This window comes from Lepidochelys olivacea, assembly GCF_965140295.1.
Source record: "Lepidochelys olivacea isolate rLepOli2 genome assembly, chromosome: 18".
NCBI classification, from domain to species: domain Eukaryota; kingdom Metazoa; phylum Chordata; order Testudines; family Cheloniidae; genus Lepidochelys; species Lepidochelys olivacea.
The window spans coordinates 8,653,704-8,796,065 of NC_140428.1; the positions used below are offsets into that span (position 1 = coordinate 8,653,704).

General features: G+C 50.0%; 2 protein-coding genes and 1 long non-coding RNA gene across 8 annotated transcripts; 2 read left to right on the plus strand and 1 right to left on the minus strand.

Moving 5' to 3' along the window:
- Positions 1-26,778: 26,778 nt before the first annotated feature.
- LOC311532933 lies at positions 26,779-61,219 on the plus strand. Its single transcript, XR_014714475.1, has 3 exons — positions 26,779-26,907; positions 35,286-35,431; positions 61,024-61,219. It is a non-coding gene; the product is annotated as an uncharacterized lncRNA (long non-coding RNA).
- A 7,252-nt stretch (positions 61,220-68,471) lies between these two features.
- TMEM269 (transmembrane protein 269) lies at positions 68,472-113,987 on the plus strand. Of its 6 annotated transcripts, none has more exons than XM_084651753.1 (8): positions 68,484-68,566; positions 69,537-69,930; positions 78,716-78,786; positions 92,801-92,948; positions 97,993-98,090; positions 105,667-105,810; positions 107,568-107,768; positions 109,871-113,987. In XM_084651753.1, exons 3-8 carry the CDS (start codon positions 78,762-78,764, stop codon positions 109,978-109,980), a joined length of 726 nt encoding a protein of 241 aa, XP_084507879.1. In that variant the 5' UTR covers positions 68,484-68,566; positions 69,537-69,930; positions 78,716-78,761; the 3' UTR covers positions 109,981-113,987. The 6 variants fall into 6 exon arrangements, with proteins under 6 accessions (XP_084507880.1, XP_084507879.1, XP_084507881.1 ...); XM_084651755.1 differs by lacking the exon at positions 109,871-113,987 and adding an exon at positions 109,186-109,863 and having other exon boundaries at positions 68,500-68,566; positions 69,492-69,930; XM_084651752.1 differs by having other exon boundaries at positions 68,503-68,566; positions 69,492-69,930.
- An 11,507-nt stretch (positions 113,988-125,494) lies between these two features.
- On the minus strand, positions 125,495-133,621 carry SVBP (small vasohibin binding protein). Its single transcript, XM_084651890.1, has 2 exons — positions 133,212-133,621; positions 125,495-125,958 (listed from the first exon to the last, which is right to left on the minus strand). Exons 1-2 carry the CDS (start codon positions 133,326-133,328, stop codon positions 125,872-125,874), a joined length of 204 nt encoding a protein of 67 aa, XP_084508016.1. The 5' UTR covers positions 133,329-133,621; the 3' UTR covers positions 125,495-125,871.
- Positions 133,622-142,362: the final 8,741 nt, after the last annotated feature.

A 142,362-nucleotide genomic window follows, 5' to 3' on the forward strand; every position in this document is an offset into this window, starting at 1 on the left:
GCCCCCGGGGTGGCAGGAGTTGGCCTCTCCTCCGTGTATGCGGAGATTGAGGCCCTAGATTTGACCCCGGTCACCCAGGGAGGGGATGATTTGCTGCCGGCTGGCCTCGAGCTGGGCAGCCTTACCCCAGCCTCCCTTTCCCCATGCTCCCTCCCCCTTTTTGCCTTCCCGGGTGAGCACCCTGCAGAAGGCGGTCCACCACCTGATGCCGTGACCGCTAAAACCACCATGGAGCCAGCACCTAGCATTATTGGGAGCCCCTCCCCTTCCCCCTTAACCCTTGACTCTGCTCAGGAGGCACTTTCCTTTAGCTGCTCGCCTCCTGCACCCCAGAGCCTTACCCCTGCCCCTGCCCCCACCCCTGCCCCTGCCCAAGGTCCCTCCTCCTGCAATGTTAATGCCGCCCCTGGGGTTATTTCCTTTCCGCCTTTTGCAGACTCCCCCCAGGGAGCAGTCTTTGCACTTTCTAGTCGCGACCCGTTAGGAGTGGCAATTTTTCCCCTGCCATCCCCCTCCACCCCAAGGCGTGAAATGAATTTAATAACCCCAGCCTGTCAGACGCCCCGTCGGTGGTCCGCACCCTGTCTACCTGCCTTAGCGGACCACGAGGCTGTATTAAGAGTCCCATCAGGGAACACCTCGGGAATTGTAACCCCACCCCCCCATGAGCTGCGGCATGCGCTACGGAAGTTCCTAGAGCACTCCCGTGGCGCCCGCAATAGGGCACAGCTGGCTCTTCGGCTATGGGGGGACTTTGATCAACTCCTCCAGGCCACAAAGGCCCTTATAAAGGAGGGCAGGGGGCAAGGAAAGCGCGGTGCTGCGGCCTACGAGCGAGCCCGCAGCTTCCGAAGCGATCTACTCACCCACGGGATGGGTCATGGGTTGCTGCGCAACCCGCCGGGGGCCCTGAACCCCCCCGCCAATACGAGACCCCCACCCCCCCAGCCCTCCGTATGATGCCTTTTATTATTGCGACCCTGAATACCAGGGGCTGTAGGATGGCTCTCCGCAGGTCCCAGGTGCTCTCTTACCTTCGGGAAGGGGGGTACTCTGTAGTTTTCCTGCAGGAGACCCATACAGACCCGGCCGCCGAGGACAGGTGGCGGCTGGAGTGGGGGGACGGGGTATATTTTAGCCACTTTGCGACCTGGCAGGCTGGAGTGGCAACCCTATTCTCCCCCAACCTACGGCCTGAGGTGCTAGGGGTCAATGAGGCCGTGCCGGGCTACGTGCTGCACCTTCGAGTCCGTATGGAGGGGCTCGTGGTTAATTTTGTTAACATCTATGCCCCGCAAATGAGCTCCAGGCGGCCACAATTTTATCAGCAGGTGTCCGACTTTCTCGGCACCCTGGATTCGCATGAGTGCCTGGTCCTGGGAGGGGACTTTAACACCACCCTCGAGGAACGGGACCGCTCAGGGGCCGAACCGAGTCCGGCCGCCGCGAATATTCTCCAAGGGATAGTTGACCATCATTCCCTAGTGGACGTCTGGCGTGACCATCACCCAGATGACACCTCCACGTTTACCTTTGTCCGGGTGGAGGCCCATCGGTCACACCACTCTCGGTTGGACCGTATTTATTTATCCCGTTTCCATTTTTCACAGGCCCACTCCTCCGCCATTCGGCCGGCCCCATTCTCCGATCATCATTTAGTCGCTGTAACGGTTTCCCTCCGTGCAGAGAGACCGGGGCCGGCCTATTGGCACTTTAATAACAGCCTGTTGGAGGACGAGAGCTTTGTGATGTCCTTCCGGGAGTTTTGGTTGGCCTGGCGAGAGCAGTGGCGTGCCTTTCCCTCGGTGCGGCGATGGTGGGATCTCGGGAAGGTGCGCGCCAAGCTCTTCTGCCGTGACTACACTCGGGGCACCAGCCGACGGCGAAATGCGGCGATAGAGCAGCTGGAACGGGAGGTCTTAGAGATGGAGAGGCGCCTGGCCGCCGATCCCGAGGACCCGTCCCTCTGCGGAGCGTGCCGGGAGAAGCGGGAGGAGCTCCGGGCCCTTGAGGACCACCGGGCCCGAGGTGCCTTCGTTCGATCCCGCATCCGCCTCCTTCGGGAGATGGACCGCGGCTCCCGCTTCTTCTATGCCCTGGAGAAAACGAGGGGGGCCAAGAAACACGTCACCTGCCTTCTTGCGGAAGACGGCACCCCCCTCACGGGTCCGGAGGAGATGTGTGGGAGGGCCCGTGACTTCTACACAAGCCTTTTCTCCCCGGACCCGACCGATCCTGACGCTTGCGAGGTGCTCTGGGAGGAACTCCCCACGGTCAGCGTGGGCGACCGAGACCGACTAGAGCTGCCTTTCACCCTGGCCGAGTTCTCGGAAGCCCTCCGTCGCATGCCCACCAATAAATCTCCGGGCATGGACGGGCTGACCGTGGAGTTTTACCGCGCGTTCTGGGACATTCTCGGCCCAGACCTAGTCACTGTCTGGGCTGAGTCCTTGCAGAGCGGGGTCCTCCCTCTGTCATGCAGGCGAGCGGTGCTCGCTTTGCTGCCGAAGAAGGGGGACCTCCGCGATTTACGAAACTGGCGTCCCGTCTCACTCCTTAGCACGGATTACAAAATCGTAGCGAAAGCAATCTCGCTGCGGCTAGGGTCCGTGATGGCGGACGTGGTCCACCCAGACCAGACCTATACTGTCCCGGGTCGCAGCATTTTCGACAACCTCTTTCTCGTCCGAGACCTTTTGGAACTCGGGCGGAGAGATGGTCTATCGTTCGCCCTCCTGTCTCTTGATCAGGAGAAGGCGTTCGATAGAGTAGACCATGGGTACCTCCTGAGCACTCTGCAGGCGTTTGGATTTGGACCTCAGTTTGTGAGTTTTCTCCGGGTGCTGTATGCCTCCGCGGAGTGTTTGGTTAGGCTCAACTGGACCCTGACTGAACCGGTCAGCTTCGGGCGAGGAGTGCGGCAGGGGTGCCCCCTCTCGGGCCAGTTGTATGCTCTGGCGATCGAGCCTTTCCTCTGTCTCCTCCGCAGGAGGATGACAGGGTTGGTGCTGCGGGAGCCGGAGCTGCGGCTGGTCCTGTCGGCGTACGCCGATGACGTACTCCTCGTGGTCCAGGACCCGGGCGACTTGGCGCGAGTGGAGGCATGCCAAGCCATCTATTCGGCATCCTCCTCCGCCCGAGTCAACTGGGTCAAGAGCTCTGGCTTGGCGGTGGGGGACTGGCGGCAGGTAAGCTCCCTCCCACCCGCGCTTCAGACCATCCGGTGGAGTGCGGGTCCACTGCTCTATCTCGGCGTTTACCTTTCCGTCACGCACCCTTCCCCGCCGGAGAACTGGCAAAATTTAGAGGGCGGGGTGATGGAGCGGATCCGGAGATGGACGAGGCTTCTCCGATGTCTCTCCCTCCGAGGGAGAGCACTGGTGCTTAACCAACTAGTCCTGTCCACGCTCTGGTACCGGCTCAACACCCTGGCCCCGGCCCCGGGTTTCCTGACCCATCTCCGGAGATTGATTCTAGAGTTCTTTTGGTCAGGAATGCACTGGGCCCCTGTTGGAGTTCTTCATCTACCCCTGAAGGAAGGAGGGCAGGGCCTGAAGTGTCTGTACACTCAGGTCCGCGTCTTCCGCCTCCAGGCCCTGCAGAGGCTCTTTTATAGTGCAAGTAGTTCGGCGTGGAGCATACTGGCGCACGCCTTCCTGCGCCGTTTCCAAGGGTTTCGATATGACCGGCAGCTCTTTTATCTTTCTCCGAGGGGTTTTCCGCGAGACCTCTCCGGGCTGCCGGTTTTCTACCAGGACCTCCTCCGGACCTGGAAATTGTTTCTAACAACCAGGTCCGTGGCGGCCAACGTGGGGGCAGATCTCCTCACGGAGCCCCTGCTACACAACCCCCAGCTCCGTGTGCAGGTGGCGGAGTCCCGCTCGGTGCGCCAGAGGTTGGTCCTGGCGGAAGTCACGAGGGTCGGAGACCTCCTGGACTACGACCGGAGAGACTGGCTGGATCCCCTGATGCTCGCTCGGCGCATGGGGCTCTCCAGCCTCCGTACCCCCCGGCGCGTACTTCAGGAGGTGAAGGCCGCCTTGACCCCCGCTGCTCGGGCTTATGTTAGCCGAGCCTTGTGCGAGGGCGCACCCCGCCCATCCCTTACCTCAGGCCCGCCGGACCTTTCCATCGGGCCCCCACCTTGTAGATCCCAACACACCCCTCACCCTTTCACTGCAAGCCGGCTGCACGAATTGCAGCCGGTTAGCTTTCAAATTGCTTCACGGAAATACTTATATACACTTACGCTTCACACCCTTCACGCTCACACCCTGGTGTCCCGCCCCGATACAAAGTGGCGGGATCTCCTACCACCTTTGGAGGGTGAGCAACCTCGGTGGGCCAGCCTGTATTCCACCCTGGTCCCAAGGCCCGTCGGGGACATCAGTTGGCGGCTCCTTCACGGAGCTGTGAGCACGGGCGTCTTTTTGACACGGTTTACCCCCATTCCGGACACTTGTCCTTTTTGTAATGTGAGGGAAACCCTGGCGCACGTGTATTTAGAGTGTGCCAGATTGCAGCCCCTTTTCCGGCTCCTCACAAATATTTTATTACGCTTCTGGCTTCATTTTTCCCCCCACCTCTTTATCTACACACTTCCCATCCACGGCCCCACAAAGTCGCGGGATCTTCTGGTCAACCTCCTCCTAGCTTTGGCTAAAACAGCCATTTATAAAACCAGAGAGAGGAGGTTGGCCCATGAAACGTCCTGCGATTGTGGGGCCGTTTTCCGATCCTCAGTACACTCACGTATCCGAGCGGAGTTCCTCTGGGCGGCGTCCACCGACTCCCTTGAAGCCTTCGAGGAGCGGTGGGCGCTGTCTGGGGTTCTCTGCTCGGTGACCCCGTCCGGTTCCCTCCGTCTGACCCTTTGATTGAGGGGAAGAGCGAGAGACGCCAGCCCCAGCCATTGCCGCTGTGGATACCATCATTCCTGTCATCTAGGAGGGGTCCTATAATACATGGGTGTCTACCCCCCCTCCCTAAACCGCCCACCCCGCAGCCGTGCCCATCTTACCGGGCACTCTCAGGAGAGGGAGGATCGGTGACACTGGGCACGGCACTGGGTAACTCGAGGGGGTGGAAGACCACAAGTGTCGAGGAAGCCCCCCCGCTCTAGGCCACCAGGTAACTCAGGAGGGTGGAAGACCACGAGTGTCGAGGAAGCCCCCCCGCTCTGGGCCCAGGCTAGCCTGAACACTTCTCCCTCCTGAAAGCTGCTGTGTTATACCTTCTGATTGCGTTGTTTTGTTGCATAGTTGTTTTGTTTCCTTTGGTAATTTTGTAAGCGTTACCAATAAACTTTCTTTCTGTTTCAAAAAAAAAACAAAAAACCGTCCCTGTTGGGAAACGGGACTTCCCTCGCTTGCTCCTCAGCTATCTGCTTTCTATTCTTTCCTAAAGCCCCCTGGCCTGGATTTTTCTTACTTTTTGAACCTGCTTTAGTCCCCCCCCGACCGGGCCAGACGCTTTTTTTGCTTTGTTTTGATTTTTTGTTTTTTTTCCCCCATCTACGTGCTGGTTGGCCTCAGCTTGCCACCAGCACTCGCCCCCCCCCCACGCTTGCTTTCAGGCGCAGCTATTTGCCTCAGCTGAGCCCCCGGAGGAGGGGGGGGGAAGATTGCCGATTTTGCTGTCCAGAGGGGGGAGTGGAAACCCCCAGACCCAGCCGTTCTGCTAGCAGCTCGGACTTTACAACATTCTCAGCATGCCGGAAGCCTTGGAACACAGCCAGCACAGCTGGAGAAGAAGATTTCAGAAGACAGGAGAAATAATCCAGCAGAGCTATAAATCAACGTGAAGGGGGCCATAAGACTGAGTAATTTTCTGAATTATACTCTCGTGGGGGGGAGTTTGACTGTGGTTACTTGCGTTTGTGGCGGCACAGGGGGTGTGGCGTGGAGACCCCCACCCCCGATCCATCGGTGCCCCTATCTCCCCATTGTTACTACAACTGTCACGGCCCCCCCGCCATCTGTCCCTGCTGGCAACCTGCCATCTCCCTTTGGATCCAGCTGTTCGCTTTGAACTTTGCCTTTCGGACCGGACATAAAGCTGACCAACCGAGACTCTTTGGACAAACGTGTGTGGGTCTGCACCCCCCCCCCCGGATTGCTTATCCCACAGCTTGCCCCTATTACTGGACCCCGATTTTGTTTCCCCCCCAGTCCAACCCCCTCGGCATTCCCCCCCCACCTGCAGTCTAGCGGGGAGGAGTGGTTACTTTCCTTTCCCCCTCCCCCATTCTCCTTCCGGTGTCTCCCTGTCTCTCCCTGCTCACAATGACGGGGAATGAGAGGGGCGAGGCCCCTTTAACAAAATCAGTTGTCCCTCCCCCACCACCACCCCTGCCCGACCCCCACGGTCCCCCCACCACCACTATTGTTAAGATACTTGCCACCCCCCCGCTGGGGCACTGGCAGCAGGAGGCACAGGGGTGATCGCTGCTGCTGCTGCGCCCACCCCACCCCCCCAGATTCTAGGAAACCCCCCCAGCTGGTCGAAAGGGCCAGGGCGGGATGAAAGGAAAGGGCCCCACTAAAACCACTAAGCCCTCCATGGCAGGGGCTGCCCCCACCGCTGTGGCCTCGTCATCAACCGTGGCGCCCCTCCCTGCGTTTCCCTCCACCAGCTCTGCGATTGTCCCTCCCCCGGCCCCCAGGACGTATGCCTGGGCGGTGACGGGCTCCCCCCTGCCTGCCGCCTCGTCATCTCGCCCCCCCCTGCCTCCGCCACCATCACCAGCGGCCGGGGCCCTTTCCCCGCCTTGACCAGGAGGCACGGCGTCCGTTGCCTCCTGGTGCCCGCCTCGCCCCACGTGGAGACATACGTGCAGACGTTGGCGAAGGTGGTAGGACCCACGGCTATTGTGGCGGCCTCCAAGATGTATGGGAAGGTAGTTTTTTTCTTAGCTTCGGAGGCTGCCGCCCAGGACGTGGTGGAGAGGGGCCTGACGGTGCGGGGGGGTGTTTGTCCCCCTAGAATCGTTGGAAGACCTGGACGTTTGCCTTGTCCTCACCTCCGTTCCTCCCTTCTTACCCAATGCTGTCCTGTTACCTGCTCTCTCCACTCTGGGGAAACTTGTCTCTGTCATCAGCCCTCTCCCATTGGGCTGCAAGGACCCCCACCCTCCGTCACGTTTTTTCATTCTGCCGGCAAGTGCAGCTTCTCCCGCCGGCAGGGGCGCGTGACGAAGAGGCGCTCGAGGGGTCCTTTCTAGTCCCCTACCAGGGAGCCCACTATCGGGTCTTTTACTCCACCAGAGAGGTCCGGTGCTACCTCTGCCGTTCAGCGGGGCATGTCCGCAGAGACTGCCCTTTGGCCCGGGGGGGAGGGGCACCCGAAACCCCCGAGACCCGGCAGGACATCGGCCCCGTCGCTGCCGACGCCCCTGGCTGCCCGGCACCTGAAACCAACCCTCCTCCTACTCGACCCATCGCTGGTCCCATCCGGGCCCAAGAGATACCTTCCCTACAACGCCCGGGCGTTCCACCCTTGCTAGTACCAATCCAACAGAGCCCATGGAGGAGGGTGTGGCAAGGATATTACCAGGTATAGGAGAGGGCCCACCCCAAGGAGAAACCCCTGCCCCTCATGCTGCCTCACCGCTACCCCCCCGAACCCCTGAACCATCGCCTCCGCCCCCCGACACGACCCCTGCTAACCAACCCCCAGATGACACTATGGAGGGCTGGACCCTAGTCCAGGGGAAGCGAGGCAAGCGGAAGTCTCGAGCTCCGCTGTATCCATCTGACGCGGAAGCCCCCCGGAAGACCAGGAAAGGAGGCACTGCTATCGAGCCTCCCGCCACGGCCACGAGCGAGATCCATCCGCTGGTGTCAGGAGGGGAAGACGGACTGGCATTGGAGGGCAGAATCCCCCCTCCAGGGGAGACCCTCCCCTCCGAGACTTCTGAGGACGCCCCTTCTGCCTGGATACCACCCGAACCCCCCGCGGCCCCCGAGGCGACCGTTGAGGCGGGCCCTAGAGGAGAGGCCCCCGGGGTGGCAGGGGCTGGCCTCTCCCCCATGTATGCGGAGATTGAGGCCCTAGATTTGACCCCGGTCACCCAGGGAGGGGATGATCTGCTGCCGGCTGGCCTCGAGCTGGGCAACCTTACCCCAGCCTCCCTTTCCCCATGCTCCCTCCCCCTAATTGCCTTCCCGGGTGAGCACCCTGCAGAAGGTGGTCCACCACGTCCACCACCTGATGCCATGGCCGCTAAGACCACCATGGAGCCAGTGCCTAGCATTATTGGGAGCCCCCTCCCTTACCCCTTAACCCTTGACTCTGCTCAGGAGGCACTTTCCTTTAGCTGCTTGCCTCCTGAACCCCAGAGCCTTACCCCTGCCCCTGCCCCCACCCCTGCCCCTGCCCAAGTCCCCTCCTCCTGCAATGCTAATGCCGCCCCTGGGGTTATTTCCTTTCCGCCTTTTGCAGATTCCCCCCGGGGAGCAGTCTTTGCACTTTCTAGCCGCGACCCATTAGAAGTGGCAATTTTTTCCCTGCCATCCCCCTCCACCCCAAGGCATGAAATGAATTTAATAACCCCAGCCTGTCAGACGCCCCGTCGGTGGTCCGCACCCTGTCTACCCGCCTTAGCGGACCACGAGGCTGTATTAAGAGTCCCATCAGGGAACACCTCGGGAATTGTAACCCCACCCCCCCATGAGCTGCGGCATGCGCTACGGAAGTTCCTAGAGCACACCCGTGGCGCCCGCGATAGGGCACAGCTGGCTCTTCAGCTATGGGGGGACTTTGATCAAATCCTCCAGGCCACAAGGGCCGTTATAAAGGAGGGCAGGGGGCAAGGAGGGTGTGGTGCTGTGGCCTACGAGCGAGCCTGCAGCTTCCGACGCGATCTACTCACCCACGGGATGGGTCACGGGTTGCTGCGCAACCCGCCAGGGGCCCTGAATACCCCCGCCAACACGAAGCCCCCACCCCCCCAGCCCTCCGCATGACACCTCTTATTATTGCGACCCTGAATACCAGGGGCTGTAGGATGGCTCTCCGCAGGTCCCAGGTGCTCTCTTACCTTCGGGAAGGGAGGTACTCTGTAGTTTTCCTGCAGGAGACCCATACTGACCCGGCTGCGAGGACAGGTGGCGGCTGGAGTGGGGGGACGGGGTATACTTTAGCCACTTCGCGACCTGGCAAGCTGGAGTGGTGACCCTGTTCTCCCCCACCCTACGGCCCGAGGTGCTAGGGGTCAATGAGGCCGTGCCGGGCCACCTGCTGCACCTTCGAGTCTGTATGGAGGGGCTCGTGGTTAATCTTGTTAACATCTATGCCCCGCAAATGAGCTCCAGGCAGCCACAATTTTATCAGCGGGTGTCCGACTTTCTCGGCACCCTGGATTCGCACGAGTGCCTGGTCCTGGGAGGGGACTTTAACACCACTTTCGAGGAACGGGACTGCTCAGGGGCCGAAACGAGCCCGGCCGTCGCGAATATTCTCCAAGGGATAGTTGACCATCACTCCCTAGTGGACGTCTGGCGTGACCATCACCCAGATGACACCTCCACGTTCACCTTTGTCCGGGTGGAGGCCCATCAGTCACACCACTCTCGGTTGGACCATATTTACTTATCCCGTTTCCATCTTTCACAGGCCCACTCCTCCGCCATTCGGCCGGCCCCATTCTCCGATCATCATTTAGTCACCATAACGGTCTTCCTCCGTGCAGAGACCGGGGCCGGCCTATTGGCACTTTAATAACAGCCTGTTGGAGGACGAGAGCTTCGTGACGTCCTTCCGGGAGTTTTGGCTGGCCTGGCGAGAGCAGCAGCATGCCTTTCCCTCGGCGCGGCGATGGTGGGATCTAGGGAAGGTGCGCGCCAAGCTCTTCTGCCGTGACTACACCCGGGGCACCAGCCGACGGAGAAATGCGGCGATAGACCAGTTGGAACGGGAGGTCTTGGAGATGGAGAGGCATCTGGCCGCCAGCCCCAAGGACCCGTCCCTCTGCGGAGCACGCCGGGAGAAGCGGGAGGAGCTCCGGGCCCTCGAGGACCATCGCGCCCAAGGTGCCTTTGTTCGATCCTGCATCTGCCTCCTTCGGGAGATGGACCACGGCTCCTGCTTCTTCTATGCCCTGGAGAAAACGAGGGGGGCCAAGAAACACGTCACCTGCCTTCTTGTGGAAGACGGCACCCCCCTCACGGATCCGAAGGAAAGGTGTGGGAGGGCCCGTGACTTCTACACAAGCCTTTTCTACCCGGATCCAACCGATCCTGGCGCTTGCAGGGTGCTCTGGGAGGAACTCCCCACGGTCAGCGTGGGCGACCGAGACCGGCTAGAGCTGCCTCTTACCCTGGCCGAGTTCTCGGAAGCCCTCCGTCTCGTGCCCACCAATAAATCTCCGGGCATGGACGGGCTGACCGTGGAGTTTTACCACGCGTTCTGGGACATTCTCGGCCCAGACCTAGTCACCGTCTGGGCTGAGTCCTTGCAGAGTGGGGTCCTCTCTCTGTCGTGCAGGCGAGCGGTGCTCGCTTTGCTGCCAAAGAAGGGGGACCTCCGCGATCTACGAAACTGGCGTCCCGTCTCACTCCTTAGCACAGTTTACAAAATCGTAGCGAAAGCAATCTCGCTGCGGCTAGGGTCCGTGATGGCGGACGTGATCCACCCAGACCAGACCTATACTGTCCCGGGTCGCAGCATTTTTGACAACCTCTTTCTAGTCTGAGACCTTTTGGAACTCGGGCGGAGAGATGGTCTGTCGTTCGCCCTCCTGTCTCTTGATCAGGTGAAGGCGTTCGATAGAGTGGACCATGGGTACCTCCTGAGCACTCTGCAGGCGTTTGGATTCAGACCTCAGTTTGTGAGTTTTCTCCGGGTGCTGTATGCCTCCGCGGAGTGTCTGGTTAGGCTCAACTGGACCCTGACTGAACCGGTCAGCTTCGGGCGAGGAGTGCGGCAGGGGTGCCCCCTCTCGGGCCAGTTGTACACTCTGGCGATCGAGCCTTTCCTCTGTCTCCTCTGCAGGAGGATGACAGGGTTGGTGCTGCGGGAGCCGGAGCTGCGGCTGGTCCTGTTGGCGTACGCCGATGACGTACTCCTCGTGGTCCAGGACCAGGACGACTTGGCGCCAGTGGAGGCATGCCAGGCCATCTATTCGGCAGCCTCCTCCGCCCGAGTCAACTGGGTCAAGAGCTCTGGCGTGGCAGTGGGGGACTGGCGGCAGGTAAGCTCCCTCCCACCCGCGCTTCAGACCATCCGGTGGAGTGCGGGTCCACTGCTCTATCTCGGCGTTTACCTTTCCGTCACGCACCCTTCCCCGCCGGAGAACTGGCAAAATTTAGAGGGCGGGGTGATAGAGCGGATCCGGAAATGGACGGGGCTACTCCGATATCTCTCCCTCCGAGGGAGAGCACTGGTGCTTTACCAACTAGTCCTGTCCACGCTCTGGTACCGGCTCAACACCCTGGCCCTGGCCCCGGGTTTCCTGACCCATCTCCGGAGATTGATTCTAGAGTTCTTTTGGTCAGGAATGCACTGGGCCCCTGTTGGGGTTCTTCATTTACCCCTGAAGGAAGGAGGGCAGGGCCTGAAATGTCTGTACACTCAGGTCCGCGGTTTCCACCTCCAGGCCCTGCAGAGGCTCCTTTATAGTGCAGGTAGTCCGGCGTGGAGCATACTGGCGCATGCCTTCCTGCGCCACTTCCAAGGGCTTCGATACGACCGGCAGCTCTTTTATCTTTCTCCGAGGGGTTCCAACCTCTCCGGGCTGCCGGTCTTCTATCAGGACCTCCTCCGGACCTGGAAACTGTTTCTAACTACCAGGTCCGTGGTGGCCACCGTGGGAGCAGATCTCCTCACGGAGCCCCTGCTACACAATCCCCAACTCCCGTGTGCAGGTGGCAGAGTCCCACTCGGTGCACCAGAGGTTGGTCCTGGTGGAAGTCACGAGAGTTGGAGACCTCCTGGACTACAACCGGAGAGACTGGCTGGATCCCCTGACGCTCGCTCGGTGCATGGGGCTCTCCAGCCTCCGTACCCCCCGGCGCGTACTTCAGGAGGTGAAGGCCGCCTTGACCCCCGCTGCTCGGGCTTATGTCAACCGAGCCTTGCGCAAGGGCGCACCCCGCCCATCCTCTACCCCAGGCCCGCTGGACCTTTCCATTGGGCCCCTACCCTGCCGATCCCAACAAACCCCTCTCCCTTTCACTGCAAGCCGGCTGCATGAACTGCAGCCGGTCAGTTTTCAAATTGCACCATGGAATTATTTATACACACTCATGCTTCACACCCTTCACGCCCACACTCTGGTGTCCCGCCCCGATACAAAGTGGCGGGACCTCCTGCCACCCTTGGAGGGTGAGCAACCTCGGTGGGCCAGCCTGTATTCCACCTTGGTCCCGAGGCCTGTCGGGGACATCAGTTGGCGACTCCTTCACGGAGCTGTGAGCACAGGCGTGTTTTTGACACGGTTTACCCCCATCCTGGATACTTGCCCTTTTTGCAATGTGAGGGAAACCCTGGCGCACGTATATCTAGAGTGTGCCAGATTGCAGCCCCTTTTCCGGCTCCTCACAAATATTCTATTGCGCTTTTGGCTTCATTTCTCCCCTCACCTTTTTATCTACACACTTCCCATCTGTGGCCCCACAAAATCGCGAGGCCTCCTGGTTAACCTCCTCCTAGCCTTGGCTAAAACAGCCATTTATAAAACCAGAGAGAGGAGGTTGGCCCATGAAGCGTCCTGTGATTGTAGGGCTTTTTTCCAATCCTCAGTACATTCACGTATCCGGGCGGAGTTCCTCTGGGCGGCATCCACCGACTCCCTTGACACCTTCGAGGAGTGGTGGGTGCTGTCCGAGGTTCTCTGCTCGGTGACCCCGTCCGGTTCCCTCCGTCTGACCCTTTGATTGAGGGGAAGAGCGAGAGGCCCCAGCCGTTGCCGCTGTGGATACCATCATTACTGTCACCTAGGAGGGGTCCTATAATACATAGGTGTCTACCCCCCCACCCCTAAACCGCCCACCCCACAGCCGTGCCCATCTTGCCAGGCACTCTCAGGAGAGGGAGGATCGGTGACACTGGGCACGGCACTGGGTAACTCGAGGGGGTGGAAGACCACAAGTGTCGAGGAAGCCCCCCCGCTCTAGGCCACCAGGTAACTCAGGAGGGTGGAAGACCACGAGTGTCGAGGAAGCCCCCCCGCTCTGGGCCCAGGCTAGCCTGAACACTTCTCCCTCCTGAAAGCTGCTGTGTTGTACCTTCTGTTTGCGTTGTTTTGTTGCATAGTTTATTTTGTTTCCTTTGGTAATTCTTCGTAAGTGTTACAAATAAAATTCTTTTCTGTTTCAAAAAAAAAAAAAACCCTTCCCTGTTCCCTTACCCAGGGGAAAAGGACCTACTTAGCCTGCTCTCCTGCTGCTACCCTCTGGCCTGGGCTTTCCTTGCTTTTTGCCCCTGCTTTCAGCTTCCCCCCAACCGGGCCAGATGCTCTCCCCCCTTTCTTTTCTTTTTGTTGTTTTTTTTTCTTTCTTTGCTGTTGCTAGAGCGCTGACCAGCTGCCAGCTGGCTGTTAGCCCCCCCCACCCGCCCTCAGACGCTGCTGCCGCTCCAGCTGAACCTCCCCCCCCAGAGAGGGGGGCCTGCTGACCCACTCCCCAGAGGGGGAGAGTGGAGGGACCCAGCCCCCAGACGCAGCTGCTTGCAGTTTGTTTGTGGACCCGTATTCGGCTGAGAGGAACTTTTATCATCTGCTCCGGCATCCCTGGAATGTTGCAGTTGCAGAGAAAGCCCAGAACAGAGAGAAAGAGAAACAGACATCTACCGGAGGAACACCGCCCGGGGAATTTACAAATCGCCATGGAGGGGGCCCAAGACTGAGTAACTTTCGAACTGTGCTCTTGTGTGGGGGGAGGCCTTGACTGTGTTTGTAGGGACACAGTGGGTGTGGCACGGAGCTGCCCCCCGATCCATCTGTGTCCTCCCAACCCCCACATTACGATCTTCCTCACTGCCCCCTCCATCATCATTGCTGGCTGTTTAACATCTGCCTCTGGACTTAGCTGCTCACCCCGATTCCACTGTGTGGGCCAGAAGCACCAGCCAACCAAACAGGACTCTCTGGATAAGCGTACGGTGGTTCATGTGCCCCCCCTCCGAACTGCCCATCCCACAGCCTGTCCCTTTTTACCTGACCCCAACTGGGATCCCTGAGACCCGGCAGGACATCAACCCCGTCATTGCCAACACCCCTGGCTGCCCGATACCTGAACCCGCCCCCCTCTCCTCTTCGGACCACCACTTCTCCCGCTCAGGCCCAAGGGGCACCTCCCCTACAATGCCCAGACGAGCGGGAGAGCCCCGCCCTTGCTGCTGACTATCTGGCGGGGCCTATGGAGGATGGTGTGGCAGAGATACCACCAGGCATGGGAGAGAGCCTGCCCCAGGGAGAATCCTCCCTCCCTTATGCCGCCCCACCGTCCCTGCCCAAGTCCCTGAGCCATCACTTTTATCCCCTGATACGACCCCTGCTAACCAGCCCCCAGATGATGCCATGGAGGGCTGGGCCCTAGTCCAGGGGAAGCAAGGCAAGCGGAAGGCTCGAGCTCTGCCTCATCTACCCGAGGCGGAGGCCCCCCGGAAGACCAGGAAGGGGGGCACCGATGCCGAACCTTCCGCTTTGTCCACGAGTGCATCCCATCCACTGATGTCAGCTGGGAAAGAAGTGGTAGCACTGGAGGGTAGTGTCTCCCCTCCACGGGAGACCCTCCCCTCCGAGACCCTCGAGGAAGCCCCTTCTGTCCTGACACTACCCGAAGCCCCCGTGAACCCCGAGGCAACCGTCATGGCGGGTGCCAGTGCGGAGAACCCCGGAGCGACGGAAAGTGTCCTCTGCTCCATGTTCGAGGAGATCGAGGCCCCAGATCTGACCCCGGTTGCCCAGGGGGAGGATGACCTTTTGCCGGCAAACCTTGATTTGGGCGACCTCACGCCACCCCTCTTTTCCCCATGCTCCCTCCCCCTAACTGCTGCTTCTGCTCCCACCTCCGAAGAGCCCCTGGACTCCTCCATCAACCCGGCCGCTGATGGCACCCTGCTGACGACCACCGAGCCTGCTCAGGTGACAGCCGGCGCCACGTGGCCGGGACACGAGCTGCCAGGGGCACCCCCTGTTGGTGCGGAGCAATCGACTTCCTTCCTGTGCGGCAGCCCAACAGAAGATAATCCACCTCCTGATGCTGTGGCCACTAAATCCACCATAGAGCCCGCGCCCGGTATCACTGAGAGCTCCCTCCCCACCCCCTTTACCCTCGAGCCTAATCGGGAGGCGCCAACATCCAGCTGCTTACCTCCCGAAACCCAGAACCTCACCTCTGCCCCTGCCCCTACCCCTATCCAGTCTACCTCCTGCGATGTTATTGCCGCCCCCAGGGCTGTCTCCTTCCCTTTTCCAACTGATGACCCCCAGGGAGTGGCCTTTGCGTTCTCCTGCCCCGACCCATTGGGGCAGCTATTTTCCCTCCACTGCCCCCTATCGCCCCAGGGCTTGAGGTGGGCCTAGAAGCTCCAGCTCATCAGGCGCCCCATCAGGGGTCCGCACCCTGCTTGCCCATTTTAGTGGGCCACGGGGCTGCACCAAGGGTCCCGCCGGGGAACAACTGGGAAACCGTAAACCCCGCCCCCCCCCCATGAGCTGCAAGGAGAGCTGCGGAAGTTTTTAGAGGATGTCCATGGCTCCCGCAACAAGGTACAGCTTGCTCTCCAGCAATGGGGGGACTTTTTTCAAATCCTCCGGGCCACAAGGGCCCTCATGGGGGAAGGTAAAGGGACAGAGAAGCAGGATGCCGCGGCCTACTGGTGCGTCCACGTCTTCCGTGACCAATTACTCAGCTACGGGATGGGTCAGGGACTGTTGCGTGGCCTGCTGGGGGATGCGAGCTTCCCTACCAGTGAGGATCCCCCCCGGCCCTCCCCATGACACCTCTCACCATTGCAACATTGAACTCCCGGGGCTGTAGGATGTGTCTCCGCAGGTCCCAGGTGCTCTCCTTCCTTCGGGGGGGGGGGTACTCTGTGGTTTTCCTGCACAGATCCGACCACCGAAGACAGCTTGTGGCTGGATTGGGGGGACAGGGTCTACTTTAGCCATCTCACAGCTCATACGGCTGGAGTGGCGACCCTGTTCTCCCCTGACCTATGGCCCGAGATGCTGGGGGTCGCCGAGGCCATGCTGGGCCGCCTGCTGCACCTCCAGGTCCGTATGGAGGGGCTCGTGGTCAACCTCGTTAACATCTGTGCCCCGACATCGGGCCCGGAGCGGCTGCAATTCTATCAGCAGGCGTCCGCCTTCCTCAGCACCTTGGATCCTTATGAGTGCCTGGTCCTGGGTGGGGCCTTCAGTGACACCCTTGAAGAGTGGGACCGCTCGGGGACCAAGCAGTGCCTGGCCGCAGCGGACGTCCTCCGGGAGATAGTTGAACATCATTCCCTAGTGGACATCTGGCGTGACCACCACCCGGATGACATTTCCATGTTCACCTTTGTCCAGGTGGAAGCCCATCGGTCAAGCCACTCCTGGTTGGACCGCATTTATTTATCACGCTTCCATCTCTCACGAGCCCACTCCTCCAGCATTCGGCTGGCCCCATTTTCTGACCATCACCTAGCCACCGTGACAGCCTCCCTCTGCGCGGAGAGGCCGGGGCCGGCCTATTGGCATTTTAACAACAGCCTGTTGGAGGATGAGGGCTTCGTGACGTCCGTCCAGGAATTCTGGCTGGCCTGACGAGGGCAGCAGCATGCCTTTCCCTCAGCGCGGCGATGGTGGGACCTGGGGAAAGTGCGCACCAGGCTTTTCTGCCGCAACTACACCCGGGGCACCAGCCGATGGAGAAATGCGGCGATAGAGCAGCTGGAATGGGAGGTCTTAGAGATGGAGAGGCGTCTGGCCGCCAGCCCCAAGGACCCGCTCCTCTGCGGAGTGTACCGGGAGAAGCAGGAGGAGCTCCAGGCTCTCGAGGACCATCAGGCCCGGGGTGCCTTTGTTCGATCCCACATCCGCCTCCTTCGGGAGATGGATCGCGGCTCCTGCTTCTTCTATGCCCTGGAGAAAACGAGGGGGGCCAAGAAACATGTCACCTGCCTCCTGGCAGAAGATGGCACCCCCCTCACAGAACCAGTGGAGATGTGCGGGAGGGCCCGAGCCTTCTACGCAAGCCTTTTCTCCCCGGATCCGACCGACCCTAGCGCTTGTAGAGTGCTCTGGGAGGAGCTCGCTATGGTCAGTGCGAGCGACTGAGACCAGCTAGAGCTGCCTTTCACTTGGGCCGAGTTCTCGGAAGCCCTCCGTCGCATGCCCACCAATAAATCTTCGAGCATGGACGGGCTGACCATGGAGTTCTACCATGTGTTCTGAGACATCCTCGGCCCAGACCTAGTCACTGTCTGGGCCAAGTCTTTGCAGAGCGAGGTCCTCCCTCTTTCGTGCAGGTGAGCCATGCTCGCCTTATTGCCGAAGAAGGGGGACCTCTGCGATTTACGAAATTGGCATCCCGTCTCGCTCCTCAGCACGGACTACAAAGTCGTGGCAAAAGCAATCTCGCTGTGGCTAAGGTCCATGTTGGTGGACATGGTCCACCTAGACCAGACCTACACCTTCCCGGGCCACAGCATCTTTGACAACCTATATCTGGTTCAGGACCTTTTGGAACTTGGGTGTAGGGACGGTCTGTCTTTCGCCTCCTGTCTTTGGATCAGGAGAAGGCGTTCAACAGGATGGATCACGGGTATCTCCTGAACACTCTGCGATCGTTTGGCTTTGGACCCCAGTTTGTGGGTTTTCTCCAGGTGCTGTACGCCTCCACAGAGTGTCTGGTTAGGCTCAACTGGACCCTGACCGAACCGGTCAGCTTCGGGCGAGGAATACGGCAGGGGTGCCCCCTCTCGGGCCAGCTGTATGCTCTGGCGATTGAGCCCTTCCTCTGTCTCCTCTGCAGGAGGTTGATGGGGTTGGTGCTGCAGGAGCTGGAGCTGCGGCTGGTCCTGTCGGCGTACGCCGATGATGTGCTCCTTGTGGTCCAGGACCTGGGCAACTTGGCGCGGGTGGAGGCTTGCCAGGCCATCTATTCGGCAGCCTCCTCCGCCTGGGTCAACTGGGTCAAGAGCTCTGGCTTGGCAGTAGGAGACTGGTGGCAGGCGAGCTCCCTCCCACCCGCGCTTCAGGCCATCCGGTGGAGAGCGGGTCCACTGCTCTATCTCGGCGTTTACCTTTCTGCCACGCATCCCTCTCTGCCAGAGAACTGGCACGATTTAGACGGCGGGGTGATAGAGCGGCTCCGGAAATGGACAGCGCTACTCTGGTGCCTCTCCCTTCGAGGGAGAGCGCTGGTGCTTAATCAACTAGTCCTGTCCATACTCTGGTACTGGCTCAACACCCTGGTCCCGGCCCCGGGTTTTCTGGCCATCCTCCGGACATCGATTCTGGAGTTCTTTTCGTCAGGACTGCACTGGGTCCCTGCAGGGGCTCTCCATCTACCCCTGGAGGAGGGAGGGCAGGGCCTGAAGTGTCTGCACACTCAGGTCCATGTCTTCCGCCTCCAGGCCCTGCAGAGGCTCCTTTACAGTTCAGGTAGTCCGGCATGGAGCATACTGGCGCACACCGTCCTGCGCTGTTTCTGAGGGCTCCTATATGACCGGCAGCTCTTTTATCTTTGTCCGAGAGGTCTTCCGCGAGACCTCTCGGGGCTGCTGGTCTTCAACCAGGACCTTCTCCAGACCTGGAAACTGCTTTCAAGGACCAGGTCTGTGGCGGCCACCGAGGGGGCAGATCTCCTCGCAGAACCCCTGCTACACAACCCCCAGCTCCGCGTGCAGGTGGCGGAGTCCCCCTCTGTGTGCCAGAGGCTGGTCCTGGCAGAAATCACAAGAGTCGGAGACCTCCTGGACTATGACCGGGGAGACTGGCTGGATCCCCTGACGCTCGCTCAGTCATGGGACTCTCCAGACCTCATACTCCCCAGTGCGTACTTCAGGAGGTGAAAGCTGCTTTTCCGCCTGCTGCTCGGGTTTACCTCGACCGGGTCCTGCATGAGGGCGCGCCCCGCCCACCCCCTACCCCAGGCCTGCCAGACCTCTATCCCAGACACCTGCCCCTTTTGCGGCGTGTGGGAAATCCTGGCACACATATATCTGGAGTGTACCAGGCTGCAGCCCCTATTCCGGCTCCTCACCAATATTTTATTATGTTTTTGGTTGCACTTTTCCCCTCACCTTCTTATTTATGCACTCCCTATCCGTGGCCCCACAAAGTCATGGGATCTCCTGGTCAACCTCCTCCTGGCCCTAACTCAAATGGCCATTTATAAAACTAGAGTGAGGAGGTTGGCCGATGGAGTCTCCTGTGACTGTGGGGCCTATTTCCGATCCTCCGTCCCTTCACATATCTTGGCAGAGTTCCTCTGGGCGGCGTCTACTGACTCCCTTGACGCCTTTGAAGAGCAGTGGGCGCTCTCCGGGGGGTCTCTGCTCGGTGTCCCCATCTGGTTCCTTTCATTTGACCCTTTGACCACATTCCTGTCCCTGTTATTTCATTAGTTGTCCCCCGGATTTATTTGGTGTCCAGGTCCTGTTGATCCCCCTCTCAGGCTGAGGGGAGGGGGGGATCCTTTAGCTGTGGACGGGCTTCACCCGCCCACTTCCCAGATCCCAATAGGATTACTCTCCTGCAGCCATCTGGCCCGACCCCGTCACAATAGGTATTAGATATTAGTTATTGGTCATAAATCAAATTGTGTTATAATAAACGTGACATCTTGTCTTTTCCCCTGAAACGATCCTGTGCAGTTTTGTCTATATAACGTTAATGGTGGAGAATTCAGTGTGGGGAGCAAGCACAGAATTCACGATTATTATAAATACTGGTGTGCGCATCGCCAGCTTTAATAAGCCTGGCACTATAGGAAAAAGATTGGAAACTTTCAGTTAATTAACCAGAAACTCTGAAGGAAATAGGAGTTTTGGTTTGAATCTTAGTTGAATAGTAAAATTGCTATGCATTGAGAATTGCTATGATTAAAAGGTATACACACCCTCGGTCGTAGCAGGGCTGAGAAAAAGGGGAGACGTTTAGCATCCTTCTCTCCACCCCGGACTGCTGGGGGGAAATAATTGGAGGTGAATATACCCCCAGTCGTAGTATGGTCGGGCAATAGGAGGAGGACTTAGAGATCCTCGCTCCAAACCGAAAAATCCTAGGTACATACACTCTCAGCTGTAGCAAGACTGAGCTTAAGAGGAGAACTTAGTGTTTCTCTCTCTGATCCTGGGAAGGATTTTTATATTTAGTGTATGAACCCTCAGTGGTAGCAGGCCGAGTGATATAGAGGGGGGCTTAGCGTCTCTCCCTCTGGCCCAGAGAAGGTTAAGTTGTAAGTTGTTCTTTCAGGAATTGTAAGTTGCTCTTTCAGGAGCGAGGAGGTTATAGTGTATCAATTTGGTGAGCAACAACAAACCACAATGCAAAACAATTGTTGGGGAAAATGTTTAAGAAAACACAATCTAAAGATACCCTTAAAGAAAAACAGGAAACATTGACTTTTGTACAAGGACCCACACCTTCTGAACTAATCTTGCAAAAATTTGGACACAGTCCTTGGTCTGATCAAGTGTTAGCTGATATCCATACAATTTCAGACCTAGAAGACAAATTGGCTAGGTACTTATTGATATGTAAACCCTCAACTCCAAGGAAAAAGGAAGCAGCCGCCGTTTGGCTTCTACGGAAAACCTGTAATGAGGTATTCCTTCAATTGGCTGACTGTAAAAATGAAAACAAGAAACTGCACCAAGATTTACAAGCCTCTGCTCCAGAAGCAGAGAAATGGAAATGTATGTCCATTAGTTCCCAAACCCAGTTAGATGTCCTTAAAGATGGGTACAGAGAGTTAAAACAGCACTCTCAAATCTTACAGGAGCATACAAAAGAAAAGGAGAAAAGAAAAAGAAAAAGAAAATCAGGAATCACAGGGAATGGTCAAAAAGTTACCTTTAGAACAGGGGAGAGCCCCCGCTGACCATAACCACTGTAAATCACTCATTAAACAAGTGGAACAAAAGTTGGGATTTGCAAATAGACAAATGGCAGCAGTAACTTCAGGAGAAGGGACATTCGAGACCCCAGAAGACGCAGACTTTTGGGACCCCTCTGGAGATTGGGAAGGGGATATTTGGGTAGATTCCTCCTCCCAGGGCCAAAATGCCATTGCAACAGTAACAAAGAAAACCACAACAACCATGAGAGAGGGTGGTGAAAGTGAAAACAGTAACAACAGTGCCTGTTTCTGCCTCAGATCTCCAGGCCATGGCAAAGCGGCTGGGGATTTTAAAACAGGAAAATTTTTCTAGATGGAGTGTTAATGCCCTTTTACTGGGAGAAAGGGATGATTTAAACTCACAAGAAATGCACCGCTTGATGAGCATTTGTGCAGCCCCAAGTACAGGACACACTGTGGCAGAGACCAAGCAGGGTCTGCCATGGTGGGAGCACTGTGCTAATTTGTTTCTAAGCTTCTATCTTTGAGCCTCTGAACCAGAACATCACTGGTACCAGCTGAAGAGTTATAAAACACCATGGTTATAGTGTCATGTCAAAGTCTGTGTTCAGTGTTCTGTGTTGCATGTTCTGTGTCTGTCTTTGGTGGGTGTCCTGTGCTAGCATTGAGTCCAGAGAGAGAGAGAGGAGATACTATACTAGGTAAAGGGTAAATGCCTTTTCCTCTCTCTACTTCCCCCATCTCCAACCAAATTATCAATCACTTACACCTCTGTCCAAAAGACTTTGATCCCCAATGCATCAGGTTTATTTTTTGTTAGGTTCTCGAATAATCATTTTGTTGTTGATACATTTGTATTGTTAGTTACATTTGCTTGTATTGTTAATTCCCCATTTCCTCTATGCACCCTGGTTCTACTTCCCCAAGCCCTGAAGGGTAGTTCATGGGCCCCCATAACCTGTAAGACCTTGGCCTGTGATTGTAGGGCCCCATCTTTCAGGTCCCCAGAGACCTCTTGAGAACAACTGTTAGGAATAGGAGATTCTGCAACATTTTAGCAACTTAATGTTAGTTTAAGTCCAAATCAGCTTAACCTTGTATGACAACTGGTACTCGTACAAAGTCTTCTTCGTTGTGTGTGCTTAAGGAGGTCCTTACCTCAGTGACTTTTATTGTTTGATGGCTATTGCAGCATCAGACTTGAGCCTCATTTTGTTTGTCAATGTACACAATTATTTTGTAATGGTGATGGTTTTATTATATTCCCAATTATGATTATGATTGTTTGCATCTGTGTTTATGTTATATCTGGTGTTTAGTCAATTGTAATAGTTTTAGTAATATTTACCTGGTTATGATTGTTTGGTTTGTTTGCAACAGATCACCTGTGCCCTACAACGACAACAACTACTGCAATGATCCTAGATCAAGGGGCAGAGTGTTGTAGGAGCAGCCCACCTGGTCAGCAGTTCTAGATAGAATTTTTCATCCCATCGTTGTTCTCTTAGTAATCCTGACTGTTCTGTTGGTTCTAATGCTCTGCATGTGCTGCTGGATAAAACTGACATATTTTAAGCTGAAACCCCAGGCCCACATTTATAGCCTTCAAACCATTTCATAAAGTGTGACCCATTCAATACAACTCCATTTTAACTTGTCCCAAACTCCATTTTTAAATGCTCACTCCATTTTGTAAAAGCTTGCTGCAACCTTCATTTTTGCAAAACCCTGCTGTAATCTGATTTGTGTAGGTTCGATGTGGGAATGAGGGATGGATGGATGATGGAATCAACCTCCAGCCCCAGCCTGTCCTGATGAAATAAAGTGTAAACACCAACGGCTGAAAATGCAGACAACAGCCCTGACAAAGCAAGAAGAGTCCACCCTAAAAAGAAAAGAACAAAAGTACAATTGAAGAAACATCAAAGCCAGGTCCCAGGCTGAAAGTCATGTCTGCGATTGACGGGTGATCAATCACACTGAACCCAGAGGCAGCCTGACACAGCAAGAACTATAGACTCTGGATTCAAACTAAAGCCTACAAAAACGATGGGTGAGATGGAAGACTTTGGAGGGACACATTCTGCTGCCAACATGGAAGGGCATCGGTGCATGCCCAACAGAGACCCAGCCCTTCCTTGAGCCCGGCTTTCCTGGCCAGTGAGCCACCACAAGCTACGAACCCAAGCCATGAACTCAAGCTACATTCAGGACTGGTAACTATCTAGCAGTTGCAGAACATTTGGTATGTGTGTGTGTGTGTGTGTGTGTGTGTGTGTGTATACATAGGTATTAGATATTAGTTATTGGTCGTAAATCAAATTGTGTTATAATAAACATGACATCTTGTCTTGTCTCCTGAAACGATCCTGTGTAGTTTTGTCTGCATAACACATCTCCACCCCCAAGAGATGCCTTAAAGAAACTGGAACAAAGGACAGTAACTATGGGGGTGTGACTGATTGCTGGACCCAGACTAGGAAGGAGTCCAGTCTGTGAAAGAAGCTTATTGAAACATCTCTAAGGGTGAGTTGTTGTAGTTTCTTAATGTATTAGGCTTAGACTTGCGTGTTTTGTTTCATTTTGCTTGGTAACTTACTTTGTTCTGTCTGTTATTACTTGGAACCAATTAAATCCTACTTTTTATACTTAATAAAATCACTTTTGTTTATTAATTAACCCACAGTAAGTGATTAATACCTGGGGGACCAAACAGCTGTGCCTATCTCTCTATCAGTGTTATAGAGGGTGGACAATTTATGAGTTTAGCCAGTATAAGCTTTATACAGAGTAAAATGGATTTATTTGGGGTTTGAACCCCATTGGGAACTGGGTGCTGGAGACAGGAGTACTTCTTAAGCCATTTTCAGTTTTGTCTGCAGCTTGGGGGATGTGGTTCAGACCTGGGTCTGTGTTTGCAGCATGTCTGGCTCAACAAGACAGAGTGTTGGAGTCCCAAACTGGCAGGGAAAATGGGCTCAGAAGTAGTCTCAGCACATCAGGTGGCAGTCCCCAGGGGGTTTCTGTGACCCAACCAATCACAAAGTCCTCCACTTAGCAAGGAACAATCAATTGCACAAATACAAAATGGGCAATGACTGCTTAGGAAGGAGCACTGCAGAAAAGGATTTGGGGGTTATAGTGGATCACAAACTAAATATGAATCAACAAAGTAATGCTATTGCAAAAAAAATCTTTCTGGGCTGTGCTAGCAAGAGTGTTGTAAGCAAGACACAAGAAGTAATTTTTCTGCTCTACTCAGCACTGATAAGGACTCAGCTGGAGTACTGGGTCCAGTTCTGGGCACCACATTTCAGAAAAGATGTGGACAAACTGAAGAAAGTCCAGAGAAGAGCAACAAAAATCATTAACGTTCTAGCAAACATGACCTATAAGGGAAGATTGAAAAAACAGGGTTTGTTTAGTCTGGATTAGAGTAAAAGGGGAACATACCAGTCTTTAAGTATGTAAAAGGTTGTTATAAAGAGGAGGGTAATAAATTGTTCTCCTTATCTATTGAGGGCAGGACAAGATGTAATGAGCTTGAACTGCAGCAAAGGAGATTTAGGTTGGACATTAGGAAAAACTTCCTAACTGTTAGGGTAGTTAAGCACTGGAACAAAATTAACTAAGGAGGTTGTGGAATCTCTCTGTCATTGGAGGTGTTGGGATCCTCATGAGGGCAGTCAGGACCAAGGGTCAGATCAGGGTCAAACCTGGGGCTGAGAGTAGCTCATAGTCCTGTTCCAGACTGGGGTCGATACCGAGTTAGGTTTCAGGGTCCGGAGGCGAGGTCTGAATCCCAGCAAGGTTGAAGTCAGGAGTTTGAGGGCAGGAATGGTCATGGCAACTACAGGAGAGGCATGCTGTTGCCTGGACACTACCTGGAATGTCCACCGGGGTTTATATAGGGTGGGGAGCCAGTCAGGAGCCTTGCTGCCAGAGGCGGCAGGTTTGGATAATTTTTGGTGGTGCCCAGAATGGGTCCAAGTCCAGTCCCTCCCCACCCACCTAAGACTATGGGAGGGAGTTTGGGTGCGGGAGGAGGTTCTGGCTCTGGGAGGGAGTTTGGGTGCTGGGTGTGGACTCTGGGTTGGGGCTGAGGGTTGCGGTGCAAGAGGGGTTCGGGCTCTGGGAGGGAGTTTGGGTGCAGGAGGGGTGTGGGGTGCAGGCTCTGGGATGGGGCAGGAGGTTGGGGTGCAGGAGGGGGTCGGGGGGTCGGCGCTTACCTCGGGCAGCGCCCGCTCCTGAAAGTGACCACACCCCCTCTGGCAGCGGCTTGGCGCTTGGGGTGTGGGCAGCACTTGGAGACGCACGCCCACACCCCCGGGGCCACAGGGATGCGCTGTCCGGCGCCCGGCCCTGTGTCTACGCTGCCACTTTCAGCGCTAAAACGTTAGTTGTTCAGGGGTGTGAAAAAACACCCCCGAGTGACAAAAGTTTTAGCGCTGAAAAGCATCACCGTAGACAGCGCTTTATTGCCGGGAGCCTGGCTCCTGGCGATCAAACTACTGCCCTCGTTCGGGGCCGTTATTTTTATCGCCGGGAGAGCTCTCCCCTGGCGATAAAACGACTACACGGCCCCCGTCACAGCGCTCCCGCGGCCGCACTGTAATGTGGGCAGTCCCACTGCACTGCTGGGGGGGTGGCTGGCCCCCCCGGGCCCTTTTAAATCACCCGGGGACAGCAGGAGGGGCTGGGAGGTGTGTGGGGGCAGCAAATGGGGATGGAGGAGAGACCTGGCCCCGAACATTGGTGGAGCCAGGCCCCCAGACCCTGAATATTCATGGGCCCTGGGCACCACGGGCCCATACAGCTCGCCGCCCCTGCATGCGGCTGCTGATTGTCAGACCCCTGGAGGCAGGACTTCCTGTGGTCTGCGTCCACAGTGGGTAGTGGGAGCGCAAGCTGGTTACAGCTGCTGCTTGGGTTTGAGCCCTGCTGGGCCTCATGGGAGATTTTTAAGAGAGAGCATGTTGGACAAACCCTATCTGGTATGGTCTAGATAATAATTAGTCCTGTCTCAGTGCTAGGGACTGCACTAGGTGTCCTCCCAAGGTCCCTAAAGTCTTATGATTGCAGGGGCAATTCCTGGGTGTGATCAGGGTATCAGTGGTGAGTGATAGATAGCTGCTGCCACCCAATAACTGTTTACTGTCAAGACCTGTGCTTAGTTATACCAATAGCAGCTACTCTACAGGCCTGAGTTCCCGTCCCTCCTGCTCTGATTTCAACTGCAGTGATGACTAAGGTAAAACGCATTGGGGCAGAGGCCATCTCTCACTATGTGTCTGCACAGCATCTACCATGTTGCGGCCTTGGGTGGGGATTCCAGGTGCTACTGTTTGTTTCAGGGGAGCCTGGCTGTTTAAAAATAGCCAGAGCTTCGCAAACCAGCTGAGCGGCGGCGAACCAGCCGAGCAGCGGGGGACAGCAGAGCAGCTCACAGCAGGAGTCTGCCTGGGAGTTCGCCTGGGAGTTCGCCTGGAGTGAGCCCAGTGAGGCTTACATCTTGCCAACTTCTCTGAGGAAGCTCGTAGTAAGAAGGTGGTATGGAAGGGTGGGGGGGGTTCAGCTATTGTGACCTGCACTGGATGTGCTATGTTTGTCTTTCTTCCACAGGACAGAAGCAACTGTGTGTACAAAGTGCAAGCTGGTCTCCATATTGGAAGAGAAGGTTCAAGGTCTGGAGCAACAGATAACGACCCTGTGTTGCATACGAGAAACGGAGGATTTTCTGGACAAAAGTCAGGATAGGCTTCTACGGGCACAAAGCGCTAAAGATTTAGAGCAGGTTGCACAGCGGAGCCAAGAGGCCAGTGAAGAAGCTTGGCAACATGTGACCTCCAGAAGAAGAAGGGGGAATGTCCGGGTTCCAGCAACGCGGACACAGGTAACTAACCGCTTTCATGTTCTCTCCACAGGTACCGTTGCAGAGAGTGGACCAGATGATATGTCTGGGGGGAGAAAGCAGAAGGAGACTCCGCTGGTTGGAAGGCATGAGATGCACTGTCCTGAGATGGGGGGTTCCACGACCACCACTCCCAAGAGAAGGAGGCTGGTGGTGGTCGGGGACTCTCTACTCCGGGGGACTGAGTCATCTATCTGCCGCCCTGACCGGGAAAACCGAGAAGTCTGCTGCTTGCCGGGGGCTAAGATTCGCGATGTGATGGAGAGACTGCTGAGACTCATCAACCCCTCAGATCGCTACCCCTTCCTGCTTCTCCACGTGGGCACCAATGATACTGCCAAGAATGACCTTGAGCGGATCACTGCAGACTACGTGGCACTGGGAAGAAGGATAAAGGAGTTTGAGGCACAAGTGGTGTTCTCGTCCATCCTCCCCGTGGAAGGAAAAGGCCTGGGTAGGGACCACCGAATAGTGGAAGTCAACGAATGGCTACGCAGGTGGTGTCGGAGAGAAGGCTTTGGATTCTTTGACCATGGGATGGTGTTCCATGAAGGAGGAGTGCTGGGCAGAGACGGGCTCCACCTTACGAAGAGAGGGAAGAGCATCTTTGCCAGCAGGCTGGCTAACCTAGTGAGGAGGGCTTTAAACTAGGTTCACCGGTGGAAGGAGACCAAAGCCCTGAGGTAAGTGGGAAAGCGGGATACCAGGAGGAAGCACAGGCAGGAATGTCTGTGAGGGGAGGGCTCCTGCCTCATACTGAGATTGAGGGGCGATCAGCAGGTTATCTCAAGTGCTTATATACGAATGCACAAAGCCTTGGAAACAAGCAGGGAGAACTGGAGGTCCTGGTGATGTCAGGGAATTATGACGTGATTGGAATAACAGAGACTTGGTGGGATAACTCACATGACTGGAGTACTGTCATGGATGGTTATAAACTGTTCAGGAAGGACAGGCAGGGCAGAAAAGGTGGGGGAGTAGCACTGTATGTAAGGGAGCAGTATGACTGCTCAGAGCTCCGGTACGAAACTGCAGAAAAACCTGAGTGTCTCTGGATTAAGTTTAGAAGTGTGAGCAACAAGAGTGATATAGTGGTGGGAGTCTGCTATAGACCACCGGACCAGGGGGATGAGGTGGATGAGGCTTTCTTTCGGCAGCTCGCGGAAGCTACTAGATCGCATGCCCTGATTCTCATGGGTGACTTTAATTTTCCTGATATCTGCTGGGAGAGCAATACAGCGGTGCATAGACAATCCAGGAAGTTGTTGGAAAGCGTAGGGGACAATTTCCTGGTGCAAATGCTGGAGGAACCAACTAGGGGGGGAGCTTTTCTTGACCTGCTGCTCACAAACCGGGAAGAATTAGTGGCGGAAGCAAAAGTGGATGGGAATCTGGGAGGCAGTGACCATGAGTTGGTTGATTTCAGGATCCTGACACAGGGAAGAAAGATAAGCAGCGGGATACGGACCCTGGACTTCAGGAAAGCAGACTTCGACTCCCTCAGGGAACGGATGGCCAGGATCCCCTGGGGGACTAACTTGAAGGGGAAAGGAGTCCAGGAGAGCTGGCTGTATTTCAAAGAATCTCTGTTGAGGTTACAGGGACAAACCATCCCGATGTGTCGAAAGAATAGTAAATATGGCAGGCGACCAGCTTGGCTTAACGCTGAAATCCTAGCGGATCTTAAACATAAATAGGAAGCTTACAAGAAGTGGAAAGTTGGACATATGACCAGGGAAGAGTATAAAAATATTGCTCGGGCATGTAGGAATGAAATTAGGAGGGCCAAATCGCACCTGGAGCTGCAGCTAGCGAGAGATGTTAAGAGTAACAAGAAGGGTTTCTTCAGGTATGTTGGCAACAAGAAGAAAGCCAAGGAAAGTGTGGGCCCCTTACTGAATGAGGGAGGCAACCTAGTGACAGAGGATGTGGAAAAAGCTAATGTACTCAATTCTTTTTTTGCCTCTGTCTTCATGAACAAGGTCAGCTCCCAGACTGCTGCGCTGGGCATCACAACATGGGGAATAGATGGCCAGCCCTCTGTGGAGAAAGAGGTGGTTAGGGACTATGTAGAAAAGCTGGACGTGCACAAGTCCATGGGTCTGGACGAGTTGCATCCGAGAGTGCTAAAGGAACTGGCGGCTGTGATTGCAGAGCCATTGGCCATTATCTTTGAAAACTCATGGCGAACGGGGGAAGTCCCGGATGACTGGAAAAAGGCTAATGTAGTGCCCATCTTTAAAAAAGGGAAGAAGGAGGATCCTGGGAACTACAGGCCAGTGAGCCTCACTTCAGTCCCCGGAAAAATCATGGAGCAGGTCCTCAAAGAATCAATCTTGAAGTACTTACATGAGAGGAAAGTGATCAGGAACAGTCAGCATGGATTCACCAAGGGAAGGTCATGCCTGACTAATCTAATCGCCTTCTATGATGAGATTACTGGTTCTGTGGATGAAGGGAAAGCAGTGGATGTATTGTATCTTGACTTTAGCAAAGCTTTTGACACGGTCTCCCACAGTATTCTTGTCAGCAAGTTAAGGAAGTATGGGCTGGATGAATGCACTATAAGGTGGGTAGAAAGCTGGCTAGATTGTCAGACTCAACGGGTAGTGATCAATGGCTCCATGTCTAGTTGGCAGCCGGTATCAAGTGGAGTGCCCCAAGGGTCGGTCCTGGGGCCGGTTTTGTTCAATATCTTCATAAATGATCTGGAGGATGGTGTGGATTGCACTCTCAGCAAATTTGCGGATGATACTAAACTGGGAGGAGTGGTAGATACGCTGGAGGGGAGGGATAGGGTCCAGAAGGACCTAGCCAAATTGGAGGATTGGGCCAAAAGAAATCTGATGAGGTTCAATAAGGATAAGTGCAGGGTCCTGCACTTAGGATGGAAGAATCCAATGCACCGCTACAGACTAGGGACCGAATGGCTAGGCAGCAGTTCTGCGGAAAAGGACCTAGGGGTGACAGTGGACGAGAAGCTGGATATGAGTCAGCAGTGTGCCCTTGTTGCCAAGAAGGCCAATGGCATTTTGGGATGTATAAGTAGGGGCATAGCAAGCAGATCGAGGGACATGATCGTTCCCCTCTATTTGACATTGGTGAGGCCTCATCTGGAGTACTGTGTCCAGTATTGGGCCCCACACTACAAGAAGGATGTGGATAAATTGGAGAGAGTCCAGCGAAGGGCAACAAAAATGATTAGGGGTCTAGAACACATGACTTATGAGGAGAGGCTGAGGGAGCTGGGATTGTTTAGCCTGCAGAAGAGAAGAATGAGGGGGGATTTGATAGCTGCTTTCAACTACCTGAAAGGGGGTTCCAAAGAGGATGGCTCTAGACTGTTCTCAATGGTAGCAGATGACAGAATGAGGAGTAATGGTCTCAAGTTGCAGTGGGGGAGGTTTAGATTGGATATTAGGAAAAACTTTTTCACTAGGAGGGTGGTGAAACACTGGAATGTGTTGCCTAGGGAGGTGGTGGAATCTCCTTCCTTAGAAGTTTTTAAGGTCAGGCTTGACAAAGCCTTGGCTGGGATGATTTAATTGGGGATGGGTCCTGCTTTTGAGCAGGGGGTTGGACTAGATGACCTCCTGAGGTCCCTTCCAACCCTGATATTCTATGATTCTACTGGAATACAAATACATAACCACAGAGTGGTAAAGTGAGAGAATGGGAAATCGGTGGGTCAGCTTTCAGAACATCATTGAAAACTTGAATTCTCTTCTCAGAGCCACCTTTCTTCTGCTCAGTCATCACCGCATGTGTGTCTTCACTGCAAAAGCAAAGTGTGTTCGTAGCTCAGGTCAGCTAACCTGGGTTCAAACAGCCATGCAGACACAAAAAAGTGACTTGGCTTTTCACTTGGGTCAGCGGCTTGAGTTAAAGTCTTCGGGGGAGCTGAGAGTGAACTTGAGTTGCTAACCCAAGTTTAAAGCTAAGTTGCTGTGTCTTCACTGTATCTGAACCCAAGCTGGCTAACCCAAATTCAGAACACACCCCTTTTCTATAGGGAGCACATACCTGGTGTTGATTAATCTTAGTGTGGGAAACAAGGCTGAAGTGTGATTCTCTCTCTCATCTGAGAGATTTGCAATATGTACCCCACGCTCAGGAGTTTGAAATGGAATAAACAAAATAGCAGAGGTGGAAGTGCATATTGAATAAATTTTCCTGCCAAATATTTATGGTGGGTTCTTGAAGGGTTCATGTAGAGTTCATGCACTTGGAAACATTGAGGGCACACCCTGAGTGTTGTGTAGGAGCAGTCCACACACTGCTCCGTCCAAGGACATGGACCATGGGAAGTCGCCCAGAGGACATGAACCGTGGGAAGCTTCCTTGGACTGGGCTCAAGGCCTGAGAACAAGGACTGTAGTAGATTGATTAATATTCTGATTTACCAGCCTCTAAGTCATATTATTTCCTTTGTTGATGCCTTTTGTGGTCGGAATATGTAATGCGCAGGAGGGAGACGTGATCGGAATAACAGAGACTTGGTGGGATAACTCACATGACTGGAGTACTGTCATGGATGGTTATAAACTGTTCAGGAAGGACAGGCAGGGCAGAAAAGGTGGAGGAGTAGCCCTGTATGTAAGGGAGCAGTATGACTGCTCAGAGCTCCGGTACGAAACTGCAGAAAAACCTGAGTGTCTCTGGATTAAGTTTAGAAGTGTGTACAACAAGAGTGATGGAGTGGTGGGAGTCTGCTATAGACCACCGGACCAGGGGGATGAGGTAGATGAGGCTTTCTTCCGGCAGCTCACGGAAGCTACTAGATCGCATGCCCTGATTCTCATGGGTGACTTTAATTTTCCTGATATCTTCTGGGAGAGCAATACAGCGGTGCATAGACAATCCAGGAAGTTTTTGGAAAGCGTAGGGGACAATTTCCTGGCGCAAGTGCTAGAGGAGCCAACTAGGGGGGGCGCTTTTCTTGACCTGCTGCTCACAAACCGGGTAGAATTAGTGGGGGAAGCAAAAGTGGATGGGAATCTGGGAGGCAGTGACCATGAGTTGGTTGAGTTCAGGATCCTGACACAGGGAAGAAAGGTAAGCAGCAGGATACAGACCCTGGACTTCAGGAAAGCAGACTTCGACTCCCTCAGGGAACGGATGGCCAGGATCCCCTAGGGGACTAACTTGAAGGGGAAAGGAGTCCAGGAGAGCTGGCTGTATTTCAAGGAATCCCTGTTGAGGTTACAGGGACAAATCATCCCAATGAGTCGAAAGAATAGTAAATATGGCAGGCGACCAGCTTGGCTTAATGGTGAAATCCTAGCGGATCTTAAACATAAAAAAGAAGCTTACAAGAAGTGGAAGGTTGGACATATGACCAGGGAAGAGTATAAAAATATTGCTCGGGCATGTAGGAATGTTATCAGGAGGGCCAAATCGCACCTGGAGCTGCAGCTAGCCAGAGATGTCAAGAGTAACAAGAAGGGTTTCTTTAGGTATGTTGGCAACAAGAAGAAAGCCAAGGAATGTGTGGGCCCCTTACTGAATGAGGGAGGCAACCTAGTGACAGAGGATGTGGAAAAAGCTAATGTACTCAATGCTTTTTTTGCCTCTGTCTTCACGAACAAGGTCAGCTCCCAGACTGCTGCGCTGGGCATCACAACATGGGGAAGAGATGGCCAGCCCTCTGTGGAGATAGAGGTGGTTAGGGACTATTTAGAAAAGCTGGACGTGCACAAGTCCATGGGTCTGGACGAGTTGCATCCGAGAGTGCTGAAGGAATTGGCGGCTGTGATTGCAGAGCCATTGGCCATTATCTTTGAAAACTCATGGCGAACCGGGGAAGTCCCAGATGACTGGAAAAAGGCTAATGTAGTGCCCATCTTTAAAAAAGGGAAGAAGGAGGATCCTGGGAACTACAGGCCAGTCAGCCTCACCTCAGTCCCTGGAAAAATCATGGAGCAGGTCCTCAAAGAATCAATCCTGAAGCACTTGCATGAGAGGAAAGTGATCAGGAACAGCCAGCATGGATTCACCAAGGGAAGGTCATGCCTGACTAATCTAATCGCCTTTTATGATGAGATTACTGGTTCTGTGGATGAAGGGAAAGCAGTGGATATATTGTTTCTTGACTTTAGCAAAGCTTTTGACACGGTCTCCCACAGTATTCTTGTCAGCAAGTTAAGGAAGTATGGGCTGGATGAATGCACTATAAGGTGGGTAGAAAGCTGGCTAGATTGTCGGGCTCAACGGGTAGTGATCAATGGCTCCATGTCTAGTTGGCAGCCGGTATCAAGTGGAGTGCCCCAAGGGTCGGTCCTGGGGCCGGTTTTGTTCAATATCTTCATAAATGATCTGGAGGATGGTGTGGATTGCACTCTCAGCAAATTTGCGGATGATACTAAACTGGGAGGAGTGGTAGATACGCTGGAGGGGAGGGATAGGGTCCAGAAGGACCTAGCCAAATTGGAGGATTGGGCCAAAAGAAATCTGATGAGGTTCAATAAGGATAAGTGCAGGGTCCTGCACTTAGGACGGAAGAACCCAATGCACAGCTACAGACTAGGGACCGAATGGCTAGGCAGCAGTTCTGCGGAAAAGGACCTAGGGGTGACAGTGGACGAGAAGCTGGATATGAGTCAGCAGTGTGCCCTTGTTGCCAAGAAGGCTAATGGCATTTTGGGATGTATAAGTAGGGGCATAGCGAGCAGATCGAGGGACGTGATCGTTCCCCTCTATTCGACATTGATGAGGCCTCATCTGGAGAACTGTGTCCAGTTTTGGGCCCCACACTTCAAGAAGGATGTGGATAAATTGGAGAGAGTCCAGCGAAGGGCAACAAAAATTATTAGGGGACTGGAACACATGAGTTATGAGGAGAGGCTGAGGGAGCTGGGATTGTTTAGCCTGCAGAAGAGAAGAATGAGGGGGGATTTGATAGCTGCTTTCAACTACCTGAAAGGGGGTTCCAAAGAGGATGGCTCTAGACTGTTCTCAATGGTAGCAGATGACAGAATGAGGAGTAATGGTCTCAAGTTGCAGTGGCGGAGGTTTAGGTTGGATATTAGGAAAAACTTTTTCACTAAGAGGGTGGTGAAACACTGGAATGCATTACCTAGGGAGGTGGTAGAATCTCCTTCCTTAGAGGTTTTTAAGGTCAGGCTTGACAAAGCCCTGGCTGGGATGATTTAACTGGGAATTGGTCCTGCTTCGAGCAGGGGGTTGGACTAGATGACCTTCTGGGGTCCCTTCCAACCCTGATATTCTATGATTCTATGAGAGAAATAAAAGGGAAGGTGGAAAGCTGATAGGCAGAAGCCCGTTAGCAGACCAGCTTGCATGCTTGCTTAAAGCTTTGTCCTGTCTTGTCTTTGAACCGCAACAGGTTCTGATCAAATTAGCCACCTAGACTCACCAAAAGCCTTCAGAGTAAGGGGCAGAAATTGTTGTGGTGTGTACCATGAAATGAACTGGTTCCTGATCAGGTAAAATAGAAAATCATATTAATGAGGGAAGAAGTTATATGGTAAACCTTTGCCACTGCTCTCTACAACAGATGCATTTCAGGTTATGATGTGATTAGTCCATCCTGAAAAAGGGTGTGGGTTTTTTTGCTTCAGTTTCGAAAGGGAACAAAGTCAAAACCAACAAGCCCAAAAGTTTGCACTAGTATCATATTGACAATGTGTTGTGGGGGAGCTCAAAGCATTTACAGCCACCAATTTATTAAGCCGCACAATCCCCCGTGAAACAGACAGATTACACAGATGGATCACTTGATGATTACCTGTTTTGTTCATTCCCTCTGAATCATCTGGCATTGGCCACTGGGCTAGATGGACCATTGGTCTTACCCAGTATGGCTCTTCTTATGGAGAAACTGAAGCACGGAGGTGAATGTTAGTTCAAGGTCACACAGGAAGTTGGAGGCACAGCCAGGAAAAGAACCCAGGCATCCTGACTGCCATTGTGTGTTCCTACCACTTGTCAATACACCCAGTCACAAGCCCACAGACTCTGGTGTAGCGCTGGGCCAGATCCTGATCTTATTACATGGGGTTATGTCAGATTTACAGAAATTGAAATCACTGAGTTACTCCAGGTTGACACCAGAGTCATGAGATCAGAATCTGGCCCAGCACTTCTGATGTCATTTGTAAAGGCAGAGAGAAAACAGTCACTGCTCTACTCAATTTTGCAATTTCAGGTGGCTGCGTTTCATCCTGATGATGTTTAATGTAATCCTTTTACAGTTCCTCTCTCTGTCACTGGCCAAAGGCCTGCAGCCCCAAACAGTTCTTTTATGCATCTTTATGCTGCTCACTATAGAAACCCCGTTACATTCCGAGGGCTTACATGGTTTAAAAAAAAGCCTTCCATTACTCGTCTGCTTTTTGTAGGTGTTGTTAGTGCCAAGAGATTCTGGAGTGATGACGTTTCAGTGGCCACCACCTTCTTTTCAGCCAAGAACAGAGACCTGTCACTGCCAGTGCTTGCCAGGCAGTGCCCCGAGCCCTGAGCAACATCTTAGCTCGCTGTGACTCAGGTGAGGTTTTACCCAGTTTTAACCATGCCACTTAATACAACCCAGACTCTGCTGAGACTGGAGACAGGTGAAACACTGAAAGCAGCCAAATCAAGTGGCAAGACACATTCCCCTCCGAAATCAGCTGGGCCTAAGGCTATATCTGCCTTTGGGGCTGGCACTGCGAGCCCCAGCTCAAGGAAACACATCCACATCAGCGCTGAGCGAGCTCGCACACGAACCCCAGAGTATAGCCACAGTAGGGCGAGCAGCAGGGGGAGTGTCTGTGGTCTCGGATGGGCACTGGCTTGGGGCGGCTAGCACCTCGTACCACTCACGCTGCCATGGCTACCTTCTACTTGTAGAGCGAGCGAGATGGGCGTCGTGCCCCCGGCTCCAGGGCTACTGTATTCTCAGGCTGGGACATCTCATCTAATGTTGGGTCTTGCTCAGATTTCAGCCAAGCTTCACTTACCTTCAGCTGCATCCCTGGGGGTGGGGTGGGGTTAGGTGAATCCCCCAGCCCTGCTCTAATCCCAAGTTGATCAGAATCCACCGCACATAATTGCCAGTACAGGTCCACAAGTGCTACCACTGGTGGGAGCATTAGGCTAGAACAGGCTGGGACACGTTTATTGCTGTGCCATCTAGACCTAGACACTGAAGGCCAGCCCACACTGGGGGTTCCACCCTGCTAACACCTGACCTTAACCCTGACCTTGCCTCCGGAGGTTTGCCAGCCTTTCCGCATGGGCTGTGGGCACACCAGGATGATAAGCAGCAGGGCTGCTATTTAGTAAAATGGTGTCCCCCCATTGCTGCAGGAGTGGAAGGGAAATATCCCCTAGATGGAGGGCCCCAGAAGGCTGCATCGCCTTGCGGCGAGTGTGCTAAAACAGAATACAACCTTTGACTGCAATTCTTTTATCTCATCTGTAGATCAGCTTGCAATGCTCTGCAAAGCAAATACATCTTTGCAGGAACTGGTTTGCAGTAAAAAAGTTAACAGCACCGAGGAACTGATTCAAAATGCCATGTGCAATCCCAGTGCCTATTTTGGCAATTTACCTCATAAAATTTAATTGTAGCTAGAATCTCGGTACATTGCTCCAGTGGTGGCCCAAGGTGCCCTTTTCTGTCTATCTCTGCTTGCCATGCAACCGCTCTGATTTTGTAACCCCTGGGGTGCCCACAGCTTGTGCCTGTGAGTGGGAGGGCACAGTCCAGGGGGAGGGACAGCAGGCTGTTTGTGAAGGGGGTGTGGGTGTGACACAGGTGGCCCATGGAAGTTGGTTTTGAGGAAAATCAAATCCTTACAGTTTTCCCTCAGCAGTGCGCGCAGCATGAGAAGCACGTGTGGAGGGTTAGAAGCCGAGCAGGTGGAGAGGGGCTCCTGGCTCCACTGGCATGGTGGCGGGCAGCCAGCACCTGAAAAAAAGTGGTTAAACTTCCCCTATGCGGCTGTAGTGATGGGCAGAGCTCTCCTGCAGGAGCACGTTCAGGCTGGCTGCAGGCAGAGCTCCACAGCAGATCCTGTCGGCTGCGTACATTGGGCTCTTGTGTAATCGCCAGGTGCCGTGCCATACAGGCTGGGCTGCCAGACGAACCTCCTCCCACGCAGCGGCCGTGATACGTGAGGGTCTGGGGCCCTTGCTGTGGGGTGCAGGAAGCTTTGTGGAAAACCGTCCAGCACATCATTTTTGGGTGTAGTGATGGCACCGCCTTCAAAGCGTAGCCTAGGTGTTCATGGTAGGGCAGGAGGCAGTGGAAGCATTACCAGAGGCCCCGCCTGGTCCCTTCTCCTCAGCTACCTCTGCCAGAGTTCTTTTGCTTTTATTCGGCCCTGGGACCGCGGACCTCCCCTCCATGTGCTCTCATGGGGTCTTGGAGACGTCAGCATTTCAGTGACTCTTTGGTAGGTGGGACTGGACAGGCATTTGAGTCCAGGAGCTCCGCCAGGCTCCACACAGGTGAGAGGATGGCTGCTATAATGGGTATATGACTCCGGCTGTGTAAACTCCCGTTGAAAAGGGGCACACATGGCTGCAGTGTCAACATTAAAATGGTGAGCTGACATCCGGTCAAGATGACCCCAAAGCAGTGGAGGGCACCCATCTGGATAGACAGGCCAACCCAGGTGGGATAGCAGTGGGAGGATTAAGAACAGCCAAACGGGGTCAGACCAAAGCTCCATCTAGCCCAGTGGCCAATGCCAGGTGCTTTAGGAGGAATGAACAGAACAGGTAATCATCAAGTGATCCATCACCTGTTGTCTATTTCCAGCTTCTGGCAAACAGCGGCTAGGGCCACCATCCCTGCCCATCCTGGCTAATAGCCATAGAATCATAGAATATTAGGGAAGAAAGAGGCCTCTGGAGGTCATCTAGTCCAACTCCCTGCTCAAAGCAGGACCAATTCCCAACTAAATCATCCCAGCCAGGGCTTCGTCAAGCCTGATCTTAAAAACCTCTAAAGGATGGAGATTCCACCACCTCCCTTCAGGTAGTTGCAGGCTGCTATCAAATCCTCCCTCACTTTTCTCTTCTGCAGACAAAATAACCCCAGTTCCCTCAGCCTCTCCTCGTAAGTCATGTGCCCCAGCCCCCTAGTCTGGACTCTCTCCAATTTGTCCACATCCCTTCTTGTAGTGTGGGGCCCAAAACTGGACACAGTAGTCCACATGAGGCCTCACCAATGCCGAATAGAGGGGAACGATCACGTCCCTCGATCTGCTGGCAATGCCCCTACTTATACAGCCCAAAATGCCATTGGCCTTCTTGGCAACAAGGGCACACTGTTGACTTATATCTAGCTTCTCGTCCACTGTAACCCCTAGGTCCTTTTCTGCAGAACTGCTGCCGAGCCATTTGGTCCCTACTCTGTAGCGGTACATGGGATTCTTCCGTCCTAATTGCAGGACTCTGCACTTGTCCTTGTTGAACCTCATCAGATTTCTTTTGGCCAGTGATGGACCTATCCTCCATGAACTTATCTAGTTCTTTTTTTAACCCTGTTTTAGTCTTGGCACAAGTGGAGTAGATAGGAATGCCACCCCATGAACTTTAAAGCGAACAAACCCACTGTGCAGGGGAGTTACTCCTGTCCTGAAGGAGATTCATTACCATGACCTAAAAAGCCAACTAATTCAATTTTAAAACATTTGTGTGTGGACACAAGGCACATTAATCCAATTTGGAACATCCCATAGACATTTAGCCAGCCACACCTAATTAGTACTTGTACCATTTCCTCAGAAGTCAGCCATTCAGCTCAGCAGCCAGTGAGGCCAGGAACCCAGCAGGGAGTCAGTCAGCCAGCCAGCCCTCCCAGAATGACCTGATTTTGGATGGAGACAGTAGCTCTGGGCTTGGATCTCGGTCTCTTTACCCCATCCCTACTCAAACCTGGCTTTCCACGTGGCTCCCAGAAATTTTTGCCCGAGCTCGGCCTCCTGTCCACCATGAGGGTCCACGTCCCAAGCCGCTGGGTGGTGGGCAGGAGGCATCTGCTAGGCGGAGTCTTCTTCATCCTTGCTCTACAGGGAGTGCCATGCCCCCGAGCTCTACACTTCATGATGTATGAGCGCTGGCAGACGCAGGGGCCTGAAGCAATGTGTGAATAGGGAGTGGGACTGTCAGGCTGCTTGGAAGAGCCTGAGCCCTGCTAAGAGGCTGGTCAGTGGGTAGAAATGGCTGCGGGGTGGGGGTGGGGGGGTGATTTTGTGGGCAGGCCGGGCTGGTGGGAAGTGATTTTGTGGGGGAGGTGAGAGAATCGAATGTTTGGGGGGAGGAATGGAGTCTTGATGAAGTGGGGGGAAGGGTTGAGGGCAGAGACAACTGTACAGACTCAGACCAGGGGTGGCCAAACTCACTGACCCTCCAAGCCACATACAACCATCTTCAGAATTCTGAGAGCCAGGGGATGTCTTCTGGGGCTCAGGGTGGGGCTGAAGCCCCAAGACCCCCCCCCCATTTCCGCTGGGATGCAGTGAGGGGTGCATATGGGTCATGTGCCCTCCCAGATTTTTGCCAGGGTTTGCTGGTCCTGCTCGGTCACATGGTGCTGCCGGGCCCTCTCCCTGCGCGGGAGCTGCTGGAGCCGGCAAGCTGGGAGCTGCGGTCGGCTGTGCGGAGAGTCAGTGGCAAACAGCTGGGAGCTGCAGAGAGCTGCTGAAGCAGAGGCCCCGTCCTGCTGTGCCCACCTGTTTGCTTCTGCCTTCCCAAACAGAGCGAACACCTGGGAGCTGCAGGGAGGGGCTGCTGAGGATAAGAAGGGGTGTGTGCTGTGGGGGGAGGGGGGGGTGATTCAAGCTATTAGGGGACCCAAACCTTTAAATTGTGCCCCGCCCCCTCAGCAGACACCAGTTGTCTCTGACAGAAGCCCCTTGCCCCATCACCCCATTGCAGGGCAGAAGCCCTGAGCTATCCCACCCCCCCCAGGCTGGTAGGCAGAGAATGGGGGGTGCGTGGGGGGCTCTGGGAATTGCAGTTCCACTGTAAAAGAGCTGCAGTTTGGCCACCCCGTCATAGACTCTAAGGTCAGAAGGGACCATTGTGATCATCTAGTCTGACCTCCTGCACCTCGCAGGCCACAGAACCTCCCCCACCCACTCCTGTAACAGACCCCTAGCCGCTGGCTCATAGGCCCCCAGCCCCGCCCCGACTCCACCCCTGCCCCTCCCCCAACCACCCCTGCCCTGCCCCCATTCCAACCCCTTCCCCAAAGTCCCTGCCCCTATTGGGCTCCTTCCCCAAATCCCCGCCCTGGGAAGAGGCAGGGCCAGAGCGCGCCACGTTCCCCCTCCTCCCCCCTCCCTCCCAGCTCTTCCCGCCATGAAACAGCTGTTTCGCAGCGGCAAGCGCTGGGAGCTAGAGGGAGAAGCAGGGACATGGCGTGCTCAGGGGAAGAGGTGGAGCTGAGCTGGTGCAGGGAGCTGCCAGTGGGTGCAGAGCACCCACTAATTTTTCCTCATGGGTGCTCCAGCCCTGGAGTACTCACAGAGTTGGAGCCTATGCTCTGGCTGAGTTACTGACCTCCTGAAATCATGGTTTAAAGACCTCAAGCTACAGAGAATCCACCATTTACACTAGTTTAAACCTGCAAGTGACCCATGCCCCATAGGAAGCGAAAAAAAACCCAGGGTCTCTGCCAACCTGATCCAGGGGGAAATTCCTTCCTGACTCTAAATATGGTGATCAATTAGACCCTGAGCATGTGGGCAAGACTCACCAGCCAGACACCTGGGAAAGAATTCTTTGTAGTAACTCAGAGCCCTCCCCATGTAGTGTCCCATCGCTGGCCATTGGGATTTTTGCTACTGGCCATCTGCCATCTTAGGTATAATGGGGATGTTTTCCTTGGGGAGAGCCTAGGCACTCTGGGGAGGGTGGCTCAGGATGGAGAGAGGGGCTCTCAGGGAGGGTTCTCAGGAACTCAAGGTGGAGGGAAGGAGGCAGAGAGGAAAAGGGGCAAGAGGCACAGATGTGGGGCATTAGCTGTAAGTTTGCAAATATCAAACATTTAATTTATGCAGATTAGTTCTCCAGTATTTTCATGGGGCAATGCAGGCAGGTCTGGTGCCAGCATTCCCAGCCACCAGCGAAGGAGCCAAGAAAGGAAGTTGCCAGTCCATACCGGAACCCAGCAATCCTGCCACTGGCCCTGGAGCCAATGAAGCTTGAGCCTGAGCTATCCATTAGGAATTGCAGCTGCCCAGCCCCAGAGCCAGTGAGCCCCTCAGCCAGCCCATAATCAATGTTTCAAGAGGTAGGGTGAAGCCTTTGTACATTCATTCTGAGATGGAAGGTCAGAACTGTCCTGGGGAAAAGAAGAGGAGCTTGAAATGCAAAGGCCACCACAGTCAAGGCATACTTGTGGGTGAAAACAGCTGTGAGCTCTGACAGGAGCATGGCAACGAGGAGCAGCCCAGTGATAATGGGTCCGCCCGTGTGGAACTGGATGTGAAGGTTAGACACAACAGAGGATCTGTGAGTTGAGCGAGCAGCTGAACTGACAAAGCATTGTTCCAAACCCCAAGCTTTAGAGTGTCCTTAAAGCCTTGTGCTCAGCACCTCTGAAAATCAAGCCCTAAACCCCCAGATCCATGGCCGCTTTTGAAAATGTAGCTACATGTGACCCGGCAAAAGCTGCAGGGAGAGTCAGTGTCCGAGCTGGGTACTAGGATACCCAGCCCAAGTCTGAAGGCTGCCAGGTCCAAGCTGGACAGGCTCCAAGCGGACAGTTTGTCATCAGCCGTAGGTGTGATCAGAACGTGCCTCTGTGCTGGGGCAGCTCAGCGAGAGCTCAGAACAGAAGGGAGCACGAAACCTGAGTCCCACCACAAATGCTGAGCTCATGCAGTCACTATGCAAACTGCCTCCCTCCATTTAGCTCTGTGAACCCAGCCAGGGGGAGTGACTCTACATATTGATGGGGGAGCCCCCCAGCCATGTAAATACTCAACAGGAGCCATTTTTAGACATGATTTGAGTGCCCACGTAACCTGAATGCCCAGGCCAGTGTGTGCTTTCGGAACTGTACGATCTGCGATACTTATCAAACAGAACATGAGGCCTTTATGTGTTGGCCTTTATGAGGTCACTGTCTGTCCTGTTACTGCCTGACCTCCATCCAGAGGGGTGTGGAGGAGCAGTGGAGAGCTGCCTTCCTGGTCTTTTTGCTAGTCTGTAACTAGTCTGTCAGATTCTCACCCCTCTGTGGGCACACCGGGTTCACAGATCAAAAAGCCAAGAAGTTGAAAGGGGCCCATGTGATGATGCACTGCTAGGACTCCCTAGGAAAGTCCAATTCCCCATATTTCCTGTATCAATCACTGTCCCTTTTTAATACACCCTTAGTATGTGGTGAATAAACCTCCATCCCCAGAGTGTTCCAAGGAGGGTCCCCATTTAATGGAAGCAGCTCCCGACTCCCTGAGCCAGGATTCTGCCTGCCTTGTCTGAGTGATTCCCAGTGTCTAATTATCTCCAGCATGGTCCCTAGGAGAGCTTCAGTCACCCACATGCAGTTTTCTATATGTGCTGCATGCTCTTAGCCATGAGACCGACACGCTTATCGGGGGCTCACAAAGCCATGATCCACGCCAAGCTGCTGCCTGGCTCGTGGCAGGTGCTCACACCCATTGCCCCGAGTAGGGCTGGGGGGTTTCCCAGGAAATTGTGAAATTTCAAACTTTTTTCCCCAAATTTCCTTTGAAAAAATTGTTTGTAACTATCTGGGGCTTCCTCTCCTTTTCCAAGATGGAGGGGAAAGGGTTTGAAAAACCCAAATTATGCCCATTCCTATGCATGTTTCTGGGTTTTAAAAGTGATACACAATTTTTCAATAGAGTCATAGAATTGCAGGGTTGGAAGGGATCTCAGGAGATCATCTAGTCTAACCTTCAGAGCCAAGCCCCAATTTTTGCCCCAGATCCCTAAATGGCCCCTTCAAGGATTGATCTCACAACCCTGGGTTTAGCAGGTCAATGCTCAAACCACTGAGCTATCCCTCTCAATAGGAAACAATCTGAAATTTTTCCTTTAGTTGAAAAACTGAAAATCTTGAAATACATCAAATTTGTGCATGAAAATTGTGTTTCTTTAAAAAATCATTTTACATTGGAAGAAAACGTTTTGACAAAAGTTCTCCACTAGGTCTGACCCGATGCCATAAGCTGGGCACCCTCTGCACTGAACGAACTGCAGCTGGCTAGCTCTGTTAGCCTCTTCCAGCTTCCATTTCTCACACACTGCTTTGCTGCAGAACTAACTAATCACACCAGTGCCGACTTAGAGACACCAAGGAAATCACAACATCCAAGCAAGAACAGGCAATACCATCAGGATGTCTGGATTTTACTTATGCCCTTCGCCCCCCCCCCCCCCCCCCCGTCAACACTTACACTCTGACAAAAGGGCCAAAGTAGTACAGGGCTCTAGCTTGTATAGCAGATCGTAAAGTTATCAGGGGGTAGCTGTGTTAGTCTGTATCCACAAAAACGAGGAGTCTTGTGGCACCTGACACGGACTCACTGGGTGATGCTCTAGAACAAAGCCAGTCAGGACTCTGGGGGAGCCTCCTTTGTGTGAGCAGACTGTCTGCAAGGCAAGAAGCTTCCACAGCTTCGAACTTCCTGGGTCTGACCTTAGAGCATTCAGCATCCCCTTCCTCACCATGCACTTCCCACAGCAAGTCCGCTCAGGCGGGCTCCTGGGGAAGCCAGAGGGCCCTGCACCCCAATTCCGCAGTCAGACGTGACTCTCAGTGAGTCAGTAAAACAGAAAGTTTATTAGACGACAGGAACATGGTCTAAAACAGAGCTTGTAGGTACAGGAAACAGGACCCCTAAGTCAAGTCCATCTTGGGGCCAGGGAGGCCAGACCCCAGGTCTGGGCCTCCTTCTCTTTCCCCAGCCAGCTCCAAACTGAAACTCTCCAGCCCTTCCCCTGGCCTTTGTCCCTTTCCCAGGCCAGGAGGCCACCTGATCTCTTCGTTCTCCAATACCTTCAGTTGGCCCCTTTGCAGGGGAGGGCCCAGGCCATCAGTCGCCAGGAGACAGGGTGTCGGCCATTCTCTGTGCAGACACCATCACGCTGGCCCTCTTAGAATCATAGAATATCAGGGGGAAGGGACCTCAGGAGGTCATCTAGTCCAACCCCCTGCTCAAAGCAGGACCAATTCCCAATTTATGCCACAAATCCCTAAATGGCCCCCTCAGGGATTGAACTCACCAATCAGGCCAATGCTCAAACCACTGAGCTATCCCTCCTCCCTCTTGGGCTCTGCAACAATCACACACCCTCATCCCACCACCCAGATACTTAAGAAAGGCATAGGGGAAACTGAGGCACCCACACAGTAATCAGAGAAAACGTTAAAAACATTCCCACTTCGTCACAGCACCTCAAAGACTAACAGATTTATTTGGGCATAAGCTTTTGTGGGTAAAAAACCCACTTCTTCAGATGCATGGTATGAAAATTACAGATGAAGGCATAAATATACTGACACATGAAGAGAAGGGAGTTACCTGACAAGTGGAGAACCAGGGTTGACAGGGCCAATTCAATCAGGGTTGATGTGGTCCACTCCCAATAACTGATGAAGAGGTGTCAATACCAAGAAAGGAAAGTTGCTTTTGTAGTGAGCCAGCCACTCCCAGTCCCTATTCAAACCCAGATTAATGGAGTTAAATTTGCAAATGAATTGTAGCTCTGCAGTTTCTCTTTGAAGTCTGTTTTGGAAGTTTTTTTGTTGAAGGATGGCTACTTTTAAATCTGTTATAGAATGTCCAAGAAGACTGAAGTGTTCTCCCACTGGTTTTTGTATGTTACCATTCCTAATGTCTGATTTGTGTCCATTTATTCTTTTAAGTAGAGACTGTCCAGTTTGACCAATGTACATGGCAGAGGGGCATTGCTGGCACATGATGGCATCTATCACATCAGTAGATGTGCAGGTGAATGAGTCCCTGATGGTGTGGCTCATGTGGTTGGGTCCTCTGATGTCGCTAGAGTAGATATGGGGACAGAGTAGGCAACGGGGTGTGTTACAGGGATTGCTTCCTGGGTTAGTGTTTCTGTGGAGTGTTGTGTAGTTGCTGGTATTTGCTTCTGGTTGGAGGCCTGTCTGTAAGGGAGCACTGGCCTGCCTCCCAAGGTCTGTAAGAGTGAGGGATCATTTACCAGGATAGGTTGTAGATCATTGATGATGTGCTGGAGAGGTTTTAGCAGGGGGCTGTACGTGATGGCCAATGCTGTTCTATTATTTTCCTTGTTGGGCCTGTCCTGTAGTAGGTGACTTCTGGGTACCCATCTGCTCTGTCAATCTGTTTCCTCACTTCTCCAGGTGGGTACTGTAGTCTTAAGAATGCTTGTTAAAAGTAGGCCCACACTTAAGGGGGTGCTTCTGCTCAGACTAGCCCCACATCAACAGCTACCTAGTAGCAGGAGTTGGCCAGGTACCAGCACTCTCTTCATCCAGAAGAGCTGCTAGCTCTCCAAGGCAATGACGAATCAAGATGAACTCACCTGTGCATTACACTGCAAGTCCTGCACTTTGTCCAAACGGCCTTAAGCTCCTTGCCGTTCACCCACTGTTTACCAGCTCAGCTACGGTTCACTGCTGCTGGGTATTTTTCAGCTCCTCTGAGATTCCAGGTGTGTGATTGGCACCACACAAGAGCTAGATGGTGGAATTATTATTATGGCCCCACCAACTCAGTTTTACATAGCTACAGTTACAGAAACTCACCCAAGGATCCCAAGCAGCAACCAATAGGAATCCACTTGCTCCTGGACTTTGTTTAGTAAAGCTCTTGATAAATGCACAGGACAAGGTGGCAGGACCTCAGTCATTTGTGTATTTAAGTCTCCATGAGGTCATGTGTTCAGGGAGCTATGGCCTCACCAGCTCAGTTTAACATCTACACACTCCCAAACCTCACCAGACGGCCTCAGCCTGCCATTAGCAGGAATGCACTTGGGGAATCACAGTCAGTGAAAGGCAGTCGCTCACAGATGGTCTCAATTCGGAATCAATTTACTGGCAGATGGTCCCAGTTGGGAGTCAATAGGCTTCCATTTTATTTATAGGGTTTGTTTGGTAAAGTGCTCTCGTGAATGCTGAGCAGGGGTGTTGCAGTCCTGCAAAATGGGGACATTCCCAGTAAGACTCATCGCCCTTGAAGCTGACATACCTTCTGGAGTCAAATAATTGTACTAGCTGTGTCAAGGTTCTTTCCCCACTCTGAACTCTAGGGTACAGATATGGGGACCTGCATGAAAACCCCCCTAAGCTTATCCTTACCAGCTGAGGTTAAAACTTCCCCAAGGTACAAACTATTTTACCTTTTGCCCTTGGACTTTATTGCTGCCACCACCAAGCATTTAACAAATATATAACAGGGAAAGAGCCCGCTTGGAAACGTCTTTCCTCCCAAAATCCTCCCAAACCCTATACCCCCTTTCCTGGGGAAGGCTTGATAAAAATCCTCACCAATTTGCATAGGTGAACACAGACCCAAACCCTTGGATCTTAAGAACAATGAAAAAGCAATCAGGTTCTTAAAAGAAGAATTTTAATTGAAGAAAAAAGTAAAAGAATCACCTCTGTAAAATCAGGATGGTAAATACCTTACAGGGTAATTAGATTCAAAACATAGAGACTCCCTCTAGGCAAAACCTTAAGTTACAAAAAGACACAAAAACAGGAATATGCATTCCATTCAGCTCAGCTTATTTTATCAGCCATTTAAACAAAGCAGAATTTAACACATATCTAGCTAGATTACTTACTAAGTTCTAAGACTCCATTCCTTTTCTGTTCCCAGCAAAACAACACACAGACAGAGAGAACCTTTGTTTCTCCCCCCTCCAGATTTGAAAGTATCTTGTCTCCTCATTGGTCAATTTGGTCAGGTGCTAGCGAGGTTATCCTAGCTTCTTAACCCTTTACAGGTGAAAGGGTTTTTCCTCTGGCCAGGAGGGATTTTAAAGGTGTTTACCCTTCCCTTGATATTTATGATAAGCTGTTTCAGTTCTCAGGAGCTAGAGATTCATCTGGGTCCAACATCACTCCTTACACTGGAACTCTACAAGGGAAGGGCTATTTTGTCCTGCTAAAACTGCAACAGAAAGGGGTCTGGGAAGCAGAGTAACTTCTGGGATCTCTTGAGTGATTGTTACAATGAACCACCCATCCAGCAGACAGCTGGCACTAAGTGAGGCAGATGGGTGTGTTCAGCACAACATACCCCCGTGGGAGAAGGGGAAGTTTTGCCTAAGGACACTGTGGCAAACACATGCCCTTACAGAAAGAGCCAGAAGAGCTTTAATATCCACACAGAGCAGCCACTTTTTCAAGATCTCAGCCAAAAGACCTCCACATAATAAACTGCATGGAGATCAGTTTTTCTGCTTCAGAAAGATGAAGGGCTTAGTTAGTCCTGCCAGATAAAAGCCTGTCTATGTATTTTCAGACCTGAAGCTTAGGTCCCTAAGTTGTCCGCTATCGCTTAATAACCTAAAATGCTTTCATTTTCCTAGATGTATTGGCAAGGACTCTCAGGATGCATTTAAAAAACAATTTGGCTGATATTTTGGGGTTCAGAGAAAGAAATTTCCCCATCTTAGTAAAGGCACATTATGTTAGCTGATAAAAAAAACCTGTGAAGAATTGAAACACTAACTGTTCCTGGTGGATGGAATACATAATGGAGATGGTTTGGGAAGTTCACCATCATTTCTGAAGTAGCTCAGACATCACCAATCCAGATCTCAGAAGTTACACAGGGGTTAGAGAGAAGGAAGTGAGGCCTCCTCAGGAAGTGATGGAATCCAGGAAAACTCAGGAATTTGGCATTTAAATTGATATATAATTAAGCTGAATGTACTGCTGGGACAACAATCCCTCCACAGCATATTGGCCAAAGCCAGAAGAGATTTGGTGGGAGTGGAATGAAAGTGTTCAGTCACCAGTGTTGACTGAAAAAGAGAAGAATCAAGAAAATGTTGGAGAGGCCAAAGGAGAAAGACATTTCATAGATTCATAGATTCATAGATATTTAGGTCAGAAGGGACCATTATGATCATCTAGTCTGACCTCCTGCACAATGCAGGCCACAGAATTTCACCCACCACTCCTAAAAAAGACCTCACACCTATATCTGTGCTATTGAAGTCCTCAAATTGTAGTTTGAAGACCTCAAGGAGCAGAGAATCCTCCAGCAAGTGACCCGTGCCCCATGCTACAGAGGAAGGCGAAAAACCTCCAGGGCCTTCCAATCTGCCCTGGAGGAAAATTCCTTCCCGACCCCAAATATGGCGATCAGCTAAACCCTGAGCATATGGGCAAGATTCATCAGCCAGATACTACAGAAAATTCTTTCCCGGGTAACTTGGATCTTACCCCATCTAAAAACCCATCACAGGCCATTGGGCCTATTTACCATGAATATTTAATTACCAAAACCATGTTATCCCATCATACCATCTCCTCCATAAACTTATCGAGTTTAATCTTAAAGCAAGATAGATCTTTTGCCCCCACTACTTCCCTCGGAAGGCTATTCCAAAACTTCACTCCTCTGATGGTTAGAAACCTTCGTCTAATTTCTAATCTAAATTTCCTAGTGGCCAGTTTATATCCATTTGTTCTTGTGTCCACATTGGTACTGAGTTTAAATAATTCCTCTCCCTCTCTGGTATTTATCCCTCTGATATATTTATATAGAGCAATCATATCTCCCCTCAACCTTCTTTTAGTTAGGCTAAACAAGCCAAGCTCCCTGAGTCTCCTTTCATAAGACAAGTTTTCCATTCCTCGGATCATCCTAGTAGCCCTTCTCTGTACCTGTTCCAGTTTGAATTCATCCTTCTTAAACATGGGAGACCAGAACTGCACACAGTATTCCAGGTGAGGTCTCACCAGTGCCTTATATAACGGTACTAAAACCTCCTTATCCCTACTGGAAATACCTCTCCTGATGCATCCCAAGACGACATTAGCTTTTTTCACAGCCATATCACATTGGCACATTCACAGAATCATAAAAAGAAAAGGAGGACTTGTGGCATCTTAGAGACTAACAAATTTATTTGAGCATAAGCTTTCGTGAGCTAGCTCACTTCATCGGATGCATTCAGTGGAAAATACAGTGGGGAGATTTATATACATAGAGAACATGAAACAATGGGTGTTACCATACACATGGTAACCAGAGTGATCACTGAAGGTGAGATATTACCAGCAGGAGAGTGGGGGGGGGGACCTTTTGTAGTGATAATCAAGGTGGGCCATTTCCAGCCTTTGAAAAGGACATCTGAGGAACGGTGGGGGGTGGAATAAACATGGGGAAATAGTTTTACTTTGTGTAATGACCCATCCACTCCCAGTCTCTATTCAAGCCTAAGTTAATTGTATTCAGTTTGCAAATTAATTCCAATTCAGCAGTCTCTCGTTGGAGTCTGTTTCTGAAGTTTTTTTGTTGAAGAATTGCCACTTTTAGGTCACTTTTAATCGAGTGACCAGAGAGATTGAAGTGTTCTCCGACTGGTTTTTGAATGTTATAATTCTTGATGTCTGATTTGTGTCCATTTATTCTTTTATGTAGAGACTGTCCAGTTTGGCCACAATGTACATGGCAGAGGGGCATTGCTGGCACATGATGGCGTATATCACATTGGCAGATGTGCAGGTGAACGAGCCTCTGATAGTGTGGCTGATGTGATTAGGCCCTACGATGGTGTCCCCTGAATAGATATGTGGACAGAGCTGGCAACGGGCTTTGTTGCAAGGATAGGTTCCTGGGTTAGTGGTTCTGTCGTGTGGTGTGTGGTTGCTGGTGAGTATTTGCTTCAGGTTCGGGGGCTGTCTGTAAGCAAGGACTGGCCTGTCTCCTAAGATCTGTGAGAGTGAGGGATCGTCCTTCAGGATAGGTTGTAGATCCTTGATGATGTGTTGGAGAGGTTTTAGTTGGGGGCTGAAGTTGATGGCTAGTGGCGTTCTGTTACGCCACACCACAGAACCACTAACCCAGGAACCTATCTTTGCAACAAAGCCCGTTGCCAACTGTGTCCATATATCTATTCAGGGGACACCATCATAGGGCCTAATCACATCAGCCACACTGTCAGAGGCTCGTTCACCTGCACATCTACCAATGTGATATATGCCATCGTGTGCCAGCAATGCCCCTCTGCCATGTACATTGGTCAAAATACCTTGTATTTCTCAGTAGGCTGAGTCCTTTTTAGCCTTGGAGACTCAGGTTTGGGGCAAGGCGAATCCTTATAGGAGGCACAGGGTCCTGCTACTCCTCTCCTCAGTCAGTCCCTTGTGCTTATTTTCCTTCCCTTCTGGGGAGCGAGTGCAGCCTCCCTACTGGGAAGGTCTGGTGTCTTGCTGCAAAGAGCCTACTGGCAGCTTCCCTGCTCCTCTCACTCCCCCACTCTCCCCCTCCTACGACCCAGGGGAGGGTTTAAAAAGGTCCGAAGTATTTGGAGTCAGCTGAACCCCTTTTCCAGCTGAACCCTAATGCCCTGTGGGATAGGGAGGGTCCTTTTAATCCTCTGGGACTAATTACTACCCCCCTTTTGTAGCTGTTTGTTCTGGGTTTACCACATATCTCCCCCCCTCCCACTCAACACTACGGGGTTGAGCTACTTGGGTTGGCAAACAGTGAACTCTCGACAGGCCATCCGCATTGCCATGTTGGATTCCAGACCTATGTTGTACTCTGAAGTGGAAGGCTTGAAGGGACAGGAACCATCTCGTCACTCTGGCATTTTTGTCTTTATATTGGTGCATCCACTGCAGAGGGGCATGGTCTGTGACAAGGGTAAACCTCCGCCCCAGTAGATAGTAGCGGAGGCTTTCTACGGCCCATTTTACCACCAGGCATTCTTTTTTGACAATGGCGTATTTCTGTTCCCTAGGCAGGAGCTCCTACCGAGGAAGAGGATGGGGTGTTTGTCATCCCTGACCATTTGTGAAAGTACCACCCCCAACCCTACATCAGAGGTGTTGGCTAGTAGGATAAACTCCTTCCCCCAGTCTGGGGCCATGAGTATGGGGTCAGTGCAGAGGGCCGTCAACAGATCTAAAAAAGTGTTTTCAGCCGCGGTCGTCCATCTTACTATATCTGGGCCCCGAGCTTTCATTAGATCCGTTAATGGGCATGCCCTGGTGGCAAAGTGGGGAATGAACTGTCTATAGTACCCCACTAGTCCCAGGAATGCCCTGACCTGTTTTTTTTGGAGTGGTCGGGGCCACTTCTGTATAGCTTCTAACTTGTTGAGTTGGGGCCTCCCCATGCCCCTCCCCACTATATACCCGAGGTATTTGGCTTCAGCTAGCCTGAGCAAACATTTGGAGGGGTTTGCCGTCAGCCTCGCCTTCCTCAGGGTATCCAGCACTGCCTCCACCTTCTCCAAGTGTGTCTCCCAATTGGGGCTATATATGATAACGTCGTCGAGATAGGCTGCCACGTACCGCGTATTTGCCATGTGGTCACAACAGTTTGTCCATGAGCCTTTGGAAAGTAGCGGGCGCCCCATGCAACCCAAAGGGGAGGACGGTGTACTGATATAGTCCCGCTGGAGTTGCAAAGGCCGTCTTCTCTTTGTTGGTCTTGGCCAGGGGGATCTGCCAATAGCCCTTGGTCAGGTCAAGGGTAAACATAAACCCTGCTTTTCCCAGTCTGTCAATTAGCTCATCTATCCGGGGTATAGGGTACGCATCAAACTGGGACACCTCATTCAGCTTTCAGAAGTCGTTGCAGAACCTCACGCTGCCATCTGGCTTAGGCACTAAAACCGCTGGGCTTGACCATTGGCTGTGAGAGTCTTCAATGACTCCTAAGGCCGGCATTTTCCTGACCTCTGTCCTGATCTCCTCTCTTTTGGCCTCCGGGATCCGGTATGGCTTGACGTTCACCTTCACTCCAGGCCCTGTGAGGATGTGACAGTGAACCTCAGTCGTCCTGCCTAGCTTTTCTGAGAACACATCCTGGTTGCGTTTGATCAGGCTGATCACTTCAGATCGTTGCTCCGGAGTCACCTCCGGGGATATTCCCACTCGGTCGGGCTGGTCGCTTTTAGGGGATGGTGCCCCTAGTGCAACCACCTGCGCTTCTCTATCCTGCCATGGCTTCAGCAGGTTTATACGGTAGGCCTGCTCCAGCTTCCGGCGACCCGGCTGTCGGACGTTATAGTCGACTTCTCCTATGGCTTCTCGGCCCCTGCCACCTGGCCAGGAGCTTGCTCTCTGCCGTGGGTATGAGCACCATTACCCAGTCTCCCACCTGGAACTTCCGGGTCATTGCTTGGCGATTGTAATATGACCGTTGGGCCCCTTGGGCCTTCTCCAGGTGTTTGCGCACAAGTGGGAGGCGACTTGGGCTATCCTGTCTTTCATTTGCCATACATGTTCAACGATGTTTCTCCTGGGGTTTGGCTGTTCTTCCCAGCCCTCTTTGGCCATGTCCAATATGCCCCTGGGGTGGCGACCATATAACAGCTTGAATGGGGAGAATCCAGTGGAAGCTTGGGGAACCTCCTGTACAGCAAACAGCAAGTACGGCAGCAGGACGTCCCAGTCTTTCCCGTGGTGACTAACCACTTTCCGTAGCATGTTCTTCAACGTTCTATTGAAGCATTCGACAAGACCATCGGTTTGGGGATGATAGACTGACGTCCTGAGGGTCCATATATGGAGCATTGTACATAGGTCCTTCATTAACTTAGACACAAAGGGGGTCCCTTGGTCCGTCAGGATCTCTTTAGGTATCCCTACTCTGGAAAAAATCCAGACTAATTCTTTGGCTATGGTCTTGGACATAGTGTTCCGTAGGGGTACGGCCTCGGGATATCGGGTGGCATAATCTAGTACTACCAGAATGTACTGATGACCCCGGGCTGACTTCTCCAGTGGCCCTACTAGATCCATAGCTATTCGCTTGAATGGGATTTCAGTAATTGCTAGAGGTATGGTCGGGGCCCATGTAACTGACATTCAAGACAGGAGATACAATATCACCGGAGCGCTGCATAAATGCCGGGCCAAAAAAACCTCTGCAGAATCCGATCAAGGGTCTTATCTACCCCTAGATGGCCCCCAAACAGATGGCTGTGGGCCAGATCCATCATGCCCTTCTGATGCTTCTGTGGGACCAAGAGTTGTTCTATGACTTGCTCTTGGACCCAGTCTACTTTGTATAGCAGATCACCCTTAATCACATAATATGGCCCTGGGCCCTTGACTCTCCCCTCCATGGGGACCCCATTTACCTCGACTACTTCTTTAAGAATATTGCTGTATATTGGATTATTGGCCTAATCCTGACCAAAATTCCTGAGTAAGGTCCCCATTTGTCCAAACTCAGGGGGATCTACCTCTGTCTCCCCCTCGGGGAAAACCCCCGGGGAACTAGGTCCAGCTATTGGGTCGTTGATCTCCTGCCCCGCCCCGCTGTCTGTTGAGCCACCTCTTTCCCCTACAAGCGTAGATTTCTGGTAGTGGGTCAAGATCCTTGTTCCCCTCCTTTTATCCGCCCTCCGTTCCCTCTGAGTTTTCCAGGGCTTTCCCAGCAAGGAGAACAAATCCTGGCCAAGTTCATGGAAGGGTGGGGGGTTATCTATCTGGGCCAGCCCCTGGGTCTCGGGTTCATTATTTTCTTCCACCTTCTCCCCAGGAAGTAGGCTATCAAATCCCGGGAAGATTCATCCGAAAAGGACTGGGTAGGGGAGTTTCGGAACTACTTCCACCGTCACCTTAGTGGGGTTTCCGAGAACTTCTATTTTTACAGGAATGGTCAGGTAGTAACTGACATCCCCATGCACACTGGATATTCCTGAGTGTTTGGCCTGGGATAGTTGGTCCTGCCCGACCAGCTTTCCTGAGACCAGTGTGATTGCACTTCCCGAGTCTACTAACATGGTGGTCTCCATACCATTCATCTTAACGGGTCTAGTGTATTGATGAGGGAACCATCGCAACCCCTACTAGATTTATTAGATCACATGGTCCCCCTATGTCTCCCAGTTCGCATTGCATGGGCTTTTCTAGATTTGGGCATTGGGCAGCGATATGCCCCAATTCACCACATGCATAACATCGGTACCCTGCTCAGGGCAGCCCCCAATTTTTCAGGCTACTGGGCTTTATCAACAAGGGTGATGTTGTGTGAGCAACAAAGGTGATGTCGTGGTAGGAGTCTGCTATAGATCACCAGACCAGGGGGATGAGGTGGACGAGGCTTTCTTCCAGGAACTCACAGAAGTTACTAGATCGCAGGCCCTGGTTCTCATGGGAGATGTCAATCACCCTGATATCTGCTGGGAGAGCAACACAGCGGTGCACAGACAATCCAGGAAGTTTTTGGAAAGTGTAGGGGACAATTTCCTGGTGCAAGTGCTGGAGGAACCAACTAGGGGCAGAGCTCTTCTTGACCTGCTGCTCACAAACTGGGAAGAATTAGTAGGGGAAGCAAAAGTGGATGGGAACCTGGGAGGCAGTGACCATGAGATGGTAGAGTTCAGGATCCTGACACAAGGAAGAAAGGAGAGCAGCAGAACATGGACCCTGGACTTCAGGAAAGCAGACTTTGATTCCCTCGGAGAACTGATGGGCAGGATCCCCTGGGAGAATAACATGAGGGGGAAAGGAGTCCAGGAGAGCTGGCTGTATTTTAAAGACTCCTTATTGAGGTTACAGGGACAAACCATCCCGAAGTGTAGAAAGAATAGTAAATATGGCAGGCGACCAGCTTGGCTTAACAGTGAAATCCTTGCTGATCTTAAACACAAAAAAGAAGCTTACAAGAAGTGGAAGATTGGACAAATGACCAGGGAAGAGTACAAAAATATTGCTCAGGCATGCAGGAGTGAAATCAGGAAGGCGAAATCACACCTGGAGTTGCAGCTAGCAAGAGATGTTAAGAGTAACAAGAAGGGTTTCTTCAGGCATGTTAGCAACAAGAAGAAAGTCAAGGAAAGTGTGGGCCAATGACAGAATCAGGGAGGCAACCTAATGACAGAGGATGTGGAAAAAGCTAATGTACTCAATGCTTTTTTTGCCTCTGTCTTCACGAACAAGGTCAGCTCCCAGATTGCTGCACGGGGCAGCACAGCATGGGGAGGAGGTGACCAGCCCTGTGTGGAGAAAGAAGTGGTTCGGGACTATTTAGAAAAGCTGGACGAGCACAAGTCCATGGGGCCGGATGCGTTGCATCTGAGAGTGCTAAAGGAGTTGGCGGATGTGATTGCAGAACCATTGGCCATTATCTTTGAAAACTCATGGCGATCGGGGGAAGTCCCGGACCACTGGAAAAAGGCTAATGTAGTGCCCATCTTTAAAAAAGGGAAGAAGGAGGATCCTGGGAACTACAGGCCAGTCAGCCTCACCTCAGTCCCTGGAAAAATCATGGAGCAGGTCCTAAAGGAATCAATTCTGAAGCACTTAGAGGAGAGGAAAGTGATCAGGAACAGTCAGCATGGATTCACCAAGGGCATGTCCTGCCTGAGTAATCAAATTGCCTTCTATGACGAGATGACTGGCTCTGTGGATGAGGGGAAAGCAGTGGATGTGTTGTTCCTTGACTTTAGCAAAGCTTCTGAAACAGTCTCCTACAGTATTCTTGCCAGCAAGTTAAAGAAGTATGGGCTGGATGAAAGGACTATAAGGTGGATAGAAAGTTGGCTAGATTGTCGGGCTCAACAGGTAGAGATCAATGGCTCCATCAAAGGCTTTGGTTTCTTTGACCATGGGATGGTGTTCCATGAAGGAGGAGTGGTGGGCAGAGACGGGCTCCACCTTACGAAGAGAGGGAAGAGCATCTTTGCAAGCAGGCTGGCTAACCTAGTGAGGAGGGCTTTAAACTAGGTTCACCGGGGGAAGGAGACCAAAGCCCTGAGGTAAGTGGGAAAGCGGGATACCGGGAGGAAGCACAGGTAGGAATCTCTGTGAGGGGAGGGCTCCTGCCTCATACTGAGAATGAGGGGTGATCAACAGGTTATCTCAAGTGCTTATATACAAATGCACAAAGCCTTGGAAACAAGCAGGGAGAACTGGAGGTCCTGGTGATGTCAAGGAACTATGACGTGATCGGAATAACAGAGACTTGGTGGGATAACTCACATGACTGGAGTACTGTCATGGATGGTTATAAACTGTTCAGGAAGGACAGGCAGATCAGAAAAGGTGGGGGAGTAGCCCTGTATGTAAGGGAGCAGTATGACTGCTCAGAGCTCCGGTACGAAACTGCAGAAAAACCTGAGTGTCTCTGGATTAAGTTTAGAAGTGTGAGCAACAAGAGCGATGTAGTGGTGGGAGTCTGCTATAGACCACCGGACCAGGGGGATGAGGTAGATGAGGCTTTCTTCCGGCAGCTCACGGAAGCTACTAGATCGCATGCCCTGATTCTCATGGGTGACTTTAATTTTCCTGATATCTGCTGGGAGAGCAATACAGCGGCGCATAGACAATCCAGGAAGTTTTTGGAAAGCGTAGGGGACAATTTCCTGGCGCAAGTGCTAGAGGAGTCAACTAGGGGGGGCGCTTTTCTTGACCTGCTGCTCACAAACCGGGTAGAATTAGTGGGGGAAGCAAAAGTGGATGGGAATCTGGGAGGCAGTGACCATGAGTTGGTTGAGTTCAGGATCCTGACGCAGGGAAGAAAGGTAAGCAGCAGGATACGGACCCTGGACTTCAGGAAAGCAGACTTCGACTCCCTCAGGGAACGGATGGCCAGGATCCCCTGGGGGACTAACTTGAAGGGGAAAGGAGTCCAGGAGAGCTGGCTGTATTTCAAGGAATCCCTGTTGAGGTTACAGGGACAAACCATCCCGATGAGTCGAAAGAATAGTAAATATGGCAGGCGACCAGCTTGGCTTAATGGTGAAATCCTAGCGGATCTTAAACATAAAAAAGAAGCTTACAAGAAGTGGAAGGTTGGACATATGACCAGGGAAGAGTATAAAAATATTGCTCGGGCATGTAGGAATGAAATCAGGAGGGCGAAATCACACCTGGAGCTGCAGCTAGCGAGAGATGTCAAGAGTAACAAGAAGGGTTTCTTCAGGTATGTTGGCAACAAGAAGAAAGCCAAGGAATGTGTGGGCCCCTTACTGAATGAGGGAGGCAACCTAGTGACAGAGGATGTGGAAAAAGCTAATGTACTCAATGCTTTTTTTGCCTCTGTTTTCACCAACAAAGTCAGCTCCCAGACTGCTGCGCTGGGCATCACAAAATGCGGAAGAGAAGGCCAGCCCTCTGTGGAGATAGAGGTGGTTAGGGACTATTTAGAAAAGCTGGACGTGCACAAGTCCATGGGGCCAGACGAGTTGCATCCGAGAGTGCTGAAGGAATTGGCGGCTGTGATTGCAGAGCCATTGGCCATTATCTTTGAAAACTCGTGGCGATCGGGGGAAGTCCCGGATGACTGGAAAAAGGCTAATGTAGTGCCAATCTTTAAAAAAGGGAAGAAGGAGGATCCTGGGAACTACAGGCCAGTCAGCCTCACTTCAGTCCCTGGAAAAATCATGGAGCAGGTCCTCAAAGAATCAATCCTGAAGCACTTGCATGAGAGGAAAGTGATCAGGAACAGCCAGCATGGATTCACCAAGGGAAGGTCATGCCTGACTAATCTAATCGCCTTTTATGATGAGATTACTGGTTCTGTGGATGAAGGGAAAGCAGTGGATGTATTGTATCTTGACTTTAGCAAAGCTTTTGACACGGTCTCCCACAGTATTCTTGTCAGCAAGTTAAGGAAGTATGGGCTGGATGAATGCACTACAAGGTGGGTAGAAAGCTGGCTAGATTGTCGGGCTCAACGGGTAGTGATCAATGGCTCCATATCTAGTTGGCAGCCGGTATCAAGTGGAGTACCCCAAGGGTCGGTCCTGGGGCCGGTTTTGTTCAATATCTTCATAAATGATCTGGAGGATGGTGTGGATTGCACTCTCAGCAAATTTGCGGATGATACTAAACTGGGAGGAGTGGTAGATACGCTGGAGGGGAGGGATAGGATACAGAAGGACCTAGCCAAATTGGAGGATTGGGCCAAAAGAAATCTGATGAGGTTCAATAAGGAGAAGTGCAGGGTCCTGCACTTAGGACGGAAGAACCCAATGCACAGCTACAGACTAGGGACCGAATGGCTAGGCAGCAGTTCTGCGGAAAAGGACCTAGGGGTGACAGTGGACGAGAAGCTGGATATGAGTCAGCAGTGTGCCCTTGTTGCCAAGAAGGCCAATGGCATTTTGGGATGTATAAGTAGGGGCATAGCGAGCAGATCGAGGGACGTGATCGTTCCCCTCTATTCGACATTGGTGAGGCCTCATCTGGAGTACTGTGTCCAGTTTTGGGCCCCACACTACAAGAAGGATGTGGATAAATTGGAGAAAGTCCAGCGAAGGGCAACAAAAACGATTAGGGGACTGGAACACATGAGTTATGAGGAGAGGCTGAGGGAGCTGGGATTGTTTAGCCTGCAGAAGAGAAGAATGAAGGGGGATTTGATAGCTGCTTTCAACTACCTGAAAGGGGGTTCCAAAGAGGATGGCTCTAGACTGTTCTCAATGGTAGCAGATGACAGAACGAGGAGTAATGGTCTCAAGTTGCAGTGGGGAAGGTTTAGATTGGATATTAGGAAAAACTTTTTCACTAAGAGGGTGGTGAAACATTGGAATGCGTTACCTAGGGAGGTGGTAGAATCTCCTTCCTTAGAAGTTTTTTAAGGTCAGGATTGACAAAGCCCTGGCTGGGATGATTTAGTTGGGAATTGGTCCTGCTTTGAGCAGGGGGTTGTACGAGATGACCCTGATATTCTATGATTCTATCCCCCAAGCCATTCTCCCCCAGTCCTCAAGTCTCTCCGGGGCCTCTGGCTGCTCTTCGGCCTCCTTCCTCCCCTCCATAGTCCGGCCTGGTGCTAGGGCAAACCAGGGCTTCGGCACAGAGACTTGTCTCCGATTCTGGCGCCTTTCTTTCTCCGTGGTCCGCGAAAGTTCTTGGGCTGGTAGGTGTCTCTCTATGAGGGCAACTAGTTCATCATAAAAAGAAAAGGAGTACTTGTGGCACCTTAGAGACTAACCAATTTATTTGAGCATGAGCTTTCGTGAGCTACAGCTCACTTCATCGGATGCAAACCGTGGAAACTGCAGCAGACATTATATACGTCTGCTGCAGTTTCCACGGTTTGCATCCGATGAAGTGAGCTGTAGCTCACGAAAGCTCATGCTCAAATAAATTGGTTAGTCTCTAAGGTGCCACAAGTACTCCTTTTCTTTTTGCGAATACAGACTAACACGGCTGTTACTCTGAAATAGTTCATCATAGAAGTAGGGATAGTTTTGGCGGACCCACCCCCGTATGTCTGGCAGCAACCCCCTCATGTACCTGTCGAACAAGAGGATTTCCACTATCTTCTCCGGCCCATGGGTCTCGGGGTGGAGCAACTTCCGGGCGAGGTTGATTAAATCAAATAGCTGGGACCTCGGTGGTTTGCTGTCCTGGTATTTTCACTCATGGAAGCGCTGGGCCCATATGGCTGACGTCACACCTGACCTTGCCAGGATTTCTGCCTTCAGCTGGGGGTAATCCATAGCTGTCTCTGTGGTCATGTCGAAATAGGCCTTCTGGGGCTCCCCACACAGAAATAGAGCCAGGATACCTGCCCACTGGTCTTGGGGCCAGGCGTCCAGCAGTTCTGTCCTCTCAAAGGCGAGGAGATATGCCCCTATATCGTCATCCATAGTCATCTGCTGTAAATAGTTGCTTGCCCGCAGCGGCCAGATCCCCTGGGACCCGTGCATCAGCATGGTCAGGGCTTTTAACTGGTTCACTACTTCATTCAGGGTGGCTTAATCTTGGGCCGCCTGGTTCATCAGTAATTGGTTCGTCTCCTGTTGGACACGTACTGACTCTTGCTGGGCAAGCATCTGCACCCAGGTAGCCTCTTGTTGGGCCGCAGTGGCCTGTACCAGTGCCTTCACTACATCCTCCTTTGTGTGTGTGTGTGTGTGAGATTTACCCTGCCCTGAGATGGCTTGCCACAGAGCCTTACTCACTCACCACATCCCACCGCTGACACCATGTGTGACAAAATACCTTGTTTGCCTCAGTAGGTTGAGTCCTTTTTAGCCTTGGAGACTCAGGTTTGGGGCAAGGCAAATTCTTATAGGAGGCACAGGGTCCTGCTACTTCTCTCCTCAGTCAGTCTCTTGTGCTTGTTTTCCTTTCCTTCTGGGGAGCAAGTGCAGCCTCCCTACTGGGAAGGTCTGGTGTCTTGCTGCAAAGAGCCTACTGGCAGCTTCCCTGCTCCTCTCACTCCCCCACTCTCTCCCTCCTACCACCCTACCAAGGGAGGGTTTAAAAAGGTCAGAAGTAGTTGGAGTCAGCTGAACCTAATTGGTTCCCTAGCAACTCCTTTTCCAGCTGAACCTTATTGCCCCCTGGTTCTCTCTCCTCAGTGGATAGGGAGGCGCCTTTTAATCCCCTGGGACTAATTACTACCCCCCCCCCCCTTTTGTAGCTGTTTGTCCTGGGTTTACCACAGGAGACAGAAGGATCTCACTGTCATTTTACAGTTTGTCTAAAATGCCCATTCCCAGGCTACATTTAAGATACACAAGGTCTGATTCTCTCCTTGGGTACTTTGTTCTGTATTAAGAGTAATTCCATTTCAATCAACGAGCCCAATTCCCCTGCTTGCAACATAGGTAGCTACTTATACCTGTGCTAAATGAGTGTAAAATGCTACCGCCAATGTGGGTGGAGAATTCTGAGGTGGTAGTATTTCACACAACACCTTTGTACAGGTGTAAATGATGACACAATGTGCCAGGCAATAAGGAACCAAGCTAGCTGAGTTATGCTCCTGCAAACCTGTGTAAAATACACAGAGAATCAGGCCCAGAGCTTCATCACAGCATATGTGAGCACATTGCACAGGAAAAACAGAAGAGATTTGTACAGATCTGGAGTCTCCCTGTTTGTACTATGTGTTTTGAAAACCAGTCAGCAGAAAGATGAGCGGGAGTTTAATGCTTTGTTTTAAATGTTTTAAATTTTGTTTTAAATTTTAAATTAAATTTGTTTTAATGCTTCAGGTTGCAGAGCATGGAATGCAGCCAAAGCAAGTTGTGGAGGAAAGAGTTTGTGAGAATGTTGGAGCAGAGACAGTTAAAACAGTTTGTGCTGGAAAGCCTTGAAGTATCCGTTGGGTGCTATAGCACCAGTGAAGAAGACACTATTACAACAGGTTGGATAGCGAAAAAAGTTGTTGGCAAAAAATTGTTTGATGAATAAAGGACACAACTTGCAATGACTAGACACAATGAATTACTCAAACAGCTCTACTCATGATCATCATCAGCAGAATAGTGAAAGGAGGCAATGCTTGGACGGCGAAGGTGTTTTATGAATGGGGTGATCTGGAGATTAATGACAGACACCTTGGTGGGGAGAGTGTAAAAGTGAGTTCTGGCTGGCTGGCTGGCTGGCATGGAACACTGATGTTTGAAAGGTCCAGCTACGGTTCTGACCTGGCCCCAGTCACCAGGAGATCTGAGCACCTCACGATCTTTCATGTATTTTTCCTGTGAGGCAGGGCTGTGCTATTAGCCCTATTGCACAGATGGGGAACTGGGAGACAGAGGCCTAGACCCACAAAGCTGCTTAGGTGCCTAAACCCCAGATTTGGGTGCCTGTGTCTCGGGTTTAGATGTTCAAGTTCCAGTTTTGGCTCCACGGCCATCTGCAAAACTCCTGCTGAACCTGCAGGTGCCTAAACCCACTCAACACCTAACTTCTCAAGGTAAAAGTTCCCTAGATGCCAATGTTTCTGCCTTCCTCTAGGCATCCGGCTGCCTATCTCCAAGCCTGAACTCCAGGAGGATTCCAAACCAGGGGAGGATAGAAGTTCACCCGCCTAACTCATGTGCTGGGCCTGATCCCATAGGCATGCACAGAGGCTGCCTACTGGATCCAGTCCAGTTCAGAATACGGCTGTATGGGAAGAGGGTAGCTAAGTAAGAACTTTGAGCTCAGTGGTTAAAGCACTCACCTGGGATGTGGGAGACCGAGGTTCAATTCTCCCCTCTTCCACAGGGGAGAAAGGATTTGGAGTGGGGTCTGGCACCTCTTCAGAGGGTGGTCTAACCACTGAGCTTTGTGATACTTTAATGTGGGGTGCCCTCAGTCACTTCTGCTGAAGCTGTTCCACTCTGGATAAAGAAATGTAAGAATGACTGAAGCAGGGGGCTAGACCCTGGGTCTCCCACCTCGTAGCTGCGTACCTAACTACTGGTCTTCAGAGTCATTCTCACTTTCTGACCCAGTGACTATTTATGTATTTATCCACAGTGGAACAGCTTCAACAGGAGAGAATGAGGGAGCCCCACTGCAGAGTATCCCAGAGCCCAGTGGTTAGAGCACTCCTGAGAGGTGGGACCCCTGTTCAAATCCTTTCTCCCCCTCTGGCAGAGAGGGGAATTGAACCTGGTCCAAAGGCGGATTAAGGTCTCCTGGGGCCCTGGGCCAGAGCAAGTGGGGGGGCCCTGGCGCCAGACCCATGGCCCTACTCCACCTCTTCCACCGGTGGCCCTGCCCCCATTCTGCCCCTTCCTCCTGCGGCCCTGCCCATGGCCCCACCCCATTCTGCCCCTTCCCCCGCAGCTCCACCCCTATTCCACCCACAACCCCACCCCATAGTGCTGCCCCAAGTCCGGAGAAGCCCTTTCCCCCCGCCATGGCCCTGGGGCCATGGCAGGGAGCGAGAGCTCCTCCTGTCCCAGGGCTGCAGTCAAGGTCTGGGTGCTGGGGCTTCCCCTGCTGGCACTTCTGCTGGGGACTGGGGTTGGGGAGCGGGGGCTTCCCCTGCCCTGCCCGTTTGGTGCTTCTGCCGGGGTCAGGGAGCTGGGGTTTCCCTGCCCACCCCATGGCTTCTGCCAGGGCTCTGGGCTTCTGCTACCCAGCAGCAGATTTCTGCTGGGGTGCCCATTTTTCCGGGGGTCCCCAAGTGACAGGGGCCCCTGGGCATGGGCCCCATGGATAATCCACCACTGCCTGAGTCTCCCACACCCCAGAGAGTGCGCCAGCCACTGGACCAAAGTGACAAGGTGGAAACCACCCACTCTTCCTTCAGCTGTTTTGTGTGGAGCCAGGCGGGTTCCTCACTCCTTCATGCAGGAAACAATGTAGATACCTAAGGCCTGGAACTCCAGGCAGTTGGTTCCTGTACCACTACCAGAGACAAGTGCCTAGCTCCATGAGAAGGGTGGGGATTAACACCCCCTTGTCAGCATTTCCCACTGGCTAGCTTAGGCGGTTCTTCACCTAGCATGCTGGCTTTTGCACATCCTGGTCTAAGGCCCCTATCTCTCTCCACTTATTCTGTTTAGGGCATCTAGGTCCTTAGGTGGCTTTGTGAATCACAGTGTTGTTCCTGGGAATACTAGGGCAACGTGATGCTCAGCATTGCAACACCAAAGTCCTGTCAAAGATTCTACCTTCAAGAGACTGGTCCAAAGTCACACAGTGAGTCTGTGATGGAGCAAAGACCTGGGTTCAAGTCTTCCAAGCTACTGCCCTAACCACTGAACCAGGCTTCTCTCCTAACCGTTCATTTCCTGCCAAGGGCATGGTGGCCTATGAGAAAGCTCATTTTGATTCCTCTGATGACTCTTATAAATCCACTGCCAAGAATTAGGTCCCTCTTTTCGAAAGGGATCTATACCCTAAGTGACCAGCTAAGAAGATCCTAGGCTAGCTGGTGTGATGTTCAGGAAGAAGACAACTGACTCTCGATAGTGCTTTTCTCAGAAGAAGCTGTCAACCGTGAAGAGAAGCCATGAAACAAAGCACAGAGGAGAAGAGCTGGACAAACCTGGCAAACTGGTGTGCAAAGAAAAAAAAACAAAGAAAAAGAAACAAAGGGATAAAAGAGGAAGCTGTATATAATGTTACCAAAAACTATGATTATGAGAATGAGATTTTAACCTGTGAAGAAATGTCACTCTCTCAATAGCCAGCAAACAGGAAAATATCTATGGGACTTAACCACACACTGATCTACAACCACAATGAACTGCATCAGGAACTAATGAATAACAAAACAGATTGCTTGCATCTGAAGTTCCTTATAAAACATGGAGCAGGTAAGAGGTCGAAGTGGCTTGTTTTGATTACCAGTTTGTTTTACATCAGGCAATTGAGATGCCAAAGAATTGTACTGAATGTGGCAAATCTGGGAAGAACCAGTGTGGCGCCAACATAGATTCTGTGCAGCTTTGATCAATCCTAGCAAAATATGACTTCTAAAAGACTTAATGATACTGAAGTCCTTACTGGTAACATTCTCACAGATTTTGACTTCAGCAGGGACCTTTGATTAAGGACTTCAGAAATGGGCTCTTAATCTCTGACAAACTTAAGAAATTAAAACCTGAAGCCATATACATATTTTCACTGCTTCATCTTCATCATGCATTATCAACCAGCAGAATTAAGAGGTTTCAGAGTGGTAGCAGTGTTAGTCTGTATCAGCAGAAAGAACAAGGAGTCCTTGTGGCACTTTAGAAACTAACAAATTTATTTGAGCATAAGGTTTCGTGGGCTAAAGCCCACTTCATCAGATGCATGCAGTGGAAAATACAGTAGGAAGATATTTATATATATATATATATATACACATACACACACAGAGAACATGAAAAAATGGGGGTTGCCATACCAACTCTTAACGAGACCAATCGATTAAGATGGGCTATTATCAGCAAGAGAAAAGAAAAACTTTTGTAGTGATAATCAGGATGGCCCATTTCAAACAGTTGACAAGAAGGTGTGAGTAACAGTAGGGGAAAAATTAGCATGGGGAAATAGTTTTTAGTTAGTGTAATGACTCATCCACTCCCAGTATTTATTCAAGCCTAATTTAATGGTGTCCAGTTTGCAGATTAATTCCATTTCTGCTGCTTTTCGTTGGAGTCTGTTTTTGAAGTTGTTGAATAATTGCGACTTTTAGGTCTGTAACTGAGTGTCCAGGGAAGAGAAATCACCAAGACCTGAAGTGGAGGAGAACAACATCCACCCCTCAGAAGCAGTGACTGTGGAAATGTGATCTCAATCACTCTGGTCAATAGACAAACTTGGTTCAGAACATCAGTAGGGGAGATCCACCTGGTTCTGATGAAAAATAGAACATTTCCAAAATATGAGTGGATGTTTCTCTGGCTACCTGCTCATAGATCAATCAAACAGACACTTGGGTTCAGATTTTCAAAGGAGTCAAAGGGAGTTTGGTGTCCAATTCTCATTAATTTGGGCAACTAACTCTCTAGCTTCCTTGAAAATCCCAGACTTTCATTTTAACCAGGGGTTCTGAAGCAGTCCTGAAAACCCTTCAGGCTAACAAATTTTAGTTGCACAACACAGATGGGGCCAAATGAGGTTAAAACCCTTTTGACCTGAAGTATTTTTTAAATTAATAGCCACTGCAGAAAACATTAATTAAGCATAGATGGGGCCTTAAACAGTACATAGTAATTGGAGCTTTATACCTCTCATCCCTCAATAGTCAATGTATTTGGGCTAGAGCCACAAAAGGACATCAGCACCACTGAGATCCTCAAAAACCCCATTCAGCTGGTGCCTAAGGTTCCAGGGTGCTGACATTCAGCCATTAAAGTCCCATCATACCTACATTTCTGCCAGTGAACAGGTGGACAGCTGCCTTGGTCTTGGCACTCTCCTCACTCCTAAACCCCAGCATGATCCTCAAACTAGGCCTGTCTCATCCGCAGGTCCCTGTGTGTGTGGGGGAGGGGGGGTCACAAAAAGCCACCAGAGGAGGAAGCACCCTGTTAGAAGAATGTGAAGTAAATAGGATAAAGACTAAACAATAATAATCTTGCTTCTGGCCTTGCTTTTAGTTTAAACAGGCGGAATAAGCAAGAGAATGGAAGTGAAAGCACAAGGCTGCCCCCCCCCCCCCAGCCTTGCCTTTCAGTAACAGAAGATAAGAGGACCCAGTCGAGCAAGGGGTTGCTATGGTAACCAAGCAGTTGGAAGGTGTAAGGAAGAGACACTGAGTCCAGGAGAGAGTGACCACGGCCAAAAGTAACCCCGCTCCTTACCCCTCCTGTCAAGTACGAAAGAGGTGGTCTTATTGCCCCTAGACTCCAGACCCCCTGAACGGAACATGACCACATATTGGAAGGGGAGGGGCACTACAAGTATAATTAAGTTTGCCAAGACTAGGTGAGAGAAGAGGGGGGGTCCAGCGGTGTGCGGAGCTAGGGGTTAGGAGACGAAGGGGGTTCTAGCGGCCTATAGAACTCTAATTGTGGGAGGCGAAGAAGAAAACTCTATTGGCATGTAGCGTTTGGCCCGACTGCTGTGAAGGGCTTTGGAATATGCTTGCTTGTTTAGCCCCAGTAAACCCCTCCCATTGCCTGCAGACTGGACTCTGGACTGTTATCTTCCGGCGAACTGTGTCTGGGAACGGAGAGGGAAGAGGGAGCTGGACCCCTGTCAACATCCTCCCCTTTGTACCTTTTAGCTCAGTGGTTAGTGCTCTCACCCAGGGCCTGGGTTCATTTCCTTCCTCGGCCTGCTGTGGAGAAGGGATTTGAATGTGGGTCTCCCACCTCCCCAGACAGTGCCCTGACTACTGGCCTATGGGGTATTCTTGGGTCAGGGCTCCTCAATCGCTTCTGTTGATACAGTTCCATGGTGTATACATAATTACATATGCCTTGGAGCAGGGGGATTGGAACCCAGGGTCCCATATCCTGGGTGAGTGCTCTGACTTCTGGGCTAAAAGTTCTAAGGGGAGACAGTAACAGTTCCCCCCCCCCCACACACACACACGTTTTTTGCAGGAAAGGGCTCACAGCCGAGAACCCAAAATAGAGATGGGCACTCCCTCTGATCCACACACACACTTTGAGGGATGGGGCTTAGGCCAGACCCCTCTCTGGCTAGCACGCTGGCTTCTGTGGATCCCATTCCTATGCACTTTACTCTCCCCATGCATTGTCTAGGTGCCTAACTGTGGATTCCACGAGGTAGCAAGGTGCCTGAAATTTAGGCACTGCAATGCTGAGCATGGCAACCCCCAAGTCCCCTTTGTGAATAAAAAGCCAGGAGGTTGTTTGTGAGCAGAATTCTGCACTGATGTAGATGGTCTCTGAGGTTTTCTCCTCACCCTTGAAAATGAAATAAGGCCTGTGAACAAACAGAAGACTTTCAAGTAGCTGCTTTTCACCTTTTCTATCTACAACCACCTGTCATTAAACAGCGAGTTAATACAATTTCAGTGCTAAATTAAAAAAAATATCATGGGCAATTCCAATTTTTTTTTTAGCAGGGGAGCTGCCTCAGGAGGGCAGCTGTTGAGGCGTGAAGGCGGTTACCTCAGCTGGACGGCTCCAGGGTGAGTATGGGAAGGTTACCTATCGAGCGATGTACACAGGGCTGCTTGTCGGGCAGTACAGAGATTGTATTGGTGAATATATAAGGAGATGTTGGGGCAGGATGGGGGGTTAAATAGGGGATGTATAAAGGGTTGTTAGGTTTCAGAGTAGCAGCCGTGTTGGTCTGTATCTGCAAAAAGAACAGGAGTCCTTGTGGCACCTTAGAGACTAACAAATTGATTAGAGCATAAGCTTTCGTGGGCTACAGCCCACTTCATCGGATGCATAGAATGGAACATACAGTAAGATATACAACGGGTTTGAATAGACACTGGGAGTGGCTGGGTCATTACACATACTGAATCTAGTTCCTTAGGTTAAGCATCCTCACACCTTCTTGTCAACTGTCTAAATGGGCCATCTTGATTATCACTACAAAAGCTTTTTTCTCCTGCTGATACTAGCTCATCTTAACTAATTAGCCTCTCACAGTTTGTATGGTAATCTCCACTTATCTGTATGTGTGTATATATATATATATAAAATCTTACTATATGTTCCATTCTATGCATCCGATGCAGTGAGCTGTAGCTCACGAAGGCTTATGCTTTAATAAATTGGTTAGTCTCTAAGGTGCCACAAGTCCTCCTGTTCTTTTTAATGGGTTGTTAGGGGTTGTATGGGGGCAATATAGCAGGCTATGGGGGTGGCAGGGAGCAGTGTAAGGGGCTTCTTGGGGCAGTATGGGAATGCTTGAGGGCAAGATGAGGAGATGTATAGGGGACTATTGGGGGTGATATAGTGACAGTGTTGATAAAGGGGGCTCCTGGTGGTGGTAAAGGGGTTGCCTGGGGGCAGCATAGGGGGTGTACAGAGATTCCCGGGGAACAGTAAAGCGGCGGATATATGGGGGGGAGGCTGCTGCGGGTAGCAGAGTAGGGGTGTATAGGGGCTGCTGGGGGAAGGCATAGGAGATGTAGGGGGCTGCTGAGGGTGGCACAGGGCAGGTGTACAGGGGGCGGCATACTGGGGCTCGGGGGCCACGGGCAGGGGGTGCATGGGGCCGGTGCAGGGGGCTGCTTCCCCTCCCTCCCTCCCTCCGGAGGCCCCGGCCGTCACTTCCTGTGGAATTTTCCCGGGGATGGAGGAGGGGAGCGGGCATAAAAGCGACCGCGGGGCCGCCGGGAGCAGCAGCCGGAGCCGGAGTCAAGTCGGAGTGCGGAGCGCCGCCCCCCTGGTGAGTACGGGCGGGTCCGGGTCCGGGTCTCCCCGGGAGCTGTCCAGCGTCTGCGAGCACCCGTGCGCGGGGAGCGGGACCAGCCCTGCACCCCGCGACCCCCCTCAGCGAGCCCTTCACCCCCAGCTTGCCCGCATCACCCCCAAGCCCCCAGCCCTGCACCCTTGACCCCCTCCCAGCCAGCCCTGCACCCCTGGCTTGCCCCCTGGCTTGCCCGCTCCCCTATCCTGCCCCCATCCCCCCACCCCGCCCTGTCCCTATCAGCCCCACCTTGCACTCCAGTCCCGCCTCCAGCCTCCTCTGTCCTGCACCCCCATTCTGCCCCCATCACCCCAAGCCCCCAGCCCTGCACCTGACACCCCCGGTCTGCCCCACATCATCCCACCCCCCCCAGCCCTGCTACCCCCTGGCTGCCGCCTGTCTCCCTCTCACCCTCCTGGGCTCCCCTCCATCCAGTTGCAGCCTGTCTCGCTCGACCCCAGCTCCAGCCCGTCATCTCCCTAGCCCCCCCCCCCCCCCAGGCCTCAGCCTGTTGCGCCCTGACCCGCCTTGGCCCCACTCAGCCACCTTGGTCCCTCTTAGCAGCAGCCTGTTGTTCCTTCGGCCACAGCCTATTCCCCCTGCCCCCCCTTACTCCCTTTCCATCCCTTCCTCACACCCTCAGGCACGACATGTTCCCCCCAAGAGATCTTAGCTGCAGTAACCCAGTAACTGCCTGGGGCCTCGTTTTGCCCCCACAACCCTCAGTGCCTTTGTGCCAAGTTACTCCTCGCCCCCAGTCTCTGAAGGGTTTTATCTAGGCCCCCAACTACGTTCCCTTGGGAACACCTGCTCCCAGCTCTCCACCACAATTGTCAGCGCTGCACAACTGTTCTATGCGGCTTCAGAACCGAAGGCGGCATGACAGGTCTTGCCCATTTCGCAGAAAAAAATATTTGCTTCTTGGTCCACTTTCCCCGCGATGCCCCAGGCACCGACACCAAACTGCACCGAAACCGACACGAACTGAAATCTACATCGTAACCCTCGGCTGTCCTGGAGGGCCGCGCTGAGGCTTGTCTCCACTGGAACCAGCGCCCCGCCGCTTCTGCAGCTGCACCCCTCGGGCCGCCCCGTCGCGGAAGGCAGTAAACCCTGGCCCAAGCACTGCGCCCGCGATCTCCAGCGCTCCTCCCACCCCGCTAGTCCACCATGATTTGCAAAAAGCCTCTGCCCTGTAAATTAGCCCCGCCCGGCTCCGTGACTCCGGCTTCTGAGACGGGCATTGGCTATAAAATGAAGGCGTGCGCCAGGTCACTGTTCTCAGCAGAGGGCTAGGAGCAAAGAAACGCTTCACTCCAGTCCTGGCTCTGCCACTGATTTGGGTAAGTCACGTCTCCGTGCCTCGGTTTCCCGTCTTTCAAAGCGGTAACAGGCCTGGATGTGAGGCTGGGTCTGGTTTGTGGACCGTGCCTTGAATGCAGTAGGGGCAAGCATGGGCGGCGGCTGGAGCCCCCCCCCTTAGGGGAGCCGAGCCCCCCTGCTCCTCCCCCGCGCCCGGAGCAGCCCCGAGACCCCCGCGGCCGGCGGAGTCCCGGGCTGGCCGCGCCGCGCCCCCCTCCGCGGAGCCCAAGCGGCTGCCTGGAAAAGCCTCCGGCTTGGTCCGAAGCAGCTGTGCTATGCCCCATGCAGGTTCCGGGGCGGCCGAGGGGGCGGTATGTCTTACTCCGCTTCCAGGGTCCATCAGTAACTCGCTGGAGTCCAGGGAGATAATCCGGGAAGCTGAATGGTACATGCCGCCTGCTCGCCGCCCCGGAACCTGCATGGGGCATAATACAGCAGCCGCGGGTCCGACGGCAGCCCACCGGAGCCAGAGCCTTCCCTGGCCTCTTCTGCCGCCGCCCCGCCTCAGGAGTGACTCCGCGAGGTGTTCTCAGCGTCAGGACAGGCAGATCCTATGGAAGAGCCAAGTTCCCTCACTGGCGAGCAAATCCAAGGCCAGATTCTCCTACCATAGAATCATAGAATATCAGGGTTGGAAGGGACCTCACGAGGTCATCCAGTCCAACCCCTTGCTCAAAGCAGGACCAATCCCATGTAAATCATCCCAGCCAGGGCTTTGTCAAGCCTGATCTCAAAAACCTCTAAGGAAGGAGATTCCACCACCTCCCTAGGTAACGCATTCCAGTGTTTCACCACCCTCCTAGTGAAAAAGTTTTTCCTAATATCCAATCTAAACCTCCCCCACTGCAACTTGAGACCATTACTCCTTGGTCTGTCATCTGCTACCACTGAGAACAGTCTAGATCCATCCTCTTTGGAACCCCCTTTCAGGTAGTTGAAAGCAGTTATCAAATCCCCCCTCATTCTTCTCTTCTGCAGATTAAACAATCCCAGTTCCCTCAGCCTCTCCTCATAACTCATGTGTTCCAGTTCCCTCATCCTTTTTGTTGCCCTTCGCTGGACGCTTTCCAATTTTTCCACATCTTCTTGTAGTGTGTGGCCCAAAACTGGACACAGTACTCCAGATGAGGACTCACCAATGCCAGATAGAGGGGAACGATCATGTCCCTCGATCTGCTGGCAATGCCCCTACATATTCATCCCAAAATGCCATTGGCCTTCTTGGGCACACTGTTGACTCATATCCAGCTTCTCCTCCACTGTCACCCCTAGGTCCTTTTCTGCAGAACTGCTGCCGAGCCATTCAGTCCCTAGTCTGTAGCGGTGCAGGGGATTCTTCGTCCTAAGGGCAGGACTCTGCACTTGTCCTTGCTGAACCTCATCAGATTTCTTTTGGCCCAATCCTCTAATTTGTCTAGGGCCCTCTGTATCCTATCCCTACCCTCAGCGTATCTACCTCTCCTCCCAGTTTAGTGTCATCTGCAAACTTGCTGAGGGTGCAATCCACACCATCCTCCAGATCATTTATGAAGATATTGAACAAAACCGGCCCCAGGACCGACCCTTGGGGCACTCCGCTAGATACCAGCTGCCAACTAGACATGGAGCCATTGATCACTATGTGTTGAGCCCGACAATCTAGCCAACTTTCTATCCACCTTATAGTCCTTTCATCCAGCCCACACTTCTTTAACTTGCTGGCAAGAATACTGTAGGAGACTGTGTCAAAAGCTTTGCTAAAGTCAAGGAACAACACGTCCACTGCTTTCCCCTCATCCACAGAGCCAGTCATCTCATCATAGAAGGCAATTAGATTACTCAGGCAGGACGTGCCCTTGGTAAATCCATGCTGACTGTTCCTGATCACTTTCCTCCCCTCTAAGTGCTTCAGAATTGATTTCTTGAGGACCTGCTCCATGATTTTTCCAGGGACTGAGGTGAGGCTGACTGGCCTGTAGTTCCCAGGATCCTCCTTCTTCCCCTTTTTAAAGATGGGCACTACATTAGCCTTTTTCCAATCGTCCGGGACTTCCCCGGTCGCCATGAGTTTTCAAAGATAATGGCCAATGGCTCTGCAATCACATCCGCCAACTCCTTTAGCACTCTCGGATGCAACGCATCCAGCCCCATGGACTTGTGCTCGTCCAGCTTTTCTAAATAGTCCTGAACCATTTCTTTCTCCACAGAGGGCTGGTCACCTCCTCCCCATGCTGTGCTGCCCAGTGGAGTAGTCTGGGAGCTGATCTTGTTCGTGAAGACAGAGGGAAAAAAAGCATTGAGTACATTAGCTTTTTCCACATCCTCTGTCACTAGGTTGCCTCTCTCATTCAGTAAGGGGCCCACACTTTCCTTGACTTTCTTCTTGTTGCTAACATATCTGAAGAAACCCTTCTTGTTACTCTTAACATCTCTTGCTAGCTGCAACTCCAGGTGTGATTTGGCCTTCCTGATTTCACTCCTGCATGCCCGAGCAATATTTTTATACTCTTCCCTGGTCATTTGTCCAATCTTCCACTTCTTGTAAGCTTCTTTTTTGTGTTTAAGATCAGCAAGGATTTCACTGTGAAGCCAAGCTGGTCGCCTGCCATATTTACTATTCTTTCTACACTTCGGGATGGTTTGTCCCTGTAACCTCAATAAGGATTCTTTTAAATACAGGTTTCAGAGTAGTAGCCGTGTTAGTCTGTATTAGCAAAAAGAACAGGAGGACTTGTGGCACCTTAGAGACTAACAATTTTATTTGAGCATAAGCTTTCGTGAGCTACAGCTCACTGAATGCATCCGATGAAATGAGCTGTAGCTCACGAAAGCTTATGCTCAAATAAATTGGTTAGTCTCTAAGGTGCCACAAGTACTCCTTTTCTTTTTAAAATACAGCCAGCTCTCCTGTACTCCTTTCCCCCTCATGTTGTTCTCTCAGGGGATCCTGCCCCTCAGTTCCCTGAGGTTGTCAAAGTCATCTTTCCTGAAGTCCAGGGTCCATGTTCTGCTGCTCTCCTTTCTTCCTTGTGTCAGGATCCTGAACTCGACCATCTCATGGTCACTGCCTCCCAGGTTCCCATCCAGTTTTGCTTCCCCTACTAATTCTTCCCGGTTTGTGAGCAGCAGGTCAAGAAGAGCTCTGCCCCTAGTTGGTTCCTCCAGCACTTGCACCAGGAAATTGTCCCCTACACTTTCCAAAAACTTCCTGGATTGTCTGTGCACCGCTCTATTGCTCTCCCAGCAGATATCAGGGTGATTGAAGTCTCCCATGAGAACCAGGGCCTGCGATCTAGTAGCTTCTGCGAGTTGCCAGAAGAAAGCCTCGTCCACCTCATCCCCCGGTCCGGTGGTCTATAGCAGACTCCCACCATGACATCACCCTTGTTGCTCACGGTTCTAAACTTAATCCAGAGACACTCGGGTTTTTCTGCAGTTTCATACTTGAGCTCAGAGTAGTCATACTGTTTTCTTACATACAGTAAAAAGAAAAGGAGGACTTCTGGCACCTTAGAGACTAACCAATTTATTTGAGCATAAGCTTTCGATGCATCCGATGAAGTGAGCTGTAGCTCACGAAAGCTTATGTTCAAATAAATTGGTTAGTCTCTGAGGTGCCACAAGTCCTCCTTTTCTTTTTGCGAATACAGACTAACACGGCTGTTACTCTGAAACCTTACATACAGTGCAACTCCCACACCTTTTCTGCCCTGCCTGTCCTTCCTGAACAGTTTATATCCATCCATGACAGTCTCCAGTCATGTGAGTTATCCCACCAAGTCTCTGTTATTCCAATCACATCATAATTCCTTGACTGTGCCAGGACTTCCAGACTGCTTGTTTCCCAGGCTTCTTGCATTTGTGTATAGGTACTTGAGATAACTTGCTGTTTGTCCTGCTTTCTTAGTATGAGGCAGGAGCCCTCCCCTCTTGCGCACTCCTGCTCCTGCTTCCCCCCTGTATCCCACTTCCCCACTTACCTCAGGGCTTTGGTCTCCTTCCCCTGGTGAACCTAGTTTAAAGCCCTCCTCACTAGGTTAGTCAGCCTGCTCGCGAAGATGCTCTTCCCTTTCTTCGTTAAGTGGAGCCCGTCTCTGCCTAGCACTCCTCCTTCTTGGAACACCATCCCATGGTCAAAGAATCCAAAGCCTTCTCTCCGACACCACCTGCGTAGCCATTCGTTGACTTCCATGATTCAACGGTCTCTACCCAGGCCTTTTCCTTCCACGGGGAGGATGGACGAGAACATCACTTGCGCCTCAAACTCCTTTATCCTTCTTCCCAGAGCCACGTAGTCTGCAGTGATCCACTCAAGGTCATTCTTGGCAGTATCATGGGTGTCCACGTGGAGAAGCAGGAAGGGGTAGCGATCCGAGGGCTTGATGAGCCTCGGCAGTCTCTCCGTCACATTGTGAATCCTAGCTCTTGGGAGCAATGGTCGTGGAACCCCCATCCCTGGGACAGTGCATCTCATGCCTTCCAATCGGTGGAGTCTCCTTCTGTTCCCTTCCCTCAGATGTATCATCTAGTCCACTCTCCACATTAGTACCTGTGGAGAGAACATGAAAACGATTGCTTACCTGTATCTGCCCTGCTGGTACATGGACGCTCCCCTTTCTTCTTCTTCTGGAGGTCACATGCTGCCAAAGTTTTTCACCGTCCTCCTGTCCCCGCTGCGCAGCCTGCTCTGAATCTTCAGAACCTTGTGTCCGTAGAAGCATATCCTGACGTCTGTCCAGGAAATCTTCAGTTTCTCTTATGCAACGCAGGGTCGATACCTGTTGCTCCAGACCTTGAACCTTCTCTTCCAATATGGAGACCAGCTTGCACTTTGTACAGACAGTCGCTTCTGTCCTGTGGAAGAAAGACAAACCTGGCACATCCAGTGCAGGTCACAACAGCTGAACACCCCCCGTCCATGTTACCTTCCTTCTACGAGCTTCCTCAGGAGTTGTAAAAAGAAAAGGAGTACTTGTGGCACCTTAGAGACTAACCAATTTATTTGAGCATAAGCTTTCGTGAGCTACATCCGATGAAGTGAGCTGTAGCTCACCAAAGCTTATGCTCAAATAAATTGGTTAGTCTCTAAGGTGCCACAAGTACTCCTTTTCTTTTTGCGAATACAGATTAACACGGCTGTTACTCTGAAACCTCTCAGGAGTTGTAGTGACTACTCAGAGAAGCCTGCAAGATGTAAGCCTCAGTGAGCTCTCCCCGGGCAAACTCCCAGACAAACTCCCTCTGTTAGCCTCTCTGCTGTTCGCTGGTTTGCAGCTGACTGGCTTTTTATAACAGTCGGGCCCTCTCAAGGCTCACCTCTGAACAAAGCATGCCTAATTCACACTTTGCAAACAACCAATCAAGCACACGGTCAAACTGTCCCCACAACAGACATTCAGATACTCACCAACACGGCCTCCCTAATGCAGCCCTTAGCGTACCTCCTCTCAGGCAGATCCCAGGCAAACTCCCTCTGTTAGCCTCTCTGCTGTTCGCCACTCAGCTGGTTCGCAGCTGACTGACTTTTTAGAACAGTTTCCTCTCCCTTCACCTGATTTTTACATCAGTATTATGCCAATAACTTTGGTGCCATTCCTTGATTCCCACGAGGGTAAATGAGAGGAGAACCTGGCCCAGGGCCCCTAATGGTCACTGACTATGGGCTGCCGGGCAATGCTCTCTCCTCGCCGTCTAATCGCCTTCATAGTGGCATTGGGGCTGCTTTGTCTGCAGAAGATATTAATAGCCCAGATTGTCCAATTTATCCTGTTACCTTCTTGGTGGGGACAACCAGAGCTGCCTATGGTGCTTTCTTATTGTTCTCCACAGGGGGAGCCTTCCCAGAGGAAAACTTGTTTTTCTTCTAAGCTTACCCTGCAGATTGAGTAGCTTTTAGTAAAGCAGTAGAAGAATGTCCAGTCCGGGTGAGGCATTTACAAAAGATGGGCACAGCTTGACCAGCCAAGCTCCTCCTTTCCCTTCCAGTGGCTGGGACTGACGGGAGATTTCTCATGCTGTCCAGGCCAAAGTGCAATAAATGCAAGAGCTGTCTGAGTGATTTGCAAAACTGATCACTTTGGTCCCTTACAGTCAGGCCTTTTTCCTCCTGGTTCATAGAATCATAGAATACCAGGCTTGGAAGGGACTCACGAGGTATCTAGTCCAACCCCTTGCTCAAAGCGGGACCAATCCCCAACTAAATCATCCTAGCCAGGGCTTTGTCAACCCTGACCTTAAAACCTCGAAGGAAGGAGATTCTACCACCTCCCTAGGTAACACAGTCCAGTGTTGGCATTCTGTTGCCATGGGCTCTTATTGCAAGTGACTTGGTGGGATAAAGGCACTGGATTTAGTAGGTGTCTCTTACAAAGGAAGTGGTACTTGTGTGATGGATTACGCTGATCAAAAGGATTTAGAGTGGCTAAAAATCTACCCACTGCCAATAAAAAAGGGCCTGATCATGTTCTGAGGTTAGAAGGAGTACTTGCAAGTTTTTTACCTGACAAGCTCTGGTGTGGAGGGTGGAACGAGAAGAAGACTAGCCCAGAGGGTTGCTCCAAAGTTTTCTCTGAACTACACCAACCTTCTGAGCCCCCTTCCATCCCCGAACTGCAGCTCAGACCTTCCTTTCCCTCTAAACTTTTGAAAAGCTGTCACATGTGCAATCTGGCCTCCCCTAACATTCACCCCTTCTCCACACCACTTGCCAGATGCTGCAGGTGGCTACATCTCCAATACACATGCAAGTTCCCCCTTTCCCATTGCCCCTGTCTCTCCTGGCCCACTCTGCCTCCCCGGGACCTCCCTCCCATTGCTTCTGGCCCCCAGCTGTGTCCCCCTCCCCTCCCAATTGCTCCTGGCTCCCACTGCCTCCCCTAGTCCATGACCCCGGCCTCTACTGCCTCCCCACCCATCCTCCCGGTCCCCGCTGTTCCCCCTGGGCTCCCCAGCCATCGCCCTTGGGCCCCACTGCCTCCCCCCATTGTCCCAAACTCCCTTCCATGGCCGGCCTCACAGCCCCACCCTGCTTCTTGTCTTTTGACCACACCCCCACCCCCACCCGCTCTGGGCAGTGAAGGCCGACCCTGGTTGGATCCATCTGCTATTGTCCCTCAATTCACTCATCCTTGCACTTTAAAACTTCCCCGTTTTCATGCTCTAGAACAGAGGTGGGCAAACTACAGGCCACATCTGGCCTGCGGGACCCTCCTGCCTGGCCTGGGAGGCTGTCCCCCGGCCCCTCCCCTGCAGCCTCCACTCACTGCACGGCCGGCAGCATGATGCTTCGGGTGGGGGGGCTGCGAGCTCCTGGGGCAGAGCAGCTGCAGAGCCCGGCCTGACCCTGGGCTCTGCGCTGCGCGGTGAGGGGGCAGGGAGAAGGGCGGGTTGGCTAGAGGGCAGGGGAGTTTGGGGGGTTGGTCAGCGGGTGGGGGGGTGGATAGGGGTCGGGGTGGTCAGAGGGCAGGGAACAGGGGGGATTGAATGGGGGCAGAGGTCTCAGGGGGGTAGTCAGGGAACAGGGGGGGTTGGATGGGGCAGGGGTCCCGGGGGGCTGTCAGGGGGCAAGAAGTGGGGGGGGGGCACGCCTCCCTCCCCTAACTGGCCCTCCATACAATTTCCAAAACCTGATGCGGCCCTCAGGCCAAAAAGTTTGCCCGCCCCTGCTCTAGAATGATAACATTGCATCTCCGAAACCTCGGAGCAGTCTCTGAACCCTGGGATTTCAGGAGCGCAATGCACTGCGGGATGAAAATACCAGGGAAGTCTCCGACTGCAGGGACATGTAACTGGATCCAGCAGAGGATAAACTTTTCTTCAGGCTTAAATCTTGTTTTTCGAACAGGGCCTTATAGCAAAATCACTTTTAGTCCATCTCTGCCACTTACTCTTACTGTATCTATATGTTAATTATCAGTTTCCTTAAAGTTTTTCTCTGTGTAAGAGGGAAGGGTTGTTTAATTATTTAACAGTGCGTTTCTAAACTTAATAAATTGTCTTTCAAATCTCAGGGATTCTTTTGTATAAGCAAGTTTTGTCTTGAAATTGCACAAGCACTAATCTTCCTTTCAGACTACAGTAATTACCATAATACCCTGTGGAATTGTCCCCAGATCAGTCCTAGGAAGTTTCATTCTGAGCCTAGTGCAGGCTGGGTTAGGAATTCTGCTCCCACTCCGTATCAGTGGGATTTAAACCCCCAACTCATCTCGGCCCCTTGGAAGACCCAGCCTGTGAGTTTAGTAGTGCCATGTGGATGCTCACTTTATGCAGCAATGACAAAGCTCAAACTCACGCACAGAATCTCAGCGCTTTGCTTTCAGGGGGTTCTAGGACCAAATGCTCCCGCGGAAGCACAGCGGTGGGGGCTGTCACAGGAGACCAGGAAGCAATCTATTTGCTAGTTGAGCCTGCTTCTGTCAGCTGAGAGCATTGTTTGTTTAACTGTGTGAAGCAAGCTTTGGCCTCGTGCTAATGAGGTGTTGTGCCAGCAAGCAGAAATGCTGAGCTGTATTGTTCCGAAGGATATGCCCGTCTCTGGTGTGTAGCTTTTATACTTCTGGCCACTAGGGAAGTTTGGGTATTTGGTACAACAGCACTTCTTGAAAGTGTTTTTTGTTGTGCTTTGGTAACAAGTCTCGCACACGGTGGGTGTATTTAGATGCAGGCAGAGCCTTCCCCAGTTAATTGGCCTTTTATAATACCCATTTGGTAACTGAGATGAGCAATTTGGGCAATGATCACTAGATGCTGTGAGCATGATCTAACCTCTGTAAATGTTTTTATTAGTCTTCAGTAGTAGAAGAGTGCAGTATCCCATAATAATTCAGCAAAGATGTGGATGGTGTCGCCCCCTTCTGGTGAGTACTTCTTGAAACTTTGAGCATGTCTTACTCCTTTCTGCATACTGATCTACTGATCCAACTCTTTTTCTTTTTTTTTTCACTGAAAACACCAACAAACAAACCAGCATCCATAAAACTTGAGAACCAGAGAGGAAGCATGGAGCAAATGTTCAATTTATCATGCAAAGATGTTTAGTTGCCAGAGGTTTGTTAGTGTATAGATGAGGACGAGGGGAGAAAAGATTTCATTTTAGACCAGAAACTGCAAAGAGACAACCACCAAGCTTGTCCAGTAGTTCTTGCAGCTGGTTGGAAAATGGTGGGAATTTGTGAATGTTTTTGTACACCCCCTGCTCATCACTTGTTTTGGGGTCAGAATTTCAAAACTTTTCACCCACTTCTGGTCATTTTTGGCCAGTTGTGTTGCCCTTCTTAATGGGACCTTTTTTCTGGCTTTGATTACGGTTTGAGCAGAGGGAAGGAGTTGTAGTCTGAAATCCTGCAGAGCTACCAGACTGCAACTCCACAGATCCTGGGATTGTGGCATAGGCAGGCAGTGGTCCCTGGGTTTCCCATTTCCCCCTCTGCCAACCGCTCGATTCTTCCGAAGCCATTCTGACACTGGCTCTGCACCTCCCACACATGTTCACCCCATACTGTCCTAGATGAGGAATTGAAGGGGAAGCTGGAGTTCTCAGAATCCACCAGCTTAAAGTGGAGCATCTGGTCCCAGCACACCCCTTCGTACTCCGCAGAGCCCCAGCCCTGTGGATGCTTGTGGAGGGACAGTTTATAGAGGAAAGGAGCACAGAGCAGAGTCACCGTGCCCTGCTTTCCACACCCTTTCTTCCTGCCTGTTCCTGGTGACTTTAGTTCCCCCCTCTCCCCCTGGCCGAAGTATAAGGTACAGCCAGCCCTTGGGCTGAAATGTGGCCTACCAGGCTTAGCCACACAAAGAACTACACAACATGTAGATGTAAGATTTGGGGCTAGTCTACAGTGGCAACGTAACATGGCTTGTATGGTCACAGCAGAGCCACCTCCACGGGGGACGCAGCTCCCAGCGCTGGGGCACTGTCTACACGGGCGCTTTGCCAGTGTAGACAAGCCCTTAATTACTTGTGATTAACAATCCACTGGCATGTGGGGTTTATTACTCTGGTACAACTGAGACAAGGTGTAAAAAGATGAATTCAGCCAAAAGTCATTCCCCTTCTTTTCAGTACTTCATGGAAAAAATAAAACTTGACCTCTTATTAATGGCAGTAGCTCCTGTCATCTGAAGTCCCAAGAACAGGAGACTTCATTGCACTTAATGTACAAACCTATAGGAAGACATGGTTTCTGTCTCAAAGAGCTTAAAATATTAAACATAATCATTTAACATTCTGGCCAGCCTGGCCTGCTGGGGTCTCAGTGTAATTTTAACGTGTGTTTGTGTGTATTAAAATCCCCCCCCCCCCCCAAATGCACTGTAAGTGTTGGTTTGACAAGGAACAAAGCCTGGAGATTGAAAGTTAAGCCTGACACTGTTCTTGTACTTGGGGCCCAGTCCATTTCCTGTTGAAATCCATGAGTCTTTCCATGGAATTTAATGGCTCTTGGATCAGGGCCTTTTCTGTCTCCTTTTGTGATAGGCTGACCAAGGAGCCAAATAGCTATATTCTGCGATGGGTGCATGCGACTCTCCTTGAAGTCATTAGGAGCCGTGCACACACATCCAAAGGCAGCATTTGGTCTGTAATGTGTGATTCTGTGATGTCCATAAAGTTCCTTCCTTGATATTGCTGAGGTTGGTTTGTTTGTGGTGGTTTTAACGTAGGTTTGAGTTTTCTCTTTCCTCACTGGTCGCCATGTCTGTGTTCTAGAAGGTTTTTCACACAACCATTCCTGGGCATGATCCATCTTTACTTCTGAACTTTCACAATCCGATTTGAATGATCGTGTAACTACTAATGACCAAACAACCCCCCAGCGACAGTTCCCTTCCAAGATAGCCGGTCCCTATGCTGTCACATGCTGCCCTCCACCTAATGAGGAAACAAGTAGGAAAACACAGGTTCTGAATTAGCATTTCTTCAGCTCCCCTAAAACACAGTATGTGCCAAGGGAGCATTTTTACTTAGAAATCCTCTCCTGAATGGCCCTACAGTATCAGGATTGTGTGATATTGCTAGTTTTTAAATGTCTCTGACTATTTCCTTTTTTTCACATTCACTCCACTGGAGGTATACAACTAGAGAGGCTCTGTGTGCTGCTTATGAGAGAATCTAGCTGGCTCATGTGATATCTGCTTCTCTCCTACTATCCTTTTTCCCCCTGCTAGCCTAACGCAGACTGCAGTCAGCTTGAACTAGCAATTGTGTACTCCTGTGCAGTTGGTAAGGGTGAGTTCCGTCTGCTTTGAACGAGAGAGGTGATTGCATTGGGGAACAGGAATTGGATCCTCTTTTAAATACTTCCTTCTAACAGCCAAGGAATACACTGGATGTAGCTGAGTCATGCAAAACCACTGTCTTTAAGATTTGAATGGAGACGGGTTTAAATTTCTTAAACTGTAATTTCTGTTTTGCTTGGTTGCAGAATGACTGGATTTGGAGCATGAGATTAGCTTTCACAGCCTCTCCGTGCAACAGTTTCTCCATTGGGTTAAGATGCCAGCGTTCGGTTGAAATTAATCATGGGTGAAATCCCCTCTTCCCCCCCTCCCCCCCCACCCCACAGAAGGATTACACGAGAGCAATACAGCCGTGCTGTCCTGTGTACCTGGGATGCAATTTTGAAACTTGTCCTGAATCATTCTTGTGACCCTGAGCCCAGACTGTGTGTTTTCTCTGGTAGTGATGTCAATCAGGGCAAACACCACATGAAGTCGATGGCATTATGCTGGTGTAAAAGCAGGATAAGTGAGATCAGAATCTGGCCTTGGGTGTCTCCCCAGTCTCAATAGGTCTAATTATACCCATCTATTTGACAGTGTCACAGAATCCATCCTGTGCCACAGAAGTGCATTTCATTTTTTTAAAAAGTGCTCATCCCTGTGTTTGCCAGATAATCTTTTAAGTGTGAACTGAGCCTACATCAATGCAAAATTGTCTTGCTGATTATGCAGCCGGCTGGGAACAACATCTGAGAGATGGTGACTAGCCCCATTCATGTCAGTGGCGTGTTGGCTATTGATGGCTGATGATGAAAATTCAAATGCTCCTGTTTAACTCTTTCACTCTAGCAAGTTAATTCAGCTAATATGTCCAGCCCATGCCTTCCTAGTTGCCAAAACCTCAGCTTCTCCCTGACATCTTCTGCACTGCAGTTGAGTTGCCAATACACAGTGCTTTGCAAATATTGTGGGAGTGGAAAACAAATTCATTTTAATGTAGATATAAATAATGCAGGAGCTTCCGTAGTGATTGTATGAAGCATTTTCATATGTAATTGAAAAAAAGCCTTTAAAAGAAACCACATTTTCCTGAAGCTGCTGCAGAATTTCTACGTTTCAGCACTGGGGTCCCATAGAAATCAGGGGACCTTGCTGTAGAAGGTAGAGGAATAGACAGTCTCTTAATTATGTCCCATTCACATCAGCATGAACAACGGAGTTAGCAGAGATAGTGTTTAAATCCTGTGCGACTGATTCTGATTGCACTTTGTGGTGGAAAAACTAGTGTAATGCCATTAACCTCATTGATGTTACTGCTGATTAACACTAGTTTATGTGAGTGAGAAGTTGTGTGTTCTACCCCCATTTGCATAGGTGTAAATGGCTGCACAAGACGTAAGACAGTGGAGAGGCAGGTCCTTGGGGACGATAGTGCAGGCAGGGAATGCAGATCAGGCTGTTGTCTCTTTGCCACTCAGCTCCCTGTATTATTAGAGAACAGAGGGGTGACATGTCTTGTTTAATTGTGGCTGGAAATTGATAACTTGCTTTGTAAGCAGCACATTTCATGCTTTCGTGAACAGGTGAGAGAGGGGGAAGCACGTTCATATTTTAAAGGTAACTTTGCTGAAAGGCTTTTGCTTGGTAGACTGAGATAATTGAAGTCATACAAAATTAGTTATAGTGAGACTAAGGGGAATTTTACTGCAAATCTGTCCTTTAAAAGGACACTGAGGTTTAAGTTCCATTTTTCTTGCTGATTAATCACCCTTTGGGAACTTGATGATACTGAAATTCCCTTATCAGAATTATGTTCTTTAAAACTTGCATGCATGACTGCTGGGTGACTTGCATGGGTTTTTTCTTATCTGAGAAAATAGCATTTAAGTATTGAGCTGTTAATGAATTATGTAGGTTTTTGCAAATACAAGTTAGCTCTTTGGGTCTACCAACCTTGATGTCCCTTTTAATGGGATTTACTGAAGGAAAATGTATTGATCATAGCATCTAAGCATGCTGGCTTTTCTGAAGGCTTGTCTACACTACCGCGCAGGGTCAGTCTAGGATATGGAACTTCAGCTACGTGAATAGCGTAGCTGATGTCGACATACTCAGATCTACTTGTGGTAAGACGACAGCTGACGCTCTCCCATCGACTCAGCATGTGCCTCTCGTTCTGGTGGAGTACCGGAGTCGACAGAAGAGCGTTCAGCGGTCGATTTATCGCGTCTATACCTGATCCAGCAGGTAGTGTAGACAAGCCCTGAGTTTAGCTCTCCAAATTGGGGAGAGTGGGAGGAGTTACTTTAATTTAGTCTGACCACAGTTTCTAGGGGTTCTTAGACTCAGCCTTTGCATCAACCCATGCCAGCTGTTAAAAAGCTCTGAGGCTACCATAACAAAGCTCATGTTTTGAAACCTAGATGACGTTTTTTCAAGTACAAGGTGGTGATCCAGAATATGGTAGGTTCCTGATGGACAGGAAGGCCCCTCTGGGTTGGAAGCACAAACAGTTGCTTCACTGGAAACAAAAATAGCAGTTTACCACTTAATCTTCATCGGAGTCTACTGCAGCAACATTATTCCAAGAAGCAAAATCTCCTATCCTGCCATTTACCTATGAGACACGTTTCCCCTATTCCTTTGCAAGTCACTCCGATTCCCTCTTACCTAGTGGAGAATTGTCACTGTTGGTATAAAACTGAGTGAAGGGGACCAAAAAGGGGTGTGTGTCACCTTAACAGGCATACTTTGGATCTGAACCTGTAAGAGAGGTAGGTCACCAATATTCATAAACTATAAAACTACCTCCTGCAGGGCCAGGATCTCAGCTGGTGCAAATTGGCGCAAAGTCATTGGCGCTACACCCGTTTACATCACCTGAGAATCAGGCCCACAATGGCTTCCTGGCAGGTGAAACTGCATGCTCTTAGAATTGACTTTGAATTTGTTTCCCCTGCTCAATGGCACCACTTTGAGCATGCCCAGCAGGGACACTGGAAAACCTTCTAGAGCCTTCACTGCTCTCCTCTTCCTTTGCAGAGTTTCCCCTAAGCTCTACGGAGGGGTTGATGATGTCATTTTCTGCACCAACTCCTCCATTCATCCCTGTTCCTTAAAGACTTTGCTCCCCTCTTAACCAGCTCTAAAACTAACTCCACAGGGAGCCAACTACGCTCTATTGTACATTTGAGGCTGCATATTCGGACATCTGGGAACTTGTCCACACCTTTACCTAAAATCTTAGGGGAAACCCTGCATTATCTCTTGTCACTTCCTTTTCAATATGCCAATGTGTAAATTTATGAGAAATAACTATATTCATTTCAGCCAGAAGAGTGCCTCCTGCTAGACTTACATTGGATTTGAATACGATCTAAACCTATCCTAGAACTATTTTATTGTTTTAAACCTCTTTCTGACTCTTCTACTGTGGATCATCCGAGCTTGGCTATCTTGTTTTCAGTTTATATGAAGAGGCATGTTTGCTCTCTGTCTAGCTGTTCCTGCAGGAAGCCACAAAAAGCTACAATTTTGAAAGCCACGTTAAACCATGTCACAATTAAAATAAGCCAGCCGTGCAAGAAGCCCACTTGCATAGTACTGTGTGTACTGTGCACAAAGAACCCCCGTTCCCTTTTTCAGACACTTTCTTGGCACCATCGAGTGTTAGCTGGATGGAGAGAGACAGAATTTTTCTTCAGATTCACTAGGGTCTCAATATCATTTTGCTGAGCTAGCATTTTGTTTTTTAAATTCAAGATTGGAAACTCGGAGAAAAGACTATTTGAAGTGGGAATTTCCACAAGAAGATTTTCTCTGTAGAAGGGTATAGGTTAGGCAATATGTTGCTTGCAACCTGGATGACTTAGTGAGGATTTGCCTTCTTGGTCTGTCTTGGGACAATTCATGTATAATGAGCTCATTGGCTTGGACAGCTCATGTTGGAAATGCTCCAAGAACCAGAGGCATTCTCCTATCTCTCTAGCAATGGTGTTCTGTATTCGGAAATAGAGGCGCCCAAAGTTCCTGCTAAGCTGCGCGGCCACGCAGCAAGCTATAAAGGGCCGCACAGGTGGGGGGAGGGGAGCAAGTTGGGGAATGCAGGGCTGCCATGGGCCTCTGCCCCTGCCCCAGAGCTGCTGCTGGTGGGGAGAGGGCTGGGGGGAGTCCTCTGGCCCCAGGCCCAGAACAGCCTGCATCCCAAACTCCTCATCTCTGGCCCCACCCCAGAGCCTGCATCCCCAGCTGGAGCTCTCACCCCCGCACCACAACCCTCTGCCCCAGCCCTGAGCCCCCTTCTGCACCCCAAACTCCTCATCCCTGACTCTTCCCCAGAGCCTGCATCCCCAGCCCTGAGACCCCTTCCACACTCCTAACCCCAATCCCACCAAACATCACCTCCATATTGGTACACATAACAAAATTCATTCTGCCCATGGATGGGAAAAATTAGAGGGAAGTTGCAGGAGCCCAGCCTGCCTTTGGCCTCTACTGAGAACTTCTACTGACTTCCACAGGAGAGGCCCATGTGCATCCAAAGGTAGAATGTGGCCCATATGGCATGGGGACCTGATCTGGCCCCATTGGAAAGACTCATTGACTTCAGTGGGAGCTGGATTGTGCCTTTAATGTGGGGAGGCTAGACTGCCTCACACCACGCCGGACACACTGAGCCTGATCCTCCTGTCACACTGGGGAAACGTTGCTGAAGCCAGTGGAGTCTCATTGATGCTATAGGAGAATCAGGCCCTGTGGACATGGGAGTGGGATGTTGATAGTTAACACTCATTGGTTGAATGTTTTAACCTCCTTCCCCCAAGTAATCACAGTTGATGCAAGTGTACACAGGTTATTGTGAAAGACACTGCTCAAAAGTGGAACAAACTTGCCTTACTGGAGGCCAGTGGATAATCCCTTTTTTACAACAGAAAGGTAAAGAAATGCCAATTTCATACTTGGATTTGTTTTTTTGTTTTTTTTTTTTTTTGGTTTGTTTTTAAAACCCTTTGAGCACCCTCTCTCCATGTTCTGTTACTGCTGATGCCAGCAGCCGGCCATTGTGATGCCAAAAGCATCGTTGGATATCAAGATTCTGATCCTTTTGTTGCTGCTTTTCTCTGTTTTCACTGATAGTTAAAATCCAAGATTTCTGCTGGGGAGGATTCCTGTCTGCAACAACTCTGAGGTGGTTAGTAACCCCGCAGTTCATATTGGGCCGGGAGGTTTCATTAATTCGACAGGGCTCTTCAGAAGAACTAAGTTTTAACTCTTGGGGGATGGGCTGATATTTAACTTGAAAGAGAATAATAGGAGAATACACTTCTGTGGGCCACATCCGTCAGCCCTTATTCCGACCACTGAAGGTAATGGACTGGATTCAGATCTTATTTAGCCTGATGTACATTGAAAATGACAAGTAATCCTGGCAGAGTTACTCTGGATCTACACCAGCAAAACTCCGAGACAATCCATTCAAAGGGGAGTTTGGAGTAAGGATTTAGCTTATTTAAACTAAATGTCTGCCCTATTTTGTGACATGGCTGAAAGGAGTTAACGTAAGTCTATGGGCCTGATTCTCCTCTCACTTTCCTCCGTTTTACAGCACTGTAACTCGACTTCAGTGGAGTTACTCTTGTTTTTTGCTCTTACTTACACCAGAATGACTAACGAGTGATACTACTGCAAGTCAGTGGAAGTTAGACTTGTATGCATCTGGTGAGATGAATCAGGTCCTATAACTTGAGGGCCCAGTCCAGTTCCATTAAAGTCAATGGCAAAACTTGTGTTGACCTCTATGGGAGCAGGGAAATGAGAGGGGAGGAAGAGGACAAATAATTTTAAAAGTTACACTGTGGAGTCCATTCTCTGTCACGCTGTCGAACTCCGTTGGCATAAATAGGCATAATGTGTGTGCTCAAGGTTGTCTCATACGTCTAGTGAATTATCAGTTTTGATGGCTGCTTTGTTGGATAACTACCAAGAATATCTATCTAAGCATCTTGAAATTCACCAGGTAGCCCTCAAGGCTACTCACTTGTGATCTGACTGAAGACCATCAAGCTGGCTGCTATTGCGGCGCTGAGGAATATATCCTGCTATTTTTTCCTGACACTTCTTTCCAGATGTTATGGGCTGAAGAAGGGTCAGTGATGACAGTTCTGAGGCTACTTTAATAAGGCTGGATTTTCACTGATGTCACAGTACGGGCTTATAATAGGTTTAGAGTTCTTTATTTAATGGCCTGACTTAATTAGTCCCCCTGCAACTATGGAGTGACGCAAAGAATTAACCTATGTAAACAACCCTGCTCAGCCCTCCTTTTTAAGACCCCTCTTCTGAATGCCCTAATTTTGGTTCAGGATATGGTGTTTTCTCAAACTTATCTTGTAAGAATGAGGTTATAAAGAGTGAAAGTCATCCTAGTGCAGAGGGCCTAAACAAGGCCCCTTGTTACGGGTCTAGTGGTGTACTGGAGTTTATACAGGCCCCCTTGGGATTGGGGTGACATTGATCCCAAGAGTTAGCCAGGGTTAGTGTGCAAAGGCTGGATCCTTCAGGGCTTTCTTCTGCAAAGCTTCATTAAAGTCAGTTGGAGCCTTTCCTGAGTAGGGAATGCAATATCAGGCCCTAAATGAGTGTAAGTGAATGAAGACATCTGGCGTGGGGGATTTATTTATACCCACGTTGCATGGACGTGAAGGACTGCACAGGGCATGAGTCTCACCTCCTCTGTATGGTGATGTAGCTCCGCTGACATTAGTGAGTTACTCTGGGTTTGTACCAGTGTGCGTGAGGGGAAAATCAGGCCTCTAGGCCTTTGGTAGGTTTCTGTTAACGCTCAGTCAAGACCCTGTTGTATGCTCCCTGTGAAAATAACTGTTTCATAATAAATAAAACTTGAGCCAGTATCAGTGGTAGAATAAAAAAAAACCAGCAAGCTGCTGCCTGGCAGATTCAGTTCAGAGGTTCTGTTTCTTCTGAAGAAGCTCATAATGTGGGAGAACAGCTGTTGTACATCAAATCATAATAATGAAAAAAAAATCCCAGCAGAGATCTTGGATGTTTTTAAATTTTGGACTTGTAACGGTATTGGCATCTAAGGAAAAGACACTTGCAAGGCTCATTCTGGGAATTTTCTAGCATGAGCCAGATCCACCTGTGTGTCTGAAGACAAAACACTTTCATGACATTTGCAATAATTTTCGGCCTACCTCTCAACTGTGACAGAAAATCATAGAGATGGGGAAAGGTCCACTTGGTATGGGGTGAGAACAGGTGTCCTATCAGGGGTTGTTCCTTAAATAGATTTAAGTATTTTGTTTAATTCAGCTGGAAAAGCTGAAGGAGTAAAACTGAATATCCGTGGTTAGATTTTTAAATTTAATACGCTGTGAGGGTCTCTTGTTAATGTTGCATCTGTTGCATTTGGCTGCATGTTAGTTGCTGAATTCCAACAAAAGCAACAAATAAAATCAGGTGGGTGGTGATTATTGAGTAGGGGCAGGGGTGTGTGTGACTGCGCAGTGTTCAATACACTAGGCATTCAAAGGCAGAGGGAATAGTACCTGATGATGAAATAATTTATAGGCAAAGAAGTCTTTTTTTTGTCTTTAAACATCACAGATGTGTTCCATTTGAGAGGTATAGTATGAACTGTGATGTCCACTTATTGCACCAAACTAAGGAGCTGTTAACTGGTGTTTTGGGATATGAATGAAGAGAGCTGTTCACTTAAAATACTATTTTAGCACATAAAACATGCACTATATTATGCCCATCTTGCCATTGTGCCTCCAGAGTATGTTGCTAAACAGGATCTGGCTGGGTCTGTACCTGAATAGGAATTCTCCAAGGATCATCTGAGGTTCTTCTGCAAAATTACATAGGGAAGACAAAAATTTCATCTTGGGTAGACCCCAAATCCAGGTAGGGAAAGGTCAAGATATTTTGCAACTCTCCCTACAACATGACTGCACTGTCCTTGCAATAGAGAGGGAGAACAAGCTCCCTTCTAATTGAGAGAGGAAACAAAGTCCCGGTGCTAAAGGTTCCTGCTGGAATATATAGAATGCAGGTGAATTAACATAAAACAAAGCAAACTGGTACAAAGCGGAATGTGTGTAACCCAGGAAAACACTCTGCAGGCTGGAATGAGTGGGTCTCAGAATAGAAGGCTCAGTCTTTCACTCTGGGTGATACCCACCCTGTATGGAGGGTCGCTTGCAAGGCACTCTGGTGTTCTTAAGTCCTACATAAACCCTATTTTCAAGAGTTAAATGGGATTTAAATGGTACATAGGCCCTTGCAAGTGGGTCTTCTGCCCCAGGCTTAGTTTCAGTTGCTGAAAACCCAGAGCCCCAGTTTTCAATGGAATGCCCAATACAAGATCTGATGCCAAGTCGCTTGTAACATACAAAACTACATTCAAGCCTAGTACAAACCCATTAAAGTCAATGGTGTTACAAAGGGATGAATTTTGCTCCAGAGAAGAAAATGAGCGATTGAATAAAATGATTGAAACTGGCTTCTTACCATTGGCTGCTGTTTTCAGTTCCCATAGTTGCACAAAGGTGGACAAGTTAGGGCAGGGGCATTTTTTTCTTTTGTTCCTGCCCTTCCCTGCTGTTTTGTGGTGTTTTTTTTTTTTTTTTTGTGCATATAGGCGGCCTTCTATTTCTTTGATAAACAGTGATATTGGAGTCTTTACATTACTGAGATGAAAAGTTAAAGTGCAATTATAATCTATTTAAAAATGTTATTTCTTTATTGCTGTTCCCAATCTCCAACCAGCAGCACAATTAAAAAAGCACTCGAGATAGAGAGACAAGACTCTTCCCTTGGTTGTATCTACTGAATTGTGTGGGAGTGCACGGGTGTAATCTTGTAAACAGCCTTATCCCTGCAAATATAATGAGCCAGTATCACCAGTACATTTTGTATCACCACACCACAGTCTTCAACAACCATTTAAACCAAGTTTGCAACATAAAGGAGCTAGGTGGCTGCAAACTTGGTTTAAATGGTTGTTGAAGACTGGTTTATTGCTGCTTTTAATCATTGTAACAGTACAGAGCAGCCAAAGTGAGGTGGCAAATTTGGTCCCAAATCTACAAATAGACATGCATTTAATTCATATGGAATCACCTCGATTTCTTGTATGTTACTTGCCTCTCTTTCCATGGTGTCTGTAACCTTTGACATTTCTCTTAGCTTGTGGTAAAAGAGCACAGCCTACAAAAATGGAACAGATGCTAAATGAACCAACAGCCCAGCTGTTCAGCTTTTGATGGTTACAAAAGAATCTGTCCTTTACATTTCATTTCTTACAGAATATTTTTCAGGAAGTTCATTTGAAAATTTGGATGTAATTGACTGCTCCCCACAAGCCCTAAGTACAGGAAACATTTTTACCTTGGGAGATCTGTTAGTAGGTATCTCATTTCAGTGATTCGTGAGCATTACTTTGACAATCAGTTTGGTTTTAGTCAATCAAACATTTCAAATGCACACACTGATGTAAATGGTGCCTCTTCTAACCAATTTTTTGCTGTGTTTTATGTTAATCTAAATGGGGTTGTTTCTAATGTGGGGTAAATAGACTTCGTAGTCCTCCAGGTGCATGTTTTATCTGCTCAAGTATTAGGTTTAAGTGGACTAGTTCCCTCGGTTCCTCTGACTTTGCCTAGAATGGACACAGCTTTACAGTTTTGATGGGATGTTTAACAGTTATTTTTTAAAAACTAACTTGTGCTTTTGTACAAAGATCAAGCAAGTGAGCAGGCCGCTGAAGTTTAAAAAGAATAAGCCTGACTGCAGATGGTACCTCCAAATGGGGGCCCAATGGCTGCCTCGTGGGAAACTTGTTTTCACGAGAGAAAGTGCTAGTGAAACTTTGATAAAGATGTGTCTTACACGTTACTGGCTTTTACTGTATTGTCCCAGTATGAGCCTTGGGAGGGCTTGAAGGGAGGGCGGTAAAGCCGTATACACCAATCTGACTCGTTTCACATTGATGGCTTTTGCTCTGACATGCTGTTTTCTTTCAGATGAAGAATCTCATGAACTTGCCTGGCTTTGGAAACACGTCAAGGGCAGGGTGCAAAACACACTAGTAGGACATGACCCTTAACCTTTTTCTCTAAAGAGTAGCCCTATAGGTATATAAGATAAATAGAGCTTAAAACGTGGGGTTGGTTTTATTGTAAGTTTTGGTTTTTGGTTTTTTTCCTAAGTAAAAATGTTTCTTTTAGTGGTTGGGTGTGGGGGAGTAAAATAGAAACAGCTTTAAGAATTTTCTGATAAGCTTTTTTAAAAAATGCATATTCAATTGTATAATTGTGGCACATGGTTATAGAATGGGGTGAATGAAAGCCACTGGGGCAGCTGGGCTGAACATCTGAAGAGTGAATTGCTCATTTGTGATGTTATCTCTGGCTGCGGTGGTTTAGAACTCAACTGATGTGGTCCCCCCCCCCCAATGTCTTGCAAAACTAACGTGCATAAACTCCCATCACTTTCGGCCAGCACAAGCCCTATGCTCCATTTAAACCCAATTTTGATGACTTCAGTGGTGCGTAGGCTTTGTGCTAGCCCCCTGCACAGGAATGTCCCCTTCCTATGAATAAAAAGTCTACAGAGGTAGCAGTTCTCCTGGACTACTACCTGAGATGACATCTTAATGTTGCAGTCTTTCCTCCCCTCTGTAACATGCTATTCAGGGGAGGGGGGGCTAAAAGGACAGAGGAAAGCAAAAGGCATCTATCCCTATGAATATATACAGGTGTGCATATATAAGAATGCAAGGGCTGCAACTGGCCAGATCATCGCAAGTGAGTGAAGCTGAGCTGAGTGAGGACATGCAGTGACTAGAAATTAGGCAGGTGTGAAACTATAAGGCTTGAAAGTGCATGAAAATACTCTGGGCAGCATGTATGGTTTTTAAAAGACAACTCTGGGAGCTAATCTCATGTTAATCGTCTCATGATGTGGGGCAGAAGGGCTACAGCCAGGCTGGCACTTCAGCATTGACAGCTGCCAAAGGAAGCACCAAGATGAGTGCTGACCCCTTTAATGGCAGAGGAACTGCTGGCTGTCTCGGGTCTCCCCACGAAGAAGAGGAGTCAGGTACTAATTTACACACCAATAGCCGGAAAACTCCCCTCTTTGTAAGGCTGTCCCAAAACAAACTTTTTTGAAGGAAGGATCTAAATATAGAGCATTGGAGTTGCGGGGCACTAGTCCTTGTCCCTGTTCCACCACTTTTGCATCAATTCTTTAAAATCCAAACTGGGCTGCGATTGGTATTTAGTGTTTTATTGGCTTTACTTTTATTTAAGGAAAAAAACCTATAAGGCCAAGAAGCTCCTGTCCCCTTGTAACAGCTGTTCTGTGTCCCAGGACACATTGCAATAGGATCCCTATAAGAAACCTAGCTCCATGTTCACACAATAAAATCAGCCTTCTCTAAGACTCCCTCAGCTTGACCCTAGACGCGATTCACAGATACTTGGGGAATTTAACTATAGACTCAACGCTGATCCATTGGGCCTCTCCTGTTCTTCAAGGATCTGTGCTTAAATAATTTCCTTTTGAAAGGCAGCCGCAAAGGTCTTCTCGTCCTGACTCTCTCCCCCTGCTGGGTTCCAGGTATATTTCACCACTTTAAGAAGCTGTTCCTGAGTGAGCAAGCAGGCCGAGCCCAGGCTCTGGAGTTTGTCCGCAAGAATGTCGCCAATGCCCTCTCTGTGGCTAACCTGATCATGGGTCTGTCTTCCATCCTCTGCAGTCTAAATGGGTATGTCTGGGTCTGGGGCTTCACACAGTGTCGTGATTTCATGGGAAGGACTGCATAATTGGCAGGGGTGGAGGGAGGGACAGGGAATCCGCATTATAATCAATGGCAAAACTTCTGTTTGCCCCACTGGGGGAAGGGTCTGGGCCGGTAAGGCCATCTTTACGTTTGAAAAGACTACAGGGGTGTGAATGGCAGAGTGCACCAAAGGTCTGCACGCTAACTGCCCCGTGGACACTCCTGCTGCAAACCAAAAAGGACCGAGTGCACGTGAATTCAGTCTTTCCACCAGGACTGTGTTAATGTGAACTAGGAACCTTTTAGTTCACACCCACAGCGTGTGCAGGGGGCAGCTAAAGAGCCGCTCTGGTGAGCTCTGCAGTTCGTACCCCCGTAGCTGCACTGCGGTGCTGTGTAGACAAACCATTTGCTAACAGGTGTGCATTTCAAAACGTGACATTTTGTCCTCGTGTGGGCGTGGCCTAAGGTGACCAGGTTGCGTTGATGTCCCCTGACATCTCCAAGGTGACGGCTATCGGCGCTGGTGAGGGGTGGCTGTTGCCACAAGGTATTTCTGTGCTATGTCCTGCCATGATTTATACCCTCTGCCCCCTTGTGGACTTCAGTGGAATGCCTGGACTGTAAATCAGGATAAGAATTGGCCTATGTACCGTAAAATTCTCTGCACTGCATTACCAGTGTGCTGCCAAAGTATCTCCTCTAGGCTCAGTGAGCAACACGGTAGGTAGGAAAGAAAAGAGACCTGACGAGGTAACAAAACAGCAAAGTGATTGAAGAGAGTTAAACAGGCACAGGGGAATATATTCAAGGTTGTCTTCCTCCCGTAGGAGTGGGAATTTCCATCAATTTCTGCAGGATGCCAAAGGGGCCTTTACTTATACATTGTCCTGTAAGGATACCCAGCTAAAAATATTCCTTGAACTTGTTAATTTATACGGTGCATCCGGAATTGACTGCCCAGTCCAGCAGCCCTACTCAGATACAGCTCCTGTTGACATCACTGTAGAGATCTGCCTCAGTTCAGACTGCTAACTCGGGGTCTGAAATCTCATCGGGGCTTGTCAAACAGGGAATCGTGTCTGCTCATAAAATAGAATAAAAAGGAAAGAGGTGGTCATCCCAGACTTTTGCCCTCCAGGCAAACATTTGAAATGTTCTTTGATAGAACAACAAATAGCACTGCATGGCCTAAGAGTTATTTCCATGTGATATCACTTTTGTGCTGTTTCGTTCAGGAGTGGGAATCCCAGGGAGACACTTTCCTGGAGCAGAGCCAACGTGGCAGTCTAGTGTGCAGTTGTTGCTCTCCTTAGCTTCACTTTAAGCCTGTCTGCAGCTACAAAAACAGAGTTGGAGGCTTGGTTACAGCTCAGTAAAAGGGCTGGTTTCTTAGTCCCTGTCACGGAGTCCCTGGATGATGCTCTGGAACTGCTCCCCATGAAGCCAGTCAGGACTCTGGGGCAGTTGCCTTCCTGTGAGCAGCCTGTCTTCAGGACACACAGCTCACACAGCTTCCACCTTCCTGGGTCTGACCTCGGAGCATTCAGCCTACTCTGCCCCTCCGTGCGCTTCCCATTGCGAGTCCACTCAGGCGGGCTCCTGGGGAAGCCAGAGGGTCCTGCACCCCAACTCCGCAGTCAGACGTGACTCTCAGCCAGCCAGTAAAACAGAGGTTTATTAGATGACAGGAACATGGTCTAAAACAGAGCTTGCAGGTGCAGAGAACAGGACCCCTCAGCTGGGTCCATTTTGGGGGGCAGTGAGCCAGACAACCACGTCTGCCCTTCACTCCATGTCCCAGCCAGCCCCCAATTGAACCTCCCTCCAGCCCCTCCTCCTCTGGGCTTTGTCCATTTCCTGGGCCAGGAGGTCACCTGATTCCTTTGTTTTCCAACCCTTTAGCTCTCACCTTGCAGGGGGGAAGGGCCCAGGCCATCAGTTGCCAGGAAACAGGGTGTCGGCCATCCTCTGTGTCCAGACTCCTGCACACACATGCCCTCTAGGGCTCTGCAGTGATTATACACCCTTACCCCACCACCTAGATACTTAAGAACTGCCTAGGGGAAACTGAGGCACCCCCACACTATTCAGAGGAAACATTAAGAACAGTCCCACTTTGTCACAGTCCCCCATAGTGTAAATTGGCGTAGTTCCACTGACTAGAGTAAAGCTCTGTAATTGAGCTTTGGTCACATGCCAGGCTTTAGCTTCGTTATGTGACCTGGTTACAATACGGCTAGCTCCTGTCCACACTACAGATCTGATCGTGGTGTACATGACTCTGTTGTGGTAACACAGATGGCTCCCTAATGCACAATTTATGTTAATATTAAAAAGAAAAGGAGTACTTGTGGCACCCTAGAGACTAACCAATTTATTTGTGCATGAGCTTTCGTAAGCTACAGCTCACTTTATTGGATGCAACCGATGAAGTGAGCTGTAGCTCACGAAAGCTCATGCTCAAATAAATTGGTTAGTCTCTAGGGTGCCACAAGTACTCCTTTTCTTTTTGCGAATACAGACTAACACGGCTGTTACTCTGAAACCTGTTAATATTAAAGTGAGGGGGGAAGGGAGATGTCAAGCAATAGAGCCCCCAAATTTAGGTTTGGGTGTTTTTTAAACAAAAAACTTAGTCTATAAAATCAAAAGGAACATTTATTATTCAACACTTAGCTCAGGTGGGAGGAGATTCTGCTTTCATAACTGGAGGAGCTGAGTTCTATCCTGGCTGGCAGTGCAAAGGGCCAGGAGTTCACGGTATGCAGTGTAGTGAAAACTATGAAATTACAATACAAACATTTTGATCCATGGGGCAAACAAAAATTGTGCAAGAGAGAACATAATAGGACAACCCAGTACCTATTTTGGATATTTCTATAACACCTATTACTGTCGTTTCTAAGTGGTATTAAACCACACAATTTGGGGTTTGCACCCAAATATCCCATTTATGAATAGAGGTCTACTTAAATCATGGAGAAATCACAAATTTTTCACGAGTTGGTCATGGCATAAATAGCAAATTTTGCAGATGTCTTCAGACGTCAGCATTTCTCAAACAGGAGGTCCTGACCCAAAAGAGGGTCTCAAGACTATTGTAGCGGGGGCATGAGAGCAGTAGCTGGGGGCCGGGCACCCCGCTCTGAAGGTAGCGCTGCTGCCAACAGAAGTAAGGACGGTTCCCTTCTGTTGTGCTGCCTTCAGAGCTGGGTGCCGGCGAGCAGCCACCACTCTCCATCCGCCCAGGTCTGAAGGCAGCGCAGAAGAAAGGGTGGCAATACCGTGACCCCCCTACAATAGCAAGATTTCTCAGGGGAGACCAGATTTCATGGTGCATGACATGTTTTTCATGGCTGTGAATTTGGTAAGGCCCTTTTCATGAATCATATTTAGGAACCTCTGCGATCATCGAATGCCTGCAGGGAAATGTATTAGCTCTGTTTGGACGAGAGACGCTCACCCTTTCTCCCTCAAGGTGAAGTGAACACAACAAATTAGGTAGATGGGGATGACAGATGAACAGATACTCCTTGAAGGGCAGGGATTCTGTTGCCGTTTGGATACCACCTTGTCCCACAGCAACCAAATGGAGATCGTACCTCAGCAGCCTAAGGGATGTGCCTGGTGCACAGGAATGAATAAATGCGGCGCTTATGAAAGCAGCGAAGCCATGAGTGGCGAGTGGAGCCCCACTCCACCCCTTCCCCTTGCTCCCCTCCACGGCCAGAGCCCTGAAACCACCCTGCCCCCCCCCCCCACTGCCAAAGGAGCCCCGTGCCAGCCGGAGCCCTGAGGGGGGGGCCCCCCAACCTGCTTAGAGGAGCCCTGGGCTGGCCAGAGCCACCGCGACCACACCTCCCCTCTGCAGACCCCAAGCCTCCCCATGGGAAAATTCAAAAGCTGTTGTCGTCTCTCTTCCAGAAGAGGAACCTGAGATTTTGCTATGCCCCATGCAGGTTCTGGGGCAGCTGAGAGGCGGTATGTCTTACTCAGCTTCCTGGGTTCATCTCCCTGGAGTCTAGCGAGTTACTGATGAACCCAGGAAGCTGAGTAGCACATTCCGCTGCCTCAGCCACCCCAGAACCTGCATGGGGCATAATAAAAAGCAAAAATTTCCCCCACCAAACCCACAACAGGGGTCCGGCAGCAGTGGCTGCATGAGGGGAGGCTGAGTCTGTTGTTCTCGCCGCCCATGAGTGATGCCTTGGCCAGATGTTACAGTAACTCCCAGAGCCCAGGAAGTCGTAGCACTGTACTGCTAGTCAGTATCCTGTTACTAAGTTGGACCAAATTCTGTCCTCCATTTACACCTGGGAGGGACAGAGATACAACTTGAACAAAAACAGAGGGGCCCTTGGAAGGACAATGCAGGAGATCCATAGGCACGTTGGGGGGACATCAGCAGGAGAGTGAAGAGCTGTGGAGGGACTTATTTTGCGCTTCAAAAATGATTGCCCCCATGCTAAGGCATCTTGCAACGCTCCCCTGCCAAATCTGTTTTGGCTGCTTGATCTCCCTGGGAAGCTCTTACGCACTTTAATCCGGTTCAGTCAAGGCCATGCCATCCCGGACACACTGCTGACTGCCCTCCTCCTCCCCTGTGTGATTATCCTCTAATGCTTCCCTATTAAAGCCTATCAGCCCCTGCCTGTGGTCAAGGTCAAGGACGTCCCCTTCTTCCAAGGCTGAGCAAGTGGCATGTGTATGGAACAGGACTCTTGTCTCCCCCACATCACAGAGTGGAATTTGCTCCTCCCCTTCCCGAGAGCCTGTGTGAACAAGACAGCAGGAGGTGCGGGCAGGCCCCTGGGAGAGCTACTGCTTGGGAGGTGGGAAAGGCAGCGTGTATCAGAAGACCTGGGCGTGAGCTCTGACTTCAGTCTCCTGCACTGATGCAGAGCCATGCGCATTCCAGCTTCACAGGCTGTCTCCCAGCAACCCTGCTCTTGTTGCCTGTTATAAACCTCCGAACCTGACGTAGTCATGGAGACCCTAATGTCCTTCCCTTGCTCTTGTCCTCTAGGCAATACCACTGTGCTTGCTGGCTGCTCCTGATCGGGTTCCTGCTTGACCTAGCTGACGGAGCGGTTGCTAGGCAACTGAATGCTTGCTCAGCCCTGGGTGAGTTCCATCTTGTCGTCCTTTAGAAGCTCAGAATACGAGGCCTGTTGCTCAGGCTGTGAGACAGGCAGTGTCCAATCTACTTAATGAACAAACGAGACATAACAGGTGCACTCATCCCTGTCGGGCAGGATAAATTGCACCCTAGGGATAAAATTAGCCCACGGGCTGTATTGCTACCCCATCACTGCACAACCAGACAGTGGGTTTTCAAGCACAGAGACTGTTGTGCCAGGTAATCGTTACACACGTTGGTGTTGGGGGCTTCTTGCTAAACGTAGGGTCGTTTGCCTGTAGAATTTCTGAGATTTCGGTCAGGATTCTGTGCTTTAAAAGCATTCTTCAGAATCGCAGTTAGTCCCCAATTTGCCTGGAACGTATTAGAATCCAGAGGATTTCAGATTATGTCCTTTTTTAATTCTAGCCTTCCTTGTTGCAAATTGAAACACCAAAACTCAATAGCCATTAACATGGTGCCTCTCCTGGTAGTCAATCAGCAGCAGCAGTTTCTCCAGTCGTTCTCGTAAATGATGGCATTGCAGACAGGCCGTTATGAATCACTAAAACAACCATATCAGTTTGAGCTGTCGGTATGGAAAACACAGGTGGGGAGCAAATTCCGTGTGGGAGGGGAAAATAACAGGCCTTGACCCTGGCGTCTGGACATAGAGAGGAAACATACTGCATCCCTGTCCAGAGACTGTGGAATGGAGACTTCTGCTGCACTCTTCCCCTTGACTCCACTTCCAGTGGGGATCCACATATGTGGATGGGTGCTCTCCATTCATCTTCCACCATCAGATTGACTGCAAAGAGCCCTTGTTTCTGGCTTGGCCCAAGATCCATGTGAAACTCTGGAGTGGTGAGTCTTGCCGATGGGTGGGTTTAAAACCCTTCTAATTCTGCAGGGAGGCAACTTCCCTGTATCGCCAATAAATGATCTGATGGGGAAACTGAGAGAAACCTCCCTTAGTTTTCTATTGCCACCTGTTTTTTTTCCCACCCAACTATTTGGGCCATAGTGATTGCTCTACGTCAACTCCTGCAGCATGCTAATGGAAGAGTCTGTTTGGAGGCAGAGGAGAGAAATTGTATATTAGATCCAAATTTCCAGTGCAGTCCGCCTTCATCTGTTATCCTTCAGACCAGCGCGAAGAGAGTTATATGGTATGGTTCTAGGTTTTCCAGGCCTGCTGTACCACAGGAGTATGTGAATACAGAATCAGCCTTGCAAAGGCAGAGGGCTAAATATAGTATTCAAAAGATAAGTTCATGAGATGGGTAGGGATCTGGAGTCCAGTGCTACACTTTTAACCCACCCAAAGCCTCCACTGCAGTCACTGGGATCAGATTCGCCATTGCCCTGCACTTGGGGGAGTCTTTTACACAAGTGCAAAGTGAGTATAAACTCCCGCTCCCAAATCTGAATGGTGGCATTTAACACCTGTGTTGGACTGGTGTGAATGATTGCCCCAGGGCAACACTGAATTGGGCTTTGGGAGTGCAAGGACTATACAGCCAGGCCCCTGGACATTCCCAGGTTGTTTCTCTATGATGGACTCTCTGTGCCCCATGTAGGATTGTCCTGTGCATGTAGCCAGGTAAGTCCATGTTTGGGAGTAGAGCAGCATGCGTAGGGTTGAGCTGTGGACACTGCCTCCATCTGAGCAACTCGGCCTCTGGCCCCACTGGCTCACTGGTTTCCTGGGAAAAAGGCGTTGTGGTGCTCTCCAGGTTTGTTGTCTCTCAGCGACTCTAGATCAGGTGTGCTTGGTTTATAAGCAGCATTTTTCTAACTGGCAGCCCTGCCAGGTGCCCTTGGGAACCAGGAGTCAAGCTAGGTTGTTCCATAAGGCTCAGGGGGTCAACAGTTCTGACGATACGCAGGCCAGAACCGACTCCTGCTCCCTCTGCTGTAGCTTGGCTCTCCAGGGCCAATGGGAATGAAAACAACTACACTTATTTTAGTCAGTGAAGTTGGCAGATGAGGCTTTGATACACCCAGGGAGCATAGAAGAAGGTGCCAATTTTAAAAGAAAGGGTCTTCAGGGAAAACGAAGACCAAGTCCTAAAAACGGAGCTTGAACTCCTCTTCTCTTGCAGACAGTAACTCTTTGGGGCTGGGTTTAACTGTCTAGTGCAGTAAAAGTCTTTTGTGTCTTACAGAACAAATAATTGCTACTAATAATAATTTTGGCCCCCAAGACGAATGAAGTAAAAGTATCTGCTCGGGGGAGTAGAGTATCCAGAGCTTTAAACTTACAATAAAAAAACCCAGACCTCTGTCCTAGTACTCTTTCAGGGGAGGAAAGCAGAAACATAGGAAGACACCATACCAGCTCAGACCCCTGGTCCTTCTAGTCCTGTATTCTGCCCCTGACATGCCCAGCCCCATAACCAGATGCCTCAGGAAGGTGCACGAACCCTCTTGGCTGGCAGATGTGGGCTAATTGAACCTCCACGTGAATGTCTTGTTCTAACCCCATATAATCAGAGATCAGGCTAAGCCTTGCAGCATCCAGTTTTATATCCCTCCCTTCCAAAATTTCTTTTGTTAGCATTAGTTATTGTAATGCTGAATATTCTTGTTCTCGATCCCTTGTTGAATGTTACCAACTTCTTGGCCTCAACAACAGCCTAGCAATGAGTTTCACAGACTCAATGTGTAAATGAGGCCCACTGTGTAAAGGATTTTCTTTTATCAGTTTTGAATTTGTCACATTTCAATGTTATTGAATGGTCCCTTGTTCTGGTGTTATGAAAGAGCAAGAACAGAAGCTCTCTTAATTACCTTCTCCAGACCAATTCCTCTTCCTCCTTTCCTGCAGCACCTCCTGTCTCCCATAACTCTAGACTGTGCTGGTGCTATTTATGCCCTGTCCTTCCCCATTGACTCAAACCCATCTTGTGGTGGCACCAATTCTGGTGTCTCATGCTCTAGGGTGTGGTTTACTTCTGACTGTGCTGTGCACCAAGACACTTGCACAAGTCAATGGGGAGCCTCCACTGGAAGCTTGGCAAGTACAGGAAGTGGGGAAAGCAGAGGACTGCCTTTCTCTTAGCCAGTACTTGGTTAGTGCTGGCTCTGTCCAACTATCTGAATTGGCAGGATTAATTGTAAATGGTGGCTGCCTCCAGTACCTGGTAATCTTGGGAGTGTGGGACTCTGACTTGTCCTCAGGTGTGGGTGGGTTTGTGCCAGGGCAGGGAAACAGGTTATGCCTTTGACAGTCCTCAGCTGAAGTAAGCAGGAAAGTTCTTAAGCCAAAGGGCACCTACTCTTTGTAGATTAATAGACTCCAAGGCCAGACAGGACCATTGTGATCATCTGGTCTGACCTCCGATATTACACAGGCCAGAGAAGTTACCTAAAATAATTCCTAGAGCAGATATTTTAGAAAAACGCTGAATCTTGATTTTAAAATTCTCAGTGACAGAGAATCCACCACAACCTTTGGTAAATTGTTGCAGTAGTTAATTCCCCGCACTGTTAAAATTTTAGACCTAATATCCAGTCTGAATTTGTCTAGCTTCAACTTCCAGCCACTGAATCGTGTTAGCTCTTTCTCTGCTAGATTGAAGAACCCATTATTAAGCAGTTGTGCCCTGTGTAGGTACTTACAGACTGTGATCAAGTCACCCCTTAACCTTCTCTTTGTTAAGCTAAATAGATTGAGCTTCTTGAGTCTATCACTATAAGGCAGGTTTTCAAATCCTTTAATCATTCTCGTGGCTCTTCTTTGAACCCGCTCTAATTTACCAACATCCTCCTTGAATTGTGAGAACTAGATCTGGACCCAGGATGCCAGCAACGGTCACACCAGTGCCAAATGCACAGGTAAAATAACCTCTATTCCTACTCCAGAATTCCCTGTCTATTACTTCTTGGGGAATTTTGTGCCACTGTGCGTGCACAGAATTTATGTCCCCTGCAGATTTCTTTTCTTCCCCACAGAAAATGACTTTCTGATGAGGAAGCAAAGGGAAGCCACAAGAGCGGTCATACGACCCTCCCCAGCAGTATGTTTCGGGTGCCCAGGGCAGCTGGCAGAGCAGTAACTCACTGTGGGGCAGGGGATGGGATTGGGGAAGACCTGGCTGGTTGCTCCCACCTTGTGCTGGGCTCAGCTGCTAGTCCCAGCTGGGCTGGGGGGGACGGGACTTCCTCTTCCCCCCGCACAGCATCTGGGGCTGTGTCAGACCCACCCCCAGACTTCTCCCCCGGCTGTAGGAAGCTCTGCAAACTGGCCTTCCCCTTCTCCCCCTCACCTTCCTGCACTTATTGCTCCTCAGCTGCAGGGGAAGAGATCACTGTACAGGGAGCCGCTCCCCCATCCCCCCAACCCCTGTGCATCTAGACCCCCTCAAACCCAGACCCTCCTACCGAGCCTCCCGAGGCTCCCCCCACACACACAACCCCCCCCCCCCCCGACAAGCCCCACTCCCCCTGCACCTAAACCACCCCAATGAGCCACCTGCATCCGGATCCACACCCTACTGAGCCCTAACCAGCTGCACCTGGATCCCGACCCCACTGAGCCGCACTCCCCCAGCATCTGGACCCTCCCACTGAGCTCCCCACACCCAGACCCCCCTGCCAAGCCTCAACCACCTTCACCTGGATCCCCCTGTGGAGTCCCATTACTGTTGCACCCAAAAACCCCCAACAAGCCACTGTGCATCCAGATCCCTCCCGCGCCCAGATTGCCACACACCGAAGTATCTCAACCCACACCTGGATCCCCCCACACTAGGCCCCTCCACACTTGGATCATGCCTTCCTGAGCCTGCCTGCCCGCACCTGGTATACCTGGCACGGAGGAGCAGGGCCCTGGGGTGTTTCTGGGATAGGCCTGGCTTGCTCTGTGTCAGGGTTGGGTGCAGCCTCACTGCTGAGTCTGTATCCTGGGGGGAGCCGCACAGTGATTTCCCACCTCAGTGCAGCCAGTGGCCTGTGCTTCCCAGTGCCAATCTGGAGTGTCCACATTTATTTGACAAATAAAATTTTCAGAATTTTGCAGAATTTTAAAATACTATGTGCAGAATTTATTATTTTGTGGTGCAGAATGTCCTCAGGAGTAATAAAGTTTATGCATCCCAGGATCACATTAGCTCTTTTGGCCACAGAGTCACACTGGGAGCTCATGGTCAGCTGATTATCCTCCATGACCCCCACTGCTTCCCAGGATAGAGTCCCCCATCCTGAAAGTATGGCCCACATTCATTATTCCTAGATGGATACATTTAGCCACATTAAAATGCATATTGTTTGCTTGTGCCCAGTTTACCAAGCGATCCAGATCACTCTGTATCAGTGACCTGTCTTCATTATTTACCACTCCCCCAGTTTTGTGGCCTCTGCAAACATAATTAGTGATTATTTTGTTTTCCTCCAGGTCACTGATTAAAAATGTGAAACAGCGTCAGGCTAAGAGTTGGAGCCCATTACAAACACATCGGCTCGATGATCCCCTGCTTACAATCACATTTTCAGATCTATCAGTTAGGCAGCTTTTAATGCATATAACATGCAGTTCCATGTCAAATGCCTTGCAGAAGTCTAAGTATATTAAGTCACTGTTACCTTTGGCAACCAAACTTGTAATCCCGTCAAAAAAAGAGAGAGTTAGACAGGATATACTTTCCATTTACAGGTGTTGGTTGGCATTGATTATATTACCCTTCTATAGGAATATAAGCCCACATTAGACCCCACTAAACTATGGTTTTAAATTGAGTGCGGATTTTAATATGCGTGATAGGCCTGAAGCATGAGACAAAAAAAAAAAAAAAAAATCACGAGAATGAAGCATTGTTCGTGTTAGACTTGTATTGGGCCTGGAAGTACTAGAGTTTTCTTATTTAAGATTTAGGATAAGCAGCAGAAATAAAGAGAATGTGTTAACTGGATCCCAGGCATAGTAACTAATTGGTTAGAAATGCTTAGACCAGTAGCTCAGGAAAAATACGGCAAAGCAATATAAACTGCTTCAGCTGACTTTAGCGAAGGTCCAGTAATTCGCAATGACATCCCTCATGCATTAGTGTATATAAAGCATGGTTTTTCTATGGGTTCCTTGTCCGAGCTTTTCCTTACCTCTCTGGAGTCGTGCTTTCATGGGAAGGTGTCTCCCAGGCCTGATCTGGTTGTGTTTTGGCTTATCACTTATTTGCTTATCACTGTATTGTTGGTGGATATTGACTGTGAGTTTATCTGTTTACATCTGTATTTTGGATGTAACCAACATCAAGTGGCCTTTGGGACTAATAAAAGAATGCTTGTGTGGCAGCTGAGTCAGGGCAAACCGCAATAAATGTATTAACAAAAGAATTTCCAGCACCACTATTAATTCTGTAGTAATTGAGTCCTGTGTCAGCCACTCCGTGATCAGACTGACAGGTCTGTAATTACCTGGGTCAACTCACTTACCCTTTCTAAATATCAGCACCACACCAGCTTTCTTCTGGAACTTCTCCAGCATTCCCGGGCTGATTGAAAACTAACCGTCCCGCTCCAGCGAGCGCCTCCACCGGCTCTTCCAAGGCTGTTGCGTGTGGGGAGGGGAGGGAGCGGTGGTGATCCTAGGTGCCTTTTCACACCCGTAGTAGCCTTGAGGGAGAGAAAATCGTGTATCTCACTGTGCACTGAATGTGAAACAAGCCAAATTCAGTGCTCCGCTACGGCTGTGCGGAAAGGGCTGGGGAAAGGCGAGGAGGAGCAATATGGCTCATTTGAGAGGACAGGAGAGCTCCCAAAGTGGAGAAACTCATCCACTTTGCAAACTGAACTTCTCATGCATGCCCTGGGAGGTGCCAAGCCTGAATGCCTAACTCAGCTCCTTCTTCATCAGGTAGAACTTGATCATGGATGGGTCAGAAATAGCGTGGGGAAAAATGAACCCTTTGACAAGAGGATCCGTCTCCTCTCCTCATCCTCCAGGCTCAGTACCCTCCTCTTTGGCAGAAGGAGGCCCTAAGGAGCCAGTAGGGCAGGCCTCTCTTGAGGTGAAAGGAGTTGCACCAGAAAGTGGGGGCAGTTTAAAATGTGCCTAGCTGACTGTTCCAAGTGGTTTGTAAAATCGAAGGTCAAAACTTGACTCTTCCCATCCGCCAAAGCTGGAACATCTTTCCTGCCATCATCTGCCTCACTGGAGCCCAAGCCAGAGAGTAACCCCACCATGCCTCTTACCTGTTCTTCCAGTGGTTTGTTATCTTGAAAGTTACACAGTTGGGCCTTATTTCCACTTGAGTGTGACTAGCTTCTACTTCCAGCTCTTGGCTCTTATTCTGCCTTGGCTGGACTAAAGAGACCCCTGCTGTCAGAAATCTCCCTGTCTAGACACTTCTGGGTCCTGAGCAAGGCACAGCTGTAGCTCCTTTAGTCTCTGTAAGGGACGTGCTGTGTTGGTGGTGATGATGCTAGTCGTGTCCAGCCCATGGAGTTCCCTAGTGGGTGGTGCTGAACTCACCCCAAGAGCACTGCTGGGTTTGGGAAATCTGTTTGCCCCTTCCTGCCATTTGTGGTGCTGGGATCAGCGACCACGCAACCTGAGCAGCTACTTGTCACTCGCTGCAGGTGCCAAGCTGGATGACTTTGCTGACTTCACGTCATTCGGTCTGGCCACAGCTCTGCTGCTGCAGGCTCACGGGATCCTGGATGGCTTGCTGGCGATGGTCTATGTGCTCGCAGTCTTTGCCCGCTTGTGTTTCTTCTCGAGTGGTAAGTGCGTGGTCTCCCTCCCTCTGCGCGGGTCTGGAGCGTGGCTGCAGCCAGTCGTAAGGGCGTGTAAGTAGGGTGTAATGCGGCTGAAAGTCGGTCACCTGGTTGTAGGAGTTCTGCTCCAGTCTCTGCTAACGGGCCGGGCAGCACCTCCTGCTGGGAGGAAATGGAATGAGAGAATTGTGCTGGTCCTGCTTTTTGAACTCCTGTAGCTGAGAAGCAGCCATGCCCTGTGCGTTTCTGAGGCCGCCCTAAACAGTGTGGACTCTCATTGGTTTTATTTCATATCCTCTGCTGCTCCCACCTGTGGGAGGGGGAAGGGCAGGGGCAGGGGGAGGGGTAGTGCTCGGAGGTGTGGGAGGCCCCAGTGATGGATCTCTGCTGCTGTGGAGGAGGGAGCAGGTCAGCCCCTGGGGGCTGGGGAGCAGTGGGAAGGGTCCAGGCTCCTCGGGGCCACCATGTTCTCCTTGTGGAGTTTCCTGGTCTCTCTGTCCCACTCCAGCAGGTTTTTCTTTCAGAGGATATAGTTTTGCCCTCTGTGGGAGAGAGTGGGTGAGATGCTGTGTATATGTTAGAGACTTTCAACTTTAGTGTCTATCTGTGCTGTTAACAACACATTAAACTCTCCAAACTGTATCCGTGCCCTGTCCTCTTCATTATTTGCCACTTGCCCAATGTTTGTGTCATCTGCAAACTTTATCAGTGGTGGTTTTATGTTTCCTCCCAGGTTATTGATAGAAATGTGAAATAGCGCAGGGCCAAGAACCAATCCCTGAGGGACCCCAGTGGAAACACACCCACTTGGTGACGGCTCCCCATTTACAGTTACACGTTGAGACTCTGTATTAGCCCGTTTAGTCCATTGAATGTGTGCCATGTTCACTTTATACTGTTCTAGTTGTTGAATTAAAATGTGGTGTGGCACCGAGTCACTTGCCTTACAGAAGTCTCAGGAAATTACAGTAGCACGGTTATAAATTTGGTTGATAAAAGTACTCTCCTCAAAAAGATACCACGTTTAGTGAGGCAGGGTCTGTTTTCCATAAGCCCATGTTGACTTTCGTTAATTGCGTTGCCGCCTTTTAATTCTTGGGTCGATGTTTGGCAGACAGGCCTATAACTACCTGGGTCGGCCTGTTTAAACCCTTTTTAAAACTGGCCCAACATTGACTTTCCTCCAGTCATCTGGGGTTTCCCCAGTGCTCCAAGACTCAGTGAACATCTGCATTTTCCCTTTCAATAGCTGGAGTGAGAGAGTAACGAAAGAGAAGGTGGAAGAAAGGAAAGCAAGAGGGAGGAAACCTCTTGGGGAGGAGAAGAGAGGAAAGAAGAAAACAAACGTAGTCCTGATTGCTCGAGGGGAAGGAGGGAGGGAAAATTAGCCCACGACCCTATTTTGGTTGCAGTCCTTCTTTCGGTTATGATCCATTTTCTTAGCGTTGAGATGGTGAGTGATGGGCACAGTGAGAACTCCCAGATAATCTGTTCCCCTGTCTAATCGTTGGTGATGTCCAGCTGAGGGAAACGAAAAATACACACAGTAAATGGTGAAACGTGATTTTTAAGTGTTCATTTTTCTTATCTCAGGTGTTACAAATAAAACCGGGGAAGAACTGTTCAAATTTTTGGTTAATCTGTCCATGTCCCCTTTTTAGGGCTGAACCAAGCATTCTCTTTTATTTCCCAGAATCCTCTGTCTTATAGCTTTGTGGCCATTTAAAAAGGAAAAGTCACCCATTCCTTCCTCTTTCTTGTAGGAATCCCTTTCATGTACCGAGGCCTGCCCTGTCCCTATGCTTCTTCCCTCCTGACGGGCACATACCTCTTGACAGGGGGCAACCTTGTGGTTCTACGGATTGTGGCCATGATAATGATCCTGTTCATGGTTGACCAGGGCTTCTATCCCCATGACAAAGTACTGGAGTCCCAGCTCTGGAAAAAGATGGTCTATGCAGGGGGTAAGTTTTTAAAACAAACCAGCACAAAACCTTGGCTCTCATTTGTTTCTTATAACACACACACAAGGGGTGAAGGCATAGTGCTTTTGCCCTTCATTATCGAGTCCCTTCACTGACTTCATCCTTCAGCCGAACTGCTGGAAAAGGTAAACTAATGTGAAGAGTTCTTGGGAGCTGTATGAAAATATACATTTCTTTTTTGTACTGTAAACCTAAAATATATATCTTCTTCAACATGTGTTTGAAACATGAGGGGGTTCTTACTTGCCTGAATACAGTGTGTGCCTCTTTAAGAGAAGCAGAAATAAGAATACATGGAATGTCCATAGTGCTTGTCACCAGAGACATTGTGAATACACACTACAAAATGGGGAAGAGCATTTTCTGCGGAAAAGGACCTAGGGGTGACAGTGGACGAGAAGCTGGATATGAGTCAGCAGTGTGCCCTTGTTGCCAAGAAGGCCAATGGCATTTTGGGATGTATAAGTAGGGGCATAGCGAGCAGATCGAGGGATGTGATCGTTCCCCTCTATTCGACATTGGTGAGGCCTCATCTGGAGTACTGTGTCCAGTTTTGGGCCCCACACTTCAAGAAGGATGTGGATAAATTGGAGAGAGTCCAGCGAAGGGCAACAAAAATGATTAGGGGACTGGAACACATGACTTATGAGGAGAGGCTGAGGGAGCTGGGATTGTTTAGCCTGCAGAAGAGAAGAATGAGGGGGGATTTGATAGCTGCTTTCAACTACCTGAAAGGGGGTTCCAAAGAGGATGGCTCTAGACTGTTCTCAATGGTAGCAGATGACAGAACGAGGAGTAATGGTCTCAAGTTGCAGTGGGGGAGGTTTAGATTGGATATTAGGAAAAACTTTTTCACTAAGAGGGTGGTGAAACACTGGAATGCGTTACCTAGGGAGGTGGTAGAATCTCCTTCCTTAGAGGTTTTTAAGGTCAGGCTTGACAAAGCCCTGGCTGGGATGATTTAACTGGGAATTGGTCCTGCTTTGAGCAGGGGGTTGGACTAGATGACCTTCTGGGGTCCCTTCCAACCCTGATATTCTATGATTCTATGATTCTATGATTTTCTCAGTGTTTAGGGATTGGCAAACAGGCAGAGGCACAGAAGTTACTGGTGTAAGATCACATAGTGGCCATGTTTGGATTAGGAATAGAACCAGTTTCTCAACTCTCAATTGCTATGATCAAACTCTTAGGTCATGCTCCCTCCTCCCTGAAATAAACCTAGATGATTCAGAAGCAGAGAAAGTGTCATGCCAGATCCTGTCAATGGTCCATCTAGCTCAGTTTCCTTTCTCTGGGAATGGCCAGTACCAGATGTTTCAGAGGAAGGTGTAAAATACCCAGCAGCTCATACTGGACAACTGTATTTTTTATTAATGTTTTTATTCATTTATAGAACCCTGAAATGGAGCCATGAAACAGCCAGAAAAGTATTTTGTCAGACTTCTAGGCATGGCATGGAAACAGTAGAAGCACAGCACTGTGTGTATACAAAGGTGGGGTCACGAAACTAACTCACCAGGCTGGCAGCTGCACTGTGCATGGTGCTGCAGGAAGGCAGTGTGACAAGAGACCGTTGAAGTGTTAGAACTTTGACTAGTAGCTGTATGCTGCACAGCAGAGACTCTGCGATGGGAATGGCATTGCATCTGCGTCTAGCAGTACCCTTCTCTCTATTTGCTGTCGCAGTCTTTAACACAACTTCCTTGAAGGCAGTAGGTTTTTGCTGGTGTATAGAAGAGTAGCTCTGGCAGCTTGTACTTTCATGGATTATATATTTTCTCTTTTAAGATCATGAAGTACATTATACGTGGTGGCAATGGCTCCTTTTGCCGCAGAGTTACGTGCTGTGAAAGGTGCAAGAGAAGACCAGATCATACTAAACAACCTGTGTCTGGTGTTTCTTAAAAGGACTTATTTCCAGCAGTGAACAGAAGAATCTTTTAGGCTCAAACCTGCTAGAAAATCTTTCAGTGACAGAAAGGCAGGGATTTGGGGAAGTGTGTGAAATGCATATTTACATTTGTTTAACCTTGTCAATTGTATCTGACCTACTTTTCTGTGCTACTTTCCTGTTGCAGGTATCCTGATGGTTTTGTTCTCTTCCTATTCAATAGTCTCTCTCTACTATCTCGTTTGGTCTACTACTTACATCTTCTTTCCAGTCGCCTTGTGGAGCAGCAAAGTTTAACTGCACGCTTGATATTGTGTAGATGACAGCTTCATGTGTCACCATGATAACCTGCCAAAGGCAACACCTGTGACCTAAATGAAGACTTATCCTGTGTTAACATCCATGAGTTGCCTAATCCTTACTAAAGGTTTCATCATTGAAATCATCTATACTTGAAAGTAACAGCGACTTGTCACTTCAAATAACACTTTCAAACTGGAGTGGTAGGAAGTATCTGTGTTAACACAGCTCCTGCAGTTCCCCTGCCTGTTTCAAAGTGTTCATGTCGTGCCTGCTCTCTGACACCACATGTAATAACTAACATGAAGTTTAACGCTTGTTAATGGGGAAACTTCATTTAAACTCTCCCAGATATTTGAGGGTTTGCTGAAGATGTGAGCACATGTTCCTTACAAAAAGATACTGTATGGATTTAAGTTGAGAAATTCATTTTCAGATTTTTATTAGGCTTAAAATCATGAATTTATAAAGTTATTTGCTTCTTCTAGAGTTGTAGGGCAGTAGACACCCACGATGGGGGTTCCTCTAACGACCCCACAGGCCCAACCTCAGCTGTGACTCTGGAAGAGGCCCAGGAAGGCTGGGATCAGTATCAGAAGCAGAGATTGGTATCTTAAGCACTGAGATGTTGATTTGAAAACTGCTGCTTAACACCTTGACCCAGTGGTGCCCAACCTTATTATACGGGTGGGCCACAGGAACTTAAGCACGACCCTTGGGTGGGCCAAACAGATTTGACAGATTTTAATCAGATTTCAAGGCATCTGTATTGATTTATATTTGAAGTTCTGCTTGTTTCGTATGTATTTAGCTAGGTTGTTTCTATGTAAAGTATTGTCTGTTTACACACTCGTGTAAACTAAAATGATGTAAACATGATGACAAAACGCTAATGTATTGGCCATTAGTATATTGTGTTGAAGCAGGGTGTGGGCCTTATGAAATGCTCTGGTGGCCTGTAGGTGGGGTCCCCTGTCCTAACCCAATGAAATGGCATGAAAATAGTTAGAGTAGGTTTATTTGTATATTTGTAATACACAGGAGAGCAGAACAGTGGCTTTTTTCTTAATGGATCACTGAGGACAATTTGAAATTGCTCTCAGTCCTTCTCAGCAACAGTGTTTGCATTTGCACGAAAGATGAAAACGTACCACCCCTTTCTAGAGGTGGTGCAATGCAGCCCAGACTGCGGTAGGACACAGCTAGGAAATGTATGTTTAGAAGAGCCAGTGACTAACTGAACATAAGCACATGGCTTACATTGAATCACCTAGTCCTATATTCTCTGCAGATACTGTATCTGGTAGGGCTTTTATCCTGCTCTAAGGGCCTTGGCTTCTCATCAGAGTTAGGCTGAGAAAGCAGAGGTATACCTAAAAAGTAGTGTAGATCGGTTATTTTACTATTTTAGATAATTATGAACAGCTCCCCATTGAAATTTGAGATCTGTATATTATAAATTGTAACCACCAACTCCTCTAATGCTCACATAGAAGTAATCAGACTAGTGAGATCATCTTGTAAGTGAAACGTAAAACCATACATACACTATACCAGACCAAAATCCCACTGCAGTGGGACCTTATCATTTCAGAGAATCCTGTGCTGAAGGAAGGAAAGTTATGACTATCCCACTACAAAGCACCTGCCTCTGAAAAGGGAAAAATGTCTAGCAGACCAAGGGATAAAGAATAACCTCTTAAATGTTTGGGATCCTGGTGTAACTACATTGAAGTTTGTGGAGTTGCACCAGGTCTGAACTTGGCCCAGCTTTATTGCCTGTACTGGAGTTGTACCTACTGAGGTACAGGTTCCGATGAAGTGAGCTGTAGCCCACGAAAGCTCATGCTCAAATAAATTGGTTAGTCTCTAAGGTGCCACAAGTCCTCCTTTTCTTTTTGCGAATACAGACTAACACGGCTGTTACTCTGAAACCTACTGAGGTAGGAATTTGGCCCACTGTGTAAACTTCGCTGGTGAAGGGACTTTACCCAACAGTGAGTCGTCTTGGCAATGTGAAAACCTCTCCCTGGACATAACTTGGACTGTACCTGTGGTTACAAGTCTGAGGCTCCAAACTTCACTTCAGATGAAAGACCAGGGAAATTGACCTAATACATATGCACCTATGTCAGTCCAGGCGTAGCTAGATCAAAAACTATTGCAAAACAGTAAAACAAATTTTTGGAAACACTTGATACCTGATTCTGATCTCTTTGCTGTGGTGTCAATCTGGAGTAACGTCACTGAAGCCAGACTAACATCTGGGTAAAGCTGGAGTGAGACCCAAATCAGGCCCTTACAGTTCAAGTTATGGCCTCAATTGACAAATTATGATTTGAGTATCATTCCGATAAAGAAAATTAATTAAAATAACCATTGGATTAACTAGTTTTTAACATTGGTGTCCTCCTAATTAGTGATTCAGTCTGAGAGTGCATTTGAAAATAAAATAGCCAAACTACTGGGGTAAGATCCTTCTGCCTTAATTTTTTGACAAATGCGTGTTCTCATAAAGGTTGAGGTTTTCTCACTTGAGCTGTCTGGGAAAGGGGAAAGTGGGTCATGTAAGCACCTAGATTCTGCCTCCTACCTTCTCTAGGGTTGTGAAAATAAGCCTGACCTTCAAAGTGTGCCCCTGGAAGAGCAGACTGATGAGAACTGCCGAAGCAAGTCCTGCACCTTGAAGCTCCTTTTCTAGAGGCCTGATCCTGCGAGGCCCTGAATGCCTCCTGGGAGATGCAACTGACTTCGCTGGGAACTGAAGGTGCTCAGCATTTCACAGTGCCAGACCTTGATATTTCTGCTACACTGTGTTTGAGTCTCGAAATGACAAATGAGTCACTTGCGTGCCCCAGGAGGGCCAGTAGAGCAATCCTTGCATTCACCAGTGGTATTCAGGCACAATAGCATGTGGCAGCTGTTGCAGTGGGTCCAAGCAGAGGGGCACTTGACTGTTTTCAAGCCATTGAGTCCCTAATTCTGATTGCATCAGCATCCTTAGAAGTATCTAAACTTGGTCCTGTTGACTAGAGGGGATAAAACTAGCCAGGCTAAACAGTGGCTTCCTATCTGTGCTCAGAAGTGCCTTGTTGGAGCCCTAGTCTCTCTTGCATTGTGGTTGCTCATGGACCCTGGAGCAGGGACTGCCTACGCGCAGGCATAGCCCTGTGGCTGGTATTGATGCAACCTCTGCAGCCAGAAGAAGAATGGCTCCATTATGAGACCTTCAGTACCCCTCCCTCTGGCGTGGAGCAAGGAGTAGCTAGGAATCCACCCGTATGGCACCTTATCACAACACACGCAAAACTGGAAGACAAACAGAAGCATTCCCATTAGGCACAGCCTTCGCTCCCAGAGTGCTCTGACTCTTCCCAAGTGTTTTTTAAACATGGCCCCTTATCTGATGCTGTGACTACACCTGGCATTACTTCCATGTCCCCATTTTTTGTTTGCACATTTGCTGGCACCACTAACGGGTTGGAGCGAGCAAACGCACCAAGCAAGAAGCTGCCTGGCGAAATGGACTGTAGCTCATCTGTAGCTGTGGTGTGCAGGACCGGAGACTGCTGCGAAGCTGTTCTGTTCTGGCAATTGAAATCTGAACAAGAGAACATTCAATTGGCAGATGTATCACAAATGTACATAGTAATGTAATGTACAGAAGTAATTGTAGTGTGGTTTTTTTATTGTTGTTGAAGTCCTGAATATATTTTAAAGAGAATTAGCTCCGTCCCCACCTGAACACTGTGGGGACAGAACTCTTCTCTATTGATCAAATCTTTGGTTGGGAAGAAAATAATCTACCAGCTCTTTTAAAATATGACATGAAGTCTTGATGTCCAGGAGTTTTAGAATATTTATTTTTTACTGATCACTGTAGTGAAACGTATTGTTTCCCCCCTGCATTTGCTTTATCTGGGGAAAGGGCACAGGAATGGAAAATTGTACTTGAAATTGAAGTTCAATCTCTGGAAATAAAATGTTGTTGGGGAAACATCCAATGCTGTGCTTTGTTTGTAAATCTGTTTGCTCCTGAAAAGCAAAGAAGCTGGAGACTGAAAGCATGTGAGGAAAATCTTCCACAATTCTTGCCTTCAAACACAGGCATTCTGTGGAATACAACTCTGCTCATTGTAACTTGACAAAAGTGCGTTCCCTGCTTGGCTGGGTGTTGGCAGAATGGCTTGCTTATTAGTATGCAAAGAGGTACAGCAAACATTCCCATGGGAGATTGGAATTCCCACCGCTGTCACATGATACCACTACTAAAACCAGACCAGTGAGGACAAGAGAACACTTTCCAGAAGGTACCAGTCAGGAGATAGAGCAAAGGATAGCATAGTAGAACTGCATCCTAGCTCTGCTGCTGACTTGCATTGTGATCTTGGTGAAGTCTCTTGGACCAAAAGGATTGCCCCTAAGTCCGTATTTCTTTATGGATCCAAGTTTGGAAATGGTATTAACACACCTACCCCTACTTTCCCTGTGTGTTCAAAAAACAAACAAAGCAAATCCCTCCTTTTTGTAAATGTGCTTTGAAAGGCCAGTATTTATTATGCATCATGCAGTTTTGATCTGGTCAGTATTTTAATAGCACACAATCTCCGCCTTATGGCAGGAGCCTGGTCTTGTTTATCACTGCACTTACAGCAGAAAGAAGGCTGCCTTGAAAAGCTGACCCCAGCCATAATAAACCCATTGCTTCTACCAAGGAGCAGCAATGTGACTTAACACACCGGTCATAGGTTATAAAGCCAGAAAGGTCCACTGTGATCACCCAGCATGTTCTGTATAACGCCGATCATAGGACATCCCTGAATTAACCTGTGTTAGAACTAGAGCAGAGCTCATAAAAACATACAATCTTGAATTAAAAATTGCTAGTGATGTAGAACAGAGAAGTCGTCAGTCTAGCAGACAAAAGTATCACCAGATCCAAGGGGGAAGCTGAAGCTAGACATATTTAGACTGGAATAATGCACAATTTATTTAACAGTGAGTAAACCTGTCACAAGGAGAGCTTGCTTCTCGCACTCCCAGAAAGCATTAGATCACATATGGTACGATCTGACTTGGCCTCACCTCTGGGAGAAGTAAATGACTTTGTCAAGGAGGAAATCTGCTTTGCCCTGCAGTGCTGTGTAAGGCTTGAACCAGGTACGAAAATTCATCTTCCAAATCTAGAGGAAATGATTCGGATAGGGAATGTTTAGTTAGACACAATCAGGTTTATTTTTTATTTTGGCTAATGGATCTCCTCTGTGCTAATCCCAGATGCTTTTGTTTGCTTGTAACTTTTAAGATGAACCCTTAAGAAAGCTAGTTTGGGTGCTTGGTTTTTGGAATTGCTCTTTTAAAATCTAGCAAAAGCCTAAGTTCCAGATGTATTTTCTTTCTTTGTGGTTTTTAATAAAATTTACCTTTTTTAAGAACAGGATTGGATTTTTGGTGTCCTAAGAGGTTTGTGCATATGCTGTTTGATTAGCTGGTGGCAACAGCTACTTTCCTTTGTTTTCTCTCTCAGCTCTTCCCGGGGAGGGGGGTGGGGGTGTGTGTGTGAGAGAGAGAGACAGAGAGAGCGCGCGAGCGTGCGCACAGGGAGGAATTCCCAAGTGCTCTTTCCTGGATCCAAGGGGGTTTTTTACATTTGGGTGGTGGCAGCGTTTACCAAGCCAAGGTCAGAGAAAGCTGTAACCTTGGGAGTGTAATAAAAATTAATACTTGCCACTCCAGGCTTCTATTAATTTTTATTACACTCCCAAGGTTACAGCTTTTATCTGACCTTGGCTTGGTAAACACATGAAGCTTCTACTCTGGGCATAGATCCTCAAGTCCACAGGCATGCAGTTCAGCTGACAGATCAGTGCTTGAAAAAGTAAGGCTTTGTCTACACTGGCAAGTGAAAGACAAAACTTTTCTTGTTCAGAGATGTTAAAAACACACACACTAAAAGACAAAAGTTTTGTCTACATTAAGTGCTGGTGTGAACAGTGCTTTGTTGGCAGGAGTGTTCAACTAGAATTCTTTGAGGGGGTCAACAAGCATGTGGACAAGGGGGATCCAGTGGACATAATGTATTTAGATTTTCAGAAAGCCTTTGACAAGGTCCCTCACCAAAGGGTATTAAGCAAAGTAAGCCGTCATGGGATAAGAGGAACTGGTTAAAAGATAGGAAACAAAGGGTAGGAATAAATGGTCAGTTTTCAGAATGGAGAGAGGTAAATAGTGGTGTCCCCCTCGGGTCTGTATTGGGACCAGTCCTATTCAACATATTCATAAATGATCTGGAAAAAGGGGTAAACAGTGAGGTGGCAAAATTTGCAGATGACACAAAACTAGTAAAGATAGTTAAGTCCCAGGCAGACTGCGAAGAGCTAAAAAAGGATTTCACAAAACTGGGTGACTGGGCAACAAAACGGCAGATGAAATTCAATGTTGATAAATACAGAGTAATGCACATTGGAAAACATAATCCCAACTATACATATAAAATGATGGAGTCTAAATTAGCTGTTACCACTCAAGAAAGAGATCTTGGAGTCAGTGTGGAGAGTTTTCTGAAAACATCCACTCAATGTGCAGCAGCAGCCACAAAAGTGAACAGACTGTTGGGAATCATTAAGAAAGGAATAATAAGACAGAAAATATATTGCCTCTATATACACCCCTGGTATGCCCACACCTGGAATACTGCGGGCAGATGTGGTCGCCCCATCACAAAAAAGATACATTGGGGTGGGAAAAGGTTCAGAAAAGGGCAACAAAAATTATTAGGGACATGGAACGGCTTCTGTCTGAGGAGAGATTAATAAGACTGGGACTTTTCAGCTTGGAAAAAAGACAACTAAGGTGGGATATGATAGAGGTCTACAAAATCATGACATGGAGAAAGGAAATAAGGAAGTGTTCTTTACTTCATCTCATAGCACAAGAACTAGGGGTCACCAAATAAAATTAATAGGCAGCAGGTTTAAAACAAACCAAGTATTTTTTCCACACAACGCACAGTCAACCTGTGGAACTCTTTGCCACATGATGTTGTGAAGGCCAAGACTATAATAGGGTTCAAAAAAGAACGAGATAAATTCATGGAGGATAGGTCTATCAATGGCTATTAGCCAGGATGGGCAGGGAAGGTGTCTCTATCCTCTGTTTGCCAGAAGCTAGGAATGAGCGACAGGGCAAGCCAGCAACAGCCAGTGCAAGACTTCACCCCAGCCTGCACTGTGCTTCTTCCCTTCCTGAGCCTGTGGCAATGATTCGTCCAGCCATGGATGTGATAAGGAACATTGTACATCACCACGCCAAGTCCCAGTGATCCCTGTGAATCAGCCTCTTTTCCCCATAACCAAACCGATACAGTGGACCTGGCCTGCTGGGGATGGAGAGGACAAATCTGTCATTATGGTGGGTGGTCTGCATCTGGAAATGGCAAGTCATAAAGGTGATTGAAGATTGGCTAAAAGAGAGTGGATGGACTGAACCCCTTGTTCAGGCCAAAGTGGCCTCTCTAGAAAAGGCTGACTCCTTCCTGAAAGTGTCTCATGTCACAGGTATTAGGCATGGTCACCAAGTAACTGCCAGCAGACTGTACAGCTTGCTCCAATATGCACACACCTAGTACTGTATACCTAAGGTCCCGGGTGTTAAATTAGAGAAAACAGTATTCCATTTCTGGCATACCACACTTCACCTAAAAGATAGTAAAATGATAAGTAACAGCATGGATTTGTCAAGAACAAATCATGTCAAACCAACCTAATATCTTTCTTTGACAGGGTAACAAGCCTTGTGATGGGGGGAAGTGGTAGACGTGGTATATCTTGACTTTAGTAAGACTTCTGATACTCTCTCGCATGACCTTCTCATAAACAAACGAGAGAAATACAACCTATAAGGTGGGTGCATAACTGGCTGGAAAATTGTTCCCAGAGAGTAATCATCAGTGGTTCACAGTCATGCTGGAAGGGCATAACGAGTGGGGTCGCACAGGGATCGGTTCTGGATCCGGTTCTGTTCAATAGCTTCATCAGTGATTTAGATCAGTGGTCTCCAAAGTGGGGTTCGCGCACCCCAGGGGGTGCGCAAGACCATCCCTGGGGGTGTGCGGCAAAAGGAGCCCTGCTGGCACGGTGGCAGCAGTGCTCCTGGACCTTCGATTCTTCGGCAGCAGCTCGGCTCTCCCCGCTCCGTCTTCAGCGGCACGCCGGCAGGTCAGCTCTCCCCGCTCCGTCTTGGGCCGCCCGCCGGCGGGTCAGCTCTCCCCGCTCCGTCTTGGGCCGCCCGCCGGCGGGTCAGCTCTCCCCGCTCCGTCTTGGGCCGCCCGCCGGCGGGTCAGCTCTCCCCGCTCCGTCTTGGGCCGCCCGCCGGCGGGTCAGCTCTCCCCGCTCCGTCTTGGGCCGCCCGCCGGCGGGTCAGCTCTCCCCGCTCCGTCTTGGGCCGCCCGCCGGCGGGTCAGCTCTCCCCGCTCCGTCTTGGGCCGCCCGCCGGCGGGTCAGCTCTCCCCGCTCCGTCTTGGGCCGCCCGCCGGCGGGTCAGCTCTCCCCGCTTCGACTTGGGCCGCACACCAGCGGGTCAGCTCTCCCCGCTCCGTCTTGGGCCGCACGCCGGCGGGTCAGCGCTCCCCGCTTCGACTTGGGCCGCCCGCCAGCAGGTCAGCTCTCCCCGCTCCGTCTTGGGCCGCCCGCCGGCGGGTCAGCTCTCCCCGCTTCGACTTGGGCCGCACACCAGCAGGTCAGCTCTCCCTGCTCCGTCTTGGGCCGCACGCCGGCGGGTCAGCGCTCCCCGCTTCGACTTGGGCCGCACGCCGGCGGGTCAGCTCTCCCCGCTCCGTCTTGGGCCGCACGCCGGCGGCAGCTCAGCTCTCCCGCTCCGTCCTCGGCGGCACGCTGGCAGCAGCTCTTTTTTTTTTTTCTTTTTGCTTCCGCAGAGCTGGCCCTGGGAGTGCGCGATTCAAAAGGTTTGGAGACCCTTGATTTAGATCATGGCAAAGAGAGAACACTTATGAAGTTTGCAGACAATATCAAGCTGGGAGGGGTTGCAAGTGCTTTGGAGGATAGGATTAAAATTCAAAATGATCTGGACAAACTGGAGAAATGGTCTGAAGTAAGTAGGATGAAATTCAATAAGGACAAATGCAAAGTAGTACTTTGGAAGGGACAATCAGTTGCACACATAGACAATGGGAAATGACGGCCTAGGAAGGAGTACAGAGGAAAGGGCTCTGGGGTAATAGTGGTTCACAACCTAAATATGAGTCAACAATGTAACACCGTTGGGAAAAAAAGCGATCATTACTCTGGGATGTATTAGAAGGAATGTTGTAAGCAAGACATGAGAAGTAATTCTTCTGCTCTACTCCACACTGGCCTCAACTAGAGTATTGTGTACAGTTCTGGGTGTCACATTTCAGGAAGGATGTGGACAAATTGGAGAAAGTCCAGAGAAGAGCAACAAAAACAATTAAAGATCTAGAAAACATGAGCTATGAGGGAAGATTGAAAAAAATTGGGTTTGTTTAGTCTGGAGAAGAGAAGACAGGATGTTTCAGATGCTGAAGACTGTGAAAGACCTTTTTGTGTCTTAATTAGCATTAGGCTGCATATTTAGGTAAACTGCCTTTTCAGTCTTTCTGAGACACACCAATGTCCTGTTACGCACAGATCAATCTGAACTATCCTTATCAGCAGAGAGAAGTATAATTTGCTGTTCATGAACAGAAAATTGTAAACTTCATGTTATTTTTCCATATAATTAATATGTTAGTAAATACTCCCTGGTGATCCACTACGGAGCATGTTAATTCTTATTATAGCTGTACAATCTCAAGCCATCACAATTAATTGCTTTAGTTTTGAATACACCTAAGAAAATAGGAATATAAATATATAAACCCTGCCTGGTCACAGTTTAATACCATAACCAATCAATAACAGAAAAACATCAGTAGAAAAAAAGCGTTTGTAATTTAAAATGGCTGCCACAGCCAACATGGCATGAGCTGAGGATGACCAAGGACATTAGAAATCCATTTGCCATTGAAAAATATGGAATTTGCATTTTTACTGAGAATCTTTAGTTTTTACATTTTGTGGGGGGGAAAAACATATGAATTTTGAACTAAATTTTACTGAAAGTACTAGTGTCCCTTAGTCCAGTGGCTCTCAACCTTTCCAAACTGCTGTACCCCTGTCAGGAGTCTGATTTGTCTTGAGTACCCCAAGTTTCATCTCACTTAAAAACTACTTGGTTGCAAAATCAGACGTAGAAATACAAAAGTGGCACAGCACACTAGGACCGAAACATTGCTTATTTTCTCATTTTTACCATATAATTATCAAATAACTCAATTGGAATATCAATATTGTGCTTACATTTCAGTGTATAGTACAGTATTTAGAGCAGTATAAACAAGTCATTGTATGAAATTTGAGTTTGTAGATGACACTAGTGCTTTTTATGTAGCCTATTGTAAAACTAGGCAAATATCTATGAGTTGATGTACCCCCTAAAAGATATCTGCGTACCCCCAGAGATACGTGTACCCCCGGTTGAGAACCACTGACTTATTCAATGTGCACAGCCTCCCCCTCTTGTAGTTGATTTTTGAATGCACTTTAAATTTACAGTGGAACCTTGTTTATCTGATCTAATTGGGACTGGGCGCAGATTGGATAATCAAAAATTGGGATAATCAGGAGGATTGGCAAAGAGCTTTCTGTTCCTTATTTTAAGAGGCCGGGTGGACTCAGGTGGTCAGCCCTGGACAGTGGGGTCTCGGCTAGTCAGCCCCGGGGAGACTGATGATTTGGGTTAATACGGAGAGCTGGATAGCGGAGGCTTGGATAAGTGGGGTTCTACTGTATATCAATAAAACTTTGTGTTTAAGTGATCCTTGAACATATTGTGGCTAGGGAAATGAAAGTTCAGCTTTTTAATTTAATAGCAGAAAAATGCAGATTTTTAAGTTTTTTTATCAGAGAATTTTAGTTTTTTATCACGGATAACTAGGATCCCTGGTGATGATCCCTTTTCTGAAAATCTTTATTAGGGCATGCCCTAAGACTCTAGCAAATCTCATGCTTTTATCATAAAATCTGCAATTCTTTCACAAATCTGATCAGTTAATAATCATCTGATCATAACAACGGGGACTTCCCGCCAGGAAAGCTGCACAAAGGGCTATGATCTCCCTCACCTCCCAGTTATTAGCCTCTTCAGACACAAGCCTCCAAAGCTGCAAAACGACTCGCAGATGAACATATCACTTCCCTTCACTGCTCACATCATCGGCATATCCCTGTATTTTCAGCATGGCCTTCCCAGCAGTGGGATTTCCTAATTTGTATGTTCTTGCTGGTTCCTTTGGATCAGTGTTCCCGTAGAACAGACAATAGCGTTTCTTTCATAATAAAGCAGCACAGAGCAGCCTCATTTTCTGCCCATGCTGTTGAGCTCCCACAAGACTATCCACCCACAGCAGATACACTGTGGTGGGGAATTTGAAAGGTTTTATCGCCATGGGCCGGGGGGGTTCCCATTTGTAAGAGCAGGAGTTGGCAGTAAGTGACACAAGTTTCCTGGAAAACATTTACAGCTCCTCGTGCTCCCATAGATTCTGTTTAAGGAGGTTATTTTGCTTTGTTTCACCCTATTTTTCATTCTCTCTTCCTCTTTGAAGTATCTTTTGCTCAAGAGGCCTAGTCAGTTTGGAATTTTGTATGGTAGCATGTGATTTTTATCCACCCTGATTCCAATATTTTTAAATTGGATTTTTTTGATAAAATGTTTTTTGAGGGGAAAAAAAACCTATCTAAAGATAGTTTTAATTAAGATACATTATAGCTCAAAGATATCTCATCAGAGAATAGGGATTATAAATTCTAATTCTATAGTATGAAAATATATTAATGTCATGTTTAAGAAAAGTTTTGTAAATGAGTTCCAATAGTTCATGGATTAGGGACCCAATCTTATACGGTTCCAGGGGCTTCTGTATAGATTATTTAGGTTAATTTTTCTATCTACCCACTGGGACTTAGTGATCAGTCTAGAAGATACCATCAGAGATGCTTAGTTTTGCAGTTCTCAAACTGTGGATGTGTCTCCAAAGATAACATGCTTGTTATCAGTAAAAATGTTTTTAAGTAAATAATATAGAGGTGAGAAATAACAAACCTCAACCCCATTGTCCCTCTGCAAATTTGTGTACACAGAGTCAATCCCTTACCTTGCTCTAAAAGTGCAGTCAATTTAATTTTGTTTTTAAAAAAATATTCCATCTAACTATTTTAGTTGAAAACAATTTTAACAAAAACCTGATTTTAAAAAACTTGAATGTTTAAATTCAAAAATTCATATGCTTGTTTTATTTAAATATGATATGTTTGCTGTTGAAGAAAAAATCCAGAATACATAACGTCGCTTTAGTTAAATAAAACAATTTAAATGTCTCTCTGGTGATGTTCTCCTCCTAAAACAGCATGGCAAGAAAATCCTCCAAATATTAATGATTAACCTGTTGAATTGGAGATCGTTCACCTCCCAATGACTTCATAATTATCTGCTTCAATTACCTTTGGTAAATGAAATAGCCAAACAATCATTCATTTTCTGATATAGCTGTAAAACTCATCTGAAAAGTTTTCAATATAAATCACTTAAAAAAATCTATAGTGTGTACCTTCTAAAAATGAAACTGACATCTCTATCTCAGAGTTGTGAAGAATATGTATTAAGGTTATGACAACCAACAAGAATGCACTTATGTAGAAATCCATGATTAAATCGAGTCTTCCAGACTAGTGATTTAGATTGATTTAAATCCATTTGATTTAAATCAAATCCCGCCTGCGTGGAATGCAAGAATTTATGCACCTAACAGAGGGAGATTCATTCCACAAGTGCCTACGCTCCTAGCAATAAGGTTCTTCAAACTCACTGATGCTGTAAAGACGGACATTTACACCAACAGAGCAAAGGTCAAATAAGCATTTGTGTTAACTACACAGACACCAAGCTGTTTCTTCAACTATAGCCCGTCTAGATTAATCAAACCTGCCTACTAGAGTCAAGTTTATGAAAGCCCAGAACCCCAATCGGTCCAAAAAGCGGTCAGTTAATAACCAACTCCCTCTACACCTGTCCATCCCTTTCTATTTTGTAATGACTGGGAAGGGATAGCCTCTCCATCTCTTCATGTTTTCAAATCAAAATGGGATGCCTTTCTAGAAGATCTGCTTTAGTCAAACAAAAATTGTTGGGCTCAGTACAGAAGTAACTGGGATGAAATTCTCTCACCTGTGTTAAGCAGGAGGTCAAACTACATGACCCAACGGTCCCTTCTGCCCTTGAAATCTAAGAATCTATAACGAGAACCCACATAGACAAGGACTAATCAGCTATAGGACAATCTAGCCAGCCATTTTACAGTCAGCAGTGCTGAAGACGTTAGTTCACGATGGATTGATTTAAATAACCAATTTTAATTACGATTTAAATCAGCAAGCAGGAAACCTTGATTTAAATAATCAATGTTAATCATGTTTTGCATTTGTACATTTTAGTTACTTGCCTAAAGAAAGATTTAGTCTCATTGATCAGTAACCATTAAAACATGTGGATTTGCAACTAAATATAACCTTTACACTAAACTCGGTGCTTCTTTTTGCTAACCAGGAAGATACATTATCTATACACATTTAAACAATTATGTAGCTTAACTTACATTTATTCATAGTTTTAATTTTTACCTTTTTATTATGGTAGAAAATGGCAAATGATGTATTTCTTATTTACTAGATGCTGCGGTTTTTTTACTTGTGATTTGTCAAACGCTATTTCTACGGAAATTCAAATAAAACTGCACAAAAACAGCATTTAAAAAATTATTACTTAAATCGACCTTAACAGTGCTGGGTACATAAGGAAAAAAAAATCAGAATGTTTTGCATTTAAAACTGATTTATTAAATGAAGGAAGCGTTATCTAAAGTTAGTGAATTGAACTGATTGTTCCTGGCCACCACATTCTTCAAGATTTTAGAACTAGTAGTTTTCATCCTCTCACACCTAATTTGTATTCATAGATTGAAAGAGGAAAATAAGCTTTCCTGCTTTGTCAACTCCCAATCGGTTTCTTAATTTTGCATGAACTAGCCATTGAAGTGAACTAGCTAAATACACAAAAATGAAGAAAATATTCTCTCTGCACCTGCAGCAGGGGTGACTGCTGTCAAAAGCTGATTTAGCTCTTCAACAAACTCTGGTTCCAGGGACTTAGCCAGAGACTTCCCCCAGTTCAGTGGTTTGACTTCCTTTAAAATTTGACAGAAAACATACTGCTTTTTATTGTTTGTATTTAATTTAATTGATTTTAAGGTACTATATGTTCAGGTCTTGATATAGATTTTCAAGTTTCAAATGTAAGTAAATTTATTTTTAAAAAATAAACCTGTATTTAATTTAAATCAAAAATTGGATTTTTTATTTAAATCTGATTTTTTACAATATCTTTAATCATTAATTTTTATCCATCCCGCATCAGTCAGAGACACGGGGACACTCTTCTTTCACAAATCCTGGTCTTACAAACAGCGACACTTGTACTAAGTGACCATTCAAGCAAGTGCCGAAGAGAGTCGTCGTCTAATAAAGGTGACTGAAGTTGAGCTGGGAAGGTGAGGGCAATTCAGTCAGAGATTCAAGCAGATGCATGTTTTAAAACACACTTGTACTTTGGCTGCAAAAAATTTACTTGAATTTTTTTCAGCCAAAGTGAACGTTTTCAGAAACACTCAGAAAGAAAACGAGATACTGCCAGGCAGCCACAACTCCCCTTTCACCTGTTTCACCATCACCACTTTCTCAACACACAAGGGAAGAGGCAATCAGGGAGCTCCCCGGTCACAGCTTGCTGCCGCTCATCTACCGATTCTCTACATCCCTGCTCAAGCTACCCGCGATACGAGAGAGAGAGGGAATGTGGTAGCCATAGGGCTGTGAGGAGTGCATCTGCGAGCTGGAGGACGGCAAGGGGTAGATTCTACTAGGGTAGAGATTCTACACGTCTATCTGCAGCATACGAGGCTCACAAAGGTGTCACATGGCCCATTGATCGCAATGGGAAGTTCTTAGGTGAGTGAGCACACATTCCCCCCCCTGCCCCCCATGGAGATGAATACGGACTGAAACAATAGCTGAGAGGTGTCAGATCCTGCCAGTGGGTATTCTCTTCCCCAACCCTCTCCCAAGCTCAGAGCTGTGTGCTTATGGCATGCTTTCTGCAGGTCCATTCTCTGCTCCCAACCTGCTCTAAGCAGTGTGTGCCTGTGGCATGCAGGTTCTTAGCCCCCACCCAGTTACTGGTCTGTCTTGTATCCAGTAGCATTTAAAAGAAATGGGTGGTAGTCTCATTCTCCTGGCCAACAGCTCACAGCTCCAGCCATGACACGTGCTGCTTTTAAAAGACGCTTCCCTTATGCATCAGGACCAGGTAAGTGCAACCACAATTTCTATTTAAAAAAATGTTTATTTGTCAAACCAAAGTAATAAATACCTTTAAGGAGGACAGTGTTTAAAAAAAAAAATGAAAAATATGCCATCTTAACAAGGATGAACCAGAGAATTCTGCACTGCTGTGGGAAAACTCCAGACAATGGGTCAGAGGCAGTTACAATGAAGGGCAGGTGGAAGAAGGTTCATGCCGTACAAGTGATCCTACCCCCTCTATAACTGCAAGTGTGCAGTTCTGCATGATCCCTTTATTAATTATTCCCCATGGTCAGCAGAAAGATGCCTGGGGACACTGAGCCCCGACCACCACTCATCCATGTTGTTTCCTGCTTTAAAATGGCCCTGGCAATCCTGGGATGGCAGACAGAGGGTCTCATTCTCCAGAGGGCTGCATCTGCTTGCAGAAGGCATCGAACTGCTGCTGTTCAAGCTCGGTCATCACTCTGTTCAGGGCGTAGATCTGTGCAGAGAAAAGGGAGGTGTGAGAACACCACACACTTGCCAAAGGGGGCTGTAGTTTTCGTGCTGGGAGACTGGGGTCCTACTCTGCTGTTGGGAATTGTCTCTCTAAAGTGTTAAAGAAACTGTATCCATGCCAACAGGCACCTCAACTTCTAACTACAAAGAGACCGTATCACTCTAAAAGTCACACTTGTCTCCAATAGTTTTACCTGCTACTACAAGTAATCCCCAAAGATTCCCACAGCTGAGAGGAGGAAAAATGATTTGCTGTTTTTTCAGTCTGCTTCCTGCACACTTATCAGTACTGCAGTCTAGTCAGTTTGTCGGGGTACACAGCCAGTCCTGCCTGTTCAGTCAGGAACTGTCCTGTTTGTGGGTCTCTGTATGGCAGAGGAGAAAGAAATACATGTTGAAATGTAAAGTGAGCCCCCATAGTCTGGGTGATTTGGGGCAGGGCTTGCCCCCAAAGCCACATTTAACTCATTCCTGAAGGTGGCAGCATCAGTGGAGCACACAGGAAAGAGGAGCGGATCCCAGAGCTGCTGTGGCCCCTGACATGTTTACCCTCCGCTGTAAGTGGGCTAGGGCTCCAAGGATGAGTGGGTTCTCTACAGATGAATGCTGAAGGCACTTTCTGGCTGACTGTAACTTCCCCTCTGCTGCCCTCCTGTGTTGATTTTCAAGGGAGCACATATCATCAAGCTGCCACTGGGGTTCTCCCAGATCACTTGATGTTAAAGCTACTGCATCCAATGACCCACCGCCCTCGCCAAAGCTCCTAATCCGATGTCTGCTGCCAAAGCAGCACTTTGCACATGAGAGAAGGAAGGGAAGTTGACTAGGTGTCAGAGTGTGGGGGAGTCAGGGTCCTGCACCCCCCTTCCTGCGATTCATCATGACTCTCAGTCAGCCAGTAAAATGGAAGGCTTATTGGACCACAAATAGTCCCAAACAGAGCTTGTAGGTACAACCAGGACCCCTCAGTCAAGTCCTTCTGGGGGGCAGGGAGCTTAGACCCCAGTCCTCTGGGGCTCCCTCCGTTTCCCCAGCCAGCTCCAAACTAAAACCCTCTCTAGCCATCTCTCACCGCCCTCCCCTGGTTCCTCCTCCAGCCTTTGTCCAGTTTCCTGGGCAGAAGGTGTCACCTGGCCCCAACCCCCGTCCTGGGCTCTCATGTTACATGCTCAGATATCTTCCCCCAAGGAAAGTCTCCTACCCCCAATGTAGACAGTCCCAGTGAAACTCCCCTGCAACATTACCAGGTCAATACTCCCCACTCCCTGCTGCGTCACTCTAGGGCTATGTGCCCTCTGCAACAAGCAGTCACTTTACACCCAGAGAGGGCTATGGAGGGAGTGGATGACAGGCATTTTAAATGAGAATGTTTAGTTGCTGCCTCTGGCGGGCCTGGCACCTTACCACCCCTTTGGGGCAGGGCGGAGATGAGGTGTCGGAGCCTTGCCACTCCCAAGTTCACGTGCTCGCCTCTCTGTGGGTGGCCTGATGCGGCCTAATGGCCTCCCTCCATGCAAACACCCCTTGGTCAGGGTAGTGTGCCCTAACGGCCGGAGTCCATATAAATCACTCCCAGCGTCAGAGTGGTGCGGCCCAGCGACCAGAGTCCCTTTGACCACGCCTCGCAGGTGGAGTAGTTCGGCCTACCGGCCCGAGTCCTTGTAACTCGCCCCAAACATCAGGGCAGGGTGGCCCACTGGCCAGGGTCCATATAACTTGCTCCCAGCATTGAAGCAGTGCAGCCCAATGACTAGAGTCCATATAACCCCCCTCACGGATGGGATAGTGCAGCCTAGCGGCTGGAATCCAAGTGGCTCGCCTCAAGCATCAAGGCAGTGTGGCTCAATGGCCAGTCATGGAAATCTCCCCAGCACCAGGGCAGTGTGGCCCAACATCCATATAATAATCACCCGTCTCAGGCAGGGTAGCACGGCCTAGCAGCCGGAGTCCACATGGTTCTGTGCTGAGGCCCCCCGCCCCCTGGTTGGGGGGTGAAGGGGACTGTGTGTAAGTGTAAGAGGACCCAGGCCTGCCCACTCCACTGGGTCCCAACCCAGGGCCATGGCAGTGGCAAGTACCCCTTGCCACCAGCTCGGCAGGGATCACCTCGAGCTCTTTCTGCACGGTCTCCCACATCTTTTTGAGGGCGGGCGGTGGTTCTCCCTCACTTTGTGGCCGGGGATGGTGGCGATATGATAGCTGCTCAAGGTGGTCTTCCCTGGCTGGGCTGACAAGACAGTGGGGAAGGTGGATATCAACTGTCGTACCTGTTCCTGCTGTACTGGGCCAAGCTCCTGGCCTTTGGCTGCTACCCCTGGCTCTGCTGGTTTGCCGGCCAATCGCCCCAATTCAGGTTCTGGAGGGTACGGGGTGATCATCAGGCCTTCCCAATCTCTCCAGGACTTGAGGAGGTTCACATGGTAGACCAGAGAGTGTCTTTCCTTTGCCCCGACACCCGAACTTCGTAGTTGACGGGCCCACCTGGAAGAGGCCTTGCCACTTTGATTAGAGGCAGGTAACAACAAGAGGATGCGGTCCCCAGGCTCAAAACTCCTCATCTTCACCCCCCTATTATACGGAGCCTCTTGACGACATTGGGCCTGCACCAGGTTCTCTCATGCCAAAGCTCCCAACTCTCAGAGCCACTCCCGTAGGTGGAGGATATATTGAATGGATCCTCTGACCCAGGTCTCCTGTTCTTCCCATGTTTCTCTCAGGAGATCCAAGATTCCCCGGGGTTTCCTCCTGTAGAGGAGTTTGAAGGGGTAGAACCCTGTGGAAGCCTGTGGCACCTCTCGCATGGTGAAGAAACTGGGGGAAACTTATCCCAGTCCCTCATCTTCCACAAACTTTCGCAACATGGCTTTCAGGATGCCGTTCTCTGAGGGTGGTAGACGGCGGTCTCGTGAGCGTGGATATTTAACAGACGGCATATCTCCACCACCAACCTAGAAGTTACGTTAGTCCCTTGGTCCGCCAGAATCTCCTGGGGCAGACCAACACAGGCAAAGATCTGGAGGAGCTTGTTGGTGATGACCGGGGCTGTGGCGGTTCATAAAAGTACCACCTCTGGGTACCGCGTTGCATAGTCAACCACAACGAGGATGTACTTGTGGCCTGAGTTGCTCTTTTCCAAGGGCCCCACCAAGTCCATACCAATCTGCTCAAAGGGCATCCCAATCACCCGCAAGGGCACAAGGGGGGTTTTTGGTACCCCTTTCGGGCTGGCCTTCTGGCACTCAGGGCAAGAGGCACAGTAATCCCACACCTCTTGATGGATGCCTGGCCAGAGGAACCTCTGGGCCACCCGTTACAGGGTTTTCTCCCTCCCTAGATGCCTGGCCCAAGGTACTGAGTGAGCCAAGTGGAGTAGAGTTCCCCTGGAACTGCCACAGGACCAACAGTTGGTGCAGGTCTTATTTCATTTGGGGCTCCTGGACCACCCAATAGAGTAAGTCGTTATGGATCTCAAAACGGGGGCCTTGCTGTTGGTGTCGGAAGAGGTGTTCCTCTTCTAGGAAGTCAGCATCTACATCCAGCTATCCCTGGCCCTCCCTTTTTGGTGCCTCAGCAGGGGCTCAGCCTCCTTTGGTTATCTCTGGATTCTCTGAGGGCCCCTCCATGGGGGTTGTCCAGCGCTGGTTGGCCTAGTAATCCATGCCTCCCGGCCCACACACCCCTTTTCCTCGCAGGCTGAGTACCCCACTCCTGCAGGAGCTCAGCAAAGCCCAGCCAATTGCATCCCCAAATCACTGGGTAAGTGAACTTCGGGGCCACCCCCAACTAGGCATCGCCCGCCTTGCTGAGCAGCATCAAGCTGCACCCAGACAGTGGGGTAGGGTTTCACGTCCCCATGAATACACTGCAGGTGTTTGGGGCCTCTGGTGAGTTCTACCAGCCCAGCCCAGATGACCGTCTGGCTACATCCCAAGTCCACCAAGGCCACAGTAGATATCCCATCCACTTTCACCGGTACAACAATCTTAGCCGGCTCCCACTTCTGGGTGTGTTGACCGGCGGCCCAAACCTGCCCATAGTTACAACCCATTTATGGGCACTCGCTCCGGAAATGCCCTATCTGTCCACACTCGTAACACCGGTCTCGCTTTCCTTCTCCGTGTGGGGTGTTTTGGGGGGTGCTCTTCCTTCCCAACGAGTCATCTTGGCCCCGCGTGAGGTTTGCACCGTTGGGTCCCTTGCACTAAGGGTTGGTGGGGTCCCCGATGACAGGGGCATATAAACAGGGGCTCCTCCCCTCTACCTTGTACGGCCCCTGTGCCAGGGTTGGGTTCCGTTCACCCGAGTTCCCCAATTTGGAGACTGTCTTCTCCCCTCCCTCTGCTGCCATGTAATCCTCCATTGAGAGGTCGCTTCAGCAAGGCTCCTTGGGCGGTGCTGCTGCACCCACTCATTCCCCCTGGTAAGTATGGTCTGGAAGAACTACTCTAGGGCCACACAGTCTCGGATACTTGAACACTCGTCCGGTGTTCTGGTTCTAGCAACCTCCAATAGAGATTGGATGTGGATTCGCTGGTGGTAAGTCTTGGGGTTGACCCCCGTTTTGGGCCAAGATGGCTGCCTTGACCTTAGAGTACTCCAGTGCCTCCTGTGGATCGAGGTTGCAATATGCGGATTGAGCCGGGCCAGTTAAATAAGGGGCTAAGATAGAGTCCCAGTGTGCGGTGGGCCATTGGACGGCAGTTGCAACCCGCTCAAAAGTCATGAGAAAGGCCTCGGGGTGGTCCCTGGGCCCCATCTTTGTTAGGTGCACTGGTGGTCCTCCAAGGCCATCCCCTGCCCCGCCTGGGGGAGGACTTGGTGCATGTCTTAGCAAAGTTGCCATCTGCTGGAATAGTCGCTCCTGGTTTGCTTGTTGGGCAGCCAGCTCCCGAATCAGCTGCTGTTCTTACTGCTGAGCCACCTGCAGTTGCTGTTCTGCTACTTGCTCAGGGGTGGGCAAGCTTTTTGGCCCAAGGGCCACATCAGGGTTGCCCAACGGTATGGATGGCTGGGTAGGGAAGGCGGTGTCTCCCCAAACAGCCTGGCCCCAGCCCCCATCCACCCCACTCAGAACTCCCAACCCATCCACCCCCCCCCCGCTCCTTGACCCCTAACTGCCCCCCAGGGCCCCACCCGTCTGCCACAACCCCCACCCCAAACTGCCCCCTGGAAGCCCACCCCCTATCCAACTCCCCCTGCTCCCCATCCCCTGACTGCCCCCCACCCCAGAACCTCCACCCCCTGTCCGCCCCATATCCAACCCCGCCACTCCCCACCCCCTCACCATGCCGGACACAGCCACGTCGCCGCGCTGCCCGACAGGAGCGGAGCGCTGCCTGCGCAGCGGTGCGGCTGCAGGGAAGGGGGGACAGAGGGGCTGGGGGCTGGCCTCCCCGGCTGGGAGCTCAGGAGCCGGGCCGGATGGTGCTGCGGGCCCGATGTGGGCCGTGGTTTGCCCACCTCTGTGCTAGCTGCCAGAGCGACTGTGCTTGCTGCTGCTCTTGTGCCACCTGCTGCTGTTGGCTGTCCAGCAGCCATTTCAGAAGCTTCTCTGACTCCATCTTGGGTGTCTTGGTCCTTCTTTCAGGCCCTGATCAATGCCCACATTCTCCAGCAGTTGTGGCGGGCCTGGCACCTTGCCACCCCTTTGGGGCGGAGGGAGCTTGGCTGGAGTCCATATAAATCGCTCCCAGTGTCAGAGCGGTGCGGCACAGTGGCCAGAGTCCATATAACCCACCCCCCCTTGCAGGCAGGGTAGTGCAGCCTAGCAGCCGGAGTCCATGTGGCTCGCCTCAAGTGTCAGGGCTGTGTGGTCCAAAGGCAAACGTCCATATAGTCACCCCCCTCAGGCAGGGTAGAGCGGCCTAGTAGCCAGAGTTCAGACAATCACCCCTCACTGGCAGGGTAGCGCAGCCTAGCAGCCGGAGTCCAGTGCTGGGCCACCCCTCCCACCCGACCCTGAGTGGGGGCAGGTGTAGGGGGACCTGGGCCCGCCCTCTCCACCGGGTCTCAACCCAGGGCCCTGGCAGTGGCAAGTCCCCCTTGCCACCGGCTCAGCGGGGATCCGCCTGAAACACCCCGAGCCTCTGTGCAGCTCTAATGTTGTTTTCCTCTCAAGATCCCCTGGTCACTTCCTACCCTAACCATCATGTGGAGGGGTCCTCAGGTCTGTCCCCTGCCGCGATAGGCTCCATCTGGGCATGTCCCGGCTTGGCTGGCTTCCGGATCCTGGGGTGCAGGCTGTCCCTCCTCAGGAGCTGGCAGCGTGCCTTCTTCCCCTCCAGCGGTCCACCCAGATTGATCAGCTCTTCAGGCTTTTATACCTGTTCTCCAGTTGGAGCATACCCAGCAGAGCCTCAGAGGCGTGGCTTCCTCGGCTAGGAAGGAAGGATTAACCCCTGCGGTACCAGTGTGGGGCCGCTCCACCCCGTCACACTGCCATTGATCACGGAAACATTTTGAGACCAAAAGATCAGGAAAGAACAAGTACTAAGATGGGAGAAAGAGTAAGCAGTGCTCCCGAGGGGCACGTCTACACTACAGCGGCACACCCATGGTGCTTCAGCTCTGCCATTGTAGCACCATGGCGTAGCCACTTCCCACCGCAACAAACGTGGCTTTTCTGTCACTGTGGTAAAAGCACCTCCCTGAGAGGCAGCGGCTAGGTCTCCTGAAGAGTTTCCCCATTGAGTCTACAGTGGGGGTTAGGGCGACCTAACGACATCAAACTGGAGAGGAAAGTTTCCCACAGCCCTGAGCAATGCGGCTAGGTGGATGGAACTTTTTGGTGTAGACCAGGGTTACGAGTCCCACAGCCCATTTTCCCTCCAAGGGAATAAACGCGAGTCCATTTGCCTACAGCGTAAGAGAAAAAGTTCCCCCGCGCCCCCCCCCGCGCCCAGCCAGGGCCCCCCCCGCCCCCAGCCAGGGCCCCCCTCTCGCCCCCCCCCCGCCCCCAGCCAGGGCCCCCCTCTCGCCCCCCCCCCGCCCCCAGCCAGGGCCCCCCTCTCGCCCCCCCCCCGCGCCCAGCCAGGGCCCCCCTCTCGCCCAGCCAGGGCCCCCCTCTCGCCCCCCCCGCGCCCAGCCAGGGCCCCCCTCTCGCCCCCCCCCCGCGCCCAGCCAGGGCCCCCCCCGCGCCCCCCCCGCGCCCAGCCAGGGCCCCCCCCGCGCCCCCCCCGCGCCCAGCCAGGGCCCCCCCCGCGCCCAGCCAGGGCCCCCCCCGCGCCCCGCCCTCACCTCTGCTCTCTGCCTCTGCTTCAGCTCCTGCTGCGCGGATTTCTGCTTGGCCTTCTCCAGGCGGCTGCCGGGCTCCTTGGGTTTGGGCTTCTCCTTCCGCCCGCCGCCGGGCTCCATGGCGCCTCACCGGCCGCCGCGCTCGGCCCGGGCAGGGACCGGGCCGGCAAGCGAGACCGCAGCGTCAGGCCCGCGCCGCCCCGCGGCCTCCAGCCCTGGCGCCCCGGCCTCGCCCAAGCCCCCACCCCAGCGCTGCCACCCTCCTCCCCGGGGCCCGGCCCCCGCCTCCCGCGTTCCGGGTGGCCGGGCGGGTACGCGCCTGCCGCGCCGCTTCTCGCCAGTGTAAAATGGCGGGGGAGGGGCTGGTCCCATCGAGGGCTCGGCGCTCGATTGCTCCTACCCGACCTCGGTAAGGGGACTAGGGAAGCGCGCGCTGAAATATGAGCGAGTGCGCAGGCGCGAGAATACGCATGCGTAAACGTTGCGTGAAATCCGGCTAATGCGCAGGGACGGCACCGGGGGATCGAGCGTGGCAAACGGAGAGAGCAGGCCCCGCGCATGCGCACGCGCACGCAGTGAGGCCGCGAGCTGGGCAGGGCGCCAACAGCCCCCGGCATCTCGTGGGGAACCGCCTAGCGCAGCGCCCCCTGGCGGGGGAGGGTCCCCTGGCAGCTGGGCCCGGCCAGGCTCTGCGCGGGGCCGGGGGCCGGGGGGGACTGTTGGGTGGCGGGGGCCCGCTGGGGCACAGGTCAGGGCACCGGAAGACTTGCAAGGGGGGGAGGCCAAACCACCAGAAGGGGCATTTGGGGCCGCGCCGGGGCCCTGCACCCCAGGTCACCGCGCCAGTCGCTCCGCTTGGCCCAGCAGTGACCACCCGGACCCAGGCGGGCCAAGGGGGCCAGCCCTGGCTCCCTCCACCCACTGGGCCCCGGCTGAGCTCGGTTTCGCAGAGCGAGGGTCAGTGCCCCTTTGGCTGCCCCATCTAACATCTGAGAGTCTCTGGATTCAGTTTAGAACCGTGAGCAACAAGGGTGATGTCGTGGCGGGCGTCTGCTATAGACCACCGGACCGGGGGATGAGGTGAACGAGGCTTTCTTCCGGCAGCTCGCAGAAGCTACTAGATCGCACGCCCTGGTTCTCATGGGGGACTTTAATTTTCCTGATATCTGCTGGGAGAGCAATACAGCGGTGCACAGACAATCCAGGAAGTTTTTGGAGAGTGGAGGGGACAATTTCCTGGTGCAAGTGCTGGAAGAACCAACTAGGGGCAGCGCTCTTCTTGACCTGCTGCTCACAAACCGGGAAGAATTAGTAGGGGAAGCAAAAGTGGATGGGAATCTGGGAGGCAGTGACCATGAGTTGGTTGAGTTCAGGATCCTGATACAGGGAAGAAAGGTAAGCAGCAGGATACGGACCCTGGACTTCAGGAAAGCAGACTTCGACTCCCTCAGGGAACTGATGGGTAGGATCCCCTGGCGGACTAACATGAAGGGGAAAGGAGTCCAGGAGAGCTGGCTGTATTTCAAGGAATCCCTGTTGAGGTTATAGGGACAAACCATCCCGATGTGTCGAAAGAATAGTAAATATAGCAGGCAACCAGCTTGGCTTAATGGTGAAATCCTAGCAGATCTTAAACATAAAAAAGAAGCCTACAAGAAGTGGAAGGTTGGACATATGACCAGGGAAGAGTATAAAAATATTGCTCGGGCATGTAGGAATGAAATCAGGAGGGCCAAATCGCACCTGGAGCTGCAGCTAGCGAGAGATGTCAAGAGTAACAAAAAGGGTTTCTTCAGGTATGTTGGCAACAAGAAGAAAGCCAAGGAAAGTGTGGGCCCCTTACTGAATGAGGGAGGCAACCTAGTGACAGAGGATGTGGAAAAAGCTAATGTACTCAGTGCTTTTTTTGCCTCTGTCTTCACGAACAAGGTCAGCTCCCAGACTGCTGCGCTGGGCATCACAACATGGGGAAGAGATGGCCAGCCCTCTGTGGAGAAAGAGGTGGTTAGGGACTATTTAGAAAAGCTGGACGTGCACAAGTCCATGGGGCCAGACGAGTTGCATCCGAGAGTGCTAAAGGAGTTGGGAGCTGTGATTGCAGAGCCATTGGCCATTATCTTTGAAAACTCGTGGCGAACGGGGGAAGTCCCGGATGACTGGAAAAAGGCTAATGTAGTGCCAATCTTTAAAAAAGGGAAGAAGGAGGATCCTGGGAACTACAGGCCAGTCAGCCTCACCTCAGTCCCTGGAAAAATCATGGAGCAGGTCCTCAAAGAATCAATCCTGAAGCACTTACATGAGAGGAAAGTGATCAGGAACAGTCAGCATGGTTTCACCAAGGGAAGGTCATGCCTGACTAATCTTATCGCCTTCTATGATGAGATTACTGGTTCTGTGGATGAGGGGAAAGCAGTGGATGTATTGTTTCTTGATTTTAGCAAAGCTTTTGACACGGTCTCCCACAGTATTCTTGTCAGCAAGTTAAAGAAGTATGGGCTGGATGAATGCACTATAAGGTGGGTAGAAAGTTGGCTAGATTGTCGGGCTCAACGAGTAGTGATCAATGGCTCCATGTCTAGTTGGCAGCCAGTGTCAAGTGGAGTGCCTCAGGGGTCGGTCTCAAGTTGCAGTGGGGGAGGTTTAGGTTGGATATTAGGAAAAACTTTTTCACTAGGAGGGTGGTGAAACACTGTAATGCGTTACCTAGGGAGGTGGTAGAATCTCCTTCCTTAGAAGTTTTTAAGGTCAGGCTTGACAAAGCCCTGGCTGGGATGATTTAACTGGGGATTGGTCCTGCTTTGAGCAGGGGGTTGGACTAGATGACCTCCTGAGGTCCCTTCCAACCCTGAGATTCTATGATTCTATGATTCCATGATAGTCTGGTGCAGATACAGTCACAATGCCATGGCTAGAATGCAGGAAAACTAGCAAGCAGGTATGTTTACACTACCCCACCTCCCCACTGTCTCCAGGATCGCTCAGCAAGTCCTCCAGAGGAGCCTAGCTGCATCTAACTTTAGTCTGTTCTGTGCAAAAGGTTCTTGATCAAACCACTGCGCTCGTTCTATTGCCGTCAAGACACTTTAGGTCACAATTATTTGAAATCTTCACTCAGTCCATATCCAGTGACTCAGTGCACTAGAATGGCTTTTGAGCAAGGCAAGCACTAAGCTCAGTTGAACTTTGCCAGTAAACTACTCACCAAAGGCAACAGGCTTGAACTAGTGAATATGGCTGATAAAATATGGCTCCATCACCACAAATCCTTTATTCAGTGCTACCTCGGGCTGGCTTATCTCTCATAGCACTGCACTTCATTAGTGACAAAACCCTCAAAGCGATTACTTTCCAGTGCACCTTTATTTAATCAAAAACACTTGGTATGTTTAGTCTGGAGAAAAGAAGACTGGGGGAGGGGGGAAGCAACTGATGACAGCCTTCAAATATGGTAAGGGCTGTTTATAAAGATGACAGTGATCTGTTGTTCTCCATGTCCACTGAAGATAGGAGAAGAAGTAATGGGCTTAATCTGCAACAAGGGAGATTTAGGTCAGATATTAGGGAAAACTTTTACTTTAAGGACAAGTAAGCTCTGGAACAGGCTTCCAAGGGAGGCTGTGGAATCCCCATCATTGGAGCTTTTTAAGAACATGTTGGACAAACACATGTCAGGGATTGTCTAGGTTTACTTGGTTCTGCCTCAGTGCAGAGGGGTGGATTTGACCACTGGAGGTCCCTTCCAGCCCCACATTTGTAAGATTCTAAGGTCCTGTCCATGACTCCTTTCACATAAGAGGTCCATCTGCTTTAGCAAAAGGCAACCTCCTCGTGACAGACAGTAAATTAACCTAATGCAAACTAGAGACTCTAAGGCAGTAACAAGAGAATATCTGCCATTGCCAGAACATGTAGCAGGTTTCTAAAGGATCATGTGATTTTTACCAGGGTAGATTTCTGGGCAGACAGTGCTAAACTTTCCTTGGGGACAGACTTTGAATTAGTTTGAAAATTCAATCACTGTTAAACATGTGTGCCTTCATTCTAATTTGAATTTGTCCGGCTTTAACTTCCAACCATGGATTCTTGTTCTGCTTGTGCTTGCTAGATCAAAGTGCCCTTTACTACCAATACCTGGTATTTCTCCCCAAGAAGGTACTTATGTCCTGTAATCAAAACACACATTGACCTTTCTGAGAAGCTGAACAGATTGAGCTCCTTAAGTCTCTCACTGTAAGGAATTTTCTCCATCCCTGGAATCATCTGTTTGGCCCTTCTCTGCGCCCTCTCCAATTTTATCAATATCCTTTTTAAATTGTGTACTCCAGAACTGGGCACAGTATTCCACCATCAGTCTCACCAATGCCATACATAGAGGTAAAATCACCTCCCTACTCTTACTCCCTACCAAGGATCCTATTAGCCTGTTTTGCCACAATGTTGCACTGGGAGCTTATGTTTGGTTGTTTATCCACTCTGCCCCCTAAATCCTTTCAGAGTCCCTGCTTTCCAGGATCTATGCCATCATGTGCCAGCAATGCCCCTCTGCCATGTACATCGGCCAAACCGGACAGTCTCTACACAAAAGAATAAATGGACACAAATCTGACATCAGGTATCATAACATTCAAAAACCGGTAGGAGAACACTTCAACCTCTCTAGCCACTCAGTAAAAGACTTAAGGGTGGCAATTTTGCAACAGAAAAGCTTCAAAAACAGACTCCAATGAGAAACTGCTGAGCTTGAATTAATATGCAAACTAGATACCATTAACTTGGGTTTGAATAGAGACTGGGAGTGGCTGGGTCATTACACATATTGAATGTATTTCCCCATGTTAAGTATCCTCACACCTTCTTGTCAACTGTCTAAATGGGCCATCTTGATTATCACTACAAAAGTTTTTTTCTCCTGCCGATAATAGCTCATCTTAATTAATTAGCCTCTTACAGTTTGCATGGCAACTTCCACCTTCCCTGTATGTATATATCTATATCTTCTTACTATATGTTCCATTCTATGCATCCGATGAAGTGAGCTGTAGCTCACAAAAGCTTATGCTCTAATAAATTTGTTAGTCTCTAAGGTGCCACAAGTACTCCCATCCCTCATTCTGTTGGTCTGACCTGCATCCCTTGGTCCTGATGTATAACTGCATTTGGCTGTATTAAAACATATTTTGTATGAATGGGCCCAGCCTACCAAGTGATCCAGATCACTTTGTGTGGCTGCCCAGTTATTATTATTTACCCCTCCATTGATCTTTGCTGATAAAAAGTTTGTCATTCGCACATTTTATATTTACTTCCAGATCATTGATGAAAATACTGAACAGCATCAGAAACAGAACTGATCCCTGCAGAACCCCACTAGAAAAACCCCCTATTTGATAACTATTTCCCATGGACGACTGCCTTTGGGATCTATCAGTTAGCCTGTTCTTAGTCTAACATGTCCTTCACTGATATTGTCTAGTGCTAATTTGTGGAAGGTCTGAATTCAGAATCAGAATTGCGAGCATTGCCACAGAGTTACACTTGTCCAGTCAGGGAGTGGAATCCTAGTACATGACATCTATGTGTCCAGTCAAGACTGCTCAGTTTTGAATACTTGCAACATGTGGTTTGGAAGCACTGTACAGGTCTAGAATTAGCGTTTGGGGAGTCGTTTTGAACCAATGATCAGTTGTCAACGTCGCTCTGTCTGCAGCCAGTTTAAAGCCAGAAATAGAGGCTTGAGACCCTGTCTGCTTCAGCTCTGCCTGGGCTGTGGTGTCCCTCTTTCCATTGCTTGTGAGGCCATGTGGTGAGCTACACAGGCTCCAGGAAAAGATGTACAAGGCAGCAGCAGAGAAGTAAGCCCACAGATCTGAAATGGAAGTGGGATGGGAGTAGCTGAGAGCCTTGTTAGTAGAGCTGTGATAACTGGGCCTACAGATTTACTCTAATTGTGAGCTCAACTGTAAAAAGTATGTGCAAGTTCCTAAAATGTCATGATAACCGATAACAACAAATGTTGATGGGAGAAGACACGAAAGGGAGACAGACGGAATTAGTCCAAACAAAAAGGCCGACTAGTATATCTCAAGGACTGTGTTAAGACCATGCCTGGTAAACAAGAAAATGTTATCCGGAAATTAATGAACCAAAATTGGTGAGTCGGATTTTAGGCCCAACTGGTGGACAAAATAATGAGGGGATGGGCTATTCCACCCACCACTCCCTTTTTGGGTCCTAAAAGAAAGAGATTTGGTGGGGAGAGGGAAATACGGAAGAACAGACAGTCTGCTGAAGCAAGCTTTGCCATTACGGCTGGCACCCCACCACCTCCATGGACCCTGGTCCTTCTTTGCTCCAATCAAGAGGGATTGTCCTGCCCAGACAGGGCCAGAGAGAGGCACCCAGATACCTCCACCTCTACCAGCTGAATCCCAGCCACCACCTGAGATGAAATGGGATCGGACTTTAGCAGCAAACCAGCCCTGCCCACCTCAGCTAACTTCTTCTCTTCTCCCCAAAGACAGTTATCCCCAGCTTTGCTACCATCTCGGAGACTGTCAGACAAGGCGGTTTTCCTTCTAAAATTCTCCAGATAAAGGGAAAGAGAACAATGGATGTTGTTAAAATGAAAGCCTTATTTAATACTTTATATTTCAGATGCTTTAACTGTTTTTCCTTCATCTCTGTATCTTTACTAAAAGGTTAACAGATGTTTAATTTTGTTTGCCATGGTACCAAGCAGGCTGAGGTCTCTTTCTACCAAACCCTGAACCCTGTTTAACACTGTCTAATGTCGGACAGTCACCTAATTATGTTAACATCTTTGGGCCCCTGTATTCCATCTAAATGAATACAGCAGTGGCTTTGTGACTGGTAGGTCATATGTGTGGGGGGAGCTCATGCCTTAGCAGGGCTCTGAGGCCGCCGAGAAGACCTCGGGCAGTCATTATACTCCGTTACGGATGGGATAAACTCCTTCTAATGATGTAAAAAGTAACATGAGTCTTGGCCTTAACCCACATGTGATGGTTTGGATCAGATGCAGGAGAACCAGACAAATACAATTTTCAGGGTGATTCTACCTGATTACAGCCGAGGAATCTCATGAGAAGGGACTGATCAAAATCTCACCTCCCGGTCAAAGGAATCAAACTTGTGAACCTTTTGAGGCTCCCCCAGCCCCAGGTGTGTTGTTAGAACACTGAGCACAGGGCGTGGGGGAGAGAATAACTTTGCTGTTTGAAACTTCAGGACACCTGCAGGAACCCTGTCTGTCTGGGGCCTCCTTAGCAAAGCAGGAGGCTCGTAAGCATGGGCGGCGGGTGAACCTCCCCTTTGGGGAGGTTAGCTCCCGCCCCTTCCACTGGAGGCCCTGCCCACTGCAGCTCCAAGGGACACCCCCCCAGCCATGGCTGGAGGAACCCCTGTCAGTTTCAGGGGAGAGGGGGAGTGAGGGTGGGGCTTCAGGATGGAGCATGGGTGAGGCCACGGTCTGGGTTAGGGGAGGCTTAGCCGCCCCTGGCCTACGATACCCACCGCCCATGCTCGCGAGGTATAAAACTCACTCTCAGAAGAGCTACACTTAGGCAGAGACTGAGCTCATGGTCTAATGATTAATTTTCCAAGAGAAAACACTTGTTGAAAGCTTTGCCACATTAAATCCGGTAGAAACAGCTCCTGCAAACAAACATTCTCTCCTCACACCTAGAAGCTTCGTTCCCCTTCTAGTCTTCAGGCTTAACCCAGCTGAGAATGAAGCTGCGTTCGTGCCATATACATCAGTAATCGCAGAGCTGGGGCCTTCTGGCTATTGTCAAACTGCTTGCAGAAGAGCAAGCAGCAGCTGTAGGTTTCTACTGTGAAAGGGAGAGGGAATACCAAGCACAGCAAAGGGCGGAGGCAGCTAGAAGTGGAGGTCGGGAGAGTAACATTATCTCAGACCTATCTCAGCTTCCCATGCAGGAAGCTCCATCGCACCAAACTGTGCTCTTCGAGCACGCTTAGGTGGCAGGTCATTGTTAGAGGGTTCTGTGACGGGGCTTACCCCCATCACCTGCAAGGCAAGGGAAAGAACCCCAATTTCTCATGCTCTGCACCTGGGCAGGGGTGGTTAACCAGTTGTCTCCTGGCCAGAGGAGGTGGAGCTGGGCCTTGTAAGTGGACCAAGGGAGCTCAGAGGAGACTGGTCTCTGCTGGAGAGAAGCCCCAGGATTGGGTTTAACAGACAGGAAACAATGGGGAAGAACTCTACGGGTGCAGGTCTGGCCCTTGCAGGGAGCCCTGAGGCAGGGCCAACAAGGGATCTGCAGTGGAGTCTGAACAGGGTGGAAGGGTTCTGAGTTTGAAGATTTGTTTGGACTTTCATTTGGACTTGTTCCCCTTACGCTGGAGCGGTTTTGACTTTCATATGATTGGGCCGGTGGGCCAAACCAGAGTACCCAGAGGAGGAGCCAGGAGAAGATGAAGGCTTGGAAAGGCCATTGCAGGGCTGAGGGGAAGCTCAGTAGGGTGCACCACAGACAAGAGCCCCAGGAGACCAGAGAGGAGGCGAGGATGCACCACTGCGGATTCAAATCACTGCCAGGAAGAGGGAAGAGTGCTGCTAGGAGCTGGAAGGGGCTTGTGAGATCTCCCTAGATGCTGGCCGGGGTGCGCGCTCCCCAGAGAGCCTGGTTTCTAACACGCTCCTCACAGCACACAGGACCAGAGCTCGGCAGCCCATCAGGAATCCTCCTGTAAGGCCTTAATCTAGCCCAAACATCTAGGCTTTAGTGCCCAGGTTTCCCCTAAAAGCCAGCATGCGTTTCCTAGGCTGCCCCTCTGCTATGCCCCAGTCAGCTCTGGAGAACAACTTGCTTTTGGGTGTGCTCTAGCCGGCCTTAGTAACTCACACATCGCCCTTGGCTGTGACTGGATGCTTCAGGATCCTTTCTGGTGGCAGCCACTTGATGGACACCTCAGCTGCTTTCCTAGATGGCAGCATGCCCCTGCAGTAGACTTCTCCCGCCAGCCCCAGGCCGCAGAGCCGAACTGTCATATCCTGGTGGATCAGGACATTTCGAGCTGCTGCGTCGCCATGGATCAGCTTCTGGCTCGCTGTCAGATATTCCTGAAATGAGAAGAGCCACATTCACATTTGCAAAGGAGACTTTGGGAC

What these genes read in the sequence shown, in the direction of transcription:
- TMEM269 (XM_084651754.1), top strand. Translation starts at nt 78,762, where the DNA reads ATGTGGATGGTGTCGCCCCCTTCTG. An exon ending in ATCCTCTGCAGTCTAAATGG is followed by an intron (nt 92,949 to 97,992) that starts GTATGTCTGGGT and finishes CTTGTCCTCTAG; the next exon opens with GCAATACCACTGTGCTTGCT. An exon ending in CTTGTGTTTCTTCTCGAGTG is followed by an intron (nt 105,811 to 107,567) that starts GTAAGTGCGTGG and finishes TCTTTCTTGTAG; the next exon opens with GAATCCCTTTCATGTACCGA.
- SVBP (XM_084651890.1), bottom strand. Translation starts at nt 133,328, where the DNA reads ATGGAGCCCGGCGGCGGGCGGAAGGAGAAGCCCAAACCCAAGGAGCCC. An exon ending in AGCAGAGGCAGAGAGCAGAG is followed by an intron (nt 125,959 to 133,211) that starts GTGAGGGCGGGG and finishes TTCTCTGCACAG; the next exon opens with ATCTACGCCCTGAACAGAGT.